Source organism: Cuculus canorus, chromosome 1 (genome assembly GCF_017976375.1).
Source record: "Cuculus canorus isolate bCucCan1 chromosome 1, bCucCan1.pri, whole genome shotgun sequence".
Lineage (NCBI taxonomy): Eukaryota > Metazoa > Chordata > Aves > Cuculiformes > Cuculidae > Cuculus > Cuculus canorus.
Window position 1 is genome coordinate 127,820,215 of NC_071401.1, and position 144,179 is coordinate 127,964,393.

At 41.5% G+C, this 144,179-nt stretch overlaps 1 protein-coding gene and 3 long non-coding RNA genes across 9 annotated transcripts; 3 read left to right on the plus strand and 1 right to left on the minus strand.

Annotated features, from left to right (window-relative positions):
* Positions 1 to 686: 686 nt before the first annotated feature.
* Positions 687 to 100,439, minus strand: WNT7B (Wnt family member 7B). 6 transcript variants are annotated; one of them, XM_054056088.1, is made up of 5 exons: positions 100,029 to 100,439; positions 56,902 to 57,063; positions 43,447 to 43,673; positions 15,208 to 15,479; positions 688 to 4,001 (listed from the first exon to the last, which is right to left on the minus strand). In XM_054056088.1, exons 3-5 carry the CDS (start codon positions 43,541 to 43,543, stop codon positions 3,522 to 3,524), a joined length of 849 nt encoding a protein of 282 aa, XP_053912063.1. In that variant the 5' UTR covers positions 43,544 to 43,673; positions 56,902 to 57,063; positions 100,029 to 100,439; the 3' UTR covers positions 688 to 3,521. The 6 variants fall into 6 exon arrangements, with proteins under 6 accessions (XP_009563234.1, XP_053912062.1, XP_053912063.1 ...); XM_009564939.2 differs by lacking the exons at positions 56,902 to 57,063; positions 100,029 to 100,439 and adding an exon at positions 93,443 to 93,566 and having other exon boundaries at positions 687 to 4,001; XM_054056087.1 differs by lacking the exons at positions 56,902 to 57,063; positions 100,029 to 100,439 and adding an exon at positions 92,893 to 93,107 and having other exon boundaries at positions 687 to 4,001.
* Positions 42,472 to 45,123, plus strand: LOC128850918 (uncharacterized). The gene is made up of 3 exons (XR_008448154.1): positions 42,472 to 42,667; positions 43,157 to 43,225; positions 43,884 to 45,123. It is a non-coding gene; the product is annotated as an uncharacterized LOC128850918 (long non-coding RNA).
* A 25,017-nt stretch (positions 100,440 to 125,456) lies between the features above and the next one.
* LOC128853910 (uncharacterized) lies at positions 125,457 to 127,923 on the plus strand. The gene is made up of 3 exons (XR_008452735.1): positions 125,457 to 126,659; positions 126,940 to 127,134; positions 127,673 to 127,923. It is a non-coding gene; the product is annotated as an uncharacterized LOC128853910 (long non-coding RNA).
* Positions 127,924 to 133,097: 5,174 nt separating this feature from the next.
* LOC128854503 (uncharacterized) lies at positions 133,098 to 134,933 on the plus strand. Its single transcript, XR_008453558.1, has 3 exons — positions 133,098 to 134,364; positions 134,512 to 134,593; positions 134,882 to 134,933. It is a non-coding gene; the product is annotated as an uncharacterized LOC128854503 (long non-coding RNA).
* Positions 134,934 to 144,179: the final 9,246 nt, after the last annotated feature.

The following is a 144,179-nucleotide window of genomic DNA, read 5'->3' on the forward strand; positions in this document are numbered from 1 at the left end:
ATTTTGGACTTTGTGTGGAACTTGGCTATACCTTTATCTATAGTTGAGTATCTTCCCAAGAGGCAAATATAACAAAAGTTGTACATTCACTTTAGATTTCCTATAGGAAGAGGCTATTTTCAATATCAAGTATGTTGCTGCTGTTCAGATCACAGTGAATGCTGTAAAATCTGTTAGGTCCAGATTTGGGCAGGTTTTCAGATGTGTCCGTAACTTGCTTGAGTAAGCTGAAGCATGTGCAAGCACTGAATTCAGGGCCTTCAGCCTCTCCTCTACACCTCTTATGCCTCTCTGTTCACTAATCTGTTACAGGAGGTTCATGGTCAAGAACCATTTTGGAGTCTCATGGCACATTCCTATCACGAAACATTTACCACCACCTATTGAGCCAAACAAAGTCTCTGGTAGTAGCAAGGTTGGTGCTTGTGCCAGTTTCTCTGTACTGATGGTATAGATAGATGACTTTGGAGTTTGACACCAAAAACAGCACACCAAACACATCCATTACTCTTTCTTACAAAGCAAAAAAGCCACTTTGGGCTGGGAATCTACCTATTCACCCAGAGCAGCTTACACACAAATGGCCTCTGCATAACATCTTGTTGCCTTCTTTCTTTTTTACTAAATGAATAACAAACATAAAGAAAGGCAACTAGAAGGGGAAAAAATAAGTTTTAATGGAAACACATTTCATCTTTTCTGCTTGCTATAAAACATTAACATAGTAAACAAATTTATCTCTTTAATTCTTTAATAACATACAGTATTTTGAATTTTGTCATGGCTAAGGTATGGTTAAACCACATTGTGTTGTTGGTCGCATTCTAACCTCTATTGTCACAGTTCTTTGACATCAAACTACATTTTTTAAAATGAAAGTTGTATATAACCCACTTGTGTTCATAGACACCTTCATTAAAATGTCACCCTTTGGCGGGATACTTCAGTACATTAGTGGTAATGGTGTTTTCTGACTAAAACTGCTTTTTCTTGGAACATAGTTCAAACTCCATACTTTTTTTGGTCAGACTCTGCTTTGTGTCATACAGTACCTTTCTGAATGCTGCACCCCCGCATGAGCAAAGCTCATGCTCTGAAATGTTATGTGCTGGACATCTAGTCCAATCATAGGACTCTCCACTGTGGTGTTGTAATAGCCGACATGGCTATTTGAAATAGGGGTATGTGAAAAAAAAGGAGGAAGTGTCACTTTGGTCCACTTTTCAGAGTGGTTGGTGTTACAATATATAACCATTTTTTTTTCTTTTTTAACACAGTGTAGTTCACAATAATTTAAAATACTCTATAGACATTAAAACGATATACAATAATATAACTTAATTGGATTCCTCAATTGTACTTAACAAATACTATTCTAATATATTTACAGTATATAGTACCATAAGACTGTGCATTACTGTGCTTCGGAGCTTTATCTGCTTCCTGTCAAGAATGTCATGAAAGTACAGTATATCACTATCATTCAACAACAATACCCACGAATCTAGGGGACTTTAGAGTATATGGAGTGAGTAGCATTTTTGGGGGGCCCTGTTGACTTCTGTGGACTTGCACTCATTCATGCCAAGGCTGAGTCTGAATTTCTAGCTGATATTTAGAAATCAATAGCAAAATCAAAAAAAAAAAAAAAGTGAGCTCTTCAGTTTTGGATTGCTCAGTGGGAGACTCATCGGAGGGGTCTGACTTTCAGAGGGTAAGTGCTTGGGCTCGGAAAGGCAGGTCCTCATGAGTGTTTGAACAAAAGTCCCCATCTGATTAGTTACTTTTGAAAATACAGGTCCAAAAATTACAGAGATAATCCTGGCTCATTCATATATCCAGCACAGGAGCAGCTGGAGCAGTAGCTTCACCAGCCCCTTGCCCCAGAAACACTGTGTGGTGTGGGAGGTGTCCCACATCAGGTTGGAAGGACTTACAGCTGTGCAACCCGTCAGTAAAAGTAATAAGATGAAACAAAAGCTAGAAATGCAGATGTGCAGACATTAGGATTTTTTTAATCCGAGTTTTCAGAAAATCAGGTAGGGACCCTTGCTAGAAGCAAATATTTATGTGATTAAGTGTGCTGTGTTATAAGTGGGCATATGGGATTCAAACCAAACCACTAGATTTTACAGTAGTAAAATGTCTGAGGATTCTTAAAAAATCTCTCATAGGGAAAAGGTGTGTAAATCAGAATTGAGTGCTTGTGTAAAACATTCATGTATTTCCCTGGGGGTACATTATTGCCAACCTTAGAATAACAACACAAACTGACCCAAATTTTACCTTTCTTACACTCATAAGCAGCCACAGCTCACAGATTGTAGCAACCTAGAGCTCAGCTTCTGTATTTTTAATAACTTCTCAGTCCATACTGAGCATAAGTTACTTAAAACTGTTGGTAATGTTAACTTTCAACCATTAAAGGCAAAATACAATGCTTGGAAAATGCTGCCAGTGCATTTGACAGCAACGCAAAACCTTTGATACTTGTTGAAGCAACTCTTTATATCCTAAAACTCCTTATGAGGAGCTGAGGACAGGTACTCCATGCCTTAAGCCTGAGTCTAAAAGGAGTCATTCTTATTCAGGAGGCAAGCAGGAAAAGTCTTTATCAAGCGTTTGTAACCACAGTTTCGCATCATCTTTTTGCAAAGTTCTGGTAATTACTTAAGGCCTACAGCAATTGAACTTTCTAATAGTGGAGTGACAACAGATCAGTAGCATTGAAGAACTTAGGAAGAACCAAACACAAAAATCATAAAGTCAGAGTTCCAATAAGTTTACATTTAGTACAGAATTAAGACATAGCTACCCGTTAGTGCTTAGAATTTTTTGATACTATTAAAAACATAAATAATTATTTTTAATGTTCATTCAAAGAGTTCCAGTGTCTCTGGCAGCTGACGTACTTTTGTGAACTTTATTTTTTCCAAACTGATAGTGGAGTATTTCCGCCATAGGTTTTGTTTGTCTCCCTACCAGTTGTTTTCTCTTTACCTGCTTCGTTAGAAATTTAGGGATTTGCAGAAAGACTGTTGTGTTCTACTCAGCGAAGGTTTTACTTCCTTGAAAAAAAAGTCTTTATTCGCACAGGGCTCAGTGGTTTTGTTGTTGTAAAATAAGAAAAAGTGTCTTTTTCCTTTGAATTTCATCAGAGCTGCATTGCAATAAGATTCTCTGATATGTATAACTTAAAACACTTAGTAGGAGAACTTTGCAACACCCAGATTGTAGCTTAGGAAAAAAAAAAAAACAGAAATAGAGAATGTTTCATGTGGTTGTCAACATCACCTTAATCCTGTTGCCCTTGTTTCCAAAGCAGTTACCACAGCCAGCCAGCCAAAATGCGCCATCCTTAGAAGTGTAAATAGTGGTGAGGGAGTGGTTGTAATGGTGGTGGTTGTTCATTTTTTTTTCCCCAAAGAAGATTAGATGTGCAAAATGATGCTGTCGTCATTTGTTGTACTCCACTTTCTTCACTCATGGGGATTTGTTCTGTTCTTTTGCACATGATGCCATTATTTGCAGGTGAACACCTCTGTCCTCTCGCTACATGTGTTGCACTTCACAAAGCAGCACCAGTGGAATTTGCAATTACATTGCCACACCTTGGTGTACTGGTGTGTGTTGTATCCTCTTCCACAGCACATCATGTCGCACCCATCTGCATTGGGAGAAGTACGGTTGCAGAGTCTTCCCTGGGTACCGACACTCCCTGTGGAAGCATCTTCCTCACAGTAGTTGGGTGACTTTTCAATGTACACTAAATCCGTTTCCATGGGTTTCTGGTAACTCTTGATCTGCTTGATCTTGAGGAAGGTTGGCTGCCTTAGTCTACTGGCTCGTACCACCTCCACTTGCACAGCAGCATTGTATTTCTCTTTCAAAATATATCCAATCTCTCTGAATTTAGGAAGTGTTGTCCAGCAGGTCTTAGTTGTGCAGGAACCTGAAACTCCATGACACTTGCACTCCAATTTCATTCTTTCTTCAAGAACCTATGTGTACAGATATTTGCATATCGTTACTGAAGGAAAATAGTATTGCAGGCTTGCCTAAATCTCAATCTGTTTAGTTCATATGAATATTCATTACTACTGGTTGAAATTTATCAAAGGTGTGTTTATAAATCTTCTCACCTCCCAACAGAATGCTCAATAACACATTTTAGTTTACATGGTGCCTGGCCGGAAGTGCAGTACTTTGTCATTTTGTTAGAAAATATTTGCATTCTGTTTCCAAATTCCTGACATATACTCAAATTTCAGAAGATAAACCTTTGGAGACAAATTAATTCATGGCAATCCAGTAGCTTAAAAAAATAAATTCAAACCATTGTCATTTTGAAAACAGAAGAAAAAGAATTTTTTTTAAGTATTTTAAGATTCAGATTATTTAACCTTAATTGCCTTAAGTGTTGTTCAAAGAAGGTTTAAGAAACTTTCACCAGCTTTAATATCACAAACAATATGTACTGTGTGGCTGAATAGGCATTCATATTCTCTGCATAATTAAAAACTTTGCCCATACCAGCAGTGACAATACTAGCATACCTATTAACTATTTAACCCGCAGAGCATATCATCCCCTTTAGAAGCACCACTCTTTGCAATATCTAGCCCAAATATCAAGCAAATCTTGACGCATAAATACACTTTTTGCACAAGAGCAATGATTGTGCAGTGTTAGAGGAAATAAAATCCACTGAACACTGCACAGCTGTGAGACAAAGAGAGATGGGGGTATTTAATATTGCTATAGATATTGCTAGAGGACATTAATCTAGAGGAGGTTAATGCAGAATCAGATGGCCCCTAGAAGAGACCCAAACAGTGGTGGGTTCTTGGGCTTGCTCTTCACTCACAAACTCCTGTCTCTGCTGCAGCCAAGCCACACTACAGCCAGCACATCCCTCCTTTCCCAGGCACGGATGTATGCCTGGGGGACAGCAAGTAGACGCCCTCCTGCCCCATGTGTGCAGTGGAGGAGAAACTGGCCTCATGGAAGCGCCTCTCTGTTTTTCTGCCCTGGTGCTACCACTTAAGCCTGACCACAATTACACCCGCAGTCATCAATAGCTTATGAAAATCAAGGCCAAAGAACAAAGCAAAATGATCTTTCCCTTCGCAGTGGGATGCTAACAAAGAAATACGAGCTACCAAGCTTGTCTTAAAGCATTACTGATGCTGCAGACCATCTCCTGTAGTGGTTTCATTGCAGATCCCAGAACATGACTGAAATGGGCAAAGGATAAAAGGGCCGAAATCTGAGTACAATAGCATAATGAAGTAGAAGGGAAGTAAAAATGCTTACTGCCTAAGAAACTGGCCTTAAAATAAAAGCTGTACAGATCTGGTTATCCCTGCAAATAGAGGGCACCCTACTGAGTTGTTTGAGTTTCACTTAAATTGTATGTTTCATTTTTTCCCAAATTTCTGGTGTTTCAATATTAAAGAGAATATTTGGGTTTGATTCACCCTTGCCAACACACAGTAGCAAGTACAAGGCAGCTAGGCATCCTATTCAGAAATACCTTAGACCTTCTGGAACCACAGGCTTTTCCCAGGTCAAGCTCAAGTTAGTCTTTCAGAAGAAGAAAAGATGATTTCCAGGAAGGTTTGCTGTGTTAAGGAAGAAGCTCCTATAGCTGTAACTACTCGGAAAAGAAAATCAGCAAGGCTGCGGTGAGCAGCTTTTTATGGACACTGGAAAGACCACTGCTCTCCAACAAGTTTTATCACCTTCCTCTGTTCCCTATGGAAAAAAAAAGAAGCCAGAAAACTTGCCACCTTCTGCTGCAGCAGCAGCATTTCAGTGACAGTAAGAAGAATGCCTTATGAAATACTCCAGGGTTTTTCAAGACTCCTCTGTCTCTACCTCACGCCCACGCAGAAGGAAATAACTTTTCAGACCCCCAAATAAGATTCTAATCCTGTTCCACAAATCTGGATTAAAATAAGTTATTGGTATTTCAATGTGCATGTGTTTACAAGTTTTGCTTGATATTGCCGAAATACTTTTTTTTTTTAAGCTACCCTGTTTCTACAGCTCTCTCAACAACACGTCAGTATGCAGTTGCAGCCACAAGAAGTGCAGCAAAATCCATGACAAAAGGTGGATGGAGGCAACCTTTTCTACACCTTCAGCAAAGAGCAATAAGATCTGAGGACTTCCAGTAAAGCATTACCTCTGGAATTTATCTGCCACCCCTGATTCAGGCTGCTCTTCTCCCTAAGCAGTAAATCTTGGTAAAGGGCAGGGTCTTGGTTTAATATTTGGATTTTTTTCAGGTTCTGCACTTCCTTGGGATGCCTGTCTTTTAGTTTGAAAAGGCCAAGTCTTTGCCTTTGCCAACTTGCTCAGAAAGTCGGAGGAGGTGAAGCTTGTGAAGCTCCTTATTTTGGTGTAAGCTCAACACTTTGGACACTGTTCCAAGGATCCTCCATCTCTCTGGTGGACATGCTTCCCTGATACAACAGAAAGTGTCATTATTCCTGAAAAAAATCAGGTATCACCCATTCTGGTGTGCCATGTGATATCATTATGTAGGTATATTTATATATGGATGTATGTGCACACACGTGTTTGCCTACATGTGTTTGCCCTTGGTTGAGATACTGCCATTCAAATACAGCATTGCCTGTGGTACAATCACCAGCAACTTTATTCTAAATCCTGATTTCTTTCTTTTGTTGCTGCCCTTGTGAAAGTCCGGTTTCATGAGTCATTTTGCTGTACGGAAATCTGATTTCCCGCTGAATTTTTTCAGAGGTTCAAACTGTTTATGATGGTGGAAGAACTTGCAAATGCAAGCCACACAGGCTCAAAAGGCAGAAGTTTCAAGAAGTATTAATTCATGATCCTGAAGCCAACCTCACAGGTTTTTTTATTTTTTTGGAAGCTTCTCTCATGGAAGTGGAATGCTTGGGGTTACAACACTGAGCGCAGGCCCAATCATCAGGTAGTTAAACTCCTGAATGCTATAATTTGTGTGCCCACAGTCAGCTGTGGGTATAAAATTGTGCCCAAAAACTTGGAGGTCAGAGAATACAAGGCCCGAACTAAGCAGATTCTAAGTAAGATTGTATTTTTTTTCTCTCTTTCCACCCTGATGCTGTGGAGTGTCCCTCTTTGCTGACAAGCCAGCACTCTCTTCTTTCCCAGAGATTTCTGTCTGCATGGTGTCTCGAGCAGCTTCCCACTTGCGAGAGAGGTGCCAATGGACCTGGCAAACATGACAGGATTTGAACTTGTTCTCTCAGTGCTGTGAATGAAGAGCGACTAATGTTTTTCTTCCTAAATGTACCTCCAGCACAATTTTCCTCAGCAAAATTCCCATCAAAGCTTTGACCCTGAGCCTTAAAGGTATTTATTTACTCCAATCTAATGCACTATGCCAAGCTAAGTGCCTGATTAAAGATTGAAAATCATTAGCTCGTACGACCCACTCTCTCAACAGTTTCATTTGTCATATGTCAGTGCCTCATATCTAATCTTAAGTGGTTTACAGCAAGATCTACCTCCCAAAGCAAATTCCCATCGTTGGACTGTGCTGCTTCAGACTAATTGCAGGAACATTCCTGAAGTCCCTTTTCCACATAGAGACCCACTCCCACCCCAGTATCATCTTGCCAAGTAAAATTTTCTAACTACTGCTCCTTTGTTAAATGAATTGTGAAAAATAATGTTAAAGTTTTCTTATCCCACATATTTTTATACCTATATAAATCATACACTGAAAATGCAATTTGAGGGTTGTCCATTGCCAGTTAAGTAGAAAAAGACTTGCAAAGACTGAAATAAGGCAAAATTATAAGCATAAAAAGAAATTAATTTTCAAGTTCCATATTTAGACCCAACTGCATAACATCAGATACAGTTTCCGTACGTAGTAAAAATCCTATCTGGATAAAATATATAAAAACAATAGTAACATTTTGTGTGTGTTTGTTTTGGCTTGCCTTTTCTGGTTTGTGTTTTCCTTAGTGGAAATGCACATTTTTGGACCAGATGTTAAATGTAACTAAATCCATATTACTTTTTGACTGCAGTATCAAAAAGAAACAGAAGACTTTAAGAGTTTTCCCCATCAAATATGCAAGTGATCAACTTTTCTTTTGTACCAAAAGAGATGGATCCTGGTCATAAGATGTCACCAGCTCTTTGATACTCAAGCAGCTGCAGTCACTAGGGCTGATGGTTTGTCAGTGATCTGTAAGCACTGCCTAACCTTAGTCTCAGGGCAGCCTGAGGTGTGCTGCTGCTGACGAAATGCTGATCTCATGGACCCGTGTAGGAAACAAGGCTGGATCTGTTCTTCTAATTCAGATAGACAAAATTGTGACTGATATTAGTAGAGTGTAATCCTACTCCTCTAATACAACTGTCCTGAAAATATTCTTCATTAATAGCAGGTCACAGAGCCCAAAACTGAGCAGTTCATGCCATGTCTCCTCTAGTTGTGCCGAGCCATGTGAAGAGAAGTTATGATGCCAACAGGAAAGGAATACGGGTGCTGCACATTTTTGTTTCTGCTCCTCTGTGAGACTGCTCCACTGAGCATCAAAACAGTATACTACATGGGGTGGAAGATGAAAAACTAAATTACTGTGCTTGCTTCCTCTTCTGTCACATCCCTACTTTTCTTATTGTTTAGTTTGACGGGAGCAGGGAGTCTCTGCTTTGCAACAGATCTGTATCCAGTGTGAGAGCCTTTAGTCTCACAGCAACCAGAACTCAGCAGGACTGAGGGCCCTCTGAGATGCCAAGAGGTCAAGTGACATCGCCTCCACCTGCCCTTTTTCTGGCTTCCTAGATATGGCACCCACTCCTGTAGTATCCCTACTGAATGCATTTTAAAAAAACTAAACAAGGTGCACTACTCTTTTTTCTCAAGTTCTCCTCTTGGCTAAGCAGGAATATAAGTCTGGGATTCTGGGACTTGTTGCCCATCAGATGAAAGCCCCTACTAATATGGGGATGGGCTGTAGAGCCTAACCAACCGTGTCTTTTTCCTGTCTTCTAGAAAAAAGAGAAGACAACTGCTCTGTTTGAGCAATAAAATGCTACAGTTTGTTGAAGTTGTCCAGTTTTTATTTTTACAGTAAAATTTTGCAAAAGCAAAAATCTTGAGAAGAACCTTTCAAATCATCCCTAAATCAAGTGTGACTACAGTATTTCACTCTCTGTTCTGCAGACTTTGCTGTGAAGCTTGAAGGTAAAATTTTAAATATAATCGTATAGGAATGAACATATTTCACTACTGTTTTTATTCTGTCAAGCAATATAGAGATGTCATGTTTGAGGAGGTGCAGTAATGTTTTACTAGACGGATGATATTCAGTCTTTCATACTTTGCATGGTGTGCACAGGCATGCGCATTTCTAGAATAAGATCATTTAGCAAGTCCTAAAATATTTGGCTGTTTCCTCTCTCTGATTTTAAAGTAAATGTTCAAAAAGTAGGATAGTACCAGATGTAGCTTCTGGCAGTCAATGTTAAGGGTGTGTTCCTGGAAGAAAAAAATAGGCCAGTAAATTTAGCCCAACAGGAAGCAGGCGAACTATCCTCATGAGATTTTGAGCCAAAACTTGCATATTCAGGACATATGGATAAGCATTAGTTATCCATCCAACCCACCCAAGCTGTAACGCCAAACTTTTTGAAATTGGATTTGTATCTGTCTGCAAATCAATTTAAGTGGGAAAGCGGAACATACACCATCAAGCACTACTATAGAAAACTTTTCTTTCATGAGTGTTCTCACAAAGGATGTGCAGTGAAACAGTTTGTCTCTTTCAGAGAAAGAGACTTTCCGCAAATGATGGACTCACAGCAGTAAAACCTGGAAAGTCACATTCTTTGAATCGCGGAAATGACTTAGAAAACAAAGTCACATTTTGAAGAATATTTTAGGCTTATAGGAGCATAAAATTAGTTGGCTTTCACTTTTGAGACTGAGATTCAGCCTCTGCTGTGACATTGTAGCGTTTCAACCGGAGTTTTTTTCTGGGAATTGTTTCTAATTTTTATGTCCAATGGGGTGGTTTGCAACATATTAGGGCACACTGTGCATCTTGCAGAAGTGAGCTTATTAATTTAAATGTTTCATGTGGGGTCAAGTGAGCTAACACTTTGTTACATGTTTTATGCACAGACAACACATACATATGCAAAAATAGCCATAATTATGTACATACACACACTTTACATATATATATGTGTGTGTGCATATACGTAATGAATGGTGACCATCAAATCACCTCATCAGCTGTTCTACTGCCAAAGCATGTCAGCAAAAACCCTTTCCAGTACCACAGTCCTGTGGCGCCAGTAACTGTGAGAACAAGCCATGGCTTAGATGGAAATGTTGTCCCAAGTAATTGAGTAATCTCTTCTGAAGAGAGTCTGAACTATTTTTCTTTTTTGTCCCCACACTCTTATTGTTTTGAATGTAAAATAAGATGTTGTCATCTTCCAGGCATTCAAAAAAAAAACAACAATAAAAAACCATTGACATTATGAAGGAATAAATATTGGGATGGTACCAGACTGAGCTGCTGGCAGTCAGTATGATGGGTGTGTTTCTGAAAGGGAAAGAAGCAGGATTTTTCTCCACTTAACCACAGTCATTGTCTATCCTAACAGCCTAATTGATTGATAAACTGTTAGAAACATTTCCTTTCTTTTTGGTAAATGCTGTGATCTGCTACCAATTTGTCAGCTTGTTCTTTCAGCTCCCCCCTTAAAAACAAACAAACAGAAAACCCCATTTTTGTAATTGAGATTCCCCAAGAGAGCCCATCGTTGTTTTGAAGCTTTCAACAAAAAGTTAAGATTAATGGCACGCATTCCCAGATGTTACTCTTTCTAAGTTCATTTACCCCAGAATAAAGATACTTGTTTCTAAAAATACATGGAAGAAAGCTGTCTCATAAAACAGCATCAAAGCTTACTTGGTTTTGTTGGTATTTAATTTTTCATTACTCTATCAAAGTTTTGCCCACAGATCTCTCTGTAATCACTCAGTTTTGTTACAAGTCATTCCTTCAGTAACATTTGCGTTAGACTTACACTAGTCTTCCTTTGGGGGTTTGTTTTCACTTACCACACTTGCATTTTTCATCCTGAATGATAGCAGCTGTTTAAAAGCTGATGGTGAAATTAGCTACTTCACTCTTTTACACAGCATGGTACTGTTTTGCCACAACACATAGATCTTCCATCCGTACCTTCTTGTGTCACCAGGAATCACTAAGCTTTTAATTCTTCCAAATAGCACTGATGGCAAGTTTATTATTTTGTCACTGGTGTTATTCATTACACATTGACTAGAAACTTCACAAATTTGCCAGTAGCTGCAACAAGTCTTAGAAATGCAATGCAGAAAATTACAGGATGCTATGTGGGGCAATTAGGGGTTTCATTCTTTCCAGAGTCATCAGAAATCCCCTGAAAGGCCTAAATATCAAGAAGGTAGTTTATCAGACTGTTGTATTGAGCATCTCAGCCCCAGACTCAAGTTAGAGTCCCCAGAACTGTTTACAAAGTTTGTGCAATTATTTATACAGTATGCTGCTTTTTCCTCAAAGAGAAATTCGTGACTGTATTTTTAACAGCAGTGGAATACCAGAAGGCTGGCTTTTAAGAACATCTCTATGAAAGCAAAGTATTATAGTCACTGCTGTAGTTATAAATGTCTCTGACTCCTAGGCATGTCTGGCACAAGTGCTGAGAGAGATTGAGGATGGGCATAATTCCTGCCTTGGGGCATGGAAAATTCCATGTGAAGGTATAAGAGAGCATCCAAACAATTGCTCTGGGGGCAAAACTGCTGGTAAGAGTCCTGCATAATGATCCTAGCAATGATCTTCTGGGCACCTCTTAAAGGTCTAGTGAGGTCATCAGGGGCCTTCCACTGACTTCAGCACAAGTTGAAAATAGCTGTAGGTGGGGTTGGAAGCTCTTTGTATCCTTTTTAACTCGTGTTTCTGTATTGGAGGCTCTGGGATTTGAAAAGAAGACTAAAATGAAGATAGCAGATTTATTGGCTAAATATTGTTGTTCTCATCTAACTTTAAAAACAGCTCAGTATGAATTAAGCCAGGACTGAATAAGAACTGTGAGCCTTACCATTATAGATGGGGAGGAGGGGGTGGTTAATAGTGAAAGTGCTGTGAAATACAAGACCTTGGGAAATGGCCCAACATTCATAGAATCAAGTTGTTGGGGTTTTTTTCCCCTTTACCAGTTTTGCTAAGATTGAACTCTAAGAAATATCTTAATGGTTAGCAGAATCTCTGTCGGAAGCTACAGAATCATATATTTACTGTCTGGACATTCCCACCCTAAGGATGAAAAAATTATTTGCAGACGTCTGAAGAAACAAAGAACTAAAAAATAATGAGTTGCCTGTGGTCTCTGTCTTACCTTTTATTCCTACTCATAACAAGAGAAAATTATTCTTTCTTTGGTCTCTAATAATACGAGTCATGAGCCAGAACTCTGAAATCTTTGCAAATTTTAAGACAGGTCTTATGTAGATCAGAGGGAAGGTACAGACAGAGTTCTTACTCAGAGAGGTATGAGCTTTTCCTAGCTGTGTTGTGACATTTGAGAAGGGGAAAGGAGGAAGATGGAGATCCACGGCTGTGATCAGCAAGTGTCCAGACATAAATGCAATATTTCTGACTTGAGCATAAATAAGTACCACGTGGAGTATGTCAGAATGACATCCACACAAAAGCAACATTCCCTGGGTTTGGATTTTGTTACAGCCTTAGAATCCAAATTCACATAGGATTCCCCAACCTGCCCAGTTTCAGGTCCATGTAGGTCAGATTTCAAGTTTGCCTGGATTCTCAGAAGGGCTTATGATTCAAGTTGAAATTGCATCAAATCCTGTGTCTACTTTCTTAAAGGTCCAGCCCAGAAAAAAAAGAAAATTCTTGTTTTATTCTTGTTTCCAGAGTTTTGTTCTCACCTTGACTTTCAGGCAGTCTCAAATTCAGAATGTCTAATTTGTACAAATAGCAGATGATCTCAGATGAACTAAAATCACTAAGTGTTATATACTGTACAACTTAGCGTATGCATTTCATGGCAATGTATGTCATAACACTAACACTATTTCTAAACACAACCCCAAAAATATCTTTTATACAAGCACATTCTTCAGGATTTGATGGGTTATACTTAAAAACAAAAACAAAAAGCTGCACCAAATCCCTTCAGTCATCCTTAGTTTTGGAAAGTGATATAATGCATTAATGACTACAATGAAAATATATGAAAAAAACTACTGAAAACTGCCATCAACACAAAAAAGTAGGTAAACTGCAAAATACTATCTATAAAAAAGTGTACTTGGGGAAAAAAAAAAACTATATTGTCAGTATTTACAAGCCTTTTCATTCCTGTCTCAAAAACATAAAATTGAGTGTTATCATTTGAGTTTTGCAAGAACATTTGCAAAAAAAATTAGAAACTTTTTTAGAATTGTTAAAAGAAATGCATTTGCATGAATGCTGCTACCAGAAATATCTGTAAAAGCACATGCTTCTTTGGTTTGCTTGTGTCCTCCTGCTTATGAAATTCTGATGAAGAGTAAAAATACAATTTGCTTAATAAGAATCAGCAATGTGGTCTAGTGGTTACTGGACTATATTTAGAACTAGGAGACCTGGAATCAGTGCCTGGCTCAGATACTGAGCCGTCTTCTGTCCTTGGGCAAGATCTTTCACTATTCTCCATCTATGCATTTGCTTTTGCTCTTTCATCCCTCTTTCACATCCAGATTGTAACATGTTCAAATTAAGACATGCATCAGCATCTTGGGGAAGGCGGGCAGCACAGTGTCCATCACAGTGAGATGTCGTTTTAAGCAGAGATAGTAATGCATCTAGCTATAATAAATGCTCCGTTGCAAGTTTAAGTTGTGACTTCCATCTTATTTTGCATCCAAACACAATGCACGATGCTAAGGTGAAACATCCAGCCTAAGAAAAGTGATTAGACCTGGAGCTGGTCTTCCAAGCTGCAATACAGCAGTATGAAATATCTTTACCCTCTAAACAGGGTAAGTTTTAGGGAAAAAAAATAGATGCCCCTCTTAACAATGCTCTCCTCTCTTGGTCTTCAGTCAACTGTCTCCTTCACATTTGGAGACATCAGTGTTGAGAATCAATCAAGTATGAATACTGTCTCTACACTTGAGGTTAGGCACCATAAGCGGTCTCTTTCACCGTGTTGAATTTATAGACTATTTTCATCCTAATGGATAATGGCCTATATACCACCTTCAGTTTCAGCACACAACCAACTGCAATCCCCAAGAGGTTTCTTTCGGATGGACTGGGTGTTAATAAGCCTTCTTCAAAATATAGACAGTGAGATAGTTGTACTGCTTCTATCACCACCAATTCAACCACCTCTGCCCACTGCAGTAGCTAGTGCTCAGTGCAGGACAGAAAGCACACAGCTTCAGAGAAAAATTCAACCCAACTTTGGGGACCTCGGATGGAGGATTGGTATATTGCAGTCTCCTATTATGCTAGATTGTAGAAGCAGCATTTTTTTTACCTAGGGGAAACACTTTCAAGGGTATAGTAAAATCTGTCCTGAGGTAGATATATATTATGTGGAAAGATTTTTTTTATATTTCTTAAAAGGTAAGCTTTGAGAGCTATGAGGATTGTTATTCAGAGGACATAAATCAGTGTAGCACTGTGATGTTCATTGTTTCCATTGCAAGTAACTCAGTCAGAATTGTAGACATTAAACTGTTTCTTTTTCTTCCGAAGTGACACTTCAGCAGCTCTTTGTAGCCCACCAGTCAGAAATGGACAGTTGTGTCCTGTCCCATCGCAAGACCCAACATCTCACTCTAGATTTTTGCAAAGGAGATGAAAATCAAAGATTTATCATTGTGCCAAACAGCTCCAGCAAAATCCTCTCTGTTATCAATGGGACTGGAAAGAAGGCTTAGGAAGCAGACATTTAGAGGAGCATCTATAATACCTGGCCAGCTCTAAATAAAAAGAAACAGCAACAATATATAAACATTAGATGCCATCAGCTCACTTTATGTGGGTGTGGGATAACAGCAGAGACAGTTACATTCTCAGGGAATGCCTCCTGCCACCAAGCCACCCTCCCCCCATCCTCCAGCACATGTTTCCCCATCCCTCATCCTTTCTGGAATACCTTTCTTCCAGCCTCATTGTTGTGCAAGTTCATCAGCCTCCGTGCATTCTTTTTGATTTCTCGGGCATCAACAAACCTCCGGGAGAACTCAATGCCGTATCTGATATCCGCAGAGCAGCCTCCCCACTTCCAGCCCTCCTCCTGGTTGTAGTAGCCCTGTTTCTCTCGGTCACAGCCACAATTGCTGAGGTTGCCCTGGCTGCAGGCGGCTGTGACAGCGTGTGCAACCCCGGCAGCAGTAATGGCATAGGTGAACGCAGCTTCCCTGCTTCCTGTGGAGAGAAGCCAAAAGCTGATGGGTTGGCAGAAAGGCAGCACTTACTAAAGAAACCACACACATTATCTACAGCAATGGTGTCAGGAAGGAATGTAAGGAGAGCATTAATTCTAGTGGGTAATTCTCATTCTTATAGAATTACATACATATTTTAAATGGTTGGCTCAAGGCGGGCATATTATCCCAGGTAAGCACCAGCCATATGACAGTCCCATCTAATACCCTTCACCAGAGAGGAATTTGTCAATGAGTCTGAACAGTGGTGAGGAGAGGCAATATGATTTGGTTTTACACTATTTAGTCAGGTTTTCAAGCTGAACTTTGTCTGTATCAGATGAATAATAAGCAAGTCACCGGTGGCAATGCTCTCTGGAAAACAATAGTAACCTCTAACCATTGGCATTGCATGGAAAAAGAAAACTGTTCAGACAATGTAAGAAATACCTAATCCTTTCAAAAAGTGTGAAAGTGCTGAGACACAAATGGGAAAGATTATTAATCCACCTTTGTAAATACTCTAATAGCACCCATTAGTAATGTTCAGTGTAAAGTATTGCAAGAGCAGTCTATACAGAGAAAAGCTGAGTAGATTTTGTATTTGTTCAAGGCAAAGGAGATGCTATCCCTTTCCTTTCCTGACTTCTCTTGTGTATTAATTTTGCTGCAATGACCCTTTTCCACTATCACTCTGACTCAGACCTCTGCTCTGCCTTGGTTATTGAACATACAGGGGGTATGGAAGTGCTGCAGTAGCATTATTTTCTCTCAAAAACAAGTGAGGTACTGTCATGGAAGCACAGGTTTATATAGAAAAAAGTTTCATTAGAAAAAAGGATTTAATTTTATATGATGCCACTAATTGCCAAGGTTCCTCATTCCCAATTCCACCTCACAGCTGTTGATACTGAGTATATGAAGAGAGGCAAATAAAACCCCTTTCTTTACTAGACACTGGTTGGATGAGTTTCCTGTGGGACGCACATTAGCAAGGAGATACAGAGGCAGAACAATTAAAAAGGATACTACAGCCCATTCCTTCTCTCATGCGAGACTGCACTCTGTTACTGACTTGATGTAGGCCTGGATCATGGCTCTTGGTGTTTTGCTGTTCATACTTATAAATATTTCCCAGTAAGATTTCTTCTCAGTGCTATCATCATCTTCCTCTGCATGTTTATCTGGTCATAAACAGACAATCTTGTAATATTGCAGCCAAACAGTAACTTAAAAGAATTTGCAGAATGTTGCTGAAATGCTTTAACATCATCAATGGATTTGGGAAGGAAAAAAATGAACAAATTTGCCAGAGAAGGAAAAATTAACAAAAATCTTAGAAGCTATTGTTAATTTTTTGGTTTAGGATTCACAGATAACTATTCTGGAAGTTCACGGTGTGGGGGGATATGTTTTTTATTGCTTATTATCATAGGTAGCTACCTGAAAGTTTACAGCACTGCCAGACACAAGAAAGATCCTACTAGAAACTGTCATAAACTGGTTTTTTGGCACCATTTACTTGTTTCTCCAAAGCAATAAAAAATAAACTTAAGGTAAGAGAAAAATAAAAGGATGCTTTGTTCTTCAAGTACCAAGAAGATTAAACTGACTTGTGTATTATTTTGAGTACATCGCACAGTAGAAGGACAGACTTTGCTTTTAGACACAAGTGTATTGTTGGGTGTACGATGTGTGTAGTCTGGTTCAGCGGTTCCCAAACCGTGGTCTGCAGAACACTGGTGGTCCAGGAGGCCATGGTAAAGGGTTCACAGCTAATCCGCAGAGCCGTATTAAACAGTGTTTCTAATAGTGTTTTCAATTAAAAGTTTGATAATAATGATGCCTGGTGGTCTGCAAGAAATTCTGAGGGTTGATAGCAATCCAAAAAATTTGGGAACCTTTCTTCTAGTTGCTAGTGTGTTCTCTAAAAACACCCATCAATACTCACTCCTTTCTTCTTCACTCACCAGATAAAGTCAAGGCTGAGACTCATGTTTTAAAAGTTATCCTGTTGACTTGCACAATTTCTTTCTTCATCTCCTTTCAAAACAATCTATTTTTAATCTATAAATTGAAAGACTGGAAATATGAGATATAATAGAATTTACATATATGGATACATTTTTCTTCCTCTTCAGGGTAAGAGTAAAAGAGTGCAAAATCAGACCCAGGAAAAATTTTGAGATCAAACACCTTCGAAACACATGCAGAAATGCTTATAAACAATCAGAACTATTCTCCTGGTCATGGAACATAGTAGCAGTGAGGTATAGTTCAGTAGATTTACTGAGCGATTAACCAGAGAGAGCTTGCTTATGTTTTATGTTTAAGATCAATGTATTCCACATATATCCAGAGTACAAGGTAAGGTATTTTATCATGGCCACTGCATCTGTGACCTGTCTGTGAATTTTTACATGGTCCTTCCCTTTATCAGTTTTATAAAACTAAAGAATATCCTGTCTTTTGCTCTACCTCATTCCCATTATACCAATTTACCTTCAGGAACAGAGGAAAATATCTTCCCTTCACCCACTCGAGAGCTATAGCAGTGATGGAATTATCTCAAGTCATGGGAAAATACCAAATGGAAGCTGTATTGACTCTCAGAATGGATTACTCTTCTGTTTCAATGCAGCTCTAAAATACGAAGGGCTCAGAAATAAGATCTGGCTTGAAAATCAGATTTCTTTTGCAAGTTAAGTTGTCCTGCTAAAAACTAATGGGTTTTGGGTTTAGTTTTTTTTAACTAGAGAGTGTTTCAAAACTTCCCTTGACCTTCAGTGTAAGCATTACCTCAGCAGTTCTGTAAAGTCCTAGGATCAGTAGAGTCTATCAGAAAATGCTGATGGGAGAGGGAGGGGAACCTCTGGGCTCAAACAATGTGCCTGCTGTACACAAAGCTTTCCATTAGTATTTCATCACTTGGAATCAGTTCTAAGCAAGTCTTTGTCAGGCAGCTAAAAATATTTAAGTAATGATTGCTGTGGTACCTGGATGGAGAACAATAATCTCATTTTGTGGAATTTTCTGAGATTTCAAAAATATTCTTGTTCTGCAACGAAACAGAGACAAGTCTTTCCAGAAATAGTCATGAAACAGAGAAAGATTAAAGGTAGCAGAAGATTTGGGATGTGACGCAACTTTGAAACTAGATTTTTCTTTTTCCAGTGAATATCCTGATTACCTAGTTATTTAGCACTATATATGCTCACTATCTGCATTTCAGAAGAAAAACTCTTATTTGACTTTTTAATGTTTTCTGTCATGTAGACCAGAATAATTCTGTTAAGATTTTATTTTCATGGAAAAGACACTTTTTTTTCTGATCCTTGGATTCATCCACTTCTCTCTTAGAAGTGCCTGCTTTAGTATCAAAAAAGACAGTTCTGGTTTCATACCCAAAACATAGAATGAATGTTGTCATGATTAATGTGGCTGTTATTCTATCTGATCTGGTAACTGTCTGATCTAGTAACTCCAATAGGAGAGCACTACCAGTACTAACTGGAATTAAGCCTTTTGTCTTTGGTGAAGGTGCTGAAGCTCACTTGCAATCTGCAAGGCCATGAGGGAAGGCTTGCCTGTGGTCTTCTGGTCTGAGTTACTGCCATTTACTTGAATTCATTTACATTCTAACTGAGGACTGTGATTTAATAGTGCTCTAATACCCACCAATTCAGGCACTTGCTGTTCAGACAGGCAGATATTGGATCTTTGCTTCCTAAAATGAATGATTTCTGGCATATAGGGTGTGAGGAACCTATTTACCCACTGTTAGAGTTCTGGAGCAGCCTATATTTTACCCCTGATCTAGATGTCATCTCTGTACTAAGTTTCAAGACTGCTGACTGGTCCGATGTGGAAATTACTACAAGTTCCATAATTGCTGTAGTTTACTGCATTCTAACATGCATAATATTCAGCAGCATATTTTCAGCATGTAACCACAATCAGTTAAGAATCATATATGCTAAATACATATTTCAGTCATTCAGCTGTGACTGCAGGGATAAAGATTTAACTGTTTCATAGCTATTAGCAAGGCATCTAATTTTCTGAGTAACTAGATGAATAGTTAAATATTGCATTTCCACACATAATTCTGAAATGTCTTATGTCAGCAGCTACATGAATAAGACTACCAGTGAATATCAGCTATTAGAACTGTAATTTAAGATGAAATATTAAACTGTAGAGTAAGGACTGTTTAGCTAGTTATTTACTAAATTTTAGACCAACAATGATAGAAAAAAGGCTGCACACTGCTGTTAAACAAAACAAATTCCTCATGTACTTGTACACGACACCAGATTGATTATATGACACAATATAAAATGGGCCATTGGTAAGAAGAAATGGACCATGGAAGAATTTTGATTTTTTGTCAAACCTAGCCTTTTCAACAAATCTTGTTTTGCAAGTAAGAGCTGAAGACACTTTGAGGCACTGTTGATAGGCAAAAGATAATAGATGCATCTAGATGAGTAAACTATGATTCAGACAGCAGCGCCCTAAGCAGGGTTGAATGAAGACGTTTACAAACAAGTTTAGTTCCTTTGTAATTTTGTGCTTTATTAAAAACATTCAGCAGCAGTTCTCAAGGAAAACAGCACAGACTCTTCTATTTGGGTTCTGTCCAAGAGCAGTACAAGTCAGTGAGAATTTTCTTATTGTCTGCAGCAGATTCTTTCTCTATTTGCATTTTCAGTCTAATAAATTTTAGATTATAAACCAAGAATGGCTTCTTGGTTTACAATCTAAAGCAGCAACTAGTTTAATTTCTCTGTTTCTTTAATTTCCTGTACCAGGTGCTGCATGTCAGAGCTGTAGACCACTGAAATCACTTTGTACAAGCAGAAAGAAACATCATAGAAAAGCGCGGCTGGCAGGAGCCTCAAGAAGGTCTCTAGTCCATCCCTTAACCCTAATATAAGCTGATAAAACACGTGTTCTTCACAACTTTCTGTTTATCCTGTTCTTAAAGATCTTCTTTGGTGGGGATTCCACAGTCTATTCCAGTGCCTTGGGACCTAGTATGTGTTTTCCGAATACTAAGCTGAAATCGTCTTTCTGAACAAAAACTCACTGCTTCTTTCTCTATAGATGCTAAGAGCCAATTACTCCTCTCTTCTATCAGCAGACTTTAATTACTTAGACTTCCACGCCTTCCTAGATGTGTTCCATCACCAGTCCTTACAAAGCAGCTTCAGGAGCTCTCATAATTTCCCCCTGCTCTCCCAGGCTGGACTGTGCCTTGCATTTCAGTGCTGGAGGTGAACAGAATGCTCCAGCTGACTCCTTGTCTACTTGGGGCTAAAGCAGAAGGAGCACTACATATGACTTGCATGCTACATTCTTGTTTACTCATGCCAGCACGGTGTTTTCACAGCAGCAGGACATTTTTTACTCTCACTCAGATTGCAGTCATCTTCTGTGCAACTGCTATAACACCAGATGTTTCACATTTTGCAGTTGTGCAGCTGATTATTCCCACATACAGATCCCCATGTATTTGTCTTTCTGATTTGTCTTTTCTTTTTTCTTTTTCTCTTTTTTCTTTTTTATTTTTCTCTTTTTTCTCTTTTTATTTTTATTTTCTTTTTCCCTTTCCATTTCCCTTTCCCTTTTCCCTTTTCTTTTTCCTTTTTTCTTTTCATTTTATCCCTTTTGTTTTTTTTTCTTCTTTTCCAGCCTATTTCTCCATGACCGTTGCCAATTTTGAGCCAAAAATTCTCCAAGTTCATTGCATTCCCTCCCAGCCTAACAACATTGCATAAATTCAATGTGCACAGCGTATTCCCTTGGTCAAGTCAAGAATATAATAGCAACTAGTACCAGATTGAGCACAGAACACAAAGGAAATATAGTTAGTACATCCTTCCATTTTGATAACTAAATTTCAAATACCATTTCCAGAAATTATGTACTCATTTGGTTATCTTTTCCTCACTTTTCTTATGAGAAATTCATATAAAGCAGTGTCAAAAACTTCATTATACCATAAATATGTGGTATAAACTGCTGCTTCTATGCCCTTGAGGTCCTGGGTGGCAAAAGGAGGAAATTAGATTGCTATAACATCATCTGTTCTCGACAGATCCTTGTTGACTATTACTTATCTCCTTGTTCTCAGTTATAGGCTTACAAATGGGTTTTTGTTTTCATGTTTTTTCATTTACTGAATTTAAGCTGATTGGTCCTGTAATTCCTTTCTTCTCTTTTTTAATTTCTTTTAAACAAAGGCAACACGTTTGTCTTTTCAATTCTTCTTTCTTTATTAGAGTTCTCCACAAGTTTTCAGCACTAATGGCTGTTGAGACTAACAGCTCTAAACTGGCTTCATTACATGTTCCGAGATGAGGGACAGTTAACTGGAAAGCATTCAACTTGGACAAATACTCCCCTCCATCTAATGTTGAGATGGTATTTCTCTGTTGATTGTTCTATAACCACCTACTCACAATTGACCTTTTTAGTGAACACTGATACAAGAAATACTTGGCCTGCTTGACATTATCCTTGGTTTGCATTCTCCTCAGGGGCCCATTCTACTGAGTAGCGGACCAATGCTTTTTCTTCATCTTCCACTCACTGACAAAGGACCAACTGAATGATTACTGTATAACCTGTTATCTGAAAAGAATAGATTTAGTCTTCCATGATTGTGAAGTTCCTCTTGTAGCACCTGTGCCTCTGAAGTGCTGGTGAATAATGTAGCTGGTGGAGACTGAATATCTATTACTTTGGCAGGACTTTCTGATGTAGTCTTCTGATTGTCATGCTGGGTAATGCTGTATTTAGAATATTTATTTGTTTTCCATTTCCTCCTTAAAATCTTTTTTTTTCTACTACAGCCTAATTTAAATAGTCTTGTTTAGGTTTGCTTCATCCAGGTAGAGCTTGATCAGGAGTTGCACATGATTCCAGCACCTTCTTCCTAGACTGCTCATGATGTTTATTTCCAATTACACTTGGCTGATACAAAGAATGCTGCGGATTTCAAAGCCAACAATATGTAACGATATGACATAATGGTTTATTTACAGATTCTTCTCTTATTCAGCATTTTTCACCTCTAGATTTGCAGTAAATTCTTACTGTTAGAAGTGCTAGAATTTTGGTCATCAGTCTAGAATCATTCTGTCTACTGGTTTGTTTTCTGTTGCTGCTGTGGATTTCTCAAATTACTTTTAGAATGTGCTGTGCGTGAGCCAGATTTGTTTCACACTTGCCTTTTTGCAGTGCCTTGCTATCACTATTTATATGCTTTTGGAAGTACATCTGTTAAAAAGAGATATTTACTATGCCTCTGCATTTCACATTTTTTCAAGCGTTTTTCCAATTTCATGGTTATTTTCTAAAGAGTTGTTGGTACTTTCTACAGTGGTTTCTGTAATGAGGCTTACAGCAATTTACAGGGGTTTTTTTTTGCTTAATTGACTCCCTAAACATATTCACTTAAATCCTGGCAACCCTAAACAATAGTCAGCATTTCTGTTCCAAAGTGAGCATAATTCTTTTGTGTCTTCTACTGTCTTTTGGCAACATGTCCATTGATGGAGTTTTCTGGGACAGTTCCTGTTAGATTAATAAGTTAGTTGTGATCTTTGAAAGGACGTTTAGAAGTACCCAAAGAAATATGAAATTCTGAAAGTCTCCTCTTTAAAACTATATTTGTTGTAGCAAATATTTCTTAGTCATTCAGCCCTAACAAACATTCTGTATCTCATTGTTACGGAAAATGGGGAAATTAAGTTTAGATCAAAAAGAACTGCTGCTTGGTTTTGTCAAGGTTTAATCGGAACATGGTGCTAAGCACTTATTTAAAGAATGCACAGGGGCATGCCTTGAGAAATACACAGTGCACAAAGCATGAGGGCATAGTTCCCAGCTACACTGTACCATTGAGAAAAGCCTGTGCAGTGTCACAGCTGGCTGTGTTTTCACAATGCTTTTGCTAATACCGTCAAACACTGTATGTGGGAAGCAATAGCTGGAGCAGAGAGATCATCTCCTGTCTGTGTTTTCCTCTGGACCTACTGACGTCCCATTGTGGGACTTACTGACTCCCTGCTGAATGTTTGGTGCTTTTTCTTTTCAGTGGTGACTAGTGGCTTGATATATCGTAATACGTGCAAGCTCAGCTGAAGACATCTTGCACCGTACTGTGGCTTTTAAAAGTTTTTTGCCTCCTTTGTTGGAAAGCATGAACTCCTGAAGGCATCTCGGAGAAAACTGGTCCTAAAGTATGATAATTTCCCTAAATTAAATGGGGCTGTGAGGAAACAGTTGTTATAATAATTCAATTACCTCGATCTATTAAAGAGAACAATTCTTATGAGTAAAATTAGCCAATGCATTATGGTCTATTTTTTTAAGGACAATTCACTGGGAGAAATAAAGCCTACACTTAGGGAAAATGGAAGAAAATCTATAGCTATATGGGCATATATTTTTCCTTTTTTTTCAGGTTTGATCTTAATAGTGTTCTTGCAGTGCAGTGTGACCTGTTAAAGAAACTCTTGCAGTGCTCAGCAAGGGAAAGGGAAATATTGGCCACTCTGATTTAAGAAATAGAAATAATCCTTGCCACATCATAAAAAAAAAAAAACCCAAAGAAATTAAAAAAAAAGAAACAACCCAAGAAACAGCAGAAGACAAACCTCCACTCTGAACCTGTCAGGGAAATGGAGGACAGTATTCCCACACTTTTAAAATAAATTTGTTTTTAAGTAAACTTCATTGTCAATTTAGGAGGGTAAAACAGCAAGCTAGGTTGCTACCAAATTATTTTAGTCACTGAGATTTTCATGTGTGTGGATTGCATAGGCTTGAGACTTCAGTTTGTTAATCCTTTCAGATTAGGCACTCTCCTTGGTTGTCAATAGAGTATCCTTCCTGCCTAAATTATTCTAAGATTCTGTGGTTATATTTCATTTCAATGTGAACCCAATTTCACAAATACTCTGTGTCCCCTACTACCGTGCTTATGAATATTAAGAAGTCATGGTCTTGAGAATCAGACCTTCTCAGTGGACTTCTTGCTGGGTCAGTATTTTAATTAACATGTTTTGATCAGTTCAATGGTCTGACATAACTATACTGTGTTGGAGAACGTCTTGAAAAATAAATCTGCACTGCCATTTGCATGAAGTCATCTTTTCCTGTATTATCTTATGTCACTTCTATCCTAGATAACAAATCCCTGAGGGCAGTGGTCAGGTCTGTATTCTTTTGTAAATCTCTGTGCACACCTGTGCTTTGCTGTAGAAACTTGTTAAATAATAACACCTTTTAAAGGGTTCACTGGATTATGAGTAGTTGTAAGCACTAAGCTGCTATACCTGGGCGTGCAGGAGAGTCTAGGGGTGGGCATCTGTGGGTGCAAATGTCTCTGTATGTCGCAGATGAAATTTCAGCTCTTGCTTCAGAATTCCTTGAGGCAGTTTCATTAAATCATGAATGTTACTTCAATATATTGTGCAGAGGCTATTAATGGGCGGATACCACTTTGCCATAATTATTGAATTACGGATATACTAGGTGATACCCAGCTTGGTATTTGGTGTTACACACAAATCTGCTTATGCAAGAAGTAGTCCTTGCCTTATGAAGCTGCATCTTTCAGCCAGAGAGAGCAACAAAAGAGAGATACTTTTATCTCGCTTTCACAGGGGCACATGGAGTTCAAGGCATTTATCCATATAGCAGAAGGACTTGTGAAGAGAACAAGCTGTCCTCTTGTTGAGTTCTCTTACGCCACAGAGGAATTCATCTGTAGACTTCTCAGACAACAACTGAAATAGAGATACAACCCTGGTTTTAGGGAAGATGTCCCTGCAGCTGTATGGTGGGATAGGAGAGCTCCAAGAAAGAAGCAGTAGCTCCTGGGACCGGGACTTCTCTGTTCTGCTCTTCCATACACTCTTGTAGCACGGTATTGAACTGTTCATCTACTGCCAGAGCCATAAAGGGATTTGGACAGAGCAAAGCTCAGCATCACCATGCCTGCCAGAGAAGTACACAGCACTTAGAGTTCTCTCCTAACATTCTGTGCTCACACCTCCTCATTTGCCAAGCCTGCATAGCATTAGATCCACATCCTTCTTCTACTTTTAATTTGAATAAATAGTTAATTAAATTATCTTGCCAGACGTTTTGCTGAGGCTGCATTTGCTTCTGTTTCAGGGAGGTGCTAAATATTTTCGTGTCCCTGTTTGGAGTTGATGGCATTTCCTAACTACTAGTAAGACGTGTGCAACTTTACCCAGGATCTTAAAAGCTGGCTGCTTCTATTTGTCAGCATAGACTTTTTTCTTGTACTCACTTCTTATGTTAGCCAGCACAATTGTTAGATATATATATATATATGTATTAATCCAGAAACCTCCTTGTGGAAACACATACAAAGCAAAGGCAGTAGCAAGCAAGCCTAGCTCAAGATATTTTGCTGGTATGAGATACTGTTTTCAGGTAAAATGCCAAGATTATCATATACAAAATTAATTACACCTACAGGAGAAGAGCTAGTCACCTAGAGCTTAATCTGCAAAGGGTTACTGAAGTCTGTCTTTTAGATATACTTCCACACAGTATTTTCCTGTGGCCAGGATAGAATCCAACCTTACCAAGCACTGAGAAAGTTAGGTACTAAAAATGCAAGACTTTCAGAAGTTATCAATCTCCACGAGGAAGCCCCAGCACAGGCAGTAGAAAATACAGGGAAATAAAGTCTAAACTTTTGCCATCAGAGAGTTAAGTTATGTTTCCCTGCACAGTAAGCCTTTCCCACTACGCTGGCAGCAGTCATCTTAGTGTAATTGCTGAGGGTATACGGTGGTTTTAGAAAAGGAGATCCCACCCTTAAAATATTCTACTATCAGTCTATTCTCCTGCTTTATATTCTGACTGGGGAAAAAATATTTTGTCACATTAAAAGCCAGAAGATGACTTTGTAGGTTTCCTTGATTCTACTGAACATAATAAAACTTCTTCTAGTGTTGTTTTTTTAGTTTTTTTCAGAGTATAATTTAAATTGATTCTATCAAGAACGGAATGTGGATAATTTTATATAAAATAAAGTACTAATTCTACTTAGTCATGACATTTGTTAAACAAAGTTTATGAAGAGCAGCATTATCTTTTATGAAACTGGTCTAGACAGGATGTAATGAATAAATATTTATTTAAATTATTTGTCAGATTTCCAATTAAATCCAGAGAAATATCGTAAAATACCATAACTATCTGTCACATTTTAACTTTCACTGCAGCTTCGGTACAAGAGAAGTATTATGTCAAATAACTATGAAATAATGCCATCTAGAAATACCTTATCTCCACACCCTTTTCTGGTAGTAGCAATGAATATGAAGGAAGTACTGCCCAACCTCAGAAATAGCGACAGCTAGGCTGAGTGGTCCAAAAAGCATTTCAGACTACTGATCATGGACAAACAGCTCCTGTATGCCCAAGATAGCATTTTCCAGGCACAGAAATTGTTATGTTTTCATCATGACCCTGCTCTTCAAGATGGCTTCAAGTTATTCTTCAAAACTGTATAGATATAGAGAAAAGACTATTTCATATGCTTGAAAAAAAAAAGGGGGGGGGGAGGGAATAATTTGTATCAAATTGCATACCACAACGTTGCCTTAATCTGTAAAATTCTACACAGAGAGGTAGTAGAGAGGTTCTTGTTACATTTGCTGGGAATTGCTGTTGGATTATCTCCTGGAGGGTAACTCTGCATATTGTTCATTAAGGTTTTCCTACAAATGTGTTGCTCACATAAATTCCTGGCATGGTTTCCGATGCCTGGCAGGACAACTTAGAGACCAACTCAACATGTTAAATTTCACAATAGTAATGTGCGCACTATTGCTGGTGAGTCACCACTCATCCTTTAGGTGTGAGGTCTTTAATGTCTCTTCTGGTGCATTCTTGGCAAGGTAGGGATTGACAGGTGAGACACAGTGAGTCTCGATGTGGCTTTTTTGGGTGTTACCACTCCTTTGATATCTCTCGTGGTAGTGGAAGGACTGTGCATCATTTGCTTTAGCTTACAGTCCAGCCCAAACCAGCCTTCCTCGGCAGAGAGGCTGGGTTTGTAGACCATCCGTGTGAGCCTGTGTTCTGCTCTGCTAATTTTGCTGCAGAGATCTCATCTTCCAGGAGTAGGGCAAACAGCTGGGCAGTAACCCCATAAGTCATCCCTGTCAGAACTCAGATTTTGTGGAAAGCAAATGAGAAAGTTCTGGTGAAATGGCTGGGTTGCAAGTTGCTTTCTGATTTGCTTAAATATCTTCCAAATGCTGTTACACTCCTTGTGTGGCTGCATTCACATTTCTCATGCGTTTGACTTGCCTGACAATCTTTCTGTCAGGAGAGGGAGATTCAAGTCTGCCCTTCTTGGTGTTTAAAGGGTCTTTGCCTGGTAGTCAAATTTGTAACCCCAGTGAACAACACACAGCACAAATCACACATATGAAAGAGATTTAAAAAAGTAAAGAGCTCAGAGGGTTTTGGATAAATACACAAAGTTTAGATTCTGGTCCAAACCTCTCTGGTTTGCAAAAAGAGTCTGGAAGCGTCACAAGAGCTAAGTCTTTTTTTCAGCTCTGGAGTTACTCATCCTGACAGGAGTTGGGAAGTTACAAGATTCACATAAACAAGGAAGAATTTTATTAATCTTCTTAGAGCTCGTGGAAGATACTGAATCAGTGTTTAATTTGAACCTGTCCAGCTAACACTACCAGTCATGTTATCTTATCTAGTAGACTAATGGTTATTTATTATTTGTGTTGTGCTAAGCTTGTGTTTTGCCAGGAAGTGAGCAAGTTCACCCTAAGATACCAATCCACACCTGCAAGAATTTGACAAATGGGTGGATGCTGGCCTTATGAGTTCAGCTGAAAAAAATAACATTAGGATCAAACACTGGGATAAAAAGATCAAAATTCTAGACCACAAAGAGCTTCCATTGTTTTTAAGTGCAACACGCTGGAACTGAAAGATGAGTTTTAAAAAGCTATCAGAAGCAAAATCTGTAGATTTTAAAGGTACTACAGCTTCAGACCAGGATCCAGGCTTTGTGACCAAGAAAGCAAGAATAATTCCCTTTCTGCAGTTATAAATACAAGAGAATTCAGATAGATTGGTTTTAACACCAGGCTTTCTAGATACTGGTCACATAAAAGTACATCTAGAAAATGCTAGCAAGTGTCTCTACTGCAAATCCACCATTAAAATGAGATATGGGTCTCATTAAATAACCTTTTCAGGCCCCTGCTTTGTAGCAGTCTGTTTCCAGATCTGAACTTTGAAGATGACCCTTCTCTTTGTGATGGGCCAAACCAAAAGCCAGATCTGAACACCACTGAACTCTGGGAAAGTTCAAATCTATCGTTTGTGGTTCAGGTTGAGCTCTAATTAAAATAGACCAGTTAGAAAGGCAAATGTCTTCAAACCAAACCAAAACAAATGTTTCACGTGAAAAGTCTTGGATTAAGCTAAATAGTACAAAGTAGTGTTTTTTTCTGTCATGTGATGTAATGTTCCTCTAGCTAACACAAACAAATGCTGCTATATAAGATATCGCATGCAGACACTTTGAATTTAACTTTGAGCAGGATGCGATATTCACAGAAATAATTCATGTTATGTAAAACCTATCAGAAATCTCAACTGCCACTCAGATTTGAGGGTAGTCCTCCTTCCAAACTTTCCATCCTTAGTAGCACTGTAGTCCAGGATCTTCTAACAATCAGGTTTTTGCCTTTTTAAGAGAAGCTTATGCCTCATTATGTCAGCAGTATATGGAATATTGCCACTAATCCCTGAACACAAACAAGAAAGTGGTGCTGCAGAAACTTTGGTTGTGTAAGAGCGCAGGGAAATCCCAGCTAACTCTCCTGCTAAGAGCGTCTGTTTGTACTGTGGTTAATACTACAGTGTCTGTAATAAAGCAACACAGTTGATCAATGGACAAGGGAAAAGCAAACAAAAGGGAAGGGAACTTGGTTTCAGCATTACTGGACTGATAAAATAAAAGAAAGGGAAGGAGGGAGAATGTATTCAAGCCCCATCACTGGTGTCAGGATGTCACTGTGCACCAGTAGCTAGGAAAAGAGGGCATTAGACAAAAGGTTTATTCAGAGAATCACAGCACACATACAGCAAGCGTACAGTAAGTAGCCAACAGTTACTCTTCCTGTGGACTTTATTCTTTCTCTTTACTATTACATGTGAATGCTGAAACATGTACATATACTCTCTTTGTGAAATTTGAGTTTAGGCTCTTTGTGGACAACTGCCTGAAGTTTACAAACTTCTTTCTTATGTGAACTACTCTAATAACCTTACTAGGCCTACCTTATTGAGATTGTGTTTTTTCAGGCCTGGACCCAATTTCCAGAAAAACAAATTCTTCCACTACTTTTCTGTCCTTTGCTTCCTGTTTAGATAAGAAGACCTTAATAGAAACAATTTTTGACTGAGGATCCCCAAGTACTTCACAAATGTTTAAGTGGAGGTTAGTCCACATTCATTAAGCCTTTCAATTCCCCACTTAATTTAGTCATCTTTAGTCTTCAGACAGTGAAGTATGAAGCAATTTACGCAAAGTCACAAGAAAAGTATATGGCACAGTTCGGAACAGAATCCAAGTCCATTACCTCCTGGTCCATACTTTAACCATAAAATGATAGTGCTCACATTGAACTAGGTGTCACAGGGTACATGACTAATTATAGGAAGGAAATTGTGTTTAGCTTCTTAAGGTGACTCCTTCCTCCTCAGCTTGGACAGGCAAAACAAAAAAATATTTTATCCATTAAGAATGAGTGCTCCTCAGGTTAAAGAATATGCAAAGATTTTCAGTGTTTGCTCAGAAGAAATTTTCAGTTCAGGTGTTTCTTTACCAATCAAGTTGTAATTAAAAGAAGATTGCTTCTAGTTAAACATTCTCTAGAAACATATTAAATTCAACTGGCAGCACCCTTTAAAACACACCAACAGAAAGCAGTAGAAGAACCATCTATGCAAAGGGATGAGAGACTCACCATATTTTCTTCTGAGTTAATTTTCTAATTAATTTCGAACTTAACTTCTAATGTTCATGAAAGAGGCTTGCCACAGACCTACATATTACTTTAGAATAGTTTTTAAAGTAAGAAGTAGAGTAGAATGGGACAAGAGACCTGCTTTGTGTCCTACACATGATAATGTACTTATTTACAGCAAATATAGTTGAATGTCGTGTGACGTTCTGGAAAAAATGGCAGAAAATATGTTTTTTCTAACTTGTGCTAATTTTTCTCTGAGCATGGAATACCACAAGTGCTTAGGAATGAGAAGCAGTTAGAGAATTGAAAAACACTTCACTGTTTAGGAAACTTCACTTCCTTTGCTATGCAGTTAATAAAATATCCCATGTATTTCACCTGGGCTACTGGCACTGGCAGTTTTTGAAAATATTGACTTATACAACAAGACTGTCCTTCAGAACTGCCCCAACCTCAATCTTCTCCCAGCTACCTACCATTAACAGCCAGAATTTGCCCAACCTAATGAAACAGCAATGCACGTATGCTCTGTGCTGACCACTTCTGATTTTGGAGCCTGCTCATTGCCATTCGCCATTACGGATTTCTCTCTGCGCCCAGCCCATCTCGTCTTCTTTCCTTCTTCTTTTACATGCATTTGTAGCTCTGCTATGCTCTTCCCCAATTCCTCATGCCCATAGCCAAGCAGCTGACAGGCTTCCATTACGAAGATTGAAAACATACTTCACGCTAAATGTAACAGAATAGTATGACTGGTAAGTCCACATTTCAAACACATTCAAGTTATATCACACTTGAGAAGAGTAGGGGAAGCAACTTGATGGGTTGTTGGAGGCTGTGGCTATCCTTTCTTGTGGAACATGCCTCTGTCACTTGCTAAATAGGTGCACCATCTGGTGGTAATTTTGGATTCCCGTTTGTTCTTAAATTTCCAAATACTGGTGATGGAGTTACATCTGTGGTTGCAGCATAATGTTTTTTTGCCAGTATCTGTCTGAAAGTCATTAGCTAAGACAACTTCTGCAGGTACTACTGGTGAATGAGGACCAAGGATATCTAGGACTTTAAATGAAGATCAAGTTTCCGTGTCTGCTATGTGGGGCAAGCAGGTATGACTTTCTGAGAAGACCACATGCTCCCCTGAGAAACATACACACAGAGGAGAAAAATATTCACAGAAAAACCAAATTAGATATTAACAAGCTAGATACCCAGTTAGAATCATAGAATCACAGACTCACAGAATCACAGAATCATAGGATGGTTTGGTTTGGAAGGGACCTTAAAGATCATCCAGTTCCAACCCCACTGTCATGGGCAGAGACACCTCCCACTAGATCAGGCTGCTCAAAGCTCCATCCAACTTGGTCTCGAACACTTCCAGGGATGGGGCAGCCACAACCTCCCTGGGCACCTGTTCCAGTGCCTCACCATCCTCATCATGAAGAATTTCTTCTTCATGTCTAATCTAAATCTTCCCCTTACAGTTTAAAGCCATTCTCCCTTGTCTTATTGCTACATGACCTTGTAAGAAGTCCCTCCCCAGCTTTCTTGTAGCCCCCTTGAGGTACAGGAAGGCCACTATAAGATCTCCCAGGAGCCTTCTCTTCTCCAGACTGAATAACCCCAACTCTCTCAGCCTGTCCTCATATGGGAGGTGCTCCAGCCCTCTGATCATCTTTGTGGCCTTCTTCGGACCCATTCCAAAAGTTCCATATCCTACTCACGTTGGGGATTCCAGAACTGGACTGAATACTCCAGGTGGGGGTCTCATGAAAGTGGAGTAGTAGAGGGGAGGCAGAATCACCTCCCTTGACCTGCTGGCCACACTTCTTTTGATGTAGCCCAGGATACAGTTGGCCTTCTGGTCTGCGAGTGCACATTGCCGGCTCAGTCAAATTAAGGTCCAAATCACCCTCTGGAAGTGCTTCTCTCTCTTCTCTGCCCATACAAGGAGTATCTTAGACATCTCATGCATTTGCCTGAAACTACATGGTCTGAAATTGGGCCAAAGAAAAGAAGTGAGGAAGGGTCTCCTTATCTTACTGCCTCTGTTGTTTGAAGCCCTTTAGCTCAGCAACAGAGACGGAAACCACTGCTACCTCTTGAGCATTCCCCTCAGAAACTGCAAGGTTGCATCAGCCCCATGAGATGCAACATTGAGTGGAAACCTATTCTGAACAGGACAGGTGGAGGCTGAATCAGGCAGAAAACAAGTTTCCATGTTGTCATGAAGAAATCAGTGAACAAATATAAATAAATCATGATCCATGAGTAATCTTTGTTCATTTTAACAACTTGAATGAAGCTTTCCAGTCTACAGAGCTTCAGTCCACGTCTGTTGAGCTTACATCTAGCAACAGAAACACCTTCACCCAGTGCACCAGTAAGCTTTCTGGGGGGAGATCAGATTACTTAAAGACTCTTCAGACATCCATGCCCACATTTCACACTGATGCTGGTTAAGTCTTAGGAATCATCTTTATTTCACAGTCCCAGAAATTGGATATTGGACCTCTGCAGTGGAGAAAGTATTATAGATTGCAACAGCCTACGCTTGTGACAAGAAGTTGTCTCCTAAATCCATTTGAATCCTAAGGCCAAATCTTATCAAGACTGGATAAATGTGGTGATTTTTACTGGCTGGAGGACCCCACCATCAGCTTGATTTTGCATGCTGGCTTTCGCTATGACCTCTGTATTCTGTGGAATACTTTTCATTTTATTTTATTAGGACTTAAAACAGAGAGTTTAAACTTAAGCATATATTGCGTAAACAGAGCATGACTAAAGTTCTTGGCCAGCTTGAATTCTAAGAGAACAGTTTCCTTAGCACTACCATGCTAGATTCACTTTTTCAAGCCTCCAAATAATAGTTGATACAGTCATCTTTCTTGCTTGCTTTATTTCTTTCATTTTAATTTGACACTTCTATCAGTAATAATAACATTATACTTCCCAGTTATGGACATACAATATGTCAGTAAGAAATAAACTACAGTCATGGGTAATTTAATCCAATGCTAAAAAGTCATGCACAGTAACCAGGAAGAAAAATTTATCAATTAGGCATAACATTTTGGAATATGCCAGCCACTTCATTGGAAAAAGAAATTGCTTGTGACTAGAGGCAAGACTGCAAACTGCACAGATCGGCAAGCTGAGCCTGAATGCTAAAACAGTTGTTTGTGAACCAGAATGTACAGAAAAACAAATGCTGTGTTTTTTGTAATGTTTGTAAATGCCTGTCTGTGCATTTCAAGCTTTTCAATTTAGAAACAGATGGTTTACCAAACAGAAAGTATCCCAAAAAACAGAGAAGGAAAGGGAGGGATGCTGCTACACATGTAACTCTGAAGTCTAATGTTATGTTTAGCCTGTCCTGCTTGATGTAGAGGTTGAACTAGATGACCAAACCTATCATCTGTAATTCTAGGGGAGAGGTTTTGACAACATAGTTAACCGCAGTACTAAAGCGCAAGGGATCTCCAAAGTCACTAGAACCCAAAGCTATTACAGGATCACATACCAGCAGGTTAGCTGCCATCCCATCCTACCTGTCATCTTACATAAAGAACTTTCCTCACAGTGGCAAGATTTGGCAGCACCCACCTCTTAGCAAAGTTACTCTGTACTTTAAAAATCAAATGTTGTATGGTTGATTTCCATTCAACTAATTAGGTTTTAGCTAAGTCTCTGCTGTAAAGTTCAGCTCCAACTTGAACTTCTGCTTGTACCCAAAAGCCAGGAGCCTTTTTACCGACTGTAAAATCCTGGCTCTGGTGAAAGCAGTAGCAAAATTTCTACTGGCTGCAATAGGACCAGAATTTGGCCCCTGTCATTCTGGATTAAGGCCGGCACTAATTTATCTAACTTTAAATATTATTTGCCTTCCTGTTTTAAGTATGCGTAACTTTTTAAGTCATTGCCCAACAGAACTGGAACACTGGAAGTAACTAATCGAAGCAATATGCTCTGGATCATTTGCAGCCAGCAATTTTGTTACAAAGTGACATTAAAAAAGAATATGTTAAAGGAACGTTAAAGTTCCAAGCGAGGCACTTGAAACTAAGGAAACCCCAAACTTAATATTGCCATGCAAATTTAGCCCTGTTGTGACCAGATTTTGGTACAGTATTCAATTAAATAATAGCCTAGAATTTGCATACTATCTTTTCCACAGGACTTCTGACTCACTCATCCCTAGGCAGACCAGAAAAGTAACATGGAAAAATTTATCCTGAGTAGCTAAAGATGAAGTTAAAAGTAAGAGAAAATGATGTTTTTTCCTCTAGCCAATGCTGAGCAGGAGATGATCAGAGTTACAGGTCATTACAGATTTTGCCTGCAAGGCCACGTAACAGTACATTTTTCCACTACAGCTAATTAGATATTTATTAGGATGATCACAGAGTGCCAAAAACCACAGGTACCCACCCCTCTCAAAAAAAATTCTTTTCCACATCAACGCTTAAATAGAGCTATTCCATTTAATAAGAAACAGTTCCATTTCATTTCAAACCATTGAAACAAGTATTAAACTACATGCCCGTGTCAGTCCATGGGTTTTTTTGAAAGCAAAAATGCAGTTGTTCAGTCAGGTATATTGGCATATTTTAGTTTGAACAGATCTACAGAAAAAAATCCATTTCAAGAAAATCTTCATTTGTATATGTAAAAATGGAATGAAACAGAGGGTTTAAAAGTTAGTACTTCCCTCAGGATGGAAATTCCAGATTTCACTCAGGTCAACATCTACCATTTCTCATCCAGCTGTAAGCACATAGAGTTCATTAAATAATCGTATTAACATATTAGTGTTGTGTTTAGAATAACCATGTCTGCCTTTTAAAGCAAGATTGCTGCCAAAGATATAAATATTTAAGTGGCAACAATTACATTTTAATTTAAGAGAACTTATACTTTTCTTCAAACTCATGACCCTTGATGGAAAAGAAAACACAACTGAGCTATACTTGAACTCGACAGAAGTACCTTACAAAAAAGACTAGAGAGTGAAGAGTATAAATTGGAAAATATAAAAAGTTGTCTGTGCTTGGAAATATGCAACAGACTGTGTATGGTAAATATTTCTTCTATAAGAAGACAAAGAAAAGAGCTAGCGATTATAAAATTAATGTAGCAAAATGACATATTTTCCAGTAAAGTCAAACAAAATTGATTACTGTCAACATTATCACTGTCATCAAGGCCAGGTTGGATGGGGCCTTGGGCAGCCTGATCTATTTTGAGGTGTCCCCCCATGGCATGGGGGTTGGAACTGGATGATCTTTAAGGTCCCTTCCAACCTAAACCATTCTATGATTCTATGAACTCATAATTTACAAATAGTACTGTATATTCATATTTATCTTTTCATCTATGATTTGCAGTGTGATTTGTAAACATTAATTAAGCCTCACTGGATCATTATGAGGCTCTGACAGCTAGGATAATTTTTAAAGTACAGAGAAATTATCACCTGCAAATTTTCAAATTGATTCCCAGCTTGACTAAGCTGGGTATGCTCTGTCCTTTAAAAGTAGGATGTTTATTTAATATGACCGTTCTTCCTTAGACTAGAAAGATATTTTTATTTTCCTAAATACCCCTAAGTGCCATAAACCTACTAAAATGAAGAAGAGTCTGAACCTACAACTCTCTCAATAAGCTGTCTCCTCAGTTAAAACAATATACATTCTTAGCACAGTAGTTGTTTCATAACTTTTTTACCAGCCTTTCCCAACCTCAGCTGCAGCCAGCTGGGAGGTTTATTTTCCTATTCTGGTTTGGGTTACTGTCTTCCTCTGCTACTTATAACAGTAAAGAACTTATCCACCCTTCTAGAGTCAGAAGGTATGAGCTGTTTGAATCAACTCCTTGATTTCCTCCAAAGACGATAATGCAGACTGAAATAGCTTTCTCACTTACTTCAACTTGTAACTACTAGATCATCATAATTTTTTTCCCCACTGTTTAGCTTTCCATCAAAATGAATTGCACTGGAAAAACTGTCCTCATAAAGCAGCTTGCATGCCTTATAGTACTTACCTTACTGCCTATAGGGTAACTAATATAAGTGCACAGGTCTTAAGTGGAATAGACTGGCCATGTTCCAGCATGGCGTTTCTGCCTTTGCAAGGCAACTTGTAGGATAATCACTGACATAACTGAAATGCTTCTGCAATAATATATATCTAATAAGCTAGAACAAATATACTGGATATCCTTCAAGGTAGGGATATTTTTGTTTCTACTTCCAGCAACAACATGTCAATTGTGAAAAGAAATGCACTGTTTGAAATATTTTAAGAGAAGGATTTGCAATGAGTGTTTGCAGTTTGATAAATCTTTCCTGCAAAATGAGCACACTGAGAATGTCTTCGGATTTGGGTTTTTTTCCCTCTTTAACAGCTGCCTCTGCCTGCTTGCCTATCAGTCACCCAGCTGGTGTGGGTGGTGGTTCATTATATGCACCTTAGTTGTCTTGTTTATTTTTTTTAATTCAGCTTAATAGTGAGAAAACTCTCTAAATAACCAAGAATTAGACATCTTGTTATACATCACTGTGTTCGGTGATTCAAAACTGTCCTTGCATAAGCCACAGCTCATTAAATTTGCCATGGTATTTAAGGCATCTACTAAGTCTAAGTCACACTTGCAAATGCAACAGCTCCACGTGACATTTTCTGCAATGGACATTGGAAGTCACTCCAAGGTAGCCAAGTAAGTAGTAAAGTCCTTGTGTGTTTTGGTCCTACATGGTCTTCTGGAAGTTGCAGACAATCTTAGTACCGCTGATTGAATGCATCCTGTGCACCTCTCCCCTGGCATACCAGGCAGCCTGCTGCACTGGGAGCTGAAAGTTGATGCCAATTCCACTGAGAAGTGACCTCTCGCATTGAAACGGGTTTTACCATATCCTAGCACTAACACAGACATCCAGTTCAAATTACTGAAAACAAGTTTCTTCTTGATCAATTGCTTGAACACTCAAAGGACATTGTTGTCTAGGACCATACTATATGGCGATAACAAAAAACTGGACATTTTTCCACATTACATTCAAAAACCACTGTGCAATTGAGGTTCACAATAAATGACAAATGCCTAAACCAATCATAGCACCTACTGCTATGACAAAGATAATTACTGCCTTTCCATCCATGAAGTGTGTACCCTGCTCCATATCATATTTAAAATAATCTAATTCCAACTTATTTTTCCCCTCCAAATTGTTTCCAGCTGTATGATTCTTTTCTTTCCCCCATATTGTTTTTATTGGATATAACACAAGTTCGTAAAGATAGATTTTCCCATAATAAATACACAGATGTTAGAATAATAAACATATAGTCAACCTGGTATATGAATATTTCTGTGCATTAATAAATATATAACTAACAATATCAATCTATTAAAAAAACTGGAAAATGAGAATATAAAGTAACAGAGAAAGAGATCGCAGGAGGAAAGGAAGGCAAAAAGTGAGATAGAAATGTACTTATTTAAACTAACTCTCTCGATTCATTTATGGTTCCCTTTATTGATTTGCTGATAGCATTAAAGAGCAAGTATGGTTATAAAGCATTCCTAAGAATGCTGCCTGTCTTCATGTATTGGAAGTCTTCTGCTTGTACTGAAAGTCAAGCTTTCCAAGTTGGCCAGTTCATACCATCCTAGACACTACTGTGGTAGATTAATGTATCTGCTTGGATGCCAATTTCCATTTTTGGAGAATAATGAGCCTCCCTACTCCTCACATTTTTGGTAGGAAGTTTTTATGAATATTTTGCATCTCGGTTAAACCACCATCATAGCCCAAAATAAAAATGACTGGATTCATATGTGAGTCTGAATCCTAATTTAATTAAGCCTATACATGGCCTGATCCAACAATAATTTGCTGACACCCCTTCAGCATGTATGATAAGATGCCAACCATTTCTCCATGATACCATCACTCAGATATTATTCATGCCCAATCCCCATCTTCCTTCTGTCCTGCAGCTAAAACATTGGTTACGAATGTGGACTTAGTTACCTGTTTCCAGTACAAATATAGAAAGTATGTAAGTATCTTTCCTTGAGAAAATGTTCCCCTCCCTTTCTTGGTCTTCTCTTTGAAATTATGTTGTCATCTTAGCTGTTCATATGTGCATGTGTATGAGAGTATGCTTTCTATACATCTGTGACATTCAACTTTATTTTCTGATTGTTTCTCAAAATAACTTGCAAAGTCTTCTTCACCTGTGAGTTAATAAAATCTGTGCCTAGATTTTGTTAGTCTTTAAAACTGTAGTTTTCTTTCCTATTCCTCTGCCTTTCAGCCTGGACAGTGGAAGAAAAACTGAGCAAATGCATGACAAAAGGAAGCTTTTTGGATGTTGTTCTCTTCTTGAACATCCCACCACAAGCAGGGCTTTAACCTCACTTCAGGTGCATCATTTCAACATGCTAGAAAACTACAGATCAATAAGAAAGGTCAGATATTTTTTAAAAAACTTAAGAACTCCCATGTTTTTTGCCTATTTGTTGATTCGTCCCTGTCAGGTGTCCAGTTCAATGATTTGCCAGATCAATATACCAATGACACAGCCAAATTACGAGTACTAAATCATGATCATTTTTTGCGTCATGAGTCTAACAAAGGAGACATCTATAGATCACTTTTGATATCTTGACAGGTATATTTTTCAGAACACCTTTTTGCCCTGGATTTCGCACTAGTACGGGCAGTCTGTTTATAAGCACTCCAGTTTGGAGAATTCCAGAGGCAATGGTCAATGCACAAATAATTAGCCAGAATAATCTACTGGCAAAGAACAACAGTAGGTTTCACTTCTGTTATTGATTCTTACTCCATACTTCAGAGGCTGCACTGCTTACTTTTTTGTGTGGCATTATTTGCTTCCAACTGTTATTAATGATCCGTAACTTTTAGAGGTTCCTACATGATAGATGCTCCAACCATCACTTGAGGGAACACAGACCAGTCCCTAGGGCTGGAGCTGTTTTGCCTCAAACACCTAGTAGGACCAGAGGTTTTACTCTTCTAGATCAGGGTCCTTGCCTTCAAAAAGTTAGGTCAATTAGCTTTCAAAACTGGTTATCAATAATGACAATGGATATATCATTAACCAATTAATTTTTTAATTCATTTGTTAAGGAGGCTTACAGCAAGAGGGATGAGTAGAGAGTTCAAAAGATGTTTTTATGTGAAAAGCTGGCATGAAAAAGAGAGATGAGTCCAGGCAGGTGACACGTACAAGGACAGGATGAGTAAAGTGAATGTAGGAGTGACTTTTCTCTGGAGATGACATGACTATGGAAAAGTTCCCAGCTATAAATACATCCAAAAAAAGCTACACACAATGCTAGGCTAATTCATCCCACGCTACATCCTTTGTTACTTCTACTAATTTGGATCTCTCACTTTCTACAGTTGTTTTTCTGTCCTCTGAACTATTTAAATTCATTTTAAAACAGACTCCCATGTATTAGATGGGTGATACAGTCCTTGTTCTCTGAAGTACCTCTTTGAAAAAAAAGCTCAGCATGAATCCAGTTTAGCTAACTTACTGGAAATTGCCCTGACACAATAGGATCCCCAGCTGTCTCAAGAGCAGACATTTGCTGCTGTGCCATGCTTTGCGGCTGATGCTTGGTTGACTTGCGTAGCTGGAGTACAATGGCACCCAAGAGATGGTGTTGGCAACAGGTGCACTGTTGTTGGAGGAACATCATGTTGGGTGAGTCTGGTCTTTGAGTTTGGGTGGGAGGAGAGTTGCATCAGGATATGAAGTAGAATAACCCTGTATCTGCACTTGTCAGTGCTTGTGATAGAGCCTTGGCCCAGTCGCTAAAGACTAGGTCCTCTCATTCCCATACAGACAGGGATCAATTAATATCAGGCTGTGGTAGCTAACTCACCCTCTCTTCCTTATGATCTGAATAATTTGCCTTGATTTTTCATCTCCTTAGCTGGAAAAAGCTAGATGAGCTTTGTTTTGCGGTGAAGTACTTAAGTACTTACGACTTTTTTAGTCTTAATCCTTTCTTCAGTCTTTCAGTCAGAAACAAATGTCTGGTTTAGAGATTCTGTGTGTGTCAGACACAGATGTGTTTTGTTACACATGTGAACATTTATGTTTACAAGTATTTTGTACCTTTAAAGTGTTTTTTTAACTTTGTCCTTTTTTTTTTTTAACCTTTTTCCTCTCACTTGTGTAATAACACCACTTCCTAAACCCTGTCCTTTTCCTAGACACTGACCACATGTTCTCTGGGTGCTACTCCACTAATAAAACAAATAAAGAGATGTGGATAATGGGATCCTTTATAGACCTGCATGGAAGTCTTCTGGCTCAGCTGGCAGGAGTCATGTAAACCTTCTCCATCCGTTACAGTTTGTGTGGTTTCACACCCAACAAATGTCAAAGCAGAAGTCAGCTGTAGCTGCCAAGTTTCATCTGAGTTTGGGTTAAGCCATAAAATAACCCACCAAATTCCACATCAGTCATTTCAGAGTTGCAAGAAACCACCCAGATTCAGTGAAGAGGTCAAAAATCTAGTGAACATTTTGGCAAATATGGCCTGAATGATGGCTCAAGAAAAATCTATGTTTTTTTAAACTTTGTGTAGTCTAACCAACCTGATAGCTGGCCCATCCTAATGCACAACAATTTTTGTTCCCTGTAGCTCTTACTTTGTACAGAAACATTCAGAATGAATGCACAGACATGACTGGTAGTCCTATAGACATTTGGGCTGCACTCACTTGCAACGTTTCTGAGGATGAAAGGAGTCTCAGTGGTGAAGAGGATGAATACTTATTAATACAAAGATGGAGCTGACAGGGTATCACAAGATTCATAGCTTGAAGAAGAAAGTCTTTTCACCAGGAAGCTTAATGGTGACACCAGTGCTGGTACAACCCTCTAAATTTTGCCCCTTCAAGGACATGTGATCTCCCAGATGGTGCCTCTTCAAGACATGTGATCTCACAGAAGAGGACTCACTTGTCCAAGGGTCAGACCATGCCTGCAAGTGCTGGCATATCAAGACAACATAGCATGAGGAAGTACAACAGTAGTATGCTTGGCAGTTGTTTTTTGCACCAAAACATATTTTCTGGCACCAACAGCATTTCGGACATTGACTTAAGATAAAATAGCATAAGAACAACCAAGGAAGACAGAACTTGTGCTCCTAATAGTCAAGACAAGAGTCTGGATGTTTTTCTGGTTCTTTTAAAGTTGAAGGTGAAAGTCAAACTTTAGGGTGCTTCCTGCATATGGTATCTTGAGGATGTTTAATACCTTCCACTTATATTCTTGCTAAGAAGGAAAATTTATGCCAAGAAGTATTATTGAAACAGAATTGGAAACATCTTAGGACAAATGTGGGAAAAGACTGATCAGCAAATTCCTCACCACCAGCTTTTTAGCATCAAAAAAAATTCTACTTTTCTCTGAAGTTGGAAAAGTTCAGACTTTTAATTTACCATTAATTTGGTTTACAGTGGCTTTTTTTATTAGTTTTAGCCCTCTCCACTTCTGAATTTGGTGTGGAGTAATGGTCACAGAATATGACAGATTGTCTCTGGATTCAAGTTATTTTTCCAGATGCCAATGGTTTTATTCAATTACAACACTTTATAGCTGGACCACTGTGCCCTTAAAAAGATCAGATCTCAGCCAGACTCTCAGAGTTAGTTGCATGGTCTTTGAAAAAGTGCTTGGTTCCATCATTAACTTAAACATACCACACATTTTGGTGTCCATTCACAAAGCTGTTGGGAAGAAAACCTAAATCCCTGATCTCTAGTAACAATGACAGGATCATGTAAGTAATTTCCTCTTTGCAAGATGGCATGAAATGTTATGTCTTTTTTTCACACAGTTTTGACAAGATCTTACATGTGACCACATTCAGTTGTGTTGGAAGAACAAGACTCGCCTGAACCATTGAACTCAAGAAAAAAATATCAACCAAAGAAGAATCAGACACAAGAAGGAACAGACTACAACCCCACTGAGAAGATGAATGGCCCTTGTGAGAGCCACACACCGAAAAATGTTATCCCAACACTGGGTATCAGAAAGCATGGATGATGGTAAGTGGGCAGCCCTTGAAGGACAGAAGAAAGGTCAGGAACAGGCTAAGGATACTCAGATGGGTGATGAAGAAAATAATGATCTCAGTGCTGGAAAAAAAATTGCGTAATCTCCCCTATGAAATAGTATCAGACATAGGGTAAATGGAAAGTGATCAATTTAACTTCTGCCAGCTAGCAGTTTGTCATCCAAGGTCCTGTATTGTTTTCTTTGAATAGGCTTCCTGCCTCAAATCATTTGCAGTATTTTCCTTAAAATATGATACCAACACTAAAATGGATATGTATCACTGTCATATACTGGAAGACCAGTGTCGTATGCACTGTACTTCCATCATTTAATTGGCACTCTCCCATTACTTAAGTTTTAGGGAAGCCCACAGTTGGGATTTTGGAGGTGATTGTAGTTCCCCTTCAATTGGTCATAATATGCACCATGGTTATCGTGGCAACTTCTAACACAATGACAACTGGAATTTTTTTTCACAGGGTGTGATGACTGTGTCCTTGGATGCTTGTGCAGGCATATCAGTCATTGCTGAGTATGAAGTTGCACAGGTATGAATGACTATATCTAGAGATCACTAGAGATCTCCTGTCTCTTGCCAGTTACTTTTCAGTGAGTGCAAACATACAGACCACAGTTTTGGGAGCATCACGTTTCAACTCCAATGGACAAATACCAGATGAATATAGACTTTGCAAAAGTGCAATGAGAAAGTTGAAAGAAAAATAGCCCCAACTGTTCAACTTCAGCACCGTATGAAAGACACCCTTACCTACTCGAAGCTCTTGTCCAAAGACTGTTTTCTCTCCCAGTGCAGAGCAGTTCCACCTCCCGTATCGAAACTGATACTGGCACTCATTGATTCCCATTTGTGCCCCTTCTCCAATCACAATGATGGCATCAGGGCGGCTCTGGCAGATCGCTCGCTGCCGAGGGGCCAGGCCTGGGATTTTGTTGCAGATGATATTAGCTCCTAAAGCCACCACAGATGACAAAGCTCTGAAGAAAGAAAAGCAGAAAGACGTGTTATAACCAAACTGAGGCCATTAATGGTTTTTGCCATGGCTGTTGTTTGACAGACTAGGCACTGGGCAAAAGAGGAAAGGTTGGAAGTTGGGTTCCAATAATTATGCAGACTTATCTCTGCCACTCTGGTCTGGCAAATTAGGTTGGAATTCTTGCAGTAATTCCTGATCTGTTTTGTTCCAGAAACAACAAGCAAATGGAATTTTGACACTTTCGCTTCCAATGCAATGTGCAACCATCAGCTCACGAGATGTGGAAGGCAAGGCAAGTTTAAAAGCCAAAAATAGTGATAGTTTATTATACATGAATCTTTGGAGCTCATGTCTGCTTTGAATGGCCTATATAGATCCAGGCTCAGCATTTTAGTAACTGCAGCCAGTTCATCCATCCTTCATTTGAAACCATTGAGCAGATTTTAGAGAATGACTTCACTCTACTAACACTCTTACCCATTATTTCATTCAGGGTATTGAGTGATCAGTGAAAGTTCAGCAGCATTATCATACTTATAGATCTGGCAAATGTCATGGAGCACATATATGGATCCTTAACATGTGCCATCCAGAGTAAAAACATTTATAGTTCTCATTCTTCAAGTACATTTTCAGTATTCATTGTAAAGTTTGCATATAATTTGCACCTGCCATATGTTTTCACTTTAGTGCGTTTCTTTTCCATATTTCAGCTGACTTCTCAACATCTTTACAGGCTAGATCTTAAGTGGTAATATTCTGAAAAATAAGACAACATGGGTACGCATTCAGTGATGCCTCAGGTGCCAGCCAGGCCAACACTGGAATGCTTTAGCTGGCTCTGGACAAGTCAGCAGGAGCAAAAGAGCAGTTTAGCTGCATTAGTGAAACAACCCTTGCTCAGCATGGTTTGATGGACCCTGACAGCTAAGTAACTAAAGCCCGGAAAAGCCCCTGCCAAGCTGCCCAGCTGGCTGTTCTGCTCCTTGGCTGGCCAATTATTGTGCCAAGAACATGACTATTCCTGAGCACCTGCAAGGATGTATATCCACACACCCTCTTTAGCTCATACCAGTCTGATATTGGTTCATGTAGATAATTTCTTTTTCCTATCAAGTGCTATTGTTGACTGCCTTTGTAGTGCAAAGATGCTCACCCAGTTCATGCTGGAGCACCTTGTGTTTAAGTGGAGTAACAGAAGTCACCACAGATAAATAGCAACAGAATGCAGTCTAACTTCCCCATTACCTTCCTCTCCATCTTTAACACTGACTTAAGCCTTCCTTCTTAGTGTTAGAAATTTCCTGCTGGAAATTCTCCTTTTGGAAAATGTTGACTGAACAAAACTGAAGAATTTTATGGGAATTTACCAACCTCATAGCAAAGGTAACTGCAAAATTACATAGATGTTGCATTTCAATGAAATCATTGTTTCATTTTGCCATTTTGATAAACACAGCAAAGCCAGAGAAAGAAGGGTGAAATGGAGAAATCTTCCCTGGCCAAAATGAAATACCACTATTTTTGTAGAATGGAAACTCTATGATGATTCACTGCCTTTATTAGGTATTTGTGCATCCTTTCCAAAGTTAACAATCCATGAGAAATTAACCAATTTTTTTTTTTTTTTTTGTGGCTTGGAGATTATATAGAGACAAGGTATTGCAAACACAGAGCATGTATGTCATGTGGTACAACCTATTAAACAAAAATAGGAACAAAATGTTGCAGCTCCAACCACTCAGTGTTTGGAGCAGGAATGCTCATACCTGTAGCTTTAATTCATATTCGCCTGGATACTGGGCAACAAAGCTGGAGCATCAATTGGAACCAGCAAGTCCCCAGGACTCATGCAGGTTTTGAGACAATGTTTTGTTTCTGGTCCACCTCTACTTAAACAACTGCATAAAATATTTATTTTATGATGTTGCTAAATCAGGAATTTTCAAGACACAAGATAATCTTCAAAAAAAAAATGTTATGAGTTTGATGTAGAAATAGAAAGATTCCCTAACCTTTACAACAGCACTCCATATATTAGCTTATAGCTTCAAAAGTTAACAAAATTCACAGGGGAAAGTGACAATATTTAATTTTTTAAAAATCAGGAACTTCTCTGTACTGAAAAGTGTTGTTTTCTTTCAGCTTTTATCTCTCTGACTTCAGCAACTTTCCACATCAAGTCAGATGCACATTCTGAAAACGTTGGAATAAAAGGCAAGGAGAAGTATTTTGGCTTTATAGCTGGTGTGTTTGTTCAGAAACATATGCTCTTTGACAACTTTAAAACACCAAGGGCCTTTCCCAAATCATGTTAAGATTCCTGGTCTTGAAGTTATTACGGGGGCAAGATATCTTGTACAGAGTGAGTAACCTGAACATGCTGAGGGGGAACAGGGGACTCTGCCATTACAGCCTAGTCCATGGTTCTTCTCGAGGGAGGCTGAAGGGAACCCAGGTCAGCCACTCACTCTCTGCTGAGATGTACAGGCAGCGGGTCAGCTGAGGAAAGAGTGAATTTCTGCAGCCATTCTTCAGAGCAGAGCAACAGCCAAGTTCCCTGTCAGCAATGTCTCTTTGATTCAGCACATGCAGCGGTTCTCTGGGTGCCTCTCTGGCTGTACCCCATCCTTATCCCATCCCCTCCTCCTGGCTTTGCCTGGTTCTCTGGGACAAAGCAGGTGGGTGATAAAGTGTCCTACAAGAATTCCTCATCCAGTAACCTATATCCCTTACAGCAGGAGCTGCTTCAGACACCAACACTCCTCAGAAAACCTAATCCTGATGGAATCCAGGGTCAAGTTCTAAGAAACAGACATGGACAGGCATTCAAAATTTAGTTTGATGTTCAACACGTGTGCACGAGACACACAGTTCTGATCCCCTTGCTGACAATGGTCATTAAATACTAAGGCCACACAGCCAGCTTACTGATAAAAATTATATATAAACAATTATTTCTATATGTTATAAATATTTATTTAAAATGAGAATACTGGTAAAAGCTATGAGACAACATTCTGCCATCATTTTCTTTAAAGTGCTGAGCTCCCACAGTTGTCATTAAATATTATCTCAAGATGAACAGCTAAAATTTATGACTTTCAAAAAAGAGGAAAGCAAGACAGAGTTGGATATAATGTCTACAACACATATGATTTTCAATTTAGTTTCTTCCTCTATACACATTGGTACTGTCTCATAATTAGGTTGAAAAGTGTATTCTTGGGTCTCCCACTGTGTTTGGAGCAGGCCTTGGTAAAAGTATTTTAATACAGTGGGTCAATTTATTCCTTTAGAAAACAAGCATGGTCATATCTGCCTCAGAAGGTATTGTGAGGATATTGCAATTATTATGTGTTTGTAAAGCGCTTTAAAACATTTCTCATTAAAAGAATTACAATGCAAATATACGGGGTGGAAAGGGTCTTTTTTTGTTATTACTTCCAGGGACTATGCCTTCTGTCCTGAACTTGTCAGCATATTCCCTCAGACTTGTTTAGCCTGCTTTTAAATCATTACTGTAATGTCAGTGCCAAAAGAAATGCTGAATCATTAAACTGAGGGTTTGGAAAACTTTATTTATATTAAAGAAATGCACCAAACAGCATTTTGGGCTTCCTCTCTGCTAGTTTCTTGTGGCATCCCTCAGTTTGTGCATCGGTCACACATTCAGGGGTGTTGTGACATGCTTCTGCCTCTTGGCAGGTTGAAGGCTACATATTTCTTTTCTTACTAGATGGAGAATGTTTTGCTTTATAACTGTCAAACGGCAGATCCCCGTGGCACGTTTTGGCATCTAATTTTCCTCTGCGGTGCAAATTTCCTTGATTCTTATCACAGGAAAATCTTGAGTGCAGTGTTCTGTGAAGATTTCTGGTGCAGTTTACAGTGGTTGTAAGCATCCTGCAACACGACAGCCTGTAAACACTTCAGCGTTTTACGCTGGGTCACCCATATGTGTTGCCCAGTTAAACAACATCCACAGGGAGTACTCAACTGAACAGCATTAGTGGAATAGTGCCATATTTCCTGAGCAATTAATGGTAGTGGCTGGCTGTGGAGAGTCTTCACCTTTCTTCCAGAACCTTCCAGTTCTGGAATCCTGAACATACAAAGGATATGGAGCTGTTGGAATGGGTCCAGAAGGGGGCTACAAGGATGATCAGAGGACTGGAGCAGCTCTGCTACAAAGACAGGCTGAGAGAGTTGAGGTTGTTCAGCCTAGAGAAGGGAAGGCTCCAGGGAGACCTTATAGCAAAGTTCCAGTACCTGAAGGGAGCCTACAAGAAAGCTGGGGAGTGACTTTTTACAAAGGCTGTTGTGATAGGACTACAGGCAATGGGTATAAACTGGAGAGAAGTAGATTTAGACTGGACATAAGGAAGAATTTCTTCACTGTGAGGGCAGTGAAACACTGGCACAGGTTGCTCAGGAAAGCTGCGGATGCCCCATCCCTGGAGGTGTTCAAGGCCAGGTTGGATGGGGCCTTGGGCAGCCTGGTCTAGTGGGAGGTGTTCCTGCCCATGGAAGGGGAAGTGGAACTAGATGATCTTTTAAGTCCCTTCCGACTCAAACTATTCTATGATTCTATGATTCAATGATTCATCCCTTAGTCATTAGTTTAAGGGAAACACCAACACTGGAACTGAGCAATAGTTATATACAGAGTTACAACCTCATTAAAAAAAAAAATGACCTTGACTTAGATAGGACCTTGCAGTTCAAATTTCCAACAGGCTTTACCTGAGGAGTGATGTTTTGGAAGGCCCTACTTCTGAATTATAATCCTGAAATATCAATTTTTTCATTCTTTGAAAAAATAACTATGACTGCAGCCATAGCAAGCAGAATTTCATGGCTGTGAGAGACAAGTTTCAGCTTATTTTCCGAAATAGTGCTTGTTTAATTATACTAAGACAGATGACTACTGCCACAAAAAATGAAAATTCTCAATTCTCACTCAAAATGTATTTTCTTTTATGGCTGTGTCATTTCTCCGGGACCTTTTCACAAAAATATATGGAAAATTTGAAAGATAACAGCCCCGAAATTTATCATATATTCCAAGCAATTCATAAAAGCAGAGATCTTTAAAAACACTTCAGAAATTAAACACTAAGACCTAAAATCATGTGAGTTTTAAGAACATAAAATTTAATGCCTTATTGCTTGTCAGAAATGTATTCATTCATAATTTGTTTTCTTGAGTCTCTATTTTATTTTTACAAATGTAGGCATTTGCATAACTCGAGCACATTAGTCATTTCATTGATTTCAAATGTTAAGAGTTCTTGCAACTTCAGATATATGTCACAGATAGGAAGGTTGTCACTTGAAATGCAGTTTACAGAGGGTTTTATAGTCTTTGTAAATATAAAGTAAATCTTTATAATGAACAATTGTACAACCAATGCATTACATGAGGAAAATTCTAATTTTTACTGTTGTTAGAAGAATAGAACTGTTATGTATAGATTAACAGCAGCAACTAACCAGTTCTCAGAGTTGTCCTAGAACTCCTGTGCAGGCACAGATGTGTACTGAGATTTCTTCAAGGCATTTAAGGTTCAGTTTCGGCAAATGTATAACAAAAGAAGATGTTGCTGTGTTTTAACCACAGCCAGCAGCTAAACCCTACACAGCTGCTTGCTCACTCCCCCTGTCTGCAGAATGGGTGTAAGAATAAGAAATGTAAAACCAAGAAAACTCATGGATTGAGATTAAGACAGTTTAATAGAGACAGCAAAACCCACACATGCAAAGCAAAGCGTAGCAAGGAATTGATTCACTACTTCCCATTGGCAGGCAGGTGTTCAGCCATCTCCAGGAAAGCAGGGATCCATCATGCGTAACAGTTACTCAGGAGGACAAATGTTGTCACATCAAAGCTTCCCCCTTCCTTCTTCCCCCCTCAGTTTCATACGCTGAGCACAATGTCATATAGCGTGGAACAGCCCTTTGGTCAGTTGGGGTCAGCTGTCCCAGCTGTGTCCCCTCCAAGCTTCTTGTGCACCCCTAACCCACTTGCTGGTGGGGCAGTGTGAGAGGCAGAAAAGGCTACGACACTGTGTGAGCACTGTTCAGTAGTGACTAAAACATCCCTGTGTATCAACACTGTTTCCAGCAACAACCCAAAAAATAACCCCATTCTAACACATACTAGCTACTGTGAAGAAAATTAACTCTACCCCAGCCAAAACCAGCACAGACATAAACAAAGAGATTAAATCAACACCACATTTCATACAGACAAAGCACTTAACCAAGTTTATGTTAACCTTTTGATTTAAAAAAGAAAAATGTCTTAAAGCTTCTTCTTTAGCAATAATATTTTATTGCAGGCCAGGGATGGCTTCAGGAGCTACACGTCCTTCCAAACTCTTGCTCAGTTATATTCCTGGCTGTAGAGTAACATAGTGCACATTTCCCCCAAGCCATCGAGCCAGCCTCACTGCAAGTCTTTTGAATATGTGCCCACAGAGTCACCGCGTTCGCAACCCTAACCCTGCTACTCGATATTCACCTGAAGCTGCTGTTGGGCAGGGGCATATTTTCAGCAAGGAGTGAAGGGATTTAGCCGCACAAATCCCATTAACAGCAGAGGAGCTGCACGGCTTAAACCTCAGAGCACTGTACTGAAAACTTACCCCATCATCTCTGATAAAAAACCCTATAATGGGTTCTTTGTTAGAACGAACCACTGAGGTATTTTGTGATGACACTGCGACTCATCTGAAACATTACACCACTACAGAATGGTTTACTTAATTAAAGTAAATATTTTAAGTGTGCATCAGTTGCAAAAATTGGCAGGAACGTCCCTGGGCACTGAATGACATCTGCATATGTTTAGGCTTTCAATTTTGTTTTCCACTACTGGCTTTGGGAAATCATTGTTCAGCACGTGTTATTGAAATGGAAATCAAATAAGGCTGTGTGGTACTGTCCTGTGGTGCACTCTTCTCTGCCGGAGCTCCAAGATAAGCCTCCAGACCTAGGGGCCGTGAACAGTAAAATGTCCATTCCCATTAAATGTTCACTCCCAGGAAAAGATTTCTCTGAGATCACACACAAAAAAAAAAAAAAATAACAAAACCCAAAACAACAAACCCCACTAGATCATATAGTGCAATTGCTGGCATGGCCAAGAATAAAAGTGGTGGGATAGGTAAGGTTGAGGGATGACTTACACAAGGGCAGAGCGTGCCTCAGGCTAAACACCTGCTTTAGAGAGGAGTGCGAACAAGGGCCCCATCCCTATATGCAATGATGATAGGGGAAACATCAACAAAGCCTCAGATTCACATCTTCCTGTACCTGCCACCTGGGAGGCACAGGATGGCTGCTATGAAGATGGCAGTGATTGATTAGGCTTCAGGAGAAAGGAGGGGAGACATTGCCTGGCAGAGAGATGTCCCCATGTCACAGCACTGGTGCTGAAGTTCTGGGAGCCTCATCTAAATAGCATTATGGCTGGGTAGGAGTGCTAGGGGAGGCCAGAGAAAAAATTTTACTCTTCATCTCACCAGCTGTCACAGATTCCATCACTGCTTGCTACCAGCCTTTTGCTAATTCTTACTGGTCGTGCCAGAACAGGAGACAGAAAAAGTATGTGAGATTCAGGAACATTTCTGGCATGATGTTTCCTGAGAATTATCCTCACAATGACAATCTAATCTGACTGTAAATCGACCCATACCTTACTTGGTGCATGGCTGGACCACTGTAATAATTTTTATTCATCAGTCGGTGAGGCAATATGTAACAGAATATGTAATATTCTCAAAGACCTATTAAATCTCTAGTTCACAAAGGGAAGACTCATGAAAAACAGAAATGCCTCAGATGTCTCGTATGTCCTATCGTATAGATCATACTGGCAAATTGGACATTTACATTGGAAATTTACTAACTGACAGCAGGCATTCTGCACTTGCATGGCAAACTACCTATTTAACAAATTTTTCCTTTTTTTATCTCTTATCACATTATTCTAGGTGTATCTTGTTGTATGGTGCAAAACATTCACATTTTGTATGTATAAAATCAATAAAATAGGACGTTGAAATATCTGAAGTGTGGGAAACATTGATTCCAAAGAAATTTGAGTTTCAAGAATCATTTGGTTTGCTAAACCAGAGTAAAGTGATAGGCCTGTGTTTGAAGATGCAGGAAGGCAACAGCTCTCCTGGCATGCACACAGTGATTCATGAAAGGCTGGAGTATTCCTCCTTTGGTCTTGCCAGCGGTAAGGGTGGTGACACACATGGCATCACTGAACTTATCTGAGTAAGTTTAATGAAAAATTGTGTGGATATAGCGTTACTTGATTCCTTTTAAAATACCCAAGACCTCATCAGATTTAGAAATCAAACTGCAATGTTTCTGTTTCATATACTTTTTTTGTTATGAGTACAGAAACACAGTTAACAGGACCTACCATTTCAGTTCTGCAAGCATGTACACACCTATGTTATGCCCGGCAAAGTACCAAGCAATTTCCACCGCCAGTAACAAAAATGTCCATTCCTGAAAGCCAGGATGTCTGCATTTGGTATTGATGTCTAACACTTTTATTCGCCTTCCACCCCATTTTTGTTTTCCTTTAGCACTGGAAAGAGTCATGCTCATATCTAACAGAAAGTTACAGAATTGTTTGCTGCATAGTGATCCATCACACTGGAAAGCAAAAGTACCTTGCAGAATAACTGCAGTGGAATAGTGCAATTCCCTTGTAGCAGAAAACAACTTTGAAACAACAAAATGGCCGGAAGAGGTAAGCTGCAGATTTTCTGTGTCCACACAAAACCGACTCAATATTATGGAGAAATAAAAATTTCATACTTGGAGATGTAAAATCCATGCTTTTGGTAGGTTATTCATATAGAAAAAAAGAACAAATAAACTCTCTCCATCACACAACATATGCATATATATGGGCATTTTCCGAACTGTCAATTCAACGACTTAATTAAGCATAACTGGAGTGCATGTTTTGGCTTTGTCTGAAGTTTAGCGGTATGCTCTCTCCTGTGAGAAGCTTAAAAGGGGAAGAGAAAGATGAAGTCCTTCAGGCAAAGCTTAAGACTTGGCAAGACCATACTCTGCTTAATTTGGGAGATCTGATGGAAGCATGTTTCTATCATGCTATGACTATGAAACCACAGTAGAATGGTTCTAATGAACAGAAGCATATATTCCTTGGCTAGCTCATTCTGAAATGTCATCCAGTTAATAGCAGGAATGCATTGTGGGTTTAAAATCTTGAAAATGGACTGTTGGTGGAACCTATTTTAAAATACATGCTTTGTTATGTTTTCCATTTAACATTTAAGGACCTGATATATCTTATTTTTTTGGCTTTTTGTACACAGAGCTTCCATGGATATGATACAAAAATTGAAAGAGGAAAGGATGTAGTAGTGTGTTTACAGGAAAGGAAGACACCTGCTTCCCAAAATGAAACCATATGTCTTTTACTGCTGTGCTTGTTCAGGTAGGAATTTACTTTTGCAAGCCAAGATCTAAGCAGACAATGAGAATAAATTCTTAAAATCTACTTATGAGCCATTGGAAAATTAAGTATTTTGTGTTAATTTTAAGACTGTTCTGCAGTGGCAGTTAATTATGAGGATGAAAGCACATATGTGGCTTTATGCTACACCTGAAAAGCCATATAGATTAGTCTTAGGGCTCATTTTAAGTGAGGAAGGCGGAGAGGTCATATTGACACCACACACAATGTGCGGTTTGGACAAAATGACCACTGGAGGTTGCTATTTGTGCACAGATATATGACCACAAATCAAGCTCTCTGACTGGTCTTGAATTAACAGCAGAAGAAAAAAAATCAGTTTTTCAGTGACATTGAATTTTTATACGCATCAATATACACTGAGTCATGATTTATTTCTTCTTTTCCTCACCATTATATCATGGTGGTAAATCTTTGCTAAGGCCATAAGATATGAGGATATGAAATTAAATAACATCTGCAAATAAAATTGAAAGCAAAAACGCATAGACTTGTTGCTGTCAGGTTTAGTTACTGGCGTGTTTCTACATCTGGAATGCGTGCATCACTCAAATTGGTGGCAGCATCTGTTGTTCCCATCTGCTCTAATTATCCCACTTAAGGCAAGACCATTGTCTGCCAACACAGAGGATGAAGAGCACAAAGTCTTCTCTGGATTTTTCTCTACAACTGATGAAGCTTTGGGATGACACACCATAAGGAGAAGGAGAGCCTCTCCTGCACAGGTATGCAGGAGCTAAAGAGGCAAGTGTGAGGACTGGGTGCATCCTGGACAGTGCAGAAGTGTAACCAAGAAGATCATTGGCTCTTTGGCACACTCCCAATTCAGTTACCTTGAGCTCTAGACTTTTTCCTCCTCAATGACACCTTTCCCTGAAATTAGACTACTTGTCGTACATTCATTTGTAGTGAACACACTTGTATTGTTTCCAAGGTGTGGGAAAAAGTGGGGAAAAAAAACACAAAGTCACAGAAGCAAAAACCATTGACCTCTCCAGGTTTGGCATGAAGGCAGGTATTCTTTGTCCTTTTTCAGAGCAACTGACTACATCACAGTCTGTCCTGGGTGATCTGCTTTTCGAATCAAGACATTTTGTTTCTTCTAATATTATCTCACTGATTTAGAGGCCCCCACACCCATTTTGTGGTTAGTGTTGTCATGCTACTACCAGTAAGTAAAATGCAATATCACGTTACTCAGTGACAGGTCAGGACAACCTGAAAGAAAATCTACAGGAAACTACGCGGGCACAAGCTAATGGACGCAGCAGAGCAGCATCTGTTCAATTTTAGGCAACAGGGCAGATACAGCCTCCCTCCTGCCCTTGGCGTTGGAGGTACAGAGTAGTAGCACAGCCAACCTGCCTCTCAGACCAGAGTACTTCTGCATCATTGTCCTGCTGTGAGCTCAGCCTCAGACATATCCAGACAAGCTTTAGGTGACCTGTCAGAAGTTGCAGACCTGAGATTGGCATGGGCTGATTGCCTGGGTGCTTGTTCTGCTCCCAGGACAGGTTTGGCAACTAGGAGGCTGTGCTATGGCTAGACAGGTGGCTTTACATGACCTCACTAGACTGACTGGCTGTGATGTGAGCATGCTCCTCAAACAGAGGTGCCCTGAAAGTCCCCTTCAGCCTGCACCAATCAGACGGTAAGATCTTGCAAAGCCTTGATTTAAAGAAAGAAAATGTTGCTAAGATCACCATATTAAATACAAGAGATCTACCTAGATCTACGCTACCACATTGTTGACACTCTTCATGCTTTCCTGGTCACGTAGTCCTATTTGCTTCAGCGGGAAATTTGCTATTAATCTGCAAGTCAGCCTAAGTTAATGTATCAGAATACATCCCTGCACAAAGACTTCATAGTAAACAGCAAATCCCAAAATTAATCAAAGATTAATCAACGTAGAAGCTTTGCAGTAAGGTGAATACCTAAGAAATTGAGAAATACCTAAGAAATAGGTGAATACCTAAGAAACATTGGATTTGGCAGTTTGTTTATAACTTTAATAATATTTGTCTGAAAACAAAATAAAAAAATTGTAGCCTTTTATTGAACAAATACCAAACTGAATTGCTCTTGTAAAAATATTTTTTTTTAGTAGCATATTAGTGCATTAACTAATCTTGCCTTTTCTCTTCAGAGTCTCTCTGGTGACTTTTACTTCCCAGTGAGAAAATTACTTGCAACCTTCCAGTACCATAATAACTAATGGTAAGCAAAACTACTTGCCATTTTTATGGAGCAGGCCCAAACTCCTTGCACCCAGTGAAACTCCCACTGGTTCTTGATAATTAGGCAAAGAGAAATTCTGATCCATCTGACAGATAATTTATGCTTAACTTCCTTACATGAATTATCTCATTGAAGTTGTGAGACTGTTTGTGTACTTGAGGTTATTCACTTTAGTAAGAGAACGAAATCGGGTTTCATTGTGAGTACACTATCAGACTCATCAGATCTGTTCCCAGAAGATGAGTATTACTGCTGGAGTAATGAGAAATGGCTGCAGCCTGAGGAAGCCTTCAGGGTAAATAAAGGGGATTTCAAAATATTCAAAACATTTTTGTTTTCAGTGTGTGGGCTTTCTGCAAACAGAAACATTGTGTTTTATAATCTGAACTGTCAACACTGGGGCAAAACAATGTAACACCCCACAGGGCTATCCATGAATTTTTAAGGTTTCTTTCAGCTGCTTATTTCAAAATTTTAATTTTGAGTGATGCAAGAGCCATGGCAAACCACAGAGTACCTTTTCTAGTTCCCTGGTTTGCTGAGTTAATTCCAAGTGTTCAGAAGGATTAGCAAAAGCCATTTTGAGTTGTTGAGGGAACTTCTAAATTTGGTAGGCAGACATAAAAATCACACATCTCTGTTATTATCCCAGTGGCCTGTTTTGGGTGTGTCCCTAGGTTTTAGCAAATCGCTATTAGCTTGTGAAAGCAGCTGGATGAAATACTTTTCCTTCAAAAATCTTCTCTCGAAAGATCACACACACACTGACAATTATGTATACGCAAGCATTTATCTGCATTCTTGTTATGGATTATATTGACACCAATTAATCTTCTTCCTGCCTTCAAATTGAAGAAGTACAGGGATCTTACGCATGTTTTTCTCCCATTCTCTTTCTAAATCTAATAATTTGAAAAAGTTGCTTCATGGCCATGTAATTCAGAAAGTGAACATATTTAAAGAAGTTATAATAAACATTTGAGAATCACAGCTGATCCAGCAGAGCTGGTACTAAAACAGCTACATAAAAATGAAGCATATGAAATCTATAGGGTGTGTAGGCAGACGGTGTGGCACATGCTGTGTCAGTCAGCAAGCATCCAGATCAGGTTAAGCATGGCTTAACAGTTACATCTGAGCCACACTCTAGTCTTCATCTTCTGCCAGCCTCATACTCTTAGATAAATCTTCCAACACTGCTAACAAATACTTGTTCCATGTTGTTCCAAATTCTGTCATTCTCCTGCCACTGATTTTTTTATATCTTTTTACCCTTAGGTCCAACAGAAATTGATAGAGAAACGTAATTTCTGTCTGAATTATATTTAACAATTCTAGAGAAGAAAAACTTAAATGAACAATAACATCATAGACTATAGTTAAGTCTTGAAGCTATTAAATTTTCTTAAAATCCTACAAATGAAATATCATTAAGCCTTATGGCACTTACCCACTATTCAGAAGGTGAAGTTAGTCAAAAAGTATTGTGATTATAGCCAAGGATAGTCATGGATATGCTCTAAGATGTGAAATCTGTGACCTGCATTCTCAGTTTCTCCCAGGGGGTACCCAGATGACGTGACATGCCTTTGTATGCGGTGTTAAGCCAGCCCTGGCAAAACAAAGCATACACTTATCTTTAAGTGTACCAACAGAATGTGTGCATCAAAATATCTACCAGCACATACCAAAGCACTCTGTTGGACTGACGTATGTACACACAGCAGTGTGCAGAGCTGGGCACTCTATGCTTAGATTGAAAGGCTCCCATTAGGATATTAGAAGACCACAAATGCTGGAAACTGAATGAGCTGCATTCCCCAGAGAAAGTCTTGTGAGAAAGCAATGTGATAATCACTTTTGTCTGAATGGTGTTGGGAAGGCACAGTATTAACAACCAAAGAGAATAAATAAGACAGAAAGTGACCTTAAGGAGACAATAGTCCCACTTTCCCTGTGGCAGGATCAGCTACACACTTCTCACCCCGACAGATACTTAGTACCAAGTGCTCTAACTTAATTTTCCCTAAATTTCAACAATTAAACCTCAGTGTTTCTTCTCTAATGCCCCATGGAAACAGAGACTATTTCATCCCTAGAGGTCTTGCATCATCTTTTAAGCTTTTTGTTGATCTTCTGCAGAGCAAAACAGTCCTCATTCAACTTTTCCTCTCAGGCATAAGACTTCCAATCATTTCTACCACTCTCTTCAATGTTCCCTCCCACTAGTCCATGTTTTTCTGCACAAGAAGCTGCTAAATAAATATGACTGGCACTGGAAGAAATATTCTGCCCTCTTCTCCTCACAAAGATACATTAATAAGATCATTTGTTTTGCTACCCCACACATGTGGTGCCATTCTGAATGCTGACTGCTACCTACCCACTGATCCTGGACTTAGGTCTAATTTGGGTGATACCCCAATGCAGCTGTGATCAGTAGATATCTTCTATATCATGCTCTTATCCTTCCTTGCTCACCAACATTACTTCCCAAAGGACACCCCAAAGAGTCCCTCCCTCCTTCATACCACAGTGTGAAAAGGCACATAGCAGAAAAGTCAGGAATGTTGCTCCTCCTGGGTTTAGTCTATCAGAAAGCTGTCCTGTATGAGGTAGATGACAGACTCCACTGACTTAATTAAGGATCATCCACAATACTGAGGGTCCTTGATGGCCCATGTTAGGTTAATCACTACCCTCTGGGAGAAGTGTAGGAGAGGGGAAATAAAATGATTTAAGAAATTGTTGGTATCATATTGAAAGTGAAACTTAGTATATCAAGTGTATCAAATCCAATACTGGCTCAATGCTGAAGTCCTCCTTTGTATCCTTCGTAGAAGTATAGGAGGAAAACTAAGCAAAACATTGCCAAATCTGAAAATAAGTACGTGTGGACAGAGAAGAGAAACACAGTCGAGAACTGAAGTAAAATGACTACTTAGTCCTCATTTTACAGCGAGTTTCCATTGCTTCCTGACTTCTTCAGTTCCTGCACAAAGCCAGTGTCAAGGTCTATCTTGCATCTCTGGCAAACGGGCCCTGCAAAAGTATTTTGACTCCTTGAAATTATCTCACCCTTCCATTACTGCAACAGTAGCAGTTGTGCAATTATCATCCAGTTATCAGCACTTCTTTGATTTGCAAATAAGGGGAGCTGCAGCATCTGACTTCAAAAACATGGGGCAGATGGAGCAGAAGTCCAGTAAAAAGTGTAGAAACAAAATTTGCATAGATTATGCTTAATATTTACATTAAAGCTTTTAGTTCTGGAGATAGGGTAAACTCTGCAAGCAAAAGTATCCTCACTAAATACTTAAAATATGAATAAGTCATGCTTTAAAACATCTTAGAAATATTGCATAGTTTGCCTCCCACTGACACACAGTCTGAATAAATCTAAACGAAGATTTCATGTAGTATTGAGCAGAACTCCAACAGAGAAAACTAGTTTCCCAGTAAGTGATAGCCAAAGTAGGCTTGATGCGTTTTGTTTCCATTGTACTTCTGAGAATTGAAACAATTGTGCGTGAGAGCTTCTCTAATCAGAGATCTATGAACTGGTTAAGAGAAATGAAGTGGCATCACTTCCATCCTTACTGAGTTATTCTCTCAGGTCTCAAAACAACATCAAAGAAGTTTTTGTTGTAAGGAGTGACATGTGTTGATGAAAAAGTGTCTTTCAGTGGCAGGCTGAAACATTGTCTCTCTTTGTTTAATTTCTAGGTCAGTCTGTATGCTCAAATGGCCCTAGGAATTAAGATTAAGAGTCCAAATCAATAGATGCTTCTGAATTTTCTACAGTTCTCAGATTTCCATAGAATGGGGTATAAAACTTTATATCTGATACTATTTTAAATTCATAGCTGTGTTTATATTTTTTATTCAACTTCTGAGCATTTCATCCTAGTAACAAACAAAAATGCCTTATTTTGTTGGATTACTATTGCTTTATTCCATCAAAGCGAATCCTTAAACTCCAGTTTCTCTAGCTCACACACAAAGGGCTTGTACCATACCCTTGAGCTTTCCTATCTTAGCCTATAGGATCCAGGATGAAAGTTTACTGTCACGGTAAAACAAATACCTAGCACGGGAAACATATCACTGTAATGCAAAACTACATGGAAGCCAAAAGCCCAGAGTAGCTTTGAGAGCTGGATTTTGGTTTCTTTGGATCTTTATTCTCCAGAATGGCTCAATTTTTTTGTTCAAATTGTTCACCCAGGTCAAATGACCATTGAACAGTCTAGCAGGCATTACACTTGGGATAGGATTAGGAGGTCATGGGTTCAGTCCGTAAGTAGGACCACTCACCCCTGTCACAAATCTACTCAGTTGACAGACAATTCTTTGTGATGAGTCGGCCACCCATTTGGAGGGTCAACAGAAATCTCACTTATTTTGAAAATTTGACCATGAGACACAAACTGCCTTTCTGTGTGGGGAAGCCCACCCAACAGAAGCTCAGGGAAAAAAAAAAAAAATCACAGTTTGTGCTGTTCAAAATCCATCCTTCCAAGTCTCTTCCTGTAGTGGCTAAACTTTTCCAAGCTGAATGTTTTTATTCTGACTTCTGGTGTGTTCTAAAATATATTGCAGAATGCTGTAATAATCTTTATTTTAAAGAAAATACTAGTTGCATTGGGTGAACACCATACATATTTCTTCAGTAACTTTAATAAAGAAAATGTTTTCAATGTTTTCAGAGAAAAAGGCATTATAAAATAATACCTTAATACCGCATCTTAAAGAATACTTTAGGCCTCTCTTATGTGTCTTGTTTGGTATGCTTCAAAACTCCTTGGCACTGAGAAAGAAAAAAATATCCACAGCATTCTTTCTGTCTTATAGAAATACAAGAATGAGAAAATCGCCTCTTTGGGGTTTTTGTTTAGTGTTTGAAAAACTAAAGCTTCATGAAAGATCTGATAACTAAGCCATGTGGTGCATGATCCCGATAGTACAATTCAAACATCACAAACCAATTCCCAAAGGCTAACAAGAGTCAGCATCTTTGTTGTAGAACAAAACAATGCGATTTCGTGCTAACCCAAAATCCAGTTCTTATGGAGATACCAAACACCTAATTCACAGTGAAAATAGATGGTGATGGATGACAACGGAAGTTCTAAAGTTTAATGTTGCCTCCCAGAGATGAAACAGAGAGCTTGATCTCTTGTGGTGCTAAAAATGCTCTGGCATTTTTTTGTAGTCAGAGAACTGGTGGAAAATCAGATAATTATACTTGCTTGAATAACATTCTTCTAAGTATTAACTATATATTGAATGCTCCTTTTTCTGTTTAAACAGTTTCTCTGCATTTGATTTGCACAATGACCATTCTAGCTTTTTTTCTGGTAAAGCTGAGGGCAAGAAGTGTGCTGATTACTTGAGTAAATGTGATAACATTTCTTGCTGAATGGCTGATACTATCCAGTTCTGAATTCTGACTCCACCTTAGAATTTAGGCATGGTTTGGCTTTTAGCTCTGCGGCCCAATGGGACAAACCTGTGAATGTAGAATTGAGCACACATTAGAGGCCTGTAGCTGTTTTGGGAATCCTTCAGAAGTGACAGAAATATGTATTTGAGAGAGTTATATACAGTGCATATGAAGTGTAGGTGGATATGTCCCTAACTCAGAAAGAGGTGTATAATTTTTTGTGTTTGTTAGGATGCTCTCTGACTGGAGAGGTGAAGTGATGCCAGGATGGATTTTGGCCACAACCTACCTCAGAGGAATTGTGGGTGGCAAAAGAGCTGGCTTACACTATGGCCAGACTTATGAAATAGGCTTACTACTTTTGAAAGTAAACTGTGTACTTTGAGGATCTCAGGGCTTTCTAGAAATGACAAGTAATGCATCCACACCGCACAGAACAGAATGATCACCGTCCTTGTTTTGCTAATAGAGGAAAATGTGGTTCACAGAACTGGAAGATTCAAACAGGAAGACCGACATCATAATTGTTCTTATAGTATAGACCATTTTGAACCATAAATGTCATGATCACTCCTTTAGCCAGTTTGGTTATTTAGCTCAAAAATACACCCTTGTGCTATTTCTGTAAAAGACATGAACATTGAGAATCAGCTTCTTGATGAAGGGATTATTCTCAGTTCTGCCAAAAGTTAAACAGAGTGTATCCTCCATCTCTATACATTATCACCGCATAAAACTCTAACACAGACGTTCATCAAGAATAAGAAATATTCCCCATGACAAAAAGAAAAATTAGTCACTCAGAAGGAAAATTTAAACTCAAAAGAGAAATAAAATAGCTTGTGGTATTATGTCCTACCACTCTACAACCCACTAAAGTCATTTTGCTGAAAGAAGTCTACAGCAAGACCTGGGGGAGATGCTAATAACTTCCAGGAACAACATAGGAAAACAGAGAAAACTGAAAATCTTGGGAGAAAGAATCTTTATAGACCAAATCTGCTGCCTTTCATTGTTAGTGTTTCACCTATGTCCATAATGCGGTCAAAGCTGTGAGAACAGCATGGAAAGATCTATGCAAAAGACCAAGCAATGTAAAGAAGGCAGAAGGGAACGCAGTCTGGTCTGAAGAAATTGTGCTTGGTAAGACTGTTAGTCCATGCCAAGCACCACACTGTGCTGCTAGTGGTACCCAAGCTAAACAGGGTCTGGTGATACCAACAGCTGCTATATGCAAATGGGCAAATAGCAATCCCAGAAAAGATGTGTACTAGGGCAGAGATGACTTGAGCTGCTCAGCCTTAGATGACTCAGCATGACAAATACAGAGATTGCAAAGGAAAATGAAACTCTGGATAGCCAAGATGTAAAAAAGTGATAATTCAATAGTGGGTGTTTGCTTAATGTCTTTCTTCCTGTTATAGAATAAATTCTCCTCCAGCTCTTCCAATACATAGTTTGTGTCTTTAATTTCAGAATGAGAGGCCAAAAATAATTTGGCACATTTATTTTGGTAAGTTGCTCTCCCTCTTCTATTTCCCTCGCATACCCAATGACTGCACTATTCAATGCTGAACCAGAAAAACCTCTGAGGGTGAAAACATAGTTCCTCTTCTATAACCATTCAGTCCATTCTGCATGGAAACTGTCAATGATGCAATGGCAGATAACAGCAGCTGTAGTGTTCTGGGCTGCTGCAAATTATCCCAAAACTGCTCAAACACACACCGCTCAAAACTACTAGTTTCACCACTGAGTCAATGGTGTGAAAATAAAAAGCCATATTTTATTTGCCTATAGTAACTTGTCTCCTTGGTCACTGACTCTTTGCAATGCCCTTATGTCTCCATGGATTTGAACTTCTGCACTAAACACTGCAGATTTCACCGATATTTTCCTGCACTTCACAGTTGGATTTGATGATATTGGAGGTCTTTTACAACCTTAATAATTCTATGATTCAAACTCTGTGAACTCATACAGAAATAAGCTAGTAATTTCAAATTGATGCTACTTCAAACTAAAGAGAGTGGAATTAAATATCCCTTACCCTGAAGCACAGTAAACTGTTGGGTGGCTTTTATTGTTGTCTTCTTGACAGATTGTCTTCGTAGTGCAGAGATCCTTGGGTTTGATTGCAAGTTGTTGACTTGCAAGCTTACAGCTGTCCTGGTCTGTGTTAAATCATAAGGAAAGTTGTGTACAAAGAAGCCAAATTGTAACCTGACACTGGTATAGATGACTAAAAAGAAAACATGAAGTAGGTCCCTGTGAAGATCTTGTGATTACTGCAGCCAAGAATTGAAGCCAAACTTCTGTGATTTCTGTACAGCAACTTTATCAAGGAATTAATTGTTGCTGCAGCAACTTTACACTTATCCTTGCTGCAATGCAATAGTCTCCATTATTTTTTTCCTAGATTTACATCAGCCGTTGAGGGGTCCAATATGTTCTAAAGCTTCCTCTGAGCGTGGTGAGACACTGTGCAGACAACTCAAATAATTTTCAAATCCATCCTGTGTTAAATAAAAAAAAAAAGCCTAGGGTCTTAAAAAATCAAGGACTGAAACTTCTTAGTAAAGACAATAGTTGAGAAGCGGTGCTGTCAGAAATGTGAATATTGAGGCACAGAACTACATGGAAAACCGCTTGGTTTGAATTTGAATGTGATAATTAATCAAAAACATCTGCTTCACAACGCTTTTAATGAACTTTAATGGAAAAACTGAAGAAGAATATCGTAAATGGCTCATTACCATCTTAATTTAGCAAAATATTTCACATGAAGAATCTTTGCCAAGATTACTCTTACTCAACTCCTCAGTGCCTACTGAAACTCTCAGAATTACTTGTTCCTTTTTGGGGTTGAGTGATTCCAATCATTACAACACAACGTAAAAGGAAGGGATCAAAACCTCACACAGGAGTCTGTAGAAAATTGTTATCTATAGTTTCCAACAGATGTATGCTTTTAGATAGGATCAAATGCAAGGAGCTGCAGGACGCTAGATTAAGTTTTGCTGGTTTTAGTTGTCTGCCTCAATATCCTCCACATTTTACAGAGGTATAGCTTCTAAATGGCATGGGAAGCCACAGCATATATATACTGAAGCATTTTACCCCACTTACATTCCTATTGTCTTTCTGAATGAGAGACATTAGCATTATAATGTCAAATCAGGGAGATGATAGGCCTGATCATCCTATATGCGTTCAGGATTTGAAATGCAAAACTGAGAGATCATCTTCTGGAGTCATAGACACAGAGAAAACCTGACTCAGGTCTCACACTCTTCTGTTCACATCTAGAGTATCAGTTCACCTCCTATGTGCACAACCTGAGTCAGGTTGTGTGAAGGATGCACCAGATAGGTGCAGGATATCAACAGCCTTCTTGTCCTGAAGAGCAGCCCTCACTTGCTTTCCTTGCTTACCTACTTCCAGGAGGTCCAGAGAAAGGAGGTGGTGAGGCGCTTCTGTGGTAGCTTTTGTACTGGATCAAAATAATAAGATCTGGTCCTGTTCTTGGCCCTGATTCATTGCGTATCTTTGGGCAAGCCACTTCATTGCCTTGTGTTTCTTTCCTGCTTCCTTACATTCATCTAGTTTACCTTCCTGGACAGTGTGTGGGCCAGGACAGTGACTTGTCCATTACTGTTATCTATTCCACAGTATGGACTCTGCCCTAAGCATTAATTTAGTCAAAAATTTAATAAGAAAACAAATACCAAGTGACTCCCGCCTGTGTATGGTCAGTAACAAACAAGTTGACAGCAAAGAAAACTGAACTAAAACATCACAGAGTACCATCACCTTTAGTGCTTCCTTCTGTCATCCAAATTATCCTTTTAAACTCTTTAAAATTATTCTGATTATTTTTACTGTAGGTACTGTTACTCATATGCATGGAAAAAAGATATTAGGTTGGGATTTTATTTTGTTGTTCTAGCTATCCATAGGTTTTTCCTCTAGTTGAGTTGATGCTGAGTAGCAATTCTAAAACAAACCATCCTCTTCAGTTTTTGCCAAACGTACGTCAGTGTTTTCTAACTCCAGAGAAGGTACACAAGTATCGTTATAGCACATGTTAAATGTGCTATATTCACATGGCTCAGCAGTACCATCTTAAGGACCACTTTCAAATTCAGCTACATTAAACAGACTAATATGTCAGTGACATGCCTAAGATGTTAATGGCAGTTTTCATATCACTTATCTACTACTAAAGATGAGAACAACATACTGAATATATCTCAAATTCTTATCATCAGCAGAGGTTTCATGAATTTATAAATCCCAACTATGTTGACTCCTCACTCGGCAATAACACATCTCTTCTCTGCTTCACTGTCCTTTCCCTCCTTGCTCACTGCAGAACTCCCTTGATCTGAAGGATCTGAGTTCCTACCAACAAATTTAAGCTACCACAGTGTGCCTTGGCTAGTGCAACCATGGGACACCCCTACCTGCGCTGTTTCTCATTTGTCGACCTTAGAGGAACCAAGTGGCTACATGCTGCCATCTAAAACTAGTAACATCACCCAAATTGTCTTTGACACCTAAAAAGGGCACAAATTACTCATCTGAGAAACTCAGAACTAAAGCACATGCCAGAAAGGATCCAGGCTTTACTTGAGCACTTCCCAAAGTGAACAGTCCATCACTCCCCTTAGCAGTTTGCTTTAGTGACCCCTGCTGTAATGTTTGCTGTCATAAAAATCCAAATTATTCTGTTTTCAGCTTTGAGTCATTGATTCAGACAATGTGTTTGTCACAGAAGAGGGAACAACGGCCAAAAAGAAAACTGAAACCTCTGCAGTACAAAATAAAGTTCTGCGCTATGACACTGACAGCAGCATCCTAAGACACAGTTGTTTTCTCTTCCTTCACTAATGAATCACACAGCTTTTTCTCAGGGTAGTTAAATGATGAGATAGCGAATTTAACCCATGGCTTGCCATGGCTTGGGATCTTCCCAGCTGCCTGCTGTCTTTGGGTGTTCAAAGGCTGGAGGGTACTGCAGTGCTCACTCTACAAATTTAGCCACAATCTAAGGGCCTCTCAAAAGCAGAACTCTGACCTTTCCAGGCCTGCTTCTTGGCCTTGGAGCTAATGTTGGAAATAGGGGTGATAATTACTGCTAGTTACAGAAGTGGTTTTGTGGGGCCCATGGGGGTGCCGCTGTCAAAACACAACATCCATTTTCTCCTCATCCACCTTGCAGCTGCAGTGTGATGACATCCTCCAACTACTGCCTACTACTCTAGGCAGAATTTGTGCTGATCACTGTGAAGCTAGGAGATCTCTGTTCCATTACTTTGGTCAGCCTGAGGCCACCAATCTCCTGTTCAGACGTATTCCACAAAATCCTACATCTACTACCACCTTCCTTCATTTACCCTGGCCTAACACGGCCAAACTGGTTTTCAGGCTGCACATTTTACATGTTTTCTTCTTTAAAACATAAACAAAGCAAAACCAGAAATTGTTTGGGTTGATTTTTTTTCCTTTCAAACGACAGTTAATTCCATCCTTGTTATAGATATCTGCACACATGCAAACATGCACATATACCTATTCTCACACACACACAGAGCCATTCAACTTGCTTTCCTTCTGTTGCAAAGTGTAATCAGCCTTAGAAATTATAATGTGTTCTAACATCTTTCTCTAGAAATACACCTTATTTTAATAAGGCCTACAGTTTAAGAGTTAAGATAGATTTAACCAAGAGCTTATCAGCAGGGCACAGTCTTCAGTAAACAGCCATGTGAAATCATCACCTAGTGGTTTTCCATCAGCTATGTCACAAAGTTTAAATTTGCACTTTGAATGATTCTGTTTCTTTGGCAAGACACAAAGCAGCTCCTTCTTTTGCCATGCAGAGGCATCTAAATATGTATCTTAATTTACTGAGTTGTTGACACAAAAGAGTACAGTGTAATAGGCCAAGTGGATGTATCTATTCATTGTGAGTAAGGCTGGCAGGATTAACTTTCTGAAAAGAAAAGGGTGCAATAAGCCAAATACCAAAGTCATTAGAGCAACAGGACAGATGAATTTGGGCAACGCCTCTAAAATACAAACTGTTAAGTTCTAGGATTTAATAGCCTTCCATTAACTTTTTAATTTAAAAGCGAGTGAGCCAATATATTATGATATGTCATAGGGGAAGCCTCAGAAAAGTAATGGAAAGAACTGTTCCCTAAAATTAAAAAGACAATTTACAATTTAATGTCCTAGTTCATTCTATCAGTTTTCCATTTAAACCTCTGTAAACATACATAATATTAATTGATAGTAAGCAACTATCATTTTAAGGCCATAAGCTCAAGCACTTGTAAGTTAGGAAATTTCAGATCAAAGACTGAGAGTGAAACTTTAATTCATCTGTCTTCTCTATGTGCACAGTGATACAGCCTGTGATTCAAAAGCAACACAAACTTTTTATCCACACGACCACCTCCTTCATGTAGTGCACAGAGTGGATGCACTCCCTTGACGACAAACTCCTCTGTCTTTCTTTCTCCTTCTTCACTGTGCATGTCCCAGGCTTGATTAGCATTTCAAACTCCATTTTATGGATGAATTCTGAGCTTGACATTGGCTTTTCTTATAGTGCTGATCAATAAGATATGTGAGAGAATCACAGAAAAATCATTCCTTAATACCCATTTGAGGAGAGCAAACATGATTCTTCCCACCTTGGAAGTTTAGCAAGATTTATCTATGATTTAGCTAAGACTTTGCTGATCCAATTAGTTCAGTTTGACAAGTTTTAGTGTATCAGCCCTCAAAATAATTTTTTTTGTCTGAAACACTGGTGCTTATGACTTCTGCTTCAGCCAGGATAGTTCCCCACTTCAGCAAGCCACATCCTGGGAAGCTGAATCTATACAGAGAAGAGCTACTACTAGCTCGGAAGAAAAAAAAAAAAACCATAAAATTTAAATTATTCTGCCCCTCTATTCCTCTCTTGTGAGACCACACCTGGAGTATTGTGTACAGTTCTGGAATCAAGAAGATAAGAAGAATATGGAGCTGTTGTAACGGGTCCAGAGGAGGGCTACAAAGATGATCAGAGGGCTGGAACACCTCCCATATGAGGACAGGCTGAGAGAGTTGGAGTTGTTCAATCTGGAGAAGAAAAGGCTCTGAGGAGATATTATAGCGACCTTCCAATACCTGAAGGGGGCCTAAAAGAAAGCTGGGAAGGGGCTATTTACAAAGGCCTGTAGTGATAGGACTAAGGGCAATGGCTATAAACTGGAGAGGGGCGAATTTAGACTGGACATAAGGAGGAATTTCTTCACCATAAGGGTGGTGAGGCACTGGCACAGGTTGCCCAGGGAAGTTGTGGCTGCCCCATCCCTGGAGGTGTTCAAGGCCAGGTTGAATGGTGCCTTGGGCAGCCTGATCTAGTGGGAGATGTCCCTGCCCATGGCAGGGGGGTGGAATTGGATGATAAATAAGGTCCCTTCCAACCCAAACTATTCTATGATTCTGTGACTCAGCTAGGCAGCTGGGCCAGGAGAACAAACAGGACATAGTTCCTGATAGCAAGAATCAAATGCTTGATCCACCGGACCCTCTCACTCGCACATGGACAACCTGTGCTCAATCACAGCCCCTGGAGGACAGCCTACCAACCTGAAGTCACTGTAAGTAATGCATGCGCTGCTGAGGCAGGCATCCTGCACACAGTCAGGAGCCACACTCGGGATCCACTGGTACCTCTCAGGGAAAAAAAAAAAAGAAAACCAAAACACTAAACTGAAATTTTAACCCTAACTTGGAGATTTCAAATGTCAAATCTAGACACAACTCTGATACCAATTGCAAATTCTTGTTCAAGAGTATTCTAGAGATTATGAGAGAAACAGTTATGAATGTCCTTTTCTGCAGAAACTCTTTTCATAAGAGTTTTCTGAACTGTCTTGTCTGAAGTTACACTGGCAGTCATACAACGGGAAAAGTCTCAGCACCAGATTAAATGCGTTACAATCCCTCCTATAGTTTCAGACAAAATTCTCCTTCCTTGCTTTGGCTTGTATGTGTAATCCTAACTTATATCAGCTGTGGCCCACTTTCTCACCCTTCTAACCATTATGAATACTTCTGTATTTAACCTGAGAAAATTTCAAGTCCAGTGTTCACAATTATAGTTGAAATTTGCTGCGGTCTGTTCTCCAGAAAAGGTAAAAAAACAAAAAGTCATTTCTCATGTTGGAAATGCTTGACATTTAGGCTTTTTTATAACATTCTAGGAGAGTCAAAGAAAACTGTATTTTCCCAGACATTGTGCTGCTGCCTTACTTTCAAAGATGCATTTCTGACATTTTTTTCACAGTCTTTTTTGTTATTAAAATCAAAAAACTATGTAAGAAGACTGTTACAGTGCTTACCATTTCCTTCACCCTCCAGTGCATTTTCTGAAGAAAGACAAAAAATGAATCATTGACAGCCTATTGACCCCCACAGAGCAGGCCTTTTTGAGAGATAATGTTGTGAAGGAAAAGTAGTAAACAGTGATCTCTGCATTGACAGAGCTCCCCAAAAGCAACTTTCAGAGTTGAAAATATTTCTGCATAGGTAATAAGCCTCTCATTTTAGTGACATCTGAAAACTAAAGCACATAAGACACATAAAACTGAAATGAAGCAGCACTTTATATAAAAATAAAAGTATCTTGCAATGTGTTTTGTGCAAAACTTAGAGAGTTATGCAAAGAAAAGCCACTAGAATTAGAAGCAAGTTTCTTGTATTGTTCATGCATTCTAGCGCCTGTTTAATAAGAGATTACTGGGAAAAACAACACAGCATCTTTCTGGAAAAGCTAATCATCTGGTCTTGTTGTCCATGCCACATAAATGCTGCTAATCCGTATTCCATTATGTCATACTCCGCAATACCCTTTCCCTTGCGTTCACAGCCCTGTTATCTTTTTCCCCCACTCACATCGTCCTTCTAACCACAGGAAACAGTTTTCATTTGCTACTTTATGAAAGTCTATGGTTGCTAAAACCTCTTTGGTATTTATGATAAATATTAGTAGCTATAGGATTCAATTGACTCCCACTGCAGCCCTCTGCTCTTTCGTGGTATTTGCCTTATACCCACACTCGCTACCTTCCCAGACCAGAGCTCACCCTTGCTCTCGCGCTCTCTCTCCCTCCCTGTGACTCATGCTTGCTGCCTGGAAGTCCTAGGCACACTTTGGCAGTTCTAGATGTCGTTACCTCTCCCCGAACTGCCGCCGAACCCCGTACCTGAGTTACAAAACAGTTTTGCTTTGCCTTCTCCTCAAATGTACGTTGACCATAGCACTGATAAGCTGTAATAAAGGCTGAGAAGTTGTTTTCCTTCAGGAAAAGTGGTGTGTTGGTGTAAGTAGGTCCTCACTATCACTTCAAAGGAATGTTATTATCTATTAGTGCCATCACCTGACTCTCCAACAGCCTAAAGAAGAATGCCCCTGCTGCTGCCCCTTAAGACTACTTTAATTTATGAGGGGCTTTTACAACTCCCATTCATCAATTCAAAAATCTGTGCAGCACAAATGCTGCCAGTGCTGCATTTTTCTTCACTCTAATTGTGACCCACGCATATCATGGGATCACAGGCGCAGAGAAGTTTTTGGTCCTCTGTCTCTTTAGCATCCATCCTATTTGCTCTCTTCTAACTCTCTGGCATCTCAGCATTCAGGTAGACAGGTTAAGTCTAATTCATTTTAATGAGAATTAAATAACTATGTTTGGTAGCCGCCTTCACTGCACCCCATTTTCTGTGCCATTCACAGCGCTACCAGAGGTGCCTGCATTAGGCAACCAGGTGCCTCAGGTTACCTCTGCTGTCAAGGAAAGAGCCAGTCACCTTCCAGGATGATTCAGAATGTAGGTGGATTAAATTACCCTATGGACCTTCCTGTTTCTTCATTAACTACAGGAGCCGCCCAAGGAGACCAGAGTCCTTACACGACAGCCTCTCATCATTGCCTAAATTTGGTTGCATTAATCCACCTCTGCATGTCACTGCAGATAAGCGTTCGAATAGATTGCCACACATCTCTACCTTTCATGGCTCCTTTTGTTCTTCTTTTTGTTTACCACTTATCATAGAGCAATTGTGGTTTCTTCATATTGAATTTTTCAAAGGAAAAACCCCACACACAAATATGTACTCCAACAGACTTTGAAAACAACCTTGGATATTACCACTGAGGCCAATTTTCTGCCAATCTGCAGAGAGTCATCTCTGAGGAGCCACTCTGGTGTGCCTCAGCTTTAACAAGGCCTACCAAATATAAGCAGAAGCTGCAATATCTGCCATCCTTCTGGGCCACATCTTAATGCTCAATGTGCATTATCAGACACTCCTGAGCTTGATCCAAAGCCTATTGAAAACAGCAGGAGCCTTTTCACTAGATTAATTGAACTGGGAAGTCAGGTTTTTTATCAAAAAGAGTAGTTTGCACATTCATCGGCACATGACAGATAGATGGGTTTCAGGTGTTTCATGAGAAAGATATCTGCTTTGCAACTGGATTGAGGTGTCAGTTCTCCAAAGATCACGGACCATTTGGGTCCACTGTTAAATTTTCTAGCATCTATACTTTTTAACACTGCTGGAGGCATACTAATCTTGATTTGTTAGGCTGGGGGTGACTTATCATAATACATGAGTGGTTTAACAAGTGAAGATAAGAGCCTTTTCTAACACTAAGTTCTTCTATACGTGCTTAATAAAGCATTCTGTATTTGAATAACAGAGCTGTCTAATAATCTCAGACTTGCACTTCAATTTATGGCTCATCTTTTGACTTTCTTGCAACTAGCAGAAGTGGTAGCATTTATTTGCTTTCAAAGGAGGCTATTCCCTCTTTCTCCCTCCCACTGCAAAATTCACACCCTTCTCTTCAATCAGCTGCATCTCAAACTGGGAGGGAACTGAGTAATTTGACTCAGCCCATTAAAGCAAATGATTGTATCAAACAAAGGTGGCCTGAGCCAAAGTCTGTTCAAGTCCACAAGAGTCTCTACAGTTGCAAGAAATTACTGTCCTTACTGGCAATGTAGGAAAACAGGATCAGTATCAGCACACATTATTGTTGCCTCAGTTTTCCTGTCCTGAGCATGATCTTTCTTGCGCACATGTTTTTCCCTTCCCTTCCCTTTCCTTTCCTATTACACCAGAGGATGGTTTGTAGATGAAGAACTTCATCGGTGTTGGTGATTGGCCCTGCAAAAACTGCTTTGCATGCGCAGCTGTAGAGCAAAAGTCCAGCTTAAAAAGAAATAAATAGCAAATGTTAGAATGGCAGTGAACAGGAGAGGACAACACTGGGTCAGGAGTGATTGTGCCTAGACAAGAAGTAGAGAAGATCAAAAATAAGGGGTCATGCCACATCTCTGCATACATGATGTTGAGGCAGCTGGGGTGCAGCTTTTTGACAAGGCGCACCAGGAAGGGACCCAGTGCTACATGTGTAGTCAGGAAATACCCGCATCTTCAGCTGAATGTACGGAAAACAGCACACCATATGAGTGAATGATAATCTCCAGGCTTTCAGCGAAGGCAATTACCCTCAGTAAGCTTTTAACAGTGCTGGGAATGACAGCAGAGACAGACAATTAAAAAGATATCTACCCAGCATCCAAATTTTCCAAAAAGTTGAAAGCCAGATTTCCAGCACAGGAGCAGTCTGATTTCCTAAAGAGCTCATATCTCATTTACGCATCTACATGACATTTCACATTCAGCATGCTCGATATGGAGATTTGTCCCTTTTGATTTTGATGATTGCAGGCAGATTTGCCAAAGAGGTCTGAGCTTCTGCACTAAAGGCAGCTCTTAAAAAGAGACGCAAACAGTCCAAGCAATGGTCTAAGAGCGAGGGGACAAACTAAACAACCCTGATCAGATAAAAAAAATGTAACTGAAAACAGTCTGGTGAAGCAACCACCCACCCCAGGGAACATGCTGTGATCGAAGCACACACGTCACCAGTGGCTGCTGATGACTCTCAGCCTTTCAGTGTTCGTCCCATGGAGCACACAGGGCACGGGCTTTAGACATGCTCTTAACAGCATGTGGAAAGCTCTATACACGCATATGTTCCCACTGAGTTCGAATCAGAGCCAGTGGGATACTCCCGGGCTTAAGTACTTTGGTGAAATCAGGCCACAAAACGTCAGCTTCTTGCTGAACTGAGCTAGGCGGGAACCCGATACAACAGATTGCTTTGTTCAGTATATACACTGATATCACTTACATTGTGGTGATATCAGCTGGTAAACTGCGGAAATGCCTCCTACATTATTTATCCTGCACCTCTCATACTCTCAGTCCATTAACCCAGGCTTGCTGGAGCCACTTCTGGATCTCAAAACGTAAGCAGCGGTTATAAAACCACTAGCACATAAATAAACATATTTCCACCCCAGAATCAGTATTTCCTACGTCAGAAATGCATCAGTCAACCTTGGATGACTGACAGGCTTCATGTGTCATGTCTTATAAGTCATTACTGCTGGAGAGCGTGCTGTACCACCGAGAAGCTAGGAATTGTCCTCCATCCATTTCTAGGCCTTATACAGTCATACTTATTGACGCTGGGGCAATCTGCTCTTTTATGTAGATAGTGGCCTCAAGCTGCCTAAAAAGGACTTTTGTTATAACACGTTCTCATTCACACTGTGTCCTGTAAAGTAGGAGGCTTTTTATAGTTATAAAAATACAATTGCATTTTCTTTTTGTTGCAAATAACTATACTAGATAACAAAATATCCTATCCAGCAGTGGGACCAAAGTGAGAGGATGTGATGGTGACCTTCGGTTTCCAGACCTACACCAACTGCCAGGTCATTAGGGCAGCGTCAGCTGAAGAGATTTTGCACAACTGCATACTTTCACAAGTGGACACTGTCACAACTCCACAATGCTGGTGCTGTAGTACAGACAAGTCCTTGAAATCTTAGTATTAAAACCACCCAAGTTTAGAAGGACATGAGCACGACCAGTAGTGAAAATAATATGGTTTACAACCCTTTCAGATGTTTCTAAGACAAATACTTTCTTTGTACAGGGCATCACACAAGAACTTAGAAGACAGGTACAATCAGGCATCACTCTGGGCATTGTCAGGCTGCAATCACATCCCAGGATACAGGAGTACCCATAGGGTCTGCCATGTGGGGGGCTCCAAGAAAGCCATATCTGGGATAGGTGGTGATAGAGGCAACAAGGCTTTGCTGGCAGAAGTTTACACACAGAGAGCAATACTTTGCACATGCAGTGGCAGGCTCTCTCACGAACAGTAATTGGGGCCAACTACATTAGCATGCCCTCGCTCACTATCTGCAAGCTGCAGCACCATTGTGATCTTGACTATTTTCTTAACTAGTTCATTAGCCCTTCAATTTATGAGCTACTGTAACCTTGCTGTTCTCATTAGTCTGCAAGGAATCTGAAGCAATAACTCTGAGAGAAATGTAAGCTGCATAGTTCATGATGCAAATATGCTTTTCCTGAAATCTGGCAAAAATTGCAATTAGTGTGCTTAAACACTTCATAATGTAACCAAAACCATTTACGCAATGTGCTCATGGATCACTTTTTGTTGAGGGAGCAGCTAGAAGGGTTGCATCATGGAAAATTGTCTTAAAAGCCGTTGTTTGTTGTGGGACTTAAGGAAGGAATTCATACTCTGCACCTTCACCCAACAGCCCTGTACCACCTCCTGTCTCGAAGATATCCCAAGGGTTCAAGCCACCAAAAGCCCTTCCTGTGGAAGCTTCCCAAGCTCCAAAAGCACCAGGCTCCTACATCGTTGCATCCAAATCTCTATTTATCCTCTGACAATATCTTGCAATAAGGAAGCGTGGGGAAAGGATTAATACTGCATAACTAAAATCTGGAACAACACAAAATGCCATGTATCAGAATACATAAATGCATAAAATAAATCTTTTAGCAACACAATAGGTTATGCTAGATGTCTTATATACTTCAGAGGTGTAATTTAATTGCAATGTTACTGTGACACTTTTTGCTGGTGCAGATACAGGACAGATGAGCACAGCTTCACTCATTTTCTCTCTCATACAATTCTAACTTGGTTCCAAAGTTACAGCTCTGGTAAGATTGAAGATTTTGATGAAGAACAGTGTACGATTTAGTCCTCAAAGCTTGTCCAGCTCCAGAGGTGGTACCATACAGAGGAGGAGAGCAAGCAGGCATAAAAATACTAATGAGAATGCATGTGGGATCTTAAAAGAAGAGGTGTGGACAAGTATTGTTCTGATATTAGCTTTCCCACCATGCTCTGCAGGTTGGTTAGCAGCAAAGTCTAGCATTTTTCAATCTGGTCTGAAACGTGCCAGCATACTGCCAGACAATTTTCAAGAATTCCCTGCTCCTCAGTAGTTAAATTTTGTTCGTTGCAGTTTTCAGATTTCTGACAGAACTGCTGGTGACAGTTGTAATAATATTCGGTAAAATGTTGTGGTGGTGATTCTTTGAATGCCTTTGTGGTTTGCTGACCAGAGTTATAATAACCTATGTTTGCCCAGATATGTATTCTCAACTTGGAAGCACTGGAGTTAGTGTTTGCTCCTCTGCTGGGGTGACTGCATGTATGTGCCAGCCCATGCTGTTGAATGTGTAAGTGTGAGAGTCTCTCCAGGTATTTGCCAGGTGTTTCCTGGTCCCTGGAAAGCATATTTTTGGGTTCACATCTCAGGGAAAGTGGGTGATTTGAGCTTTATTCCAAAGAGCAGAATCCAACAATAGGGATCATAGATGGATTCTGAGTCTTCTTTCAGTTTCACGTGTTTCTCTATCATTTATCACCATCCTTAATGATTTTGTTTTAGAAATAATAATGGAGGGAATAAACGAGAGGGACAAAAATAAACATACAGCTGTTATTGTATAACAGGACTGAAACTGGGATAGTTACACTGAGATTAGTTTTGACATGGTTTAGGGAGTGTTAGGAATGGTTGGACTCGATGATCCAATGGGTCCTTTCCAACCTTGTGATTCTGTGATTCTGTGATTCTGTGTGATAAGGTAGTTTACTTCAGAAGACAGTCTTGGTCTTTCATCTCAAGGCGTTTAATTTGAGCTCCTCAGAAGGATGAGATACAATAGCCACCTTACGTTAATATTTGTCTGGTCTTAGGTCTGTGCACATATGACCTTAGCAAAAACTGCTGAATGAAATTTCAAAATTAGGCTTGTGAGACATAGACTGAAATCATGTATGTGCATAGGAGGCATCAGTTTCAATTAAAACAGAATGCAACTTCGGAAAAAAGAACTCTAAATAAAGCTAAAAAGAAGATCCCCAAACCACTCATAGTCAGTCATAAAGGATCTTCTGCAGATTTTTTCCATATCCTATAAACACTTTATATATTTTTTCGGTCCACTAAAAAACGAGCAGAAGACAGAGATGTGAAATATGCATGGTACTGTACTTAGATTTATATAAACAAAGATATATCCTAAAAATACTTTACAAAGTAATAAACCAGATCCTAATAACACGTGGATACTATAAAACCCAAGGTCTCTATTCTGTGCCAAGCAATAGCTCCTATATATATTTTTTTTTAAACTGGATCTCAGTCAGCTGAAATATTGAAAAGAGTTAGCTTTAGAGGTGGGAATAAAAGAGTTGAATTTAGTTTCAGAACAAAATCCTTTGTGGTCTGGCTGCACACAAACAATGCTATGTGCCCTGAAAACTTGGCTTTTTAAGTGAGTTCATGTTCTAGAGGAAGGAAAATCTCGGCATCCCCTCAGTAGCAACTGTCCCAGTTCACCCTTGCACACCAGTACTAAACAGCATTTGCTGTGACTGAAGAATCGTAACAGTATGTGTTACCATTGAGTGTTCCAATTGTGGACTCTCAGACCAAAGAGAACATTTACACCAATACTCACAAATTAAAGCACGTAAAGAAAGCCTTTAATCCATGTCCTTTTAAACCATTTCAATATTACAGAATTTCTGAATCTCTAAACTTAAAATTGCATCTGTGTAAGGCTTTATGTTTCGTGGATGGTAGCACATTGCCAAGCCACTCTCCATGATATCTGAAAAGTCATGGCATTCAGGTGAAGTCCCTGGTGAAAGGGAAAAGGAAATATTGCACCCATTTTTTAAAAGGGGTGGAAAGGATGACCCTGCAAACTAATGACCTGTCAGACCCACTTCTGTGCTGGGGAAGATCATAAAGCAGATCCCCCTAGAAGCTATGCTGAAGCACATGGAGGACAAGGAAGTGATTTGAGACAGCTAGAATGGCTTCACCAAGGGCAAGTTCTGCCCGAACAACCTCGTGGACTTCTGTGAATGGAACGGCTGCATCAGTGAACAGAGGAAGAGCAATGGATGTCCTCTATCTGGACTTCTGTAAAGCCTTTGACATGGTCCCCCACAACATCCTTCTCTCTAAATTTGAGAGATGCATATTTGATGGGTGGACTGTTAAGTGGATCAGGAATTGGTTGGATGGTGTCATTCTGAGGGTAGTGGTCAATGGCTTGATGTCCAGATGGAGGCCAGTGATGAGTTGTGTCCCTCGGGGGTCTGGTTTGGGACCAGTACTGTTTAATATTTTCTTCAATGGCATATACAGAGCGGTTGAGTGATCCTCAGCAAGTTTGTAGATGACACCAAGCTGAGTGGTGTGGTTGACGCTCCTGAGTGACAGGATGCTATCCAGAGGGATCTGAACAAACTTGAGTATTAGGCCTACACAAACCTCACGAGGTTCAACAAGGTCAAGTGTAAGGTCCTGCGCCTGGGTTAAGGTAAACCCCAGTATCAATACAGGCTGGGGAATAAAGGGATTAAGAGCAGCCCTGCCGAGAAGACTTGGGGGCACTGCTGGATGAAAAGCTGGACACAAGCTGACAATGTATGCTCACAGTCCAGAATGCCAACCGTATCCTGAGCTGCATCAAAAGAAGCGTGGCCAGCAGGTCGAGAGAGGTGATTCTGCCCGTCTACTCTGCTCTGGTGAGACTTTACCTGGAGTAACATATCCAGCTCTGGAGCCTTCAGAACAAGAAATGCATGGACCTGTTGGCGCAGGTCCAGAAGAGGGCCACAAAAGTGATCAGAGGAATGGAAGACTCTTTTATGAAGATAGGTTGAGAGAGCTAAGGTTCTTCAGCCTGGAGAAGAAAAGGCTTCAGGAAGATCTTATTGTGGCCTTAAAGGGGGCCTACAAGAGTAATGGGGACAAACTTTTTAGCAGGGCCTGTTGCAATAGGACAAGAGATAATGGTTTTAAACTAAAAGAGGGTAGATTTAGACTAGATACATGGAAGCAACGTTTTACAATTAGAGTGGTGAAACACTGGAACAGGTTGCCCAGAGAGGCTGTTGATGCCCCAACCCTGGAACTTATCAAACTCAGGTTAGATAGGGCTCTGAGAAACCTGATCTAGCTGAAAATGTCCTTTTTTTGCTGCAGGAGATGTGGACCCGATGACCTTTAATGGTCCCTTCCAACCCAAACCATTCTAAGATCCTATGATCCTGATTCTATGATACTGAGGTACCAAAAACTGTTCTTAGGAGTTCATGAGCATCATCAGAAACACGAAAATCCTGCAATTGCAGAGTTAAGCACAATTTATGTGGAGGGGCCATGTACAAAATCTTCCTCAGAAACCAAATTCTCTTATTGATGTAAACTGTACTTTGTTTCTTACCTCTTATTTAAAAGTCCCCTCTTCTGTACCTCTTTCACTGCCCCTCATCAAAAGGGGAATTATCCTCTTCTAGCTGAAACTAGCCAGTTATGAGTTGTGCTCTGTTGTTTGCTGTCTCTGGTTTGAGATTGGTTTCTTGAGCTGAGATTGGTTTCTCAGCTCTGCTCTGCTCATGCTTTCTGATCATACTTCCTAACTCCACTCTTGCTTTCTTGTTCTGTGCTTTGCTCCTCTCCAGTCTGTGGTCCTCATGCTGAGTTGCAAAAAAGCTGCTCTCAGGTAATTAAATTTCAGACTGATTGATGAGCCCATGACTTGGATCAATAAGACAGGCTGAACGATTCAGCTAAACACTGAATCTCCCAAGAATTGCCTGCCTCTCTGGCAGCCATCCTAAAGCCTATTTTATTCCCCAGCTCCATCTTTTCCATTTTTCCTGCTTCCCTCACTTCTCACTTTCTTCCTTCCAGCTGCTGTGATCCTCCCTTTCTCTTTCTGGTTTGTTTGGTCTCCTTCCTGTTGGGTTTTTTATCCCACTCTTCTCTCCATTCCCTTCACCCTGGGGAACATGCAGGCCCTGCCCCGGTTGCCCCTTCTTTGCTACCCATCACTCCCATCATCTTTCATTCCAAAACTCTTGAGATGGTAAGTTTGGTCCTTGCACACAGTCAACAGGCTGAAAGGAAAAATCTGATTTACTTATATAAACTCATACTTCTCAGGCTGAAATTTCTCTGATGCTCTGACACTGTATGTTTTCAGTTCACTATTCATGGATTTGCTAGTGAAAAAGTAAAATTGAGAGCTATCACCCAAACTTACAACTTGGTTTAGGAGAGATTTAACCACGTGTTCAAATCTCTTTGTACTTGAGGAACATGTAAGGGTGCTAGGCACTATATGTCCTGTGTTTTCTACGTGTGGAACATCGTCTGCTTAAACATATGCATGTTTAAGAAGCTCTCTTAAGCCAGTACGCTCATATTTCTCCATGTATTTTCTTGAATATAAGCCTTGGCCGCTACTGAAAGGGAAGCTTCTATTCTTGAAAGAGAAACTATACATAAAAGGGCTCAAAATAAGCAGAAAAACTTAAAAAGAGAGCTTTGTAGTGATGCATTTATTTTTTTAAGAATAAAAGAATTATGATCTCTGTACATATCTATATGACTGGATATAATCTTTCAAACACAATTTTTTCTCTACTTTTTCCATCTTCTTCTATTTCTCTTAACAGAAAAAATTTTTCACAGTTGAAGGATACATGGAATAAAATAATTTTTGTTTATTATTTTAAATGAAATAAAATGAAATCCAAAATGTATGCTTCACAGTCTAATACCAATAAACTGCTGTGAGATATCTACTGGTAAGATAATCCTGACTCTTTTCTTGTGTGATAGAAAGCAGATTCTACCACAGCCTCACAATACCATCAACCCAAACCCATCATTTTTTCCTCTGTTGCTTCTAAACAGCTGTAGTCGTAATGGATATGGTCAGAATTTTCTATCTTAACAGCCACTCCTTTGATACCACAACATGCTTCACTTCCATGTAACAGGGTAGGTGACTCACTGTTCTGAGGAACTAATGCAAGCAAAACAATACCTTCATGCTAGCATTAATGTAAATTACCTCCAGGACAGAAAAACCCAGTTACCTCTTAGGATTGGCTTCAGCTCAGAAAAGAGCTGGTGGCAATATTGTGCAGCTTCGTGTTATCGGAAGAAAGGCCAGAAAGACATTTCTTCAGCATGCTGACAATGTGTTTCTCATCCTAAGCATTCTCTTGAGACTGGATCTCTTCTGGGTGAGAAACACAGACACAGGAAGTAACTCACTGCCATCAGAAGGAAGAATTCATCTGGTCCTAGCTCCACTTTCAGGTGTGCCGAAGAGGACTGTTAACAGTTTGAGGGCTAGGCTCAGATAAGGAAAACTCCACTCCAGCTCCCCACCCTGCTGAGCTGTGTGATCTGAGCCAAATTATTTAGCCTCTGCATCCTGCAGCATCTGTGAAATAATTCATCTCCTGAAAATGTGGGGTGCTAGCGGGTATATATGAAAGTTTGTGGTGGGCTCATCAGAGACCATATAATTAGCAGCTGGAAGAGCTACCAGCAAAGATGGCTGATGCTGCAGACCTGAGACATATCTAGGTATCTCCGAAAGAACAATAGCAAAGGAAGCAATGTAATCTTCAGTTTAATAGCAGTTTACCTGTTGAAGGACTGCGCAATAAATTTGAAGTCTTAGGTCCTTATATAATGCCAAGTGAGATGCCAGAGTATGTAATCACTATCTCTGAGAGCTGCTTTTCAATCACACCACGTGGATCTGCCACCTGTCATCTTCCAAAAGCTTTCCCAGCATCTCACTCCTCTACAATCAAGTAATGAAAATTATGCACCTTAAAGGGCCAATATGCACACTAAAAATTAGCAGACCAAAGTAGAATCTAGGATGATAAATAATGTTTTCTTCTTTAAAAAAATTATTCTGGGAAAGTGTATGGCTCAAGGGATTGGTATTGGGATATGGAGCCTTTCATCACTGATCCAAACATGACCCAAGTCAGTAGTGACCAAAAAAATGGTTACTGTTTGGCAGATGCTTTGTGGCCTAGAGTATTTGAAATAAGTTGACGGTCTTAATCCAGTTCCCAGTGGACAACTATCCACATCACAGAAACCACCACCACAATTGGCACCCTTACTGGCAGCCTTAGCAGGTTGGCCAAGGATTAAATAAGTACAGAGACTGAGCCACCCGCTTATGCCTAGCTAGAGCTTGCCCCTCTAGGTCACGGATGAGACACAAAGATGGGGTGGAGTGGCGAAGCTCACACACCCTCCACTTGTGCTGTACTGGTTTTGTGGGTAAGGAGAGGAATTCATTTTCCAGGACTGTGATTTAGGCACCCTTCATAAGCAGTATATTCATGTACATGCATTTAAACATGAATTTTAAAAGGTGTCAGAAACAGAGAGAATTTCAAGATTTGTTCTCCAAAAAAATAAGGTGCTATATCCTTTTCTAGAGAATTTGTCAGAGTCAGGGTAAATACGCCAGGGCTGTCTTTAATAAATGCATACAAGCAACCTGTAAAGTGGCTTTACTTTGAGAAACATTCCTTTTGCTGTGTTAGGTTGTCAGTCATCGCTTTAATTATCTCACAAGATGTCTTAGAGAGAACATAATCCGTGCCAGCTATTGTCAGAAGGCTAAAGCTGGTTTCTAATTAGGTATACAATGGCAACTATCATGTAAGCAAAGATCTGATACACTTCAAAAAATATATCTGTGCAATATGAAGAAAAGCAGGAGTTTTTCAGGAGCACTGAAAAGGTTTTTCATTTTTGGAATAGGTGAAATGCACCAGTCCTGATTTATTGTTACCCAATGTATAAGACATTCCTCCAGTGAGTTGATGGACTTGAGCATTTCTCTCCAATAAACAGTATTGTCCTAGCAAAATACCGTGAGCTAAATCCTGCAGTCATTAAGGAAATGTCAGGATAGAGCCAAAATTTAAACTTAATCTTTAAACTGGGCAGCACCTAGGCTGGCAGAGTGAAAGGCAAATAGCACAAGTTTTGCATGTGCTTCCCTTTGTGAAGGCACAGAGTTCTCCCGCACTTGCACACCAAGCCGGCAACATTGGAAAAAGAACAGTAGCACACAGGCAGGAAAGGTTTCCCCAAAGTCACACAACGACCTTGGCAGCCTTGATGCCACTTCTGTTCTGTTTCATTTTGTACCTGTTACAGTATTGCAGCAGAGATGGCAAGCAATGACAGCTCTGCCCAAGTAAAGAAATGAGGAACAAATTCTGCAAGCAGCTGGAGACCTTCTTTCCTATTCATCTCTGTGATAGCCAGAGCACCTCATTGTCCATTGGACCTTACTATGCCAAGTCTTTAATAAGAAGGTAGAAACCTGTGTGGGTGTCTGATTCGTATTTTTCACTACCAAACTGATTTTACACTTAGCTTTCATACCTATAGCAAGACTGAAATGCAAGCTAGCCTGTGAAAGCAAAGCATCTTCTGCCTACAAGAAGGGACTCTCATTTCATCTTTGCTACAGTACAGCCATCATATGTATTAGTTTTCAAAACACATTTTGCAAAATAGAAATTCCAAGGAGCGAAAGTGGCAAACTCTTTAAAAATCCGTGACATATATGAAATAGAATGTCTTGTCTCAGGGAACTATTTCCATCTGGTTTTATTTGCACCTGAAGTAGCACTCAGATTAGTGGGTTTTTGTGAAGGGAGGGTCCGGGTTTGGAAATAGGCAAGAGAGCGAAGTGGTTAGAAGTAGCATTTCTTCCCTCTTGGTTGTAGAAACACCACTCTGCACAGTGCATTGCCTGACCGTGGACATCCACATGTCCTGCCATGCCAACACATGTTAGATGTGAAGAGCACCCTAATAGAAGTACTTGACCTAAACTGAACAAATTTTCTAATTGCAGTAAGACAACACTTGAGGGTGTGGTTACCACAGAAAATCATACCCATGGATAGATTAGGAGCACCTGGCTGCACCTCATGCCTCCTAATGTCCCAGGGGCATGATTATCTCATCAGGTGCCAACTGCCAAGTCTTGTTTCTGAGGAGCTGGCTTTGGCATGCTGCACAGTTGGGGTGGGGAGAAAAGAGGAGCACACAGGAAAAGACACACATGCTTGTGTCTCAAGTACATTCCTTAAAATTGAGTATTTACACCAAGACAATGCCTTGATTCTGCTCAGAAGCACATCTGCATTTGCAGGTTACAGAGGAGCAAGCTGTTGTTTCCAAATGCACCCCTCACACCCACAGCATGCTTGCATTGTGTGTTACTTGTTAACAGACATCCCTGAACTTGCCACTCTCCAACCACGGCTTCTCCAGCCACTCAGTGCAGGTTACAAGAGACCTAAACAAATGGATGAGCTTGAAAAATTGCCCAGTTGTCAATTTTCAAAATGTTTTGCCCATTTCTCCCAAAAGAGAACAAAGGCAAAGCGAGACACAGGTTCTATGGTTTCCAAATCGCTCTGACCATGAAAACAGCCTGCTGACTTCAAAGCAGATAGCATGTGTCCAGGCAAGGTTATGCTCTGTATATTGCCTCTGCATGCAAGTCCTCATCGTTCCTGCTCTCTTTCATCCACAGTTCAAGGTGTGAAGCCTAACCATACAGCAATTAGTGGATCACAGCCCAACAAGAGGCGACAGACCAAACCTCTGCCGCTGCCAGGCCTGTTGAGCTCCCCTGGAATAATGAAGATCGCAAAACACAAGATAAAGCTCTGAGCCCAGAGGTAAGTTACTCTCGGTCGAAAGGATCTGTCTGCGGAACTTTCAGAGATTAGACTAATCCAGATTCTGATGACCTTTAGGTCATAGTGCAAGAACTTCCTCTTTGAAATATCTTTTACAACATAACCAGAGTGACATTAACAACAATAACCTGACCCCATCCCTCCCCTCAGAAGCACCTTCCCTGGGCAGAGCTCCACAGAGACAGAAAAGGGAGAAGAACAAAAGACTCCAGGAAGTCTACTAGGGATGTGCCAATCTAATTGTTATGGGTGTTGCTCAGATACTATGATGAGAGGTGCCAATAAAAGAAAACAACCAAAAACTGTAAAACTAGATGATGTACCCTTTAGGCCATGGGAGTGGAGAAAAAGGAATTTACTATGAATCAGTTGAAGCCAATATTTACTTGCACTCCCACTCTTGGCCCTTTTGATAGCATCAAAGTCTACAGGACTTGAAGCTACTCTGACAGGCTTAGCTGTAGCCCACAGCAGTAGGGAATAGATTTAAGCCCCGTCCTTTGCTCCTTGCTCACTGTGCTGTGCAGTAGTGCTGTTCTCCATCCAGCAAAATCCTCCTCTCCTTTTAAGGCTTAGCACAACAGGTCTGATTCAGAAATGTTCCCCTTCTTCTTCATTCTCACCCTGAGTCATCCAACTACAATATAACTTTATTGTGGAAAGTTTTGTGGGTATGTTTTGTGTTCTTTTAAGTGCAGAAAAGAAAAGGTACAACCAGAGGAGGAGGGGGGAAGTGTCTCATGGTTGAGAGGACTCTTTTAACCAAGGAGTCACATGGCTTCCTGGCAAACAGCCAAAGGAGTCATGAGAGATGCTGCCATTCCTTCTCAGCCCTCCCTTAACTGTGTCCTGCCTGCTACCCAGCCTGCCACCGGCCAGCTTGCACCCTGAGGCCAGCAGCTCTCCTTGGCCAAGCCTTGCTCATCTTGTACCCATGAGTGGCTGGCTGGTTGGCTTGTGTGGAAGGAGGAGGCACAATCAGAAATGATGCTTGTGACTTTGATAAGTGGTGCTTCCCCCTGCCCGCTCCCTGAGGCCGCACTAGGCATGGTGGTGAAGTAGGCAATAGCAATGCAATGTTTCAGAGGAGACTCAATCATGCTGTCTCTGCTGCTTGTGGTAGGAAAAGAGTCACTGAAAGTAATGACGTGGCACTTACTCCGCATTTTCTGTTTTCAAAGTGCTGTGTCAGCTTTTGCTTCCCTGCCCCTCCCCTACCTCCAAGCCACACCAGTGTTGTTGTTGCCATATTAGAGCTGTGGGAAACTGAGGCAGGCAGAAGTCAGGATACTGCTCTGCAGCACCTCAGGCACCATTCCAGTCTTGGACCTTGCCTGTCTTCACCATAGAGCAAATGCTACCATGGAAAAGCGTACTTTTTGAGGGGCTATCCCACTGCCTAGGACAGGGTCTGGATCAATTAGAGATGCACTTGGGCTTTTTCAGATGCTTTCTTGCCTTCCTGTTGGGGATGTTAGGACTGGCACTGGTCCTGTATGTTCATACAGCTCTGCTGGGCACTACGTAGCAGCTGCTGCATTCCACCCCAGCAATGAGTGAAACGATCCTTGCCCAGTTCACTTGAATACTGGGAGGATTAATTCACTTAAGATCCTTGAATGAAAGAAACTATTATTAAATAGTAGTCATGTTTCGTAATTATGTCTCACTTCAGCCAGATTAGGAGAGTGGATATGATACTGCAATACTGCAGCACTTAAACAACTTTAAATTAAATGCACTTCAAATTGTTTTCCAGGCCCTACTTGCAGGCAGACAGTGGTTTATATCTTTATGGCTTATGCTTACTTCCAGCTTTGAAAACTGGGCTGCCCCACAATGCCTTGCTCATAACAAGCAAATGCCATAGTGCTTTAAAAGTGCTTCTCCCTTCAAAAAATAAATAATACTTTGTTTTTATGTCAGCTTTTACTGGCACCAGAGGCCATAATGATTCTTTCAATAGTCCATAGAACTGATTTTGGGGTTTGCCTGACCTGGCCTCCTATTAATATTGCTTTTGCTGTATGTTCTTGGGAAATACACCCACATTCCCTTTAGATTGTGTAATGTAGCAACCCATGCCAAGGCTGTACTCGAATGGATAGTGGAAGAACAAGGCTTGTGCTGACTTTCTGTTGGGTTCTCCTCTCACTTGCACCAGAGTCACTCCATTGACTGCACCAGAGTTTCTTGTGTTTTATAAATGTGCTGAGCTGTGGACATAACCCCAGGGGAGAGAAGCCTTGGGTTCTCGTGGCTGAAAAGACAAGATATAACATTTTCCCAAAATGCTGCACAGATGTATAGTGATGACCATCCAGAAGAAAATATTTGTAATGCCTTTGTTGCTTTCCAGGTTCATGCCAGTAGAAGATACAATTCACTAGTGTTATCTCGGCACCACAAATCTGCCTGTAAAGTCTCTGGAGTTCAGGTAGTTTTGAAAGTGGTGCCACTGATTAGTAATAGGGTAACTCCACTTCAAGTAAAAAAACTGGTACAAACAAAACAGCAGACTTGGTGCCACTTCACAGCGGAAAATTCTTCTGCCACATGTTAAACATCTGAGGCTAACTTTTGCCCTCATTTGCACACTTGCTATACCACTAAATGTCCTTTTTTTCTTATTACTTGGGAACTCAGGGTGAAATTTGACCTTGGACAAAGAATTGGAACAAAGACTATGTCACCATGATGATTAAATGGGATTTTTGCATAAACGTGAATTTTATCCCTTGCGGGTTCCTGCCACGAGGGAAATCTGATCCACAAGCATAGGCTGAAAAGAAAATAAATGTTCAAATCTGTAACTATGACATGGGTACAAACTATATGCACTATTAAAATTATTTCCAGAAAAAAATACAACTCTCTAATTCAGCCTGTCTGCACATTTTCTAAAGAAGGTATAATTTGCTACAAAATAATTAATAAGTGATAATCATCTTGCTGTCAGATCCCAGTGGAAGAAAGATTTTTTATGATGAGAGCAACTATTTGGCCTTCACTGTCTTAAGCTTAGAAAAGCTGCCTGTACTCCATTAGAACTGAAAGAGGCAGCTAACTTTCAGCTCCATCACACTACCAAGAAAATTGCCTTTTATAAAGAAAGCCCAAGAGGAAAGCATGGAAAGTCCAGCTCAGTTCGTTATCTAAACGTTTGTCCTAACAATATTGAGGCAGTAACAAAAGAGAGAAGTCAAAGAAGTATACTGTGCATGGACAGAAAAATATACTGAGAAAATACTTTAGGTCTCTATACCTAGAATTTCTTCACATCTGCCCTAGCTGAGGTATTTGCAGTGCTCCTTATGTGTGTGTTGCAGCAAATGCAAATACATAAGTTGCCTTGACAAGAAGCTGCCAGCAAGTCCTATAGAGCTCTCCAAAACAGAAGGAAAATGTATCCTTTCACCTTTGTGAGAGGGTTGAAGGGAGAGTAAATGAGGAAAGGGTGCTAATAACCCTTGTAGAACTGAAAAACACGCTCCAGGAACCTGCCTTCTTTGGATTTTCTTCCAGAGCACTCCCGTGCCTGAGCTGCCAGTCTTCCTTAGCCTCCCAAGTAATTCTGGGCTTGTAAACCTGCAGCTTTCAGTGACAAATTTGTTCAGCTCATTGCCAGGATATTCACATGTGCATATCACAAGCTCATGACCAAAAGCCACGGAGATCTTGCTTTTATGAGCAGATGTTTTGGTCATGGTCCTCACGACTAAAGGCCTGACTGATTCCCATACGACTCTTCCATGCAGCGTGCCACTCTATACTATATATAATTTATATACTTGGGGCAGGTTAGGGTAATGCTGAACAGGAGGGCAGTGAAGCATCAAGGAGGAAAGAGCAAAAATAATGAGAAGAATCAAGCAGACAGGTGAACCTGGAGTTGCAAAAACTCATCTGCTAGGCAGTCAGTAGGCAAAGGTAGTTTGCCAGCATGCATGAAAGACACTCGTGAGAGTCCACTGAAGGTAAAACGACATGAAAAGGTTATGGGCTGGAGAAATAGGGCTTGCAACATTAACCAGTTCTGTAACTGATGGTGTCAGCAGATCTGCAGAACTCCTTTGTTCCATAGCTGCTCCCAGTTTTCTGCTGTTCATAGAAACTTGGGAAGACTAGAGGGTTAAACTGTATTTTAGCATTTAGGAATCTCTCTGACAATTTTTCAGCACAAATTATGCAGTCCTGTGCACTGTGAAAACAATTGGCACTGTTCTACCTTTAGCGTGCTGTATTACCAGGTACAAATGGTGCATTTTTTCCTTTACAAAAAATGTATTTGTCAGGCTGTTTAATTGCAGCTCACTTTGTTTAGCAATTTCACATCTCCTTTGAAAGATTGTCTTCAGTGTTTAGCCTTGTTACTTGTTTAATATGCAAGCACATCTGCATTTAATCTTACCTACTCAAATGAATGTTTCGTGTTGCTCTATACCCACTTGTTATATTATGTTAGTAATGCAACATATGTAATAATTCCATGCTGCCATCCTACAAATTCTGGATGCTGCCACTTCCCCTTGTAATTACTTAAGCCATTACTTCTTTTTCATTTTTAAGGCATGCATCTACTTCCCAGAACCTGCTTGCCACGAAGGATTGAGGGAGTTGGCTAAATCAAAATGTGTTTGGATTCAAGGATATTCAGAACTTGAGTGCTTGGCCTAGACCATAGCTGGGAGAGCGGTCACCAGTCACAGATTCACCAAAACTCGGCAGTCTTAGATGGGGAATTTTAATCTGGGTCTCTCAAAGACATGGTGGGCTTCATCTTCAAGAGCTACCAAGAATTGATACCACAACCGTTCTCCCATCTTTGTGTGGCTGCTTCAATACATGGAAATAGCCTGTATCAAGCAGGTAAGCCAAGGTCACCATGATTATGGCAGCCTTGTGTGAAAATATTCTTTATCTTTCTTGTTTCTGCTGAGCAAAAGCATTAGCTTTAGGTGATCCTGTAAACAGTTGATACCTTTTGCAGATTGTTCTGTCTCTAAGCCAACACAGCTCTCAGGGACAATAAAGTTGAAGCCCTATTCCAAATCCTCTATAGGTGCCTGTTATTACAGTACCATGTAAAAGGAGTATCTAAGGACCTCAACAGAGGTCTCCTCAGCCACAGGACACTGCACAAATAGAGGTCAAGAGAGTGAGCTTGCCCTAAAAGTGCATGGTCTCAGCTACAAGATGAAGAAGGTGCAAAAGCAGGGAAATGACGGATTTACACTTCAGTCCAGTGGCTGAGCCAGGGACAACGCTGTTCCCACAACAGGGAATTGGTTTTATCTCAGAGGTCAATACAGCCTTGATCTGACCAGGGTGGGAAAAGTGAGGATTGTGTAGACCCGACTGTATCAGCTAATATGGGACCATCAGTCACACTGATTGATGTTAATCAGGAAATTGGGACTACCAACCCGTTGAAGGCTCTGCACTACAGAGCAGCCCGACTGTTCTCTGCTTGTGTCCCTCCCACACTCCACAGACTAAGAGAGAAACTCCAGGGACTATGTCCAGCAGCCCTAATCTTTAGGGATTAGGCACAAGTACTTCCCTCTAGGCGTATGAAAAATATGTGTTCCCTCTATACCTCTTCCCGCAAACATAGAGAAGTCTTAATGTAAAGGATGTGGAATTGTAAGGACATGAGAGCACCAGCAGAAGAGATGCAAAATATGCAAAGGATTTTTCTCCCTCTGCATTTCCTAAGCAGCCAGTAATATCTGCACACTAATATAAGTTATTTGCTGTCTTATAGTGTTAAAATACATAGCCGCTTTGAAGATTTATGCTGCTATTACTACACTCACGCTTTCTCTTACGAGTTATTCCCAACTGCTTTATGGCAAATAACTGAATTAACTCTGTCTATGTACCAGAAGATAATCCCCGAAATAAGCTGCTTAAGAACCGACTCTCATGTTGCTGGTGAATGCATCCAACCCTAAAGAAGATGAACAGTGAAAGGAGTACACAAATGGAAAGTTAGACTAGAACCATCTTATTTAGAAGAAGCTGAATACGTATATGCGGATAGACACATACGCACTTAAACATACCCTGCAAGAAACGGTGCCAGATAGTATTATGCACAATCGTGGTTTTTAGACGTTTATACTAATTACTTTGATATTATTAAATGTTATCTTTATACTTTAAACATGTAATTGGATTACCAAAATATGTCCAGAGCATTAAAATGCATCAGTCGTCCTAATACCAGCTATCCTAACTGCAGTCAGTTTTCTTTTTTGAAAAGCCATATACTAATTGCTTCTGGTTGTAAAAATGTTTACAGTGTTCCAGAGGGCCAAAGGTTAGTAGGCAAGCATGCAAAAGAAGATTACTTTATCAGGTAGCGTGCTTACGATATACAGATCAATTTTATAACAGAGTTGGTTCTTTAAACTGATTTTGGATGCAAACTACTATAACTTAACTTTTTTTCCCAGCTAACGCGTACAAGACACTGAGGCCTTGGTGCCTCTCTCATTCTGAAAATACCATTTCATCACAATATGATTTTTAGTTCACAGCTTTTCTACAAGCATAGCCAAGCAGCATCCTGTACACTCCCCATCTTGATTCACATGCACCAAAAGAGACAAAGTACACACACCCTGCGCTTGGTCTGTTCGCCCACTGCGTATTGTCCTTGGTAGGTTCATCTTTATCCCTAAAGGACCAGCAGCTCCGAAGCCAAGGAGTTGTTCCCATAACCAAAAGATGATAGAGATCTCGGGCAAAATTAGCATAAGTATTATCAGTCCATGAGAGCACGCTAAATAGCAGCTTGGGAAGCATCCTCCCCTCCAGAGAGCGAGGGTAGGAGAAACAGACATCAGAAGATAATGCTCGAATGGGCTCTACTATGCTTTAATCTTCAAAAGCTTCCATTAGTAAGCCAGAGAAGTATATTTACCCACAAGATAAACACCACAGCTTCTCTAAGCTACTACCCATTAAGCACTGAAATAACTCCCTCTTTCTTTTCACATCCAAACGGGAGCGAAGCGAAGCACCGCAGCATGCCCGGCTCTCCCTGCCGCTGCTCCCCGCTTACCGGGGGCGAAGCGGGGGACACAGCTGAGGTGCAGCGACCCTGACCGAGGGCCGGGGGTGCCACGGAGGGGGCGGGCAGCCTCTCCTCGCCGGCCCCGAGCGCTCTGCTCTCACCCCGGGGAGGCAGCCGGCTCCGTCCCTCTGGAGTGATGGATGGAGGGAGGTGCGCGTTGGTTTGGGGCTCCGCTTTGTTGGGTTTCACCTCCTGATCCCTTTCCCTTCTGCTCTGCTGGATTGCAATAGCCACCTCGGCTCCGGCTCCGCGGGTCCAGCTCCGAGTGACCTGCCGCTGAGGGGATGAACCGGGCATGGCACAGGGAAAGGCGAGGGAGCATTATTTATCCGCAACAAGTTCTCATTGTCGCGGGGAAGCGCTCAAAAGATCCCCAAGCAGTTCGCTCTAAATAAAGCACGCATTGCTTCCCTTGTATTTCCCCTCAGCAGTCGCCTTAGTATTATTATTATACTTCTATAGCTTTTGCTTTCAGACCTTATAATTATGTCACACAGCAAGGGAAACCGCTAGCATCCCAGCATCTGGTGTGCGGTTTAAAACTTTTGTTTCAAGATTCGCACTATTTATAGAAGGAAAACTTTGTAGGATAGTAATTTCCTACGGTTTTGAGAAAAATATGGCTACACTTATATTAAAAGGGTGTATTTATTTATTTATTACGACTCCTTCCTCCTTTTTTTTTTCTCTTAAAAAAGAAAAAAAAAAGAAAAGAAGAAAGATAGCACTGTAATTTTTTTACAAGCTATTGGTCACCTACCATTAGACACATCCCGCCTGTGAATAGAAACAGGCAGCTCTGGCTATTTGGTTTGATCAATAGCATCCAAGCGAATTAAACCTAACGTGCTTCCATAAATCAAGCGCCTTTCAAAATCGATAGCCAAGGCATGTGCATTTCATTAAGAATTAAGAATGCAGTAATAGGCGCTTAGTTTCTTTTTATGGGTGTGTTTATTCCTACTTTTCTTCCATAGCCGTGGCTTATGTTTTTCCATAGCCCGCAGAAAATACACACACACAGAGGAACACACGCACACGTGCTTGTTTATGTGCATCTGCTCCCGTGCAGGCACACAGACGGCAAAAATAAGATGTAGAGATATATAAATCCACACACATTTCAGGGGCAGGAGCTCGAATTTTACACACGGCGGGGTGCAAAAAAAAAGAAAAACAAAAAAAAAGAAAAACCTAAACTCGGCACAGGAGTGGGAGAGAAGGGAAACCTGCAGGGATCCCCTCGAGGCCGGGGATCCCCAGGCGGGTTTTCCTTCTCCCCGATCGCAGGTGAGACCCAGGACGGACCCGAACCCTCCGCTGAGTTTCACGGAGTTCCCCGGGGCCCGATCCCCTGCGCGGGGAAGGGATGCTGCGCCCCGGGGATGATCCAGGAAGAGAGAAGGCGCTTTAAATCGGCTCCACCGGTGGGAGACCTGCCTCGCCCAGCCACCCTCCTCTCCCCAAAGAGTGGTCAGGTCTCACCCGGGAGTGCGGGAGCGGAGAAGCGCCCGGCAGCCCCTCGGCAGCCCCGGCTCCCCCCGGCACCGCTGCCGGGAGGCTCGGAGACCCCCGCCCGTCCCCACCCCCGACTCCCTAACGCGGCGCCCGGGGGGGACAGAGACCTGCCGCGGGGACCCGCAGGAGCACGACGGCGGACAATCTCTCCGCAAGCCCGCACGGACTTAGCCCAGGCGCTATTTATCCACCGCAACGTTAGATACAGATATAGATATTAAAAAAAAAAAAAAAAAAAAGAGAGAGAGAGAGACCGAAACTCCTTGCAGTCCCACCCACCGACTCTCATTTCCCCCACCCCTACCTCCACCCCCTTCCTCACAAGGAAAAGGTCCTGGAGCCAGCTCTAACCGCGGGACTGGAGATCCCTCCGGAGCGAAAGCAGCCGGGGCTGCGGGGACGGGCGCTGGGCTGCGGCATCCCCCGGCTCCTCGGGCTCTCCTCCTGCGCAGAAACACGCTTCCCCCGTCGAGCGCGAAGCGATGCCCATCTCCGGTTAGGCAGGAGGAGGAGGAGGAGTCGGGGTCGGAGTCCCCAAGGGAGACGCCGCCGGCCGCTCCGTCGCCCCGCCGCCCTCCGAGGTGGGGGCACGCCGGGTCCCCGGGCAGCCCCCCGGGAGATTACCTGGAGGTGGGGACCTTCCCCGGGCAGGGTCCGAGCAGCAGCGCCAGCACCACCACCAGCGCAGCACCTCCGCCGCCACCACCATCCTCCTCCTCCTCACCACCACGCACTGCCCGGAGCTGCCGCCCGTGCTGGCTTCTCCCGGCTCCCTCTGCTAGCTTTGCCCCTTTAGGCAGCTGCTAGCGGGGTCATTTCAAACAGTATTAAAAAAAAAAAAAAAAAAAAAAAAAAAAATCTGGATCACTTACAGGTAACTCCCACTGGTAAGGATGAGGAAAATCTGAGGGTAATACACTGAGAGTAACACACTGCGAGATGAAAAAAGGATCATGGCTGAATCCCGTTTACACTCTTGGAGTTCGCTTCCTTGGTTATTCCTTTCTGGGCCCCCCCGGTCGTAATTCCCCACCCTTTTTGGTGTCAGCTGTGGCTTGAATCTGAGTTGGAATCCAGTCCCTTGGGCTTGGGGGGGCTTTGTCTGTTTGTTTGTTTGTTTGTTTGTATTGTTGTGCCTAGTATTCCCTTGGTGCTAATGCTGCTCCCTGTGCAGAGTATGTGCTGCTGCTGCTGCTGCTCTCGCTGCTGCTGCTGCCTCTGGGCTCCTGCCTGTCATGTCTCAGTGGTTGGAAGTTGTTACAGTGGGTTCTCGTGTTGGAATGAGGATGGTTTAAGGGATTTGGATGGCAGAAAGTGCCTCTCTCTCTCTCTCCCTCTCTCTGTAACTCTCCTGAGACTCGGGACTGCCATTGGGCAGTCAGTCACTGCAATCCGCCTACTTTTCTCTCTCTCCCTCTCTCTCTCTCTTTTTTTTTTTTTTTTTTTTAAAAGGGGAGGATGACAATGGAGAGACACTGATTTAGCCCGGGCTGCCTGGCTGAGCCCTCTCCCCACGCCTCTCTCCACGAGCTCTCCTCACCCGCTCCACGGGGCATTTCTAAAGCTCTGCCTTCCCGCTCCTGCCGTGGCACAGTTTCAGCTCTCCCTGGGAGAGATCCTGAAGGATCTGGCAGCTCCCAGCTCCGCTCTCGGTTAATTGCTTTATTATGGGCGGCTTCCCCAGTTCCCCAGAGGGGTTCCGCCGTCCCTCCAGCCCCAGCAGGGGGTTTGGCTCTTGTTTGTCCCCGATGTTGAAAATTAAGCTCCGTTTTCACGGTGATCTTTCCAAAAGGGGAAAAAAAAAAAAAAAAAAGAAAAAAAAAAAAGAAAAAAAAAGGAAAAGACGTTTATGTTTTCGCAGCCCGCCTGAGTGAGAAATAGAGACATGCACACCCGTAGCTCCCTGGCGAGATTGGATTTCGCGTGAGAGGAGGGGAGGGAAAGGGCTGGTGTGAAACAGCCGGTGTAGGGGAGCGTCTGCCGGCGGCTCTCGCACCTCCCGCAGGAAGAGCTGGAGTCTCCTTTCTTCCCTCTCCCTCTCTCCTTCCCGGGAAGATAGCAGTCCGAAGAGACGTTTCCTGGCAGGTTAGTTGCCTCTCCCCTGTCTTTCTCCCAAGCCGAGCGGCTCCTGCCCCCTCAGGCAACCGGGGCGAGGGGTTTGCTGGACCCTTCCCCTCCCTGGCGGGGGGGAGCCCATCGCCCCGTGCAAGAAAAAGTTGCTCTTCCTCTTTGTCTCGTTGAGAGCTTGTCCTTTTTTTTTTTTTTTTTTTTTCTCTTTTTTAGGAGGGAAAAAAAAAAGTTTTAGTGGTGGGAGAGATGGTGGAGAGAGGTGCGCTTCGGGCTCCAGGGTTAGGACTTGGAAATGAACCTCGAAAGAGTAATTTAACACAAGCGCAGCCGTAATAAGCAAGAACCAGTCTCCTCACTCCGTAGGGTTTGTGAATGTTCGTCTCAGGTTAATTGCCTAATGACTGAAGGAGTTTCCTTGGCCAAGAACTCTTCCAAACGCCCTGGGAACACCTCCTCCAGTTAACCAGTCCCGGCGCATGGGTGCAGCTGTCTCCGTCACACAACGAAATTTTCCTCCAGATGGAATGGGGATTGCAGAATTTACGTAAAAACGTTGTCTGCTGCCCAATGTGCGATAAAAATCTCCTCTGGGTTTGGTTTCATTTAACCACTTTCATCTACAAGTTCAGTGCAGACTCCGAGAGACTCAACATCCTTTTGAGAAACGCTAATCTCTATTAACACGGGACAGAAGCTTAGCCTTTCAACGATTATTTGTATTCCCCAATAGTCTGATTTATAATTCTTTAGGATTCTAAAATCGTTGTGTTTGTATTTTTGTTAGGTGTCTGTGCTCGTGTGTTTATATATATACAGATAAGTATCTCCTGTGATGCCCATTCTCCCTCTCAGACATGCAGACTATGGTTGAGACAGCTGTGCTGAACGGGAACTAGGAGAACGGGTAGCGACTTTTGATGTTTTATTTCTAGCATTTGTTCAGCTTCGGATATATTTTTAAATGTGCATCTGCTTTCAAAGATATGCCAGGGGGAGGGAAAGAAGGAAAAAAATAAAGTGAATTGTAAAAATGAAAAGTACGTGCTGGAGCTGGAAAATTTCGAACTGATGCTGGCAAAGGTCGATCCACTCCAGCTGAAACGAAGTCGGTTTCCTAATCTCCAAAATCTTCGGTTCGAAGCTGATTTTGTTCACAGCTTAGCTGTGTAAGGGGAGGAATCTTCTTTAGAAGAAACTAGAAGGTGCCGTTTCTTTTCAGGCAATTAAATTTTATTCTAAAACCACAGGCCGGTTATTACGCCGGAAAAATGAATGATGATGACGGTGATGATAAGTATCACCCGCTAAATTCCGTCCGAATGGTTTCTAGGCGTGTGTCAGCCCAGGGTAGCCAGAAGTGCACTTGTTTTGTTGACTAAAGCCAACTATTTTCCTTTCAATAAAATGCTGTGGCACAGGAGGAGAGGGTATTGTCGGTAAAGCTTAATACGGGCATATCAGTATCTGTCGTTCCTTCTTCCACAAACGCGCGTGTTTTGGACAAAACAAGGGCAGAACGGCACTGAAATGGTTGCTGACACCATAGTTGGGCACATGAAGAGGAGCAGATACGAATGAAGCACTTCCCTCGTTTTCTTTTTATCTGTCTGACCCCAGCTGCGGTTTCTTTCTTACCCCAAACCCGCGGAGTGTCTGGCACAAGAGCACGTCGGAAGCTGGTAAGAGCTTTGAAGGTGCGCCCGGTAGGCAACACACCGGACTCCTTTCTGATCGGAATCGGGTATTTCTTGTCGTCCATCCAGCTGCAGGTTTAGCGCCAAGGGAAAGAAGAGGGGGGTGGGAGAAGGAGAAGAGGAGTTGCATCAAATTAGCGGGTGCCTGGTTGGCGGGGAGGACGAGGCGTGGAGGTGGCATCCACAGGCGAGGGTGCCCGTGGAGGGATCACAGACAGTGTCACCCCACCGGAGGGACGCGGCTCCGAGCGTGGAGCAGCTGATCTCCTTCCGGGGCCCCGCCGGGGCTCCACGCTGTGCCCGCCGTCGAGGCTGTACCCCAGCCTCCGCCTGCTCTGGGGCTGAGGGTGGCGATCCGGGCTGGGCCGGGCTCCCCGCCGCCGGACAACCCCGGGTGATGGGCGAGGGGAGCGGGATTTCGTTGGCGTTTCCTGCAAAAGCCTCAAAGCCAGGGCGAGCTTCGCCGTAGGGGCGGGATCCCGACAGGGAGAGGAGTGCCCCAGCCTCCCTGCGGATGGATGAGCCCCCAGCTCCGCTCGGCTTTGCCGCAGGGGCACAGAAGAAGCGTCTCCTCCGCCCCCCGAAGGGATGTGGATGCCTTTCGTTGCTCCCTTGGGCAGCGCCAGCTCCCACCGCCTGCATCCCTCGAAGCGCACCCTGAGGGCCCTCTCCGGTCCTCTTGGCGCTGTCCGGCTGCTCCCGCTCTTTCCCTCCAACACAGGTAAAGAGTTAGAGCCCGTGTTTAGCCCTCAGAGCCCTAATCCGGGCACTGCCAGGGGCTCCGTCTTTCCGAAGAGTCACATCGCTCATCCCCAGAGCATCTGCTGTGGTTTCCATCTGTGGTACAGCTGTGAGTTTCAACTTCCGATGTATTTATTAATTAAAGCGCAGGCGAATACTCTGCGACTTTTGCAGGAAATAATTCTGTTTCTATCCTGCTGCTACCCGGGGTCCAGATTTGATGGGATCTGTTTTCGCGAGGGACTAAGTGGAGTCCGCAGAGTTGCGGGCGCTTCACGCTTCGGCGCCTGGACGGAAACGTCATCGACAGAAATATCCAGGGACGCTTCACCTCACGCCTCTCTCTCCGGCGATGTCGGGGATAGGAAATAGAAATGGAAACAACGGGAATTCCCAGAGAGGGAAGACCACCTGGGCGGGAGCTTGCTCTCTCCTGCTAACCGGGTTTAACGGCTTCTTTATGGTGCGCTGCCATGTCATCCCATGGGACACCCAACTGGATGAATACTTACGTATTTATTGCGTTATTTTACCTCCCCTCGGTCTCATGTTTGCCACTGACACCACTGTTTAGCACATTTTATTAAGACATGAACACGTGCTCCGCAGCAAACTAAAAAAAGAAAAGCTCGCCTGCCAAGTCTAAACTCTTTCCTATCGCTGACACAATGGCTGTCTCCCTCCTGCAGCAAAATAAACCTAATGCACTGGAAGACAAACTACGTTTTACCTCACTTTATCTCCCGTCCTCTTTTTCTATGCAAAGAGCTCACTAGAAAAAGGTATCATTACACTCAAAGGATATGGTTTCAACAAAATGGTAGTTCCAGTGGCTGATGAAAGAGGAAATAATTGCATCCCACATGCCTAGCCTAGAAGTAGTCCTGGATCTCAGAGCAAATTTCTCTCCTATTGTTCAGAGAAAGTGAAGTATCCTCATCGCCTTACAGGCATGGTGATGGATCTGATGGGGTTTCTATAAGGGCTTTTGCTGTTCCTGCTGTCCACTCGGTTTTATTTCCAGGCTTGATTCAACAGCATTCCTGTGACTTTTTTTTGCTCCAAATCCCCTTCTAAAATAGCCACCATCAATTTCGAAAACAGATCTGCCTTCTAGACTTTAATATGTGCCCAATCTTCTGTTCCCTTTAAAAATAAAACCGCAGTGAAAGGGAATAGCAATATCATTACCCTTATTTTCTTTGAGCTCGCCTGCCTGTCTGTGAGGGATGTGTTGCACGAAATCCTCCAGCTATCGAAGGGGATGGGGTGCCCCCATCCTCGCTTCATTTATGGATACGCACCAAAGTCACCGCTCATCTAAACCCCTGTCGATCTGAGCCTGGAGGACGACAGAACCCAGCGCTACGACAAAGGGTGGCGCAGGTATTTAGCTCCGCAGAGGTCAGAGCACGGGGGGGAAAAAAACAAACGAGCATCCTGCCTCCATCAGGCAGGGTTTGGGGCACGGGTGGAGGAAGGATGCTCGGCGGGACAGGGGGCAGCTCGGAGAGTCCCCCGCGCATCCTCCCGGGGCATCGCCGCCGCGGCACCTGCGGCTCTGGGGGCGGGCCAAAAAAAAAAGAGAAAAGAAAATAAGCAAACACACGCCAAGGGTGCAATCCGGCTGGTGCTCGCCTAGCAACCTGCTGGGGACCCTCCAGAAAGGAGAGCACGGCTTTCATCGGCGAACGAAGCGGGAGCTCCCGGTGCGGGGCACCCAATCTGCTCGGGCAGCGTCTCTTCCCTTCTGCCCCCGAGAAGGCTGGTTTAATTCCTCCCCTCTCCCGATGTAACCTTAATCCTCGGCTCCGGAGTGCTCCCTCTTGCCGATTCCCTCCCTTTTCCCCCCGCCAGCCCCCTCCTCCCCACCGCTGACAGCGGGGACAGTCCCCACCACGCATCGTGCCGGGCAGGATGGGGGTGCAGCTCTGCACGCTCCTGCTCGTCCCTAGGGCGAATCGCCCCCTCTTGCCTTTGGGGCTGCCCTCGGGCTCCCCCCGGCTCTTCCCCGTATTGATTTCAAGGTGGGAAGTGAGTGTATCTGGATTGCAACTCACCTTATGCATTCTTGATCATTTAAAAAAAAAAAAAAATCTCGCAGCTATGCAAAGACAGGATCTTTAAAGAGTTTGTAGCTCGACAGGTAAGGACTCGGCTGGGGCTCAGGAATGTGGAAATTCAACTCAAGTCAGCCTACTGCGACGAGCAATATTAATAAGGGCATACAGGTACCGAAGGGAGAGGCACAGGGAGAAACTTGGCAACTGAAATAACAGAGTGATCTCGATCGCAGGGATCAAATCCCGAGGAGCATAGTGCGGGCTTCCCGGGAGCCCCCGAGCCGGTCCCGCCGGCGGAGCCGGGCGCTGCAGCGAGGGCAGCCGCCACGGCTGTCAAGCTAATTTCAACACGTTCGTGTGATGAATCGAAACGCAAATTGTGTCTAGGCCTGCATAAAACAAATCCCCGAGTGCAGGTTCAGAGCAGGGATTCCCCTCCTCCCGCCCCTTTCGCCTTTTTAATACTTAAGCTCTTGCTCTATTGTCCCAGCAGCAGCGGCTGAGTTAACTCTGTCAGGCTGCCTTTTTTTTTTTTTTTTTTTTCTTTTCAGAGGGTTCTGTATGCCAGAGATAATATTTAAGTTCGCTTAAGCAGTACAAAATGAAAGGATCCGTCATCACTCGCCACCGGCTCCCTCCCTCCAGGCTGGGCGCTGCTGGAGCGCCCCGTGCCCGGGCATCGCCTGCCTCGGGGCCCGAGGGAAACACGGGAATCTGCCACCGCCTGGACACCCCGGGGGGGACACGACAGAGAGAAATAATCACCGCTTTTTTTCTCCATTTTCTTTCTTTCTTTTTTTTTTTTTTTTTTCCTTTTGCAACATTTTGTTCACAAGTCTGTAAGAGCGTGACCCAAAAACCAAGGAGATTTGCCGTGGATAAGGACTTACCCTAATTTGACATAGATGACTCCAAAGCATAGAAACACGTAGAAAATCCACTTCCGAAAGTTTCTGTGCATGATCTAGAGAATGGACTGAGCCATAAAAATTGCACGAAAAGTCGAACTGATCTTGTCGATTAAATCCCAGTCAAGAGCATTGCTGAAGCTACCCAGGAGCAAAGCCGGCCGCACTGTAAAAAATCAACACCCTGTAGATAAGCAACTCTTCCCAGAGCCATGGTGACCGAAACGGGCTCCGATATTAAAGCTAAAGAGGGAGGAAAAAAATAGGAAGAGCTGCTCAAAACGGTAAAACAAAAACCCAAGACAGTCTGAGGGAGAAAACGAGCAAGCACTGATCTTGATCAACTGCCTCATAGAGCCCTGAAGTCCAATGTGTTTTTACTTGTTCTGACTTCCCCAGGTAACACTACGTATCTTGCAATCTATGGCTCCAGGTAGGAGGATCCCTCTCTCTCTCTCTCTCTCTCTCTCTCTCTCTCTCTCTCTCTCTCCCTTTCTCTCTCTCTCTCTCCCCCTCCTGCTCTTCCCCCACCCCGTATGTGTCAGGATCTAATACATATTTTATCTGTCTGTGTGTATGTGCGTATGCGAGTTATGCGCGTTTGTGTTTCAGAAGGCATGTCCTTAAGCCGGAGTGTTGGGGAAAACACGTGAAACGTATCCAATAAGGGAAATAAAGGACTCGTCCTCTCAAACCGAAGCATTTTTTCATTTCCTCAAGTATGGTAGCGCGGCTGGATTTGCAATGTATGGACTTCGCAAAACAGATTGTTAAAACTTCTTTTCTTTTTTTCCTCCCCCTGCCTTTCTTTCTAATCAAAAAGAGACAGATGTTAACTCCCGTTTGCTGATAGCTCCGTATCCTAAAAGGCAACGTGTGTGCACGTGCAGACTATTCCTCTCCGGCCATCCGACCCGGTTGCACACTTAAAAACGCCTGTCGCTAGATTTTGATTTTTTTTTTCACTGTAAGAAAGGATTCTTCTTCCTTTAAGGAACAGACACAGTTGGCTTTTAACACAAGTCTATGATACTCGGTTTGCTGTTTCTAGGGAGATTAATCAGTGAGGCAAAAACTCACCTTGTGTTCAGATACTAACAGTCAAACAAGGCTTCCCTTTCCTTCCTTCCTTCCTTCCTTCCTTCCTTCCTTCCTTCCTTCCTTCCTTCCTTCCTTCCTTCCTTCCTTCCCTCCTCTCTTTCTCTCTTTCTCTCTTTCTCTCTTTCTTCCTCTCTTTCTTTCTTTCTTCCTCTCTTTCTCTCTTTCCCTTTTTCTCTTTCTGTCTTTCTCTCCCCCTCTCTCTTTCTCTCTTCCTCTCTCTTTCTCTCTTCCTCTCTTCCTCTCTCTTTCTCTTCCTCTCTCTCTCACACTGATTTCTGATCTGCTCAGTTTATTCCTGCATTCTGTGGAATTATCTATTCCAGTCTACTACACAATGTGTGCCTGTCTGGAGGCACATATCTGCATGCATATGCACGCTCAAATAGCACTCAAATACAAGTTTGTGGGCTGCGGTAAGCTGTATAGATATGGATTAAACCCATGCACGTATGCCCACTTGTACACATACATTTATATACAAGTAGGAACACTAAACACAGATAGCTTTAGGCATCTCTCAGAGAGAATCGGCTAAACACACACCAGCAAAGGCTGAAAGGAAAGCAGGCAGTGACAAGCAAGCAAAAGAGGCTGAACACAAAACTTCATCGTAAAATATCTATCTTGACGGAGAAAACAAAGGATTTTTTCAAAGCCCAGTCAGGCTGCCGTGGTTGAAGAGATGCAGTGTGAAATCGCAGCTCGTTTTTAGATGACTCCCACAGCCCACGCCGCCTGCACCTTGCCATGCCCACCCAGCCCGGGAAAGCAGGGGCTCCCCGGGGCATCGCGCCGAGACCCCGACCTGTCCCTGGGCAGGTGAAGCCGAAGGACAGCGGGACAGAGCCAGGCCCGCCCTGGGGTGCTCCACCGAGCCCCCGCGGACGGCCGAGCCTGCACACCACCCTCCGCTCCCTCTCGGTTTCGCTCTGCGTTTCTCCCCGCACTCCGCACGGTTTGGTCTTCAAGGCTCTGGCAGGCAGCCGGCCTTCTCCAGACCGCTTCTCCTGCATTTTTCCTAAAACCTAACGATGGACAAGTCGTCCTTCTAAAATGCTGAGTTTTCCCTTCCCTTGTATTTAAATGTCTTTTATTTAAAAGTCCCCCCCAACCCCCTTTCCCCAGACTCGACCCCGACCCAATGCCACTTTGTTTTCTTTTTTTTTTTTTTTTTTTGCATCCCTACTATTTTTTAGTGTTTGGTGAGGGTTTTTTTTTGTATTGTTTTGGGGTTTTTTTTCAGTAAGACGAGGCTACGTTTCTCCTTTTGCAAAACCATTTCTGCAAGAGCCTCATAACAAGAGCTGCCATCCAGACTCTTTAACTAACACCCAGAGGGAATACAAGATACGCTGGTGTGTGTCGTCCTCTCCTCTCCTCTCCTCTCCTCTCCTCTCCTCTCCTCTCCTCTCCTCTCCTCTCCTCTCCTCTCCTCTCCTCTCCTCTCCTCTCCTCTCCTCTCCTCTCCTCTCCTCTCCTCTCCTCTCCTCTCCTCTCCTCTCCTCTCCTCTCCTCTCCTCTCCTCTCCTCTCCTCTCCTCTCCTCTCCTCTCCTCTCCTCTCCTCTCCCTCTTCTTTTTTCCCCCAATTTTTGGAGCCTTTTTGCCGTCGAAGTCGTGTGTGCGCGTAACCCTCCCCCCCACCCCCCCCTCCATCCCCTGCCGGGCGCTACTGGAGGATGCGGGGGATGCCGAAGCCTTCGATCCGTCTCGGAAGAGAACAGGCAGCCCTGGGAGCCTCTGCCCCCGACCCCACGGAGCCCTGAGGCCGAGAAGCGGGAGCGGGACGCGTCCCGCGGGGCAACACCGCCACCCAGGGGCGGCTGACGGACACGCGGGGCGCCGGGCTGGGACATGAGTCGTAAACGCCGGACTCTGCCCTTCACCCAGGATAAAGATGGCTCTAAGAGCGCAAAAACCCGGGTGTTGCCCGTGGGCTGCCTCCCGTTCCTCTGCAGCACAGAGGGACTTTGCAACACAGCTATTGGTTGTTACGATTCCCTTCTAAATAGCACTTATAGAATCGCAGAATCATAGAATAAGTTGGGTTGGAAGGGATCTGAAAGATCATCTAATTCCAACCCCCCTGCCATGGGCAGGGACACCTCCCACCAGATCAGGCTGCCCAAGGCCCCATCCAACCTGGCCTTGAACACCTCCAGGGATGGAGCATCCACAGCTTCCCTGAGCAACCTGTGCCAGTGCCTCACCACTCAGAGTGAAGAATTTCCTCCTTATGTCTAGTCTAAATCTGCCCCTCTCCAGTTTATACACACTGCCACTAGTCCTATCACTACAAGCCTTTGTAAACAGTCCCTCCCCAGCTTTCCTGTAGCCCCTTCAGGTACTGGAAGGTCACTATAAGGCCTCCTCGGAGCCTTCTTTTCTCGAGACTGAACAACCCAAACTCTCTCAGCCTGTCCTCATATGGGAAGTGCTCCAGCCCTCCAATCATCTTTGCAGCCCTCCTCTGGACCCTTTCAACAGTTCCATGCCCTTCTTATGTTGAGGATTCCAGAACTGTACTCCAGATGAGGTCTCTTACAGGTGTTTCTTTCCTCATTATAGCAGGTCTGCAATTCAGACTGCCTCCATTCCTTCAATGACTGCATGCTAACCATCAGGATAACGCGTCCTGCTTGCTTCTTGAGTATTCGTCATATTCCCATGCAAACCCAAAAAGTTTCAACTACAGAAACTACACTAGATGGTGACTAAACTAGCCTGCAGATAGCGCTTTAGAGAGCAAGAATCTTTCTTTATTTTTGACCCTTATTCAGACGTTATCATCAGCTTATTGATTTGAAGATGCTTGACTGGGAATAAATGATAGATTGTCTCTCCTTCAAATATTGGTTTAACTACTGCTGAAAGCTTGGGTTGAGGATTAGAAGATTTGATGAAGCTTAATAATTCTGTGATTTGAAAAAAAAACAATAACAAACCTGTAGAACATTAAAATAGGCAATTCTTCCATTGGTATTCAGATATTCATATAGTTACTTTGACTTTATAGGCAAAATACGTAAAGCTTTAAACAAGTACCACCTTAACAGTGCTAAAGACTTCCAGAAAGCAAGATAATTTTCATAAATAAAAAAGCATTGGTAGATGTGCATTGAAACCATTTGCTGAATGCTCTTCTAGTGCACAATCATTGTTTCTTACTCATCCAAAATAATTGGCATGGTAGATAATATAGTTGATTTAAAATTTATTTTTTCCACCCATTGACCTTCTGCTGACAAAGCTTAAGATTCACTCCTCTAAACTCGCAGAAGGAAAGTTCATCTATACCACACAGATGCCTGGTCCCCATACATCCCCATAATCGTTCGATAAAATGATTTCTATGAAAATATTTCAAAGGCCTGCTGGACTTCAGCTTTCACAATCCATCACAAATGTATTTATCTCCACTCCTTCAACTGGAGAGGTTTTCCTGCACCTAGGGAGGAGAATCCAAGTGACCAGCCAGGCTGTGAATTTGTCTCACAGCTTAGTCTACAGCAGGTAACTACTGGATGCACAGTTACTCAAGGGTAACTTTGGTATCAGTTTCTTAAAAAAAAGGAAATTACAGGAATGAGATCTACTGGCCAAGGTATGGGTCTCATTTTTTTCCAGACTGCACATCACCCATACTGTGCCACAAGGAATACAACGATGTTAAGTCAGACTTGGGCTACCATGGATTGTAGGGCCTTACAGACATGAGACTGATCAGGCAGAAGCAGCAATGCTCACAATACGAGAAGAGAAAAGCTGAAAAGCTCCATAAATGGAAGTATGAAAAGTGCTGAAGGGGGGAGGAATTTTAAACTGTCAGTCACAGCTCACACCATCTTCCCCAGAGCTTATTTCCAAACACAGTGTTCAAAATCAGGAGCAACCTGTGACATTCTTGCAGAATGCCAGCAACAGGGATAATTCCACTGTGACAGGCTGCTTTATGTGCCTTTCTCTTCTTCCTGTACTGCTCAGATCAATCACAGGGGACGAGCATGCTTGTCACAGGTCCCAAAGGCTAACTACAGGGAAAACCCAGCATTTATCCCAGCCAGCCACTGTCTGGCACTGTTGCTCCACGCAATTGTAGATGAAGGCCCGATCTAACACTAAGAAAATAAAATTGTGAAAATGTTTCTCAGGGAAAATATACAGAGTATATGTGGTTGAAAAAGAAAGAGAGGAAAAGAACTATACAAAGTAAAAGGAAAATAAGAAGCATACAAGGAAAGGGATCTTATAGCTCACCAGGATCTTACACACAATTTGCAGGTGTTCTTTACAAATGTCTGTTAAGTGTATTACATATATATTTACTACTAGTCTTTAATATTTTGTGCTTTTGTTACCAGACTTTTGCACATGAAGTCTTTTCTTAAATTACTCTCTCATTTACCAAACTGCTTCCTAGGTCTGAGAATCTTTTGGTAGTCTAAGACTACCAAACCAACCCATTATCTGCCGCTAAAGCTTTTCTTAAGACTCAGGATGTCTGTCAGAGGGTTTCTAATGCCAAGCCCTGTGCTTAGTCCTCTGGTCTTTGAGCTTCGATTCTACAGAAGGGTATGAAACTCATTTGATAGGAGCAAGCAAATTACACACCATTTATGCTTTCTGGGCATACATCTGGCAAGATGTCCAGCACAGCATCCATTAAAGGCAATAGAATATTTGTACCAAGTTCAGGGTTTTAATCTGGTCTTATATAGTAACTAAAAATTGCATTGCTACTCTTCTTTTTTCTCTTCTTCATGAACCGGCTTCCTACTCCATTGATTATGTTCATCTGAAAGATTCTTTGCAGAAGAAGATACAGCAGCTAAAATGGATTGTGAGTCAGCAAGATCATATAGTTGGGGAAAAAAGTTAAATACTCTGAATAAACTGGCATGTTGTGTGTACATGTTGTATGTGAACAAATCCTTTGCAGCCCTAAGAAGCCTAGACTGACAGACGAACTATGTTTTCTGGGAAGGATATAGATCAACAGGAGGTGACTCAGAGGTGATGAACAGGAAGTTGTGCAGAAGGATACGTGAAGAAAAGTTGAATAACCTGTGTTTGTCTATTTTACAGAAACATGGACTGAGCAGAGAGAGGATAATAGTCTTCAAATGTCCAAAAACATAAATATGACAAGGTAAGGAATTGTACACTGACACAGGGGATAAATGGATTTGAGCATCATTTAGACAAAATTAGTTTAAGAATTAGGGAAAATCTTCCCAAGATTTAAGATCAGCTTAAGCAAACATATACAGGAATTTCATAGTACAGGATCCTACCACAGGCTGCAAGCATCAAGGTCCCTTTCAGACACCATGCCTATGATTCTGTAACTCTGCTTTCAACCACTGTGCTGTGAAGATTCTGTTCTCCCTCATAAGGCATGGTGAGATATAAAACTTCCCAACTTACTCTGAAAGAGTTTCAGAAAGCATCTAGCTTGACCAAAGGAGATGTAGATATATGTATCAAAGACTTCAGAGGAACACCCAAAGCAGTTTGATCTAGCGTGTATTTCATGAAGTGACTCATTTCATCCTAATCTTGCAATAACAAGTGCTCTCATTGGTCCTCACAAAGAAAATGTCTGATAAAAGGAGTCTTTGCATATTTCTAATTAGTTTAGCAATTTGGAGACTGAAGGTTTGAGACTTTAGGTTTTGAAACTCTGTGAACAACTTTCATTCCATGCTTCAGGTAATACAGTAAGACATCATCATCGAACCCAAGCCTCCTGTTTGCCTAAGGTAGCCCTACTAAGGTAGCCCAAATGAATGCAAACTAAATATTGATTTCAGCAAGGTTTATTCTGGAACCAAGATAAAATAAATTTAGTCTAGTAATTTAATCTTAAGTAATTAGCACAACCTTCTACTGTTGTTTTTGTGTTGTTTAAAGAGGACTTTCTTCCCTTTTTCTAGGAGCCCTTGCAAGTCTCTACGTCAACAGCTACCAATAAAGTAACCAAGGAAATTCAGGACTCAGAAGTAATTTATGTTGTGCACGTTCCTGTTTTCTAATCATATTCTCAGACATGTCTAGGTGGGCAAACATCATTTTAGTTACCCGTGTTTTCAAATGACGGGTACAAAAGATACTGCGGTGAGTTTAGATTACACTTACCCCCTAAAAGAATCTTTTCAAAAGTTATGTGACTGAATAGTTTTATGTGATATATGAACGTTTTTTTGCCTGCCTATTGTGTGCTGCAATTTTTATAATATTAAAAGGGAAGCTACAGATTGTTAAGCAGTCTATAGGAGAGTCTTTTTTCCTAACTGATATTCTGATCTTTTGTTTTCTATGATTTTCAAACCAATAAGCATTGATAATCAGCCTGTGAAGACTAAAGCTGTACTTGTTCTGTGTATTTGGTCTGATTTATCCCAGTAAAATTGCATGATTGTAGATTTAAAATACAAGTTAGAAAGTATTGTTTTCATCACAGGAACAAACCTCGAAATCTCACTAAGGCAAACAGCATCTTCGTCTTGGTTCAGATGCAGTGAGACACAGAGTGTTTGTCACCAGGGCAGCACCCCAGTGTAGGTAAGGCCAGAGGGGCCACAGTGACAAATTACAAGATGAGTTTGTAGACAGGGAGCATGGCATTCTTCTACCAGTGCTAAGGGTAAATTGCTTCCTTGCAGACATATGAGAGAAACATTCTTACCCTTTCATTACCAAACATAAAATTCTACCAGGTGCTAGGATAGCCTTTCCACCACTGCAGCTGTCCCCTCATTTAGCCTAATTAGCCTATTAAGATATTAGCCTAATTTCTATCTTGTATAGCTAGAATGTGAGTCTAGAGTTGCAGATCCTTTTGATTCCTTCTTCAGGTAACCCTCTGCAGAGGTAATCTTCAGTGTAAGAAGCTGAGATACCTTGGTAAGAATAGTCAAAAATATACTGTGGGAATACTCATTAAAAAAAGAAGAGTGAGAGAGACAGGAGGGAAAAAACCTAAATAAACTGGCAAATGGTTCTCTCTCCCAGTTGAGTCATATGTCAACATTCAGAGCTCTAAGGTCTAGTGAGGTTTCCACCTACTTTACCTCATCTCCATCTATCCACGTGCATGCTTCACTGAGAGATAGCGGAAGAGGATTTACTCATTTCTAATTTGAGCAGTGTGGAGGTTATTGACTCCCTATTGGCTTGACCACAACATGGATAAGCTTACTTCTTTTTTCATTTATCAATATACCACTGGTGATACAGCTTAATTCTATGAATCTTCTTTAGTAGTTTGCCTTATTGATTTCAAATATGTTACTCATAACCTCCCAGATAAACCGTTAAATGGCATTTCCTTCATCAGAAAGACACAGGCCTCTGTGGGATTGCCACGAGAGCATTAATTCATCACTGCCTTTAAGCATACAAAAAACTCATAAATTCAGTAACTGAAAAACCTGGGGTTTGTTGTAGTTTTGGTTGTTTGGGTTTTTTTTCCTTTTTTTTTTGTTTGTTTGGGTTTTTTTTTCTTTTCTGATTTCTAAACTACATTTCCCAGAAAACTCAGGTATAAAGTCAAAGAGCGCATCTGTCTCTTGCTACAACAGCTCTGGCTATCTGGTGCAGTCTCCTGTTACGGAAATATCCTGAATGGTGAACAGTAAGTGCAGAAAACCACATAGTAGCATCTTTCCTTCCTCAAGAAAATATTCAACTGATTTCAGCAACCAGTAAGAAACTTTATAACAGCAGCCATATGTTTGGGTCGTATTCCGTATCTTGTAATCTAGCTTTTAAGCATCCCTTTTTTCCTACGAATAACTCATTAAAGGACTTGATAGCCATCTCTGCATAAAAATGCAGAGCTTTATAGGCTTTGTTCATATTGAAATTATTAATTTGTTTCATCATATACTGCTTACTATTTTGAGATGAAACTGTGCGAATATGTATCCTCCTGTTTGGAATAAAAGTATCACCTCTCAGTTTTGTGTATGTTGTTTTTGAAAAGTATTCTGATGATCCATACTTATGTACAGTTGACATACATAATTTCCTGATTTCAAAAGCTAATTTCATGTCTTCCAGTGCTGAAGTTTTAAAAGAACAGATTAGATAAGAACCTTTGGATTTTTTTTCCCCATACATGTAAAATGCCAAGAAAAACATTCCCACCCCACCCCCACCCCCAACTATGGGCTTGCAAGAAAAGAAAACACATCTAGAATTGTTATTTCTAAAATGATCCTGATTTTTTTAAATGATCCTGATTTTTTAAAGTTAAATCTAATAAGGGGGGTAATAGGGAAGTCCAGGCACTAGTCTTGAAAGCACAAGATTGATGATACTTATGTTGCCAACCTAAACACAAGGACATCGGTTTGTTTAGCTTCCTGTCTCTTCTACCCATCAACAAGGACCATCTACCACTCTTACCTAGGAGGGACTGCATTTCATCTAAAGCTTCAGTAATGACAGTGCTGAAATATATGTCTGTTCATTAGCCTGCTTCTTAGTAGTTTGATATGTTTCTAGTGCCTTAAACCTAAAACACCTACCCCATTAAACAGGTTTTCAGGTAAAGATGCTTAGTGAGTAGTTTCATAAGGCTATGCCCATCTAAGTTTACCGTTCATTCACCCTTCATTCGTCTTTTTCACGCTGATCTTTTATTCTTTGCCTCTGTGTATCAGGTTTAGACAAACTTACCTATGTTGTCACACTGCAGTTCTATGGTATATTGATATATTAACTTCATTATTCAGAAATGGCCAGACCTTGGAAATAATCTAGAAAGGTTTGCCACACTTATCTTTTCAATGATTCATCAAATAATGTTGTTTGTATCATGTCCTCCCCTAGGTCACTGAGTTATAATCATCACTTATCTACAAATCTTTCCTAAATTTTCTTTCTATTACAATAAGCCTCTCTTTCATCAGGATTATCAGCAAAAGCTGCGGGATATTTTATCTGGCTGCAGTTCAGCTTCATGTGAGGGTGCATACTTTTCAGATTTAACTCTTTGCTTGAATCCAGTGTCTGATTAACCTCAGTACAAGATTTCCATAGAGACCAGGGTCTAAATCTTAAGTGGTGTTGACTGCCTCTACTCTTTCATCACCTTCATTGGAGCTGAACGTTCTCCGCATTTTTCAGATGCAGTCCTAACATATCTTACATGCTTTATAAAAGACGAAAAACATTATTTCCAAACCAAGCACAGGCCTACTGTGCAAGGGACCAAAAGGGCAGTAGCTTCCCTGCTATGCTTTTCTGGCATGACACCTGCACTCCTACTTTGGGTGTTGGACTAGATGACCGTTAAAGGTCCCTTGCAATCTAAACCATTCAACAATCATCTGAAATCATTGTGTGGCTGCCATAGCCCTTGTCTCTCTACCCATAACATGTGCTCCCTGAAAGCTGCAAAGTATGAGGATAGGTCACCTAAGGAAGCACACAAAATAAATCTTTTAAGACACTGGGCTGGTAGGTGCTGGGCTCCTGCAATACCTGCCATCAACGATGGCAAAACAATTAAGGCTTGGCACAGAAATCAGTTATTTAATGACTTCAACAAATAAAGTCTTAATGCCTCTGCTATAGTACAAAGTCTTTGATTCTCTGTGGCTTCTAGAATCAATTTATATTTCTGCTTTTTTAGAAGGAGGAGGGGAAATAAGTGTATGTGTCCCTGTGCTTGTACCCATGCACCTGTATCTGTGCATCCAGTAAAGTGAAGAATTGTTTGATCCTTGGAAAAGTATGAACAGTTCCTGTAGGATGGACAGGTTTAACACCACAGTACAACCATACTTTCTTTGAGTGCAGAAAAATGACTTTTTTCTATACAATCCTACAAGGGTTAGCAATTTGGAAACTAACTGTGTGACCTTTACATGATAATGTTATAAAAACATTAACAATAACTGCTGCTTGTGCTAGTATGAAATGGTGGGATGATCTCATCTGTCCATGGAGACTTTTTATATAAAAAAAGAGTAGCTGTAAAGTAGCTATGTTTATTCATACAGTCCTAAACAAAGAAAATACATACTTCTCACCAGGAAATGGTTTGAAATACTCTCTGTATATATGACAATGCATGTAAGTCAATCATAAATCTTCCTTTTTTTAATGTTTGTCTATTGTCTGATCTAGCTAGAGAACAAATCCAGTCAAGAATCTAGGAATCTGGACTGCTAGACTGTCTCATTTCTTCTTTTAACCTAATCAACATCCTCTTCCTCCTCCCCAAGCTGCCATCACAACACACAGAACTGCTGATTACCATCCTTGAATGGTTAGTCCCCAACATCCTTCCAAATCCACAGCAGAGCCTCAAAATCTAGTACTGCTCTGTGGGATGTTCCTCACAACTTCAATTTGTGTCTGCAGTGTCTCTGGATACAGCGAAGTTTTACACTGAGTAAATTATTCCTTCTGAAGTGATAGAAAGCTTTATTCACTGGAGCTTGTTTGTGTGTGTGCTGGAGCTTGTATGGTCTTTTTAGCCTTTTGCTCTTTGATTGACGTAACACAAATTTTTCAAACTACAGTTAGTTGTTATACTATTGTCTACTCAGTCTCTATGAGGAGTAAACTGAGAATGTATTAATTGCTTTTATCAAACCAGTCTCTTGGCTAAATCTCCTTAATTTGATTTTTCCCTCATCCTTTTTTTTTTTTTCTTTTAGAAAATCATAACTTGTTTTGATTCTAAGAGATGTTTTGTCGATAGACAATGTCTCTCACAATCAATGGATCATAAAGATAAGGGGGAAACCCCCTCTTTTTGCTGACAGCTGTAGGTGTACAGTTAATTTTAATAATTAAAAAAAAAGCTAATGCAATTTTCTAGAAATTTCTTTGTAACTTTCTCACTGTTCTATGGGTATTTCTCCTTTGAAATGAGGAAACCAAATCTCAGTTGTTGGTCATTCCTTAGAATTGTATTGTGTCAACTCTTGTAGAGATTGCCCCATTAATAAATCTTACTTTTGAATGTCATAGCACAGAGCAATCTGTTTTCTACATGTAGCATAAGTATATGCTTTGTAAGTATTTGATATAAGACAATAAGTATTCAAAGGACTTTAAAGGTGGCTATTATACCTACTTATATATTAACAAAAAAAAAGACTGTAAGAAAACAGAAAATGTAAGGTAGTAATTTCCAGAGAAATTGGGAAAGAACAGTGATATAAGAGAAAATTGGTGTGCAGAAGAGAGTCAGCTGACAGTGAAGAGAGATGTATTAATAGCAATAGAAGTGAAGGAAAGAAAGATTTTGGAACCAAATGAAAGAACAGCACTTGGGTAAAATGGACCATTGTATTAGAATACACAGGAAACACATCATTTCTTTGGTATTTCTAAATATTTGTTTGTAAATCAACAGCAATATTTTGAAAATAAAAATAAAAGTTAGCTTCAGGATTCCAATCCTATTGCATATGTAGTATTTCTCAAATCCACAAGACCCTGTTTCTGCTAATAATTTCTATGGCAATAGCTCCCTTTTTGAAATAAGAATCTCCTTCAGAACTTTGTGGCTTATCTGACGGTCTTCCTTGTAGGTGCTGACAGACCAACTCAGTTCCAGTAGGTTTAAGTGTATTCTGGTTTGTCTGTCAAGGCATCCTGCTGATAAGGTAGTAGAATAATGCAAACCTTATCTGCAGAAATACAGCAATTGGCAAGTGGGCACCTTGTGCCTTCTAATCCTTTGTCGCAGGTTACTTCAGTTAGTCATTGTTCAGGTAGTTGGTCACAACATTAAGGAAATTTGAGTATACAGAATTTGACACACCTAGTGCTAGTCTTCACTGAATCACTGGCCTTCTGAGTCACTTTGTGTGAGTCATTTCCATCCCTGTGCATCCTGCCTCAGCGAGGAGATGGAGACATTCATGCTGGTTCCCTCTCTATATGCTTTGCGAACTGCTCGTAATGCTATGGATGATAGCAAGGGGTATTATTAGTGATGCAAAAGATAAATGGATTGCAATAGATTTGGCTAATACAAAAGAAGGAATAACGAAGCCTAAGAGTATAAATATACCACCTTCTTTGGATGTTTGAGCCAGTTTTGCTGAATGGGAAATGCCAAAACTCTGAACTAGACCTTTGCCTTCATGGCTTGCAAGGAGCAACAGGGATATCTTGACATTACTGACAAGATTATTAACAGGTTCCTGCATAAAGGGCAGGGTACTGGCCACTTTTGCACAATTTGCAATGAAAGCATTTTTGAAGAAGTCATTTGTATATGTTAGCGACCACATCAGTTGTTGCTTCTTACAGGAAATATTACTCTTGGTATTCTCACTTAAGAGGCCTTCTATTCTTATCAGTTGGACTACTTATACAGGTGGAACAGGTAAAAATTACCATTTCCTCCCAGGGACAGAAACAAATAAAGAGATCAGGCTTATCTTGTTGCAGACATACGTATCTTGTGAGACACACAGACGCTCCCTAAATCACCCTGGGATTTTTCAGGAGATTTTATGGAAGTACAAGGTCTGTGCTTTCAGTGGCCATTTCTACTCCCTTCATAAACACTGGACACTAAAATACTGATTTACCTGTCTTTTCTGAAGACTGAAGCACTGAAGTTTCCAGAGACACTGGAACAGGCTTCTTGAAGAGGTGGTCAATGCCCAACCTCTGTCCCTGTTTAAGAGGCATTTGGACAGTGACCTTAATAATATGCTTTAACTTTTGGTCAGTCCTGAAGCGGTCAGGTAGTTGGGCTATATGATCATTGTAGGTCTCTTCTCTTCTCTTCTCTTCTCTTCTCTTCTCTTCTCTTCTCTTCTCTTCTCTTCTCTTCTCTTCTCTTCTCTTCTCTTCCATTCCATTCCTATTCCTATTCCTATTCCTATTCCTATTCCTATTCCTATTCCTATTCCTATTCCTATTCCTATTCCTATTCTATTTCTCAGTGTGCAAACAGTCTGTATGAAAAAGTACTTTCTTTTTCTAGTTACTTAGAGAAAATAGAAGAGTAGATTGAGTCAGACTCAATTTAACCAAGATAATGGTAATATTGATATGTAGATATAACTAAGAGGAAAAAATTCAGGATGATAAAGGCATACCATTAATGCAGAAACTATTTTCTCACAGTGTGTTTGTTGCACTAAGGAAAAAATATTTAAAAAGTACATATACTAAGCAAGTTTCCTCAGACCTTAAGATATACAGAGTATCCCTCATTTTATTCAGGGCCTAACTGCAAATCACTGCTTTAGGAGTAAACCATTACTCAGCAGTAAAAGCATAAGTTAATAATGCACTGGTAGGGAGGGCATGTGTTTATGCACCATTCTGAGTTTTGGTGGTAGTTTTCCTTATTTTGTCATTTAAGCTTAAGTCATGGAATAAAATCTTCACACACAGGGAGAATTCTCATGGCGTAAGACAAACCTCCAGCTATACAAACCTCAAGTGCTCATTTAATTGAGTTCACTTTTATTTCTTTTTGATAGGTCTACAACTTTCCACTTCTATTCCTAGTTGTTACTGTTTTACCACTCTCTCTCTTCTGCATCTGGGTTTACAAGATGCTACTGATCACACAAATCAAATTTAATATCCTTTTTTTTTATTCCTACCAAACCACAAGACCGTCTATTCTTTTACTTTTTCTGCTATTTTTTTCTGTCTCTCATTCTTTCTTTTATGTAATTTTCAATCTCAAAAGAATGAGCTCAAGCCCTTTTGTGGTGATGCACCAATGTAACTGAAACTCAGATTTATCCCCTAGAACTTGAAACTCAGTTTCTTCTGTTGATATCAGTAATACTTTTTCCATAGAACTTCCTCAATCTCCCACTATTGTTTTATGTAACAGCTGAATATTATTCTAATTCAATCATTTTTCAACCAATCTAATACAGGCCTAAAGTGGATTAGCCAGCAGGCACTGGTATACTGCACATCCATCAGTTGACAGCTATAAAATCACTGGCTAATTAAATCCAGAGAGAGATCCAGAAAGAGAAGGGAAGGAACAATTCATTTGTCTCCTACTTCTCCATCTGTTGCTGCTCATTCCGTTCGATTTCTGCTTCCAGCCACCCAAAGCTGGAAGTGGCTTCCACCCCTGAGGCAGGAGAAACAATGCTTTGAGAATCTGAATGTGACATAAGGGAGACCTCCCCACCCCCTTTTGTCTGTAGGCAGGAAGTTTCTTCAGAAGTCATACCAACACTACAGTATCGACAAAGGGATTTGCACCGTGATAGCTATGTTGATGCAACTACAGCACAGCGTGCAACCCTATGGCTTGCAAGTCCTGAGTGTTGGCCTTCTGTAAACCATCTGTAAACTGTTCTTAAAGCAGGACAATATGTGATACCTTACTGTTATAGAGAAGTAAAGAGAATGGCATAATTACATAATTAAGTGCTGATGGCTTTCTCCTCTCTGTGTGTTTTTACGATGGGCTTTTTTTTCTTCTTCATATTTTATCGTGTTTTGAAAAAAATGAGGGTAAATCAGATTTTTTGTGACTTTAATTTCTCTCTTTCTCTCTCCTCTACTTTTTCCTATGTCAAGTAGATGTCCCCAGAAGATGCAAGCATGCAGGTGCTCTCACTGGAATCACTCTTTATCATGTTCCTTTTCTAAGAAGTTTTTTTTAGACTGCAGAAATCATCTTCAGAACAAAGAATGAACTTGCATGTTCTGTTCATAACAAGGTGAGCTCCTTCAAGCTGGATGAAAACCACTATGCCAATACTAATGCTAATACTGATTAACGTGAGCATTACTATTTCTATTCTTTGAGAAGGCTATTTACTATTTGTAAATAGTAGATTTATATTTCCTATGAATAGTTCTTATATAATTTTCTATATAGTTGATTGCATGATGATGTTCATCTAACTGCATGTGACTGGTTATAAAATGTGTAGATTTACTCCCTGCTCTACCGGTATCCCTGTCTTTCCCTTCTAACATTGTCACTGTAAATGCTGCTTAATCACCAATCCCATCAAAAGTTAAAAAAAAATAAAAATTCAGTGAAAATAAGAGGTCTGTTTCTCCTTTCGTCTGTCTGCCAGCAGATTAATTAGTGCAGGTGAGGTAGTTAGGGTTTGAGTTTTCCTTTTCCTGCTCTAAGGAGTGTCTGATGAGAGAGGCTTGAGGAAGCTACTTTGGTAGGAAGAAGCTAAAAAGGTTTTGCTAGTTGCTGCGCGTGCATGAGACAGGCGCTGTAGCACACTTTTGTCAGTCAGAAATAAAATAGCTTTTTTAATGGCAGGGACCCCTCCCTGCTGCCCAGAGGGTGCTCCAAACAATTGGAATGGGGCAGGAGTTCTGGGAGGGAGGAAGATGCAAGAGCCACGAGGCCTCCAAAGGGCTTGTGCTGCCCGTTCCGTGCGCTTCCAGCTCGTCTTCACATTTTAAAGTAATCCTCTGGCATTTAAAATAAACTAATTTTCTTCTTCTTGGACCACGAATAAACCAACACTACTCCTTAACTCTTCAATTCCTGTTCTTTTGACTGGGGCGTAAATAACTCCCTTCCTCAGACTCCAAGAAAGCGTTTTGTAGGTTACGGCTTTATTTGTTTAACTGACCAAGGTGACTCATCAGCAAGCAGAACCCAAAACAGACCAATCCAGATATCTTGACTTTATAACTCACCACACCTTAAAGCCAGAAGCTCTGAAGTGATCAACAGCTTGCAAGTGACTTCCAAAACAGGCACTGGCCACCTCCCCACTCCCTCATAAAAGATGACCTATGGCAGGATAGCGGCAGCCTGACTGGGCTCTACTGCTCCCTGTCCTGAGCCTTCCTATTCTCAGGGACTTAAGTTCAGCTCTTATATTAGTCTAAAGGGTCAGGAGAAGATATTTTGTAATGAATTATAGTTCTACTGGAACACCATACTAAATAAGTCATACTAGTAAGTCACACTGGAACAGGATGCCCAGAGAGGTTGTGGAGTCTCCTTCTTCAGAGGTATTCTGATTCAATTGGGGGTTGGAACTAGATGATCTTTAAGGTTCCTTCCAACCCAAACTATTCTATGATTCTATGACTATTCTATGATTCAAACCCTCTCTGGATGCACTCCTATGCAATCTGCTATAGATGAACCTGCTTTAGCAGGGGTTTGGACTACATTATCTCCAGAGGTCCCTTCCAACCCCAAGCATTCTGCGATTCTATGAAGACACTGTGACACTTCTGGATCTGGAAACCATACCAGTATAGCTGTCAGCTTTAAATAAGTGGTTGCTAACTGAAACGTCTAAGTGTGATTACCACTGCAAAAAATTTTGAGATGTAAATGGTGCTCGCTGCTGGTGTTATTTCATGCTGCTTCTGACAGCATCATTTATTAAATGATACAGTGTGGTGTTTATATACAGAAGTTTCTTTTTGTTACAGTCTGCCACAGGCTGATTTGTGTGCTTTAACACCTAAACCAAGATAATTACACCATTTTAGTGCTCAGGTGTCCACAAAGCAAGTGGGGACAGGGCAGATAAATAAAGTGCCACAAATCTGTGTAAACAATTCAGCACCTTCCTGGAGGAGACAGACCCCTGAAAGTGCCAGGTGGCACCCCTGGCAGAGGCCAGTTCAGCTGTACGAATGGTAGAATTAAGGGTCTTCTCATGTCTCGCTCCAAGCTCAGTCTTCCCAATCTAAAACAGTCTCTGACCTCCCCACTTCTTCACTGCACACACTGTGGTACATCTTTTTGTGCACATCACTGCAAAAGGAAGGGGGCGAGAAGCACTTGATGCTGACGGAGGACCAGCCATTCCTCTTGCTGGACAGAGTTGTACCAGCTGGCCACAACAGCGCTGCCGTAGATTGCATTCCTTGGTTTACATGAAGCACAAATTCATCCATATCCCTTTTTATTTCCGTGAAAATACAAACCATTATCATACCTTAAAGTAGCATTTCAGTGTATGAACACGACACTGCACACTCTATCAGCTAATCTTTGCTTTTTAGAAGTAAACTTAGAATAAAACCTTGATTACCTGCATAATTAATCCCCATTCACAGGAATTTGCATACCTGAATAATTAAAGAATTAGGGCCTAAAAATGAAAAGCAAGCAGAGCCTGCATTTTTGTACTTGAAAAGCTTCGGTGGCAATCATGATAGTTCACAGCATATAAACAATTCAAACTGAGCTTCCTCACTTTTTTTTTTCTTGCAGAAATCCTCTTAGTATTCCCTAATTAAATGAAAATATTTTATAAACCATCATTTTGTGACATCAGAAGAATATTTTAAACTTGGGATTAGACAAGCTGGATTTACACTTTCAGCATTTGCGATCTGATCCTCTAAGCTGTTTAATGCAACTATAAACCACCACAAAGTGGTGATAAAATAGGCACGCATGCACTTTTAAAACTAATTTAAAAAATCTATCTTGTGCTCATCAGCTGAGTTTAAGCCAACTTTTAATTTTATTTGACAACTCAGCACTTTCACTTTAAAACACTCAGACTGTAAATAAAAGAAATTTGACAGAATCCTGACAAAAAAGATGCAAACAGCAGGTGTGTGGGGAACATATAGAATGGTTTAGGTTGGAAGGGACCTTAAAGCCCAACCAGTTCCAATCCCCTGCCATGGGCAGGGACACCTTCCACCAGACCAGGCTGCCCAAAGACCCATCCAACCTGGCCTTGAACACCTCCAGGTAGGGGGCATCCACAACTTCCCTGGGCAACTTGTGCCAGTGCCTCACCACCCTCATAACGAAGAATTTCTTCCTGGTGTCTAAGGTAAATCTTCCCTCTTCCAATTTATAGCCATTCCCCCTTGTCCTACCACTCCTTGTAAAAAGTCCCTCCCCAGGTTTCTTATAGCTCCTTCAGAAAGGCTGCTCTAATGTCTCCCCAGAGCCTTCTCTTCTCCAGGCTGAACAACCTCAATTCAGCCTGTCCTTGTATGAAAGGTGCTCCAGTCTTCTGATCATCCTTGTAGCCCTCCTCTGAACCAGTTTCAACAGTTCCATATCCTTCTTATGTTGAGGATTCCAGGACTAGACACAGTACTCAGGCAAGGTCTCACAAGAGCAGATTAGAGGGGCAGGATCACCTCCCTCGACCTGCTGGCCACGCTTCTTTTGATGCAGCCCTGGACACTGTTGGCCTTCTGTGTTGTAAGCCCACATTGCCGGCTCACGTCAAGCTTCTCATCACTCAGCATCCACAAGTCCTTCTCCGCAGAACAGCTCTCACTCATGTTGTCCCCCATCCTGTACTGAAACCGTGGATTGCCCCAACCCAGGTGTAGGACCTTGCACTTGGCCTTGTCGAACCTCATGAGGTTCGCACTGGCCCACTTCTCCAGCCTGCCCAGGTGCCTCTGGATGACATCCTGTCCCTCTGGTGTGACAACCACACAGCTTGGTGTCATCCACAAACTTGCTGAGGGTGCACTTGATCTCACTGTCTATATAATCGGGGAAGATATTAAACATCACTGTTCCCAGTACGGACCCCTGAAGGACACCACTTGTCATAGATATATTGTAGAATGTCAAATTAGCTTTGAAAGATGATTTTTTTCCCCCACAAAACTACTGAATTTTCCATTTTTAACTGTAATTGTTTCCCTCTGCTTGCCCGGTGCCCCTTGAGGGGTGTGGGTGGTGTCCCACCCTGGAGCACAGCATAGGACTCCCAGAACATGGATCTTGCTCTACCCGCAGTGGTGTCTCCTGTGGTGGGGCGGGGTGATGTGGGGTTGGGTGATGAGGGTGGGTCAATGCAGGGCGGGGCAATATGCAGTTGGGCAATGTGGGTGGGGTGATGCAGGGCGGCGATATAGGTGGGGCGATGCAGGGTGGGGTGATGCAAGTGGGGCGGTGAGGTTGGGGTAATGCAGGCTGGGTGGTGCAGGGTGGGGCGCTGCTGGGTGCAGCAGTGGTGGGTGGTTCAATGCAGGGTGGAGCAATGTGGGTGGGGCGATATGGGGTCGGGCAATGCTGGGCAGGGAGATGAGGTGGGGCATTGTGGGGCAGGGTGATCCTGAGTGGGGCGGGGCTATGCATGTGGGGCAATGCAGGGTGGGGCGGAGCAATGCGGGTCGGGGCAGGGCAATGCTGGACAGGAGGTACGATGCAGGTGGGGTGATGAGGGGCTGGGTGATGCACGGCAGGGCAATGCAGGGCAGGGCGATATGGGTGGGGCAATGCAGGGCAGGGTGGGGTGATGGGGGTGGGGCAATGTGGGGTGGGGCAATGCTAGGTGGGACGATGCTGGGTGGGACAGGGCAATGTGAGTTGGGGTGATGCGGGGCAGGGCGGGGTGATGCTGGGTGGGACAGGGCAATACGCATCAGGGCAGGGCAGTGCTGGGTGGGGCAATGTGGGGCAGGGCGTTGTGGGGTGGGGCGATGCAGGTGGGGTGTTGCAGGGCAGCGTGATGTGGGTGGGGCAATGTGGGACAGGACAATGCGGGTGGGGTGATGCGGGGCGGGGCAATGCTGGGCAGGGTGGGGTGATGCCGGTGGGCCGATGTTGGACAGGGTGGGGCTATGTGGGTGGGGTGATGCTGGGTGGGGAGATGCAGGGCAGGGCTGTGCAGGTGGGGCCATGTGGGGCAGGGTGATGCAGGGTGGGGCAATGGGGGTGGGGTGATGTGGGTGGGGTGATGTGGGTGGAGTGATGTGGGTGGGGTGATGTGGGACAGGGCGGGGTGATGCAGGGTGGGGTGATGTGGGACAGGGCGGGGTGATGCAGGGTGGGGCGATGTGGGGCAGGGCGATGTGGAGTGGTGCAGTGTGGGGCAGGGTGATGCTGGGCGGGGTGATGTGAGGCAGGGAGATGTGGGGTTGGGTGATGCGGGGTGGGGCATTTCAGGGCGGGGGTGATGCCGGGTGGGGCAATGTGGGGCGGGGCAATGCAGGGCAGGGCGATGCGGGACGGGTCGGCGTGCAGCCTGGGTGGCAGCAGAGGGCGCCTTCTGCTCGCCGCTGTCATTCAGCTCCCGGAGAACGTTCTGGAAGGGGCTGTTTATATCTTCCACCCGCTACGGGGCGGGTGGCTCTGCTCCGGGCTCTGACCCACCCACCCGTGTCCCTCTTCTCCCGCAGCATCTCCCGCTGCTGCTCCCCGGAGGCTCCCTTTCTCCTTGGCCCGAAGCTGAGGTCACCCCGCTGCCAGCCCAGCTGATACAAGAAGTACTTTCTCTCCCCAAAAGTGGGATGTTTTGATTTAGGCTAAACTGGAGTGGAGTTCATCCGAGTAACTGTGTTTTTTGAAAGTGAGACAGAATGTCCTTCTGACAGCGTGTCTTTTCCCTGTGTGTTCATTCCACGGTTCATTCTTTGGAGACGATAACGCCTTGTGCTCAGCGTGATCTGTGCTGAACAGAGGTGTTTTCTTCTACTATCGCTTCTGCGGTGTTTCCCCCTCTCAAACGCCAAGTCGAGAGCTGGCTCCAAAGCTCCCAACCAGCAAGAGCATTCCTCCTGGCGCTGGAGACAGCTCCAATTAGCAAGAGTTTTGACCGTTGTGAAGTTCACAATAACATTACAATTACTCCTTGGAAAGTAATGGAATAGGCGTAAGATTTCTGGGAAAGTTTATCCACATGCATGTAAGTGGGAACACATTCTGTCCCAGCTCTGGCTGCACACCATTGATGGAGATCGCTTCCTCGCGTTGCCCCGGCTTTATGAAAGAGCGCTTTGCTTTCTAAAACTCCAAAACGATTCTCGGGGAGTTTCCTTTGCCGGCGTTCTCGGCGCGGCGCTCCCCGCGCAGGGAGGCTGCGCGCCTCGCCTGGATCCCGCCTTCCCTTCGCCTTCCTCCATTTTCCCTGCCCGCCCTGCGCCGCTGTCCCCGCGTGCCCCGAGCCCTGCGTGCCCAGGGGGCGGCTGTCCCCGCCGGGTCCCCTCCCGCCTCCCCCCACTGGCAGGAGGCGCCCGCCCGTCCCTTCTCCCTGCGGGGTGGCGAGGGCGGCGGGCTGTCACCGCCCATCTGTCCGTCTGTCTGTCGGTCCGTCTGTCCCCCTCCATCGCTTGCCGTGACCCCCGTCGCCCCCTCGCTCCGAACGCTTTGTATCTGATGGCACCCGGCCCTCCGCTGTCCCTTTTTAAATTGCGCTGGCTGCTTAAAATGGCGAGGGTGGCTGCTTGCTGGTTGTGCGGCGTCCTGTCCTGCCTCTGGGCTCCTTTCCTTTGGTGCTGCCCTAGTTCTAAAGGAAAACCAACAAAATGGGAACATCCAGAGCGCCCCCCGTATGCTCTTTGCTTCCCAAGGAACTGAAAGCATAATATTCAGGGGCCCCGAAATGTCTTACAAAGACAAGGCTGCTGAAATCACAACATCACTGAATGGTTTGGGTTGGAAGGGACCTTAAAAATCATCCAGTTCCAAACCCCCTGCCATGGGCAGGGACACCTCCCATCAGACCAGGCTGCTCCAAGCCGCATCCAGCCTGACCTCGAACACCTCCGGGGGTGGGGTATCCACAGCTTCCCTGGGCAACCTGTGCCAGTGCCTCACCACTCTCATCGTGAAGAATTTCTTCCTAATCTAAATCTTCCTCCTCCGATGTAAATCCATTCCCCCTAGCCCTACCACTCCATGCCTTGTAACTAGCCCCTTCCCAGCTTTCCCGTACCCACACATACCAATTATTTCAAAATAACCACACCGATCCAGTGGGAGGTGTCCCTGCCCATCGCGGGAGGGTTGGATCTGGATGATCCTTCCAACCCAAACAATTCTAGGATTCTATGATTAATTAAACATACATGCACTGCACAATTTTTAATGTTATGATATTTTATCGCTCTAATAGCATATCGCTGTAACATTGCTACCCCTCCTGAACTCCGCATCTTTTGCTGTTTATGAACAGCAGTCCCGGGATTTAAAGCTTTCCTTGGGTTTGATTGTGCATTTTAATTCCAGCAGCCGAACCCGCAGTCGCTAGTCAGAGGGAATAACTGGGGGATGTACCATTATCAATTAATCCGGAGGTATTACGCAGAGAATGGTATGGTCATATTTTATCACTGTGCTTTATCATCCTGCTTAGGTTCACCGAGGGATCGTTCTGCTTAATCCACTTTACTAAGCACTGTATAAACCAGACATAAAGACAATGCCTGGCTAGAAAAGCTGCTTCTGTTCCTGACTTTGCATTACCTCGGGTCTCATTTGTCCTAGCTACGTTTAAAGATGCACTTTTTCATAACATAAACACCAATCGGAGTCTCTCTTCCTCGGGCATACCCTTTATTTATTTCGCCCTGTTTTACAAGGCCTAGCCCAGAGGTGCTGCCTTCTGCAGAAAACATAACAGACTTGTCAGGAAAAGGTTCTTTCCCTTCGTGGTAGGAGCGTCGTGGAGGAAAATCCGAGCAATTCATTAGGAACGCTACCGCCCCAACTAAGCTTTTATTTTGGGGTGGGGCTTCTTTTTTTTGTTGTTAGTTTGGAGTTGTTTTTTTTGTGGTTTTTCTCTGCAATGTTTTTGTTTTACGGCTTGGTAATTCTTTTAGGTCTTTCTATTGCTAATTTAACTATCAGGGAACGAAGCGTGCGAGCCCGATCCTGCAGCCCCGTCCTGAGCAGGGGCAGAAGGACCCAGAGGGTCGCGTCCCGTATCACCCTCTTCGCGCTGTGCGGGTTCCTCGCTTCCCCCGTGGGCTCAGTCTGTTCCACTGCATCTGGACTCTGCGAGCTAGGCTCAGAGCTGAGCTCTAGACACAGTAAGGCCGAGTTTTAGGGAGCTGAGGAAGTTTTAGGGAGCCAAGGGGGTTTTTTTAGGTTTTTTTTTATTCCCTCGCCTCCGAGCAAAAATCTGATTCGGCTGCAAAGACCGGGACGAAAAGGAAACCGTGGATGCCGGGAGGCATCACTCTGTTCTCGTCCTCCGGCAGTTTTCTGCAGGATTATTAGCAGGTGGCCCTTTTTCTGTAAGATTTACAGACGAGGGTAACGCTGCCGGTGTTACTGGGACGGTGGGAAGAATGTGTTGTCTGTTTCCAGAGAGAATGAACGAGTTTGCAGCTCCTGCTCTGCAGTGTTGTTGTCGCTGTGCTAACAGCCCCTAAAATAATTTTTCTTTTATGATAGTAGCCACCCTCCTTTTTTCTTTTTCTTTTTCTTTTTCTTTTTCTTTTTCTTTTTCTTTTTCTTTTTCTTTTTCTTTTTCTTTTTCTTTTTCTTTTTCTTTTTCTTTTTTTTTGGCTTGAAGTTTTGCACCCATTTGTTTATGTCATTTTTTGGAGAGTGGTGTAGTGAATTGGGGGTTGAAATGAAGTCGTAGGGCTTCTTGTTTGTTAACATAAGTTCTTAAAGTTAGGCTATTTAAATCCATAATTAGGCCTTCCTAGAAAGGTGGCCTGTTTTCTCCTAAGGCTTCCACACCCAGCACCTTCTAAGGAAATCAGCAGGAAAAGTGAGTGCTTAGCAAGTGGAAAATAATTTTATTTGTATATTAAAAAAATGGAATTGGGAGTCTCAGCGTAGTGTTCCTCTTGTGGGATTCTGTGTTTTCCTATTTGAGAGCCCTCTCGCATAACAGTGCGGTATTCTAATAGTCCATATTATACCCACGGTAAGTTGAGTGACTGGAAATTGCAATAAAGTTTCAAATGAATAATAACTTCCATGCCGCACCGGTGATTAAATAAGACGGGTCATTAAAACAGTTCATGAGTCGTTAATAAAGTGATTTATTTGAAAAGTGAACGAAAGGATATTTCGATATACTTGATAATTCAGTTTAAGGCCCTTTCACTCCGCCTCGGAAGGAATATTTGCAGAACCCCTGGCTTGTTTCTGCTGCCTGGGAAGACTCTTTTGCTGAGAAACTAGTGAGCCCGCCGGCTGGGAGCCTACTAACACCTTTTGTCTGTCGGTCTGGCTGTCCGCAGGTCCTGCTACGGCTCCCTACAAGCCGCTGCCAGCTGCCACGCGTGTCTCCCTCTCCCCACGGCCACACAAGGCAGGGATGCAGGCGGAGAGGGTGGCGGGGAGATGCCAGTGAGCTTTAGGAGCCGATCTCTGCCTCTCGGGGATTTAACAACCCTTCCCTGGGACGGGAGAGCCAGCTCCAATCCCTGCCGCTGATGCATCCGCGTGGGAGAACGGGATAATATGTGTTTGGACCAGTGTCTATCTCCTCTCTCAAGGCTGAAGGGAGAAAATAAAATAAACGTGTCCCCCTGTACAGGGGACACCCAGCAGTAATTCTTGTAGGGCCTCGTTCTCTTCCCATGTAAGTCAATAGGAGTTTTAATTTCTTTAAAGAAGTCCTGTCAGGTCCTCCTTTTTTTTTTTTTTTTTTTTTTTTTTCCCTGTAAATTCTTATTAGTGGTGATAAACATGGACACAAAGTGGTCAATAGAAAAAAAAATGTAACAGACTTAAGAATTAAAACTCACAACAACCTACAAGCAAAAATGGTGGAATCTTGTTTTGCGACGTCTCTGTTGTAAAAAGAAATCATTAAAATAATTCAATAAAAATAAATTATTTCTAATAAAAGAAAATTAATAGCTATCGTAGTGTTATTACGTAAAATGCTTACTTCTTAAACTGTTAAGGTCATATTTCAAATGTTCTGCAGGTCTTTAATAGTGTGTTACTAATAGATCTTTCACACCTACGATTTCAGCCAACATTTTAACTACAAAAATAACAATTAGGTGATCGTGACTTTCAGAAACGTGACGTGCGTTGCCTTCAAAGCACTGGGACATTGATTTCCCCGTCTGCCTATTTTTCTTTTGCCACCGACTGTCAATTCTTCACCGCCAACAGGCTTCCCTGGAAGGTACTGGCTGTTTTCGGGAATGGTCTGTGATTTGCCAGCCATTTGCAGATAAACTCCGATGTGGTCTCATAATTAGTTCTTGTATCTTATATGTTTATGATTCAAAACTAATTGCGGCAAAGCACCAGCAAAAGCTGAACGTTTGTAATCTACAATGTTGATTAGCTCCCCAGCAGACAACTGTCGGCTGTATTAATTCCCCCCCGTCATTCCCCCCCCTTCCTCATTTTACTACTGCTCCTAAATAATCCCTCTTCCTTCCATCCGAAAAGCCGGGGGAGCTTCTATATGTTCTTCTAAAATGTTATTTAACGCGAAATAACGATGCAATTGAGCATCCACTGCTTTCCAGTCTGTCCTTAATCCATTACCCCAAATAACATCCCACGTTGTCTTCAGGGCAGGCGTTTGCTCTCCCGGCTCTTCCTGTGTCCTATAAATAGGACAAATCCGCCTGCACATGACCCTTCCTACATATATTCTGTGCCAATTTGCTTTGACTTATCTCTGGCTGCAAAATGGGTCCTTTAATTAAAAAAAAAAAAGGAATCATCTTTTTCTTTTTAAAGCACTTCGGTGGGGAGCTTGAGGTGGAAGAGTCGTATGTGTCTGTCTGAAAACCGGGTTAGGGGAGCCTCGCACACGCTTCGACAACATTAATCTGTTGGCTTTTATTAAATAGTGTTTAGTTTTGGTTGCTGGTCGTTTTTTCCCCCAAGGAAATGTGTTTTGGTTGGTATACAAAAAGCAGCGCGGCTGTCGGGGACTTGCTGTTTATTTCCCCAAACTTTCTCAAGCGTTGTCAGGGCGGGAGGTTTTTAATTGGAAAAGTCTCCTTTTAACAAAACAAAACAAAAAAACCAAACCCCAAACCGTCCTTTTTAAAAGGAATCTCCTTAAGGAGGGAAAAAAAATAAAAAACAACAACAAACCAAACAAAAAACACCACACCCAAAACCCAAACCATAACCAAATCCTACATCTCTCTCTCTCTCTTTTTTGTTTTTTTAAGGTAAATTTAACCTTAGCCGAGGGAGAAACTCAGCGCCTGCTGCTGCAGCAGAAAGAATGCCGAGAGGAAAAGATACGGGCAAAGCCGAGCTGCAAACCCCGTTAATATAATCGCTGTCACCAGTTACCGACGAGTATCATCACCCACCTCCGAGCGGGCAGTAACGCGGACCCCCCACCCCGTAGCTAAAAGGAGGTACCAGCTTTTTTTGTCATGTCTCTTGAAGTGATGGACGATGCATTTGCTGCAAGATGGGCCATTTTGGGAGATATTAGGAACGAAGGAGAACTAGTAAAGATGAGCTGGGAAGCTGCCTCCAGCACCTCCCCCCATTCCTCTCCCCTCCCAATGCCTTCACTCATCTTCTTTTAGGGGTTAAAACCAAGTGTATTTCCCCAGCAGGTACCTAAAGGAATACTCTAGCTGTTGGATCTCCCGTTTTGAGGTGTCGGCCCATTTTCCTTTATAAGTAGGCTTTTAAGTGTGTGATTGTGTGTGGGTTTTTTTTTGTTTTGGTTTTTTTTTTTTTTGTCTCAAAAGTAGCTATCGATGACCTGCTGTTATTTATTGTAAAGACGTAAAAACATCTCAATTCGCAGCCTGACAGCAGGGAGCGTTCCTCAGTACCCTAGCAATTAAAATAAGGATGACGACTGGAATTAGGCAGCATCCTTTAGTTTTAAGGGAGAGGTGCTTAAATTCAATAATTTTTTTTTTTTTCCTTTTCATTTAGGCTCTTTTCTTGTAGTAGTAAAGTCATGTAGGAAGAAGGCATTTCTGCTCCGTGCTCGGTTAGGCTCGCTCTCCCTTGGAAGCTCCAGACTGGAGGAAAACAGGCTCGCAAGGGGTTGGTTGCAACCATTATTCCGAGGACCCTGCGATGTTTTCATTCACTGCCCGGTTTTCAAGGCTCCTTTCTTCACGTCGCAGCCGGCTCAACTTGAGACTCTGGAGGAGAAATAAGGAAAAAAAAAATTAAATAACCGAGACACAATAAAAAAAAAAACCCACAATCTTCTCCCTTTCCTCTCCATCACCCCCAAACTGCTCCCCAGGCAAGGCTCCCCTTGTCGTCGTCGCTGGGGGAAATCACCCCATGTCCCGTCGGCACCTTTAAGAGTCATTTTAATCTGTCTGAACTTTGAAACAAAGCTGGTTTCCAAAGGAAATTTCCACTGCTGCTCCTGCCTTGCACCAGAGGGCGCCGGGAGCCTTCCCAGGCTGAGGGATGCTTTCAAGTCCTGCTAGAAATTAACTCTTTGCGCCCTCTTCCTAATGGCTTTTTATTAACCTTTTCCTTTAAAAATATACAGCCTTAGTATATTTTCTTCTCTAAAATGAGAATTGTTTATTTTGATTCTGGTTTTGGTAGGGGGTTTTGGGGTCTTTTTTTTTTTTTTTGTCTCTCTTGTGTTGCCCTTTCCCAGCGCTGCAAGGGCTTCGCCCTCCTGTTGCAGCCCCCCAGGAGTCTCAGGAGATTTACAGCTTCTCTTCGTCTCTGCTAACTTGGTTCTAATTAAGTCACTGGATCACGTTTGCGTGACATTACCGTGTTTTCCCTCGTAACTGTCTGGGATAAAAGTTTGTCTGGCTGTGTTTAAGCTTAAAGGGTCACTTAGGGCTCTTCAAACAGAACAACACTGAAGGGAACAACACCAGGGGAAAGAAAGGGGTAAAAGCTCAAAACGATTTCACTTTAACACCTGTAGAGTTTATCTTTGTGCCTAAAGAGTTCGAAGCCACCCTCTTAATTCTCTCCCCCCACCCCATTAATGCTAAGCGGCAAAAGTTTTTTTAAACTGAGACATAAGGAAATTCAAAGTGAGGTTTCCCATGGCAACTGTAACAAGGGCACGTTGCAAGTACATGTATTTGTGCCAAATGTGTTTCTGTGGCTTAATGACTCTGTCTAATGCTGTTGCTGCATCAGGACCAAGCTGCTGTTGCTTTTCAGACCTAAAGGCTGGCATATACAGAACTGCACACATATAAAACTGCGTTATATCTTGCGACAAGCACCTGCCTGCTTTTAAATCAGTGGCAGGGAAAGATCTCACCAGAGGAGTTTGCCACAGTTCAAAGAGGAGTACAAGAATAAGTAACCTCAATCCAAACAGCAAATACTTTGGGAAATTATGGAAGACTTTACCAGTAACAGGCGATTATAAACCTTAAGCTTCAACAAGAGCATTTCTGTTTAACTTCATATGTAAATATTGTTGCTCCCCCACTGAGACACAGTTTTCATGGCAATGTAGGCTGATTATTCACTGAAAAGAAAAATCAGGAAGACAATTTGGAAGGTTTTTGTTTTTTTTTATAGTCTAACTTGCTTTTTCATACATGGTATGTGTGTGTATATACATACATAAAGGTATTGGACAGAAATGATAACAAAGAGAAGATGGACAAATCTGTATTATTACTTTATTTATTTATTATAGCAGTCTGTTTTCAAACTTCATAGTCCAGATTCTGATGAATAGTCGATTCCTCAAGCATTCATTCCCACTTGAATATTTAGGAAGAAATTTAGATGCTTCTCCTGTACACCTCCCCTTTACTCTTTGAAATATGCTCAGCTGAAAGCTACAACACAAGTATTTCAGAAAATATTTGTTGCTTACACATTAAAGAGAAAAGAACATGCAGGCCAGAATATTGATATTGACTCCTGTTTTAATATGAAATGTACTACTACATTAGAAAAATACTCAAAATTCTTTTTAAAAGTAAGCTTTAGGAAGCACATAAACATGTTCACTTTTCATGACCAATATATTTGTGCTACTCTTAGTAATACTGAACTAGACCAAGAACCTGTCAATGTGGGCATTGGACATATGCACAGTAGGTGGTTTCTAATGGAGCTAATAATTCTAAATAATTGGTCAGAATTAGAAGAAAGAAAAGTATTATTAGTCCCATCTGATATGTGGGGGAAAATGAATTTCATACTAGCCAATGCTGAAATTTATTCAAAAGTCTTCAATCAAGCCAGAAAATTTTCTTTAAAAAGTCACCTTTATCCCAGCTCAGTGGCTTCATTGCAAGTTTATTTCTTTAAATACACAAAACTCTACAGCTAGCTGAGAAATGTAATTATTTTTAATTTTTTTCTTCCCTCTTCATTTCAGCTTTCAGATGTGGTGATATAAAGAACTAAAACCAGCTGTTTGAGGTAAATGTCACTGGTTAGATAAATCTCGTGGATGCAGTTAGATAGACAGACAGATACACAGGCTGCCTGGGTTATTGTTCATTTTATGAGGACTGGTGTTGTGATGTAGTAGATGTTTTAAGGGATGTCAAATGAGCTTATTGGAAAATACACCACTAAGAAATACAGGAGAGGATACTTTAGAGAAATCCTTCTGCAATTGCATTAGTATTTAGGGTATTGTAGCAGAGAAATATGTAAAAGACACCAGAGAGAAAGAAAAAAAAAAAAACGAAACAAAAAACCTAAAACACAACCAGAAAAAGGAATAAGATAAGAAACTAAATATTCAGATGTGTCATTTCCATGTTTCCTGTAATCTTTTATTAAATATGCCTACAAGAAAGCTGGGGAGGGACTTTTCACGAAAGCTTGTAGTGATAGGACTAGGGGTAATGGCTTTAAACTGGAGAGGGGCAGAGTTAGAGTAGACATAAGGAGGAATTTCTTCACTCTGAGGGTGGTGAAACACTGGCACAGGTTGCCCAGGGAAGCTGTGGCTGCCCCATCCCTGGAGGTGTCCAAGGCCAGGTTGGATGGGGCTTTGGGCAGCCTGATCCAGTGGGAGGTGTCCCTGCCCATGGCAGGGGGTTGGAACTGGATGATCTTTAAGGTCCCTTCCAACCCAAACTATCCTATGATTCTCTGATTTACATCTCACTTAAGCCCAAATAGAAATGTAAAACACATGATCTGAAAAAAATATTTTAAAAAACATCAAGAAAACCATAAAAACCAATGAAAGAAAAAACATTTTAACACTAGTGGTTGGTGGAAAATATTAGTTAAAGAGAAATTATGTTTGTCCTAGCATTATTTAAAGTAAAACATGGGTTTTAGAAATTGATGGGACTATTCCTTAGTTTGTTTAATTTAATTTGGTGTCCATCAATAATAAAATAGAAAATGGATCAAAAGTTGCTGAGTTTATTCATATTCAAATGCCTTGAAAGATCAGATTTTATCACTTATTGGTTCATGTTGAGGTTTTTTCTTTGAAATGTGTGCATGAGGTGAGTATTTTTGTCTCAGAGCAAAGAAGGTAGTGTGTTGGATATTGTGAGAAAAGATCTAAAAGGCAATAGAAACTTTCCAATAATAAACTTAGAAATACACTGTTTCTCTGTGCCCAATGTGCTGTGCACAGTGGAACTGACATTCAGAGCCTGCTGACTGTTACCTGCACAGAGGTTTCAGTAGACATTAATGTGTGATCATGACAATGATTGACACTTGATAATTTGCTTGATATTTTGGGGTTTTTTTTGAGGGGAAAGGGCCTTTGAAAAAAACTTCTTGTCCCTTAGAATAACATAGAATAAAAATTAAAATAATGTTACTATGTATCTTGGCCCTTATGCTATTTCCATTGAAGCTGATGGTAAAAGCCCTCTCCAACTTTACTGGGAACAGCACTGAGCCACTTAAAATGCTATATTGTCATATAAATCTTTTAAGTCTTAAATATTTCCATACAGTGGAGCAAAGAAGTCTCAAACGTCATCTGAAAGACTGCTTCTTGTTAGGCTGTTACAATGTGCTATTTCTGTTCAAATAGCATTTACTAATATGAGAAACAAATAGATTTATACAATTTGGAAGTCTGACACTACAGCTGGGTGTTCACAGCTTTTATACATTATGGTATTTATGAAAATAATTTTAACTCTTCTGTTGTGTGAAACAAAGCACATATGTTTCCCAGCAGCATTTCCTCATCAGGCCTTTTAGCTTAGCCTTGCTGGAGTGTCGCATGGGGTTCTGTTACAGTTAAGCTCGACTCGATCTTCTGCTTTGAGCCTGGTCTTGAAGAACATCTTAACCAAATAGCTCTTAGGACCATAGTGGTACTATATAGGTTACTGTTTCAGGTGTTGTGGGTCAAAAGTGGTCCAGACTGTTACAGGAAGAAGACCGACTGAGAGAGAAGCAGTGATGTACGTTACCAAAAAATTGTGTTTCATCAGTGGGAAAGCTTAGGGAACATACTAAGAGAATTATACATTATACTTTTCTCTGACCAGAATTTACTTGAATATCAAACCATGAGGTCATTATTTGTTGTATTCCTGAGGAAATAATATTTTTGTTATTTCATAGAATGGTTTGGGTTGGAAAGGACCTTAAAGATCATCTAGTTCCAACCCCCCTGCCATGGGCAGGGACATCCAACTAGATCAGGCTGCCCAAGGCCCCATCCAACCTGGCCTTGAACACCTCCAGGGATAGGGCATCCGCAACCTCCCTGGGCAACCTGTGCCAGTGCCTCACCACTCTCATAGTGAAGAAATTCTTCCTAATGTCCAGTCTAAATCTGCCCCTCTCCAGTTTATACCCATTCCCCCTGGTCCTATCCCCACAAGCCTTTATGAACAGCCCCTCCTCAGCTTTCCTGTAGGCCCCCTTCAGGTACTGGAAGGTCCCTATAAGATCTTCTCAGAGCCTTCTCTTCTCCAGGCTGAACAAGCCTAACTCTCTCATCCTGTCCTCATAGGGAAGGTTCTCCAGCCCTCCAGTCATCTTTGTAGCCCTCCTCTGGACCCATTCCAACAGTTCCATATCCATCTTACGTTGAAGATTCCAGAACTGGATGCAGGATTCCAGATGAGGTCTCACAAGAGAGGAATAGAGGGGCAGAATCACTTCCCTCGACCTGCTTTTGAAGCTGCCCAGGATACGGTTGGCCTTCTGGGCTGTGAGTGCACATTGCTGGCTCATGTTGAGCTTCTCATTGACCAGCACCCCCAAGTCCTTCTCTGCAGTGCTGCTCTCAAGCTCGTCATTCCCCATCGTGTATTGAAAATGGGGATTGCCCTGACCCAGGTGCAGGACCTTACACTTGGCCTTGTTGAACCTCATGATGTTCTCAGAGGCCCACTTCTCCAGTCTGTCCAGGTCCCGCTGGATGACATCCTGTCCTTCCAGTGTGGCAACTACACCACTCAGCTTGGCATCATCCGCAAACTTGCTGAGGGTGCACTCGATCTCGCTGTCAATATCATTGATAAAGATATTAAACAGCACCGGTCCCAGTACAGACCCCTGAGGGACATCACTTCTTGCATTGAGAACGTAAAAGAATGGAAGCTTGCTGAAGATGGAGGGTAAAATAAAGTCTGGAAAAAGTTGCTTTCTCCTGTGTCAGAGGGTTTATAACACCATAATTTATAGTATAGATTAGGATTACTGCTTTAAAGCTAAAGGTAATTAAACTATGCTTGCATCTTTAGGCCCACAGGAAAATGACTTAGTTTTCCATATACTTCCAGAGACAATGAGCTGCTGATTTATTATTCTACTCAAGTTATAGAGGAGCTGAACAAAATGTAAAACTAAAGACCTATCTTTGCTCTCAGCTGTTCTGGTATAATTCCAGCTCAGCTTGTCTGGTGCTGGTGAATTTATTCCAGTTTTATACTACTGTGACCTAACCAGAATTTATTCTACAGCCTGAATCAAATTGGACTGTTTTCTACTATTTTCGGATGATGAGGATTCTGTTAGTTGGTCTGTAGTCTGTCTCACCCTCCCCCTTTCCTACTAGTTTTTTAAAAATGTGTTTTTAAAAGAACAATGAAAACTCTCTACCTGAAAAACTGTGTTACACACAAAGTCTAGCAAACTCTTGTTTTCTAAAGAGAAGTCCCCTGCATACCATGAAAACATGCAGTCTGAGGAACACCACTCTTTAGCAGTGCTAGACTCCTTTTACTTAGTTATTTAATTTTTTCTTACTTAGTTATTTAGTTAGTTATTTAGTTATTTATTTTTAAACTTGCCTTGTAATTAACTTAGTGTCTGCTTTTCTTTGTTTTAACTGTACAGGTACATATAGGCAAAATAGTGAGACTTGCTCAGAAACACTTGGAATCAGCTTTTGTAGAAGAGCCCTTTAAACTTGGGAAGAATCCTGTGGAGAATTTGGTCATGTTTAGAAACGATCCAAAGTAGCTATGACAACTTAATGTACCAGGGCCAAGATCCTGTGCACATACCAAATCTCTGACACTATCCAAGATCCTTATCCAATATGAGGAGGAAACTATAAAATTAGAATTGCCTAAAACAACCCCTAGAGAGTATTGCTGATTCTTGAGAAGATTTTTTCTTTAAATCTTACAGACGGATTATTCTAAAAGGTCTAAAATAGGAAACTTGTAAAAGAAAAGAAAAGAGTGCATTGAATAAGGTGTCCATGAACCCTGGTAGGTCTCTTCTTTGTTACTTGTAATTTCTTTAACCTTCTGTGGTCATTTAAATGGACTTAACCTGGTTTAAAAGTCTTTAAAATATAGTAATATAATTTTCTTGGGTATATTTTAAATGGGAGTGCTATCTAATCTGGGTTTCAGCTCCCCCTAATCCGGATCATCTGGGATTAATTCTAAATGCATCTGAGGAAGGAATGCTCAGGGTGGCTGATCACCAGCAGAGGTGGGTGGTCTAATCAATCACCATGTACCTGGTCCAGGTGGTTCAAATGCTGACTGTAATTTTTTTTTTTGAGTATTACATATGGAAATTAAGCATTTTAACTGATAAAAAATTTGCTTTTCTATGTGTTGTATATGTTGCCTACAGTACCTGTAGCCTCTGCTTCATGGTAAAAGCCAAGGTCTGTATTAATTCTCCTAGTTATTGTTTCTCAATATTGTTTCTGCTTCCTACCCCTAAAAATGCATTTGCACCCTAGCCCCATTTAATCGATTTATATCTCCTTAGATGCGACAGGGTTCTGTGAGACAGGTTTTGTTGAAGAAACGAGAGACCCGGGAAATACATTATTAAAGGTAATGCATTTTAAAATGGTGAATAAATTATATTTTTGTTTTAGCAGCCATGCTGTTTTTAAGCACTGGTTCAGGTAGAACCAAATCCAAATATTTTAATAATAGCACAGTAAAAGAACTGTCTTAGACAAAGTATTTCTGGTAACTTTTAATAAAAGCAGAGAGAATGTGATATACATGGATAAATGGGAGTAGATGGTAATTTTCATTATTCCTCCTTTCCTTTCTCCTTTGACTAGTAGACCAGTGATTAGTTACCTGGAGAACTAAAAGACAAAATGGTCAAATCTCCTCTTCAGTGAAACTTGAGCAGAAACTGCAAAACAGACATCTCAACTCAGAGGCAAATAACTTCAACTTTGCTCTGTGGGGTCATGCTCTTGGAAGCTCTTCATCTACTCAGTTAACAGAGCCAAAGGATTTTTGTCACTGAAAAAAAATGTTTAGATGCGTTTGCCAGATTTGACATTAGTTAAGGATTGCTTTGATTTGTGAAAACTGTATTTTCAGTGAGTAAGTTATTATCCAGGAAAAATTGCCCACCATGATGATGGTTATCTGTAAGTTGGTGTTAGCTTGGCAACCTTCATTTTTGGCAGCAGATTTTAACTTTACATAACACTGAGTTATTATTAATGTACCATATTGCAGATTTTATGAAAATATCAAGTTTTCAAGACAGGAAATGCAAAAGATAGGCTTTTTACAGGGGTGTCACTTTAGCTATGTTCTACATATCCTGTACATTTAATCGTGTTTCACTTAAAATAACAATCATGAGGTTAATGCACATATTCGGTAATCAAAGACATGTAGCATTCTGCCTAAATACAGAGAGTCTCATTTTATGTTTCAACATCGTTTTTAATTTTCCTAATTAATAAAATGATGAGTGTAATGGTGCATTGGCATTGCTTTTCTGCATTGATTTGACACATGACTTAAGATGTCTAACTGGTCCTCATTCCAGGTATCTGTCACAGAATTTCTCTCAGTGAAGACTTCCGTGTTAAGTCAGTCAGAAAAAGTACCTGTAAAAGTCTACCAGATGTTTAACGCTATTGGAAGATGCACTTGGTGACAGCAGTTCCAAACAGAGATGGGTAAAGTGGTATGATCTTGACATATATATAGGGAAGACACAATACTTGCTTATTCTTTTTGTCTTTTTTTGTTGACTAATCTTTTTATCTGACTCTCTGCAGTGAAAATGCTGTGACTTTTCAAAATAAAGTACTGAAGTAACCCACATGTAACTACAGGGAAGGGCAAACTGTCATCCCTAACATGAAGAAAAGCCCTTTCACATCACTTTGTTTCCTACTTAAACCTGTTTATCCAACAGTGTAAGTTCTCCAGCTTATGTCATTTTTCCAAGGAGCTTCATACAATGAGGTCTGTTTATTTTTTTTCCTCCTGGCAAGGCGAATGTGGTCCAATAGCAAAAAGATACTAAATATCAACAAGTAAACAGATAATCTGGCATTAATGTTCAATGTGTTGATTCATTTCTAAATGCATATTAATTTTGTTTAACTTTTCCATCCCTGTACTAGAATTGAAAGTAGGACATCTGTAAGCCCAGCAATTAAACAAATTAACTAAATGCTTTTTTCAGAAAAAGACTTTGCATGGCAGTAGTCCTACAGGCTCTAAAAAAGTGGATGATTTTTCTCTGCTTTCCAAAGCTGAAGCTGATTCTGCCCCAAAGTACATCATGATCCCGTGTGTCTCACACACTAGCAGTAAGAAACTTCACCGATCGCAGTGTTAGTGCAGCAGTCAAATGCTTCTACCACAGCAAAACCAGTGAAGCAGTTCTGACTTTTCATATGATCTGTCAGCACTACCAGTCTTTCCACCTCCTTCTTTTTAGGAGAACACAAACTCACTTTTTTTACAGTTGGAGTTGAGGGGCAAGAAAAGCTTATTGATACATGCAGAGGTAATTATACTTTCTAGATTGGTGTTGGAGATGTTCCTTTTAGGACCAGGCCTACCTTAGAAGGTTTTCCTCACATAATGATTTTAGCCTGGGTCTGAAGAAAGCCATAAATCTCACCTCTCGGTGAAGCTCAGCCAATAAAGTTCCTGGTGTGGACACAGCTGTGCTGCCAGGAGAAAGCTGCTGTCAGATCAACCTGTGGGGTTCAGAGTCTAGCGTAACTACAATGGCACAAAATCTCCTTCAGTTGGCCAACCTTGCATTCAGGCTGCATAGCTCTGCTCTGTTTGCTGCGCTGGTGTAACACTCATGGTGACAATAACTGTAGACAGATCCTAGTCTGACGCTGACTTATGTCATTAGTTGAGCAGTGCCTTGGTTGAGAACAAAGAGGTGGTAAAAATACTGAGAACAGGATGCTGAGAACACGTCAAGAGTCATTGGCAGAGCTGGTAGTAGATGTCCCTTTAGATTGCAAGAGCCCCTTTGAAAACTTGCCACTCCATAAATCAGTTTTTTTTCCACTGGAAGTTGTATTTCTTGTATGTGACAGATTTGACTGGTTGCAAGAACATCTGCTGATGTGACTAGGTTTTCTTTGCCTCAGAAACACCAAGATTTTATGCTCTTGCACTGGCAGATTTCATAAGCTAGAAAGTCTATACAAAGAGGTTTACTCTGTATAGGAGAAAGGAGCTGGGTTTTCAGTCAGATCCCATGGGGACTCTAGTGGCTCTGGTGTTTAGCAGATACTATAGTATATAAGAACTCTCTTTGCCTGCTTCACAGTCATGGCAAAAGGACCGCACAAACCCATAAACCAGAAGCTAATCAGATTCAAAGTATTTCTTCTGTCATCACATCCATCTGCCTTAGGTTATCAGAGAACCACAAAGAATTACACCATTGAGGAAATAGTTGAAGGTCAGCTCAGGATCAGTCTGGGTGACAGGTGGTGTTTGTGTTTTTACTAAGCTTTCTGTTTCTGATAGCTGTTGATGTAGGTAAGGTTGTATTCCTGGGAGCTAGCAGGTCCAGGACCCTTTAGTGTATGTGGACTTGTCTGGTTATCAAAGCATGGAAAAAAGGTCACTAAATGATGATACAAGAGGTGTGAGTGGAGTGAAAAAGCTGAAGACGGATTGGTTTTCCAGTAGATTGTTTTTTTCAGTATAAGAAGCAGAGGGCATCAAATGGAGTTTAAATTACCAAATACACAGAAAATACTGATGGCTCCTGAGTAGAGTCAGTTGGAGGCTGGAGGATTATTTAGGACAAGTTGTTTCTCCTTTATTTTTCCTTATTAGGAAATAAAAAAAAATAAAATGCCCTCCTCCCCTTCCCCTGCAGGAGGCTGACAGAGAGCCCTTGTGAAGACAAGGAGGTGGGGCTGCAGATAAGGAGGGTATCAAGAATGTGAAAAAGGAAAGAATGCTGCCAGAAATTCTACAGGGTGTTCTGGAGGAACCAGAAGAGTGGCTGCTGCCTAGCACACATAGCGTTCATGTGCACCCATTTTCCCTTGTATTGGGCAGTGACGTGGGTCTGGGAACCTTGTCAGCATGCCACGTCAACAGTTCCACAAAGACCCTCCAGCCTATGTTCCTCATGTCCCAAGTTGCCTGTAGCTTGGAGTACAAGTTGGCCAATCGAGGCTCCTCACCTGCTGTGTGATGGTAAGAGGGGCAGCCACTTTGTGGTCTAGCTGCTGGAGAGGGAGTGAGAAGGATATAAGTTTGTACGACTGTCTTAGGGGCCCAGTGTGGAGGTGCGCTGGGCAGGCATCATGGGCTTACAATAGTGCTGGCTGAGAAGTGGCCAGGGAGGATCATGAGGCAGAGGAGCTCTTCAGGGTCTGTGCTGGGCTGCTCTTGCACAGAAAACAGCCAAGACAGAAGATTGTGGGACTCAAAGCATGCCTTTTCTTCTAGGGTAAGCTGTAGGAGATGTGGTCGCTGCTTGTGCGGTGTGCTGGGCAAGCAGCACAGGATCCACTCAGTCCCACCAAACATAGTCCACAGACAATTGCTGTTAGAGACTCACTGAGAGGAACCAAAGTGGTGGCAAAGCTCTCCCAGCAGCCCACACCACTGGGGCAGCTGTAGCTTTTGGCCTGTGCTCAGGAGGGTCTTGGCCATTACTGGCCCAGTGGTACCAGTCTCAGATATTACAGAGCGGGCTTCTCTCCTTCAACAGAAGCATGCACTGGGCTGTGATTTGTATTTGACATATTTGCCCCTGAGATGGTGATTTGCAGTTCCTCATGGATATGCCCAGGGAGGTGGGTGACGGGTCTGGACACAAAGGTCAGCCAACAGGGTAAGAGGAGAAAGTGGTCTCCCATGGTGAGCAGCCCTGATGCCAGGTGGGCTCTTATCTGGTTGCCCCTGCAAGGACCAGGAAAAGAGCTAAATGGCTGTTTCAATAAAAGTATTGAAAGTATATTTGTTTGAATATCAGGAACTAGTCATGCTAGTTATTGATACTGTTATTGTATATCTTTTATAACGTAGATATTTAACATCTATATTTTATAGTGTAATGTTTTTACATTATTGAAATTAGTGAGTCAAAGGTAGCACTTTTGGCAAACTGTTCACTATGGAAAGTTTTTGGTTTCCTATTACAATCTTCCATTGAAGATTTAAAACAAAAGAAAAATCCAAGTATCAGAATTTTTAAATGAATTTTCTGAAAAACTGGTTGCTTCAAAACAATATTCAAGTCATAAGATACAGCAATCAAACAGATTATATTTGTGGTTCTCTTGTTGGGAACAACCTGTTTGTTGGCTGTAGACTGATATATCAGACTGATATATGACTGCAGTCAGATCAGGTTTTGTAAACAAGCAGAGAACATTTCCTCCGAGACAAGGGAGCGGAACAGAGCTGGAAAATATTTAAGAAAGCTTTCCACAAGGCACAAGAGTGCTCAGTCCCCGTGTGTAGAAAATCAGGCAGGAAAGGAAAGAGACCGGTGTGACTGAGTTGAGACCTGCTGGTTAAACTAAAAAAGAAGAAGGAACTGCACAGACAGTGCAAGCAGGGACAGAGAACCTGAGATGTGTATAGAGAAGCTGCCCGGTTGTGTAGGGATGAAGTCAGGAAGGCCAAGGCACAGCTGGAGCTGAACTTGGCAAGGGAAGTAAAGACCAACAAGAAGGGCTTTTACAGGTACATCAATCAAAAGAGGAAGATCAAAGAGAACATACCCCCACTGATGACTGGAAATGGGGATCATGTATCAACAGATGAGGAGAAGGATGAGATACTTAACAACTTTTTTTGCCTCAGTCTTCACCGATAACTGCTCTCATCGCCCCTTCTGGGTCATGGGACAGCAAGATGGTGACCAGGGGCTTAGACCCTCTCCCACAGTAGAGGGTGATCAGGTTCGCAAACACCTGAGGAAACTGAACATATATAAGTCCATGGGACCTGACGAGATGCATCCCAGAGTCCTGAAGGAATTGGCAGATGTGGTTGCCAAGCCACTCTCCCTGTTGACTGGAAGAAGGGTAACATTGTGCCCATTTTTAAAAAGGGTAGAAAACACGACCCTGAGAACTACCGACCCGTCAGCTTCACCTCTGTGCCTGGGAAGATCATGGAACAGATCCTCCTAGAAGCTATGCTAAAGCATATGGAGGACAGGGAGGCGATTAGTGGCAGCCAGCATGGCTTCGCCAGGGGCAAGTCCTGTCTGACCAACTTGGTGGCTTTCTATGATGGGGTAACTGCAGCAGTGGACATGGGTAAACCAATGGATGTGATCTACCTAGACTTCTGTAAAGCCTTTGACACAGTCCCCCACAACATCCTTCTCTCTAAATTGGAGAGATATGGATTTGATGGGTGGACGGTAAGGTGGGTAAGAAACTGGTTGGATGATTGTATTCAAAGAGTAGTGGTCCAGATGTAGCTCAAAGTCCAGATGAAGATCTGTGACAAGTGGTGTCCCTCAGGGGTCTGTACTGGGACCGGTGCTGTTTAATATCTTTATCAATGATATTGACAGCGAGATTGCGTGCACCCTCAGCAAGTTTGCGGACGACGCCAAGCTGAGTGGTGTAGTTGCCACACTGGAAGGACAGGATGTCATCCAGCGGGACCTGGACAGACTGGAGAAGTGGGCCTCTGAGAACATCATGAGGTTCAACAAGGCCAACTGTCAGGACAATCCCCATTTTCAATACACGATGGGGGATGACGTGCTTGAGAGCAGCCCTGCAGAGAAGGACTTGGGGGTGCTGGTCGATGAGAAGCTCAACATGAGCCAGCAATGTGCACTCACAGCCCAGAAGGCCAACTGTATCCTGGGCTGCATCAAAAGAAGCGTGGCCAGCAGGTCGAGGGAAGTGATTCTGCCCCTCTATTTCTCTCTTGTGAGACCTCATCTGGAATCCTGCATCCAGTTCTGGAATCTTCAACGTAAGATGGATATGGAACTGTTGGAATGGGTCCAGAGGAGGGCTACAAAGATGATTGGAGGGCTGGAGAACCTTCCCTATGAGGACAGGCTGAGAGAGTTGGTCTTGTTCAGCCTGGAGAAGAGAAGGCTCTGAGAAGATCTTATAGGGACCTTCCAGTACCTGAAGGGGGCCTACAGGAAAGCTGAGGAGGGGCTGTTCATAAAGGCTTGTGGGGATAGGACCAGGGGGAATGGGTATAAACTGGAGAGGGGCAGATTTAGACTGGACATTAGGAAGAATTTCTTCACTATGAGAGTGGTGAGGCACTGGCACAGGCTGCCCAGGGAGGTTGTGGATGACCCATCCCTGGAGATGTTCAAGGCCAGGTTGGATGGGGCCTTGGGCAGCCTGATCTAGTTGGATGTCCCTGCCCATGGCAGGGGGGTTGGAACTGGATGATCTTTAAGGTCCCTTCCAACCCAAACTATTCTATGATTCTAACATGGCAGAAGATCTGCTGCTTTCCCACAATGGAGGAAATGATCTACCACCAGTCTAGAGGCAGTGGTAGCACTCTCAGCATCTCAGAGACAGAAGAATGAAGCACAAGAGAACAGGAAACAGTTTTTTCCAAACTAGAAAAGCCTTTTCCCCGGAGTATTTTTAACCCACATATTTCAGAACATGTCAGACAATTGATTAGCAATCTGTTGCTGAAGTGATGTGTTTATCTGATGCGTGATTTCACTTAGCAGTTGCTACACACACAGCAACAAGATGAAGAAAAAATGAACTGGAACTCTATGCAACATCTTTTATTCAAAACAGATGTATTATTTGGTATAAGTTTAATATTCTCCACACAATCGCAACTTGATCCTTAACCATCATGCATTAGGATGTTGCTTTTAAAGAAGATGAAAATGGGCTGCTAAAATGCTGCATTATTTTCAGCCCCGTTGTTAAAGCTTAGAGATAAAAATCTCTTTTGAACTAAGGTTGAAGTCATTGTGTTTGATATATAGGTATAATTCCTGCAATATAAATACTCATAAATTAAGTTAGTGGTACTGTATGGTTCCTGTAATCTGTTTCCAGAATCAATATTTTATTGAATTAACTTCTTATTTTAACTTCTCACTTACTGACCCAGTGGCACAGTTGTAATGTGTGCTTGATCACTCCTTTATTTTTTAAAAATCAGACCTGACTATATGGTATTGTAAACAGGACGTTTTTGGAAGAGTTGCACTTAATATTGTATGAAGAGAGACTGAAAACAGTACCATTATGCCCTAATGTAGAGGCTCCCATCTAAACACCCTGTGGTAATTTAGAAAATTGCTATGTAACATTACCCCCGTTTTATGAGCAGAAAAACTGAAACCATGATTCTTTCATTCTTATAAGTATGTTTAAATTTAAGCACCTAGTATTACATTTACTTTTCTAAATGTGGATTTTATTTTTTAAAATCCTTTATACATAGCAATTATCATTTAGTTCATTACTCAAGATTTATTAGATTTATTGCAAGCTTCTGCCAATGAATGGGTAACCTCAGGCATGCCAAAAGATTGTTTATTCTCAGTAATATTATTATCTCTCAGTAGTATTATTATCTCACCTATTTTATCCTGCTGGGAATGTGTTAAAAGCTAAAAGGAACAGTAGATGAAGACGCTCTGCAGTTGGTTTGGTAGTTGGGGTAGTCCATTGACATATGATAGCTCAGCCTTCTCCTCTGGTTTTGAGGTCTTGTGACTGCATGAAGAAGCCAAACTTCAAGTAGTATGACTGCTACGTGCTGGTCTGCTTTTAGGCTCTTTCGGTTTGCATTACAGTAGCAGAAATTGTTTGTTATTATTATTAGTAGTAGTATTAAACATTTTGCTGTTTATTCTCCTCAGCAGGCGGTACTTGATCTAGTTCTGATGCAGAGGCAGTGATAAAGATAGATGGCAATTCAGAATTGTTCCCTTGGTTGACTTCCAACAAAATTATGACTGCAGAGAAGCAGGTTTGTGTGCTTTCTTCTCCTTCGTGTTACTTGTTGTGATTATACAATTTCCACATAACCCTCTACAAGACAACTGTCCCCTGTATTTAGAAGTCATCTAGTGCAAATGGTCTGCTAGACAAAAGAGACTGGTGGTCAGAGGCAGTTCCGCCCTGCTCGGTAAAACCCAGTGAGAGAGAGATCAGTTAAGAATATAGAAAGGCAGAAACAATCACATGCATTTGGGGAACATTTTAGAAGATAATCATCATGGCTGGCTAAAAGAAGATAAAAAATGAAGCCCTTACAATGAACACCCCCCCCCCCCAAAATACTTAGTGTCATTGGTCCTGATGGTCTTACACTTAATGTTTTTCTTGGTCTCCTCTGAAAGAAACCTTATTCTAAAATCAGAATTGCAGCTTTCATCACTTAACCGTTCTTGATTATTTTGGTATATGAAATTTGGCATATAAAATCTAACAGCAAAGAAAATCCCCAAACTCACTCTCTTTTTTTTTTTTTTAATAATCTTGAAGTTACTGATATAATTTTTCATTCTAGAAAAGACTGTGATTTTTGTAGATACTTAGGACTCAAATTTCTGAAACTTTAATGTAACAGTAATAATAATAAAATAATTAATATCATAAACCAAATTCTTATTTAATAAATGTTTTTTAAACTTATTTATATCAAATCATGATACTTTCTTCAAAAAAATCAGATTTGTAGTAATGCATAACTCTTGTGCTGTATGCTTTCCAGGAACACAAAAATCACTGGTAATCACCATCAGTCCACGCATACCTTCAGGTACTCAAAGTCTCCTTGGAGTTTTGGATTGCTACAGCAAAACCTGTTGCTACATC

What these genes read in the sequence shown, in the direction of transcription:
- WNT7B (XM_054056087.1), bottom strand. Translation starts at nt 92,990, where the DNA reads ATGCCGCAGCCCAGCGCCCGTCCCCGCAGCCCCGGCTGCTTTCGCTCC. An exon ending in GGCTCCAGGACCTTTTCCTT is followed by an intron (nt 43,674 to 92,892) that starts GTGAGGAAGGGG and finishes TTCTTTCTTCAG; the next exon opens with AGCTTTGTCATCTGTGGTGG. An exon ending in TGGACAAGAGCTTCGAGTAG is followed by an intron (nt 15,480 to 43,446) that starts GTAAGGGTGTCT and finishes TTCTCTCCACAG; the next exon opens with GAAGCAGGGAAGCTGCGTTC.